The following is a 127,958-nucleotide window of genomic DNA, read 5'->3' on the forward strand; positions in this document are numbered from 1 at the left end:
ATTCGTCAACCGAAAATAATAGAGCTTTTCTATTACCTTGTACCAATAGGGAAAACTTTGGCAATCAATTAACTGTGCACTCTCCCGGATAGTTGCATTAGACCCGTATTCATGTTCTGTAATATTGTGTTTTTGTACTGTTTGTTTGTTTATTTTTTACCTTTCTACAGTTTTCTATTTTACAACGTGCCACAGGGCACGAAATAATCACCAAATGTTTGTATAAAACGAAAGCACACCCTTGCCACATAGCTTGGACTCGAGATTATGCCTTCGCGCAATCATGGTAAAAAGCAAGTGGTCCGCGAGGCTGCGTAAAAAGATGATAAAGTTGTCGCCTCGAAGATGAAAATGCCGCCTGGCTATGAGAAGAAGGCAGAAGAATTTTTGTCGTACATTTGTTTTCCCGCCCCCCAAGGAAAAGTTGCAATTATTGGGGCGAACAACAGTTTATTCATTACGCATATTCATACATAAACGCATTCATACACTCTACCTACAATAATATACAGTCTAATGTAAGGCATACACTATGCGCACCTGCATATTGCTATGTAGTACTATTATTATGCGTATAATAATTATTCGGCTGAAGACAAAACGGAGATGTAGCCCACGGGTGTCTGTCAAACTGGATGGTCACTGTTCACGAGGGAATAACGCTTCAGGCGAACGATAGCGTATGGTTACTAGATAATGTTTTATTGAAATAATTAAGTTGCTACCGTGTGTGGAGCGCTGTTTGCCGCGGTTAGTCGTCCCTCTCGTGTAGTCCAAATCATCGTTACTGTCGAGCGCAACTGCTACTAACGACCATCCAAAAGCTTGTTCTTACATGATATTATTTGTAAACACCTAACGAAACACTATTCGAAAGTTTGATTGATGGCAAAGAAAATTAAGAACAAAAAGAGATGCACCGGAAAACTTCCCCGGTGGAGAAGTGTGTGACGGAACGAGTCTCGGTGAAGGGCATGATCATCGGATGGATCGGTGTGGCATGTAAAGTATGTGAAGCAAAAATAAAGCTAATTTAGATACAACAATAAGCTCCAACAAAAAGCATTATATGAAATTCTTATTTAGATTGTTTCTTATCCACACTCACTATGTTTAGTTTCCAATCATACAAAAATTTACTTAAATATTGAAGAAGGCGATGCACTGAGTTCAAACCGGTCGGAGGCATGATTTTTGCTTCCGAACCCTTCGATCGATCGAGGTTATTATGCAGACTTTTTCTCAGCTCCAGCTATCGCGCCCCTCCTCGCACAGACTCCAGTGTCCACCGAGAACACTGTTCAGGTACGACATAAGCGTGTATGTCCCAAAACGTCAAGTGTTGATACCGGGAGGGCCACAGTTCGTTAGTTTCTCCTTAACTTCTTCCAACTCAACGTTGGCTTTCTCCGTGCAAAGCATTGCCAAAAACTGCAGGTACTCGGCAAAGTCGAGGGATGATTTCCTTAGGAAGCAAGGGGAGACAAAATGGAACACCATTATGCAGACACGGTGGCGGCACGTGTCGATCCGGCGGATAACGTGGTGAAAGAAGCGTTAGCGATGTAAACGGTGTAAACACGCAATGCACCTACATCCGGTGGGACCCGGATCCCTGACCTTACCTAAACTCGAAGAACGTTAGCCCGGTCTGCGTGAGGGTAAAATACTTTGACCCGATTAAGGACGCCTGTTGCATCCAACAGTCGCTCTGCGACAGCAGAATGCGCTTGCCGTCGCCCTGGAAAGTGTTGAGCGCTGGACGGTACTTGGCGAACAGTTGAAACATCGAGGCGAGCGTAGCTGGTTTCGCCTTCGACGAGTGCGGACTGGTCATTGAATTTGAAAAGGCCACTGAATTTACTAAAACTTTGAAACCCGTGCTGGTGAGTTGTGAATTTTACGTCCAAATTGCTCCAAATTTTGTGCTGCCCTGGGTGATGAGCGTTGATGACAACCGATTTAGCCGTTGCTAGGTTCTCATGCCCCTATAGCTACTTCGGCGTTGCTTTGTTGTTGGACCAACCGGTAGGTAGATAAAGGCCAGAAAATGGGGTACCGATGCTTTGAATAACAAAAAGTTATTAATTTATGCATATTGTTTGCCCCGAACGCAGTGAACCCTGAAGTGGACCTTGCTCAACCAGCAACCTTTCTCGTACGTGGTCGATGTGTTTTCATATTCACCTTGGTATGTTTACTCTCTAATGTTAATCTAGCTACAAAAAGAAAGAATTCATCATCATCTTAATCAGATATGCTCGATCTAACGCCTTTTTGCTTTGGCTGCGTTGAATCAAATTTTGTTTGCTCCCTCAGATGGGTGGGTCGATGCGAGGTGTTTGATGCCTTTTAGTGGTCTCTTGGCACGTTTGTTCATTGTTTAATCTTATATTACTGGTAAATTGAGTGTACTGTATTGTAGCATTACTACACAGTTCCCCTTAAAATTGTTTTCACTTGGGATCGGGAGAATGCAAAAACGTTAAAAGTTAGTCGTGAAAACTCTCCGGGAAGGTTGTCTCTTCTCACTCGCCAAGAAGCAACGGGCGCGACGAATTCGAATTTAAATTTGGTATATCTCGCTCTAGCTGAATAATGTAGGTAGTATAAAAATAAATCCATTATTTTCTTGGAAGATGGCGTTCCTCTTCAGACTTTAGATTTTTTGTTTGTTCCGTTTGCGTTTCAGTTCCCTTTAAAATTGTTTTCACTCCATTCTTTGCCTGTATCATCGCCCGCTGTTAACGAATCGCAACTGAACTTCACAGCGCCCCATTATAAACGCCGGACAGATTGCTCGTCCGGCACGTCAAACACCGTCCGTCAACCACTGATTCAGCTGTCAAGAGCTCGGTGTGCTGGATTTCGGCAAACTAATTTCCTTCCATCCTTGTTACTCACCCATTGTTCGCGCAGACAGGACGTTCCCGGTGCCGTTTTGATGCCGCAACGGAAATGGACTGGAGGTGCAGAAGCTGTTGGTGAAATAGTGTTCCGTTTGCCCCTCCACTAGTGCCGTAATATAGCGTGCCGCGCGGCCATTGCCCACGAGATACGAGGTGCCGCAAGTTAGTGGTTCGCCGAAAGTGTGCTCCTTTCTTAGTGGCGGTGCCGTGTGTGGGTTTGCGCGGAACCAGTGAAAACCGTGCAGCTGCTACTCGCGGCGTCGCATTTGTGCGCCCTTTTGTGCAGCGACAAAAGTGACCAATCGAAAGTGTAATCGACCAATGGTGCGTAAGGTGAACCTGCTCCTGCCGGAAGGTAATCCTCGTGTCCGCGGTTGCACCCCGCAAACCAAATGGTGTCCGCCATCGCTTCGGAGTGTCATCCTTTCGGATGCTCTTTTCCTTCAATTGTACGGACAAGTAATGCGGCGGTACCTTCGCTTGCACCGGCGACGGCGGATCAGTGGTTTCTTTTCAGTGCAGCATAAAGTGCAGTGCTACTCCGATTCTGCAAATAGACAGTGTGCTTGTGACGGAGCCATTGCTTTTCGTCGGCGTTGTTCGGCTGCCAAATCGAGCTCTGTTTCCAGTAACGGCTTCCGCTGGCTTTTCGTTCACATTGCATGCAAAAGAATCCTTCGATCTTGTCAGAACAGGAGCAATACCTGTCCCACGTATTTCGGTGGCTAAGCAAACTGAAGTGCTTCATATCAAAAGCAGGGGGAAAGGAAACGGAAACAATCCGCAATACCAGTGGACGGTGATTATGTTCCCTCCGTCATGCAAAAGCCGATTGGTGCCAGTGATGCCAAGCATGGAATGCACAGTTATTCCCGCCTTGTTTCACTCTCTTTTGCCGGTCGGTCGGTAGGCCAAGGAGGGAATGTATTGACAAAATGCGAAAGTGAAAGCCATCTCCATCGTTGTCGCCGTCGTCTTCGATTCGTTTCCTGTGACTGTTGCTTATTGTTCGCTTCTCAAGAATCTTTCTCACCATATGGAGCTATTGCGTGGGTCGCGTCAATATCGGCAGGACGTTTCGGTGCAGGAGTGTTTATAAAAAAGTGCACGCTCTCCATCAATCACATGCTCCATCACGGAGCTATCAATCGTCACCCCAAATCGGAGGCAACATGATTCAAAACTCTTGTGTCACTTGTCCCCACGTCAGTCTAAACCCACGCCGCACCACGCACACTGAGTCGTCCTATGTTGTGCTGACAACAGCAGCAACCGATGGCAAAAAAAACGCGCATCGCGAAATACGGCGCAAGCACCGTGAAGCGATTATCTGAAAATTACCAAAGAAATTTCTTCTAAGTAGGCTTAGAACTTCTCACGCATAGCACTGCGCATCCACCGCTCGCCACGCGCTGGCATTTTCTTGGAGAAAATCTCCGTACATTTTCCGGCGCCTCTCTCTGTGTGTGGGTTCAGTTGGGTCTATCGTCTGCTTTCCATGCCAGCCGCAGGAAAGCGCGAGACGAGGAACATGCTAAAACGGTGTCACTCTATTTTCGATCATTTCAGGCCAACGATCGCGGTCGCGCCATCGGAGCAGCGTGAGCAGCTGAATCCTATTTTTGTGCTGGAAAACGCATCCCCAAATCGTGGATGAAACATGTTGGCTGGCTCTATTCGCGGTCACACTGTGTTGCCCATGCCGCCTGCACTCTGTTAATTGGTTCCAAGTCATTTGATAAGATAAAACAGTGTGTAGTGCCAATGATACTGTACTCGAGTGCGGCAATGATAAGATTTCAGAAGCAAGACTCTAACTAAACGTAAGATTTTTGGTGTTATTTTATTCAATTGGTGCCATAATTAAAACTTTAATCCCGCAGATTGAGGGTCGCTACATAACGCAGCGACGTGTTGAATTCAGACGTTTATTCAGAGATTAAAAGAAAACTAAAAAGAGGCTCTGCCGTCTTGTGGTGCCCGGCTTATGCGGAGCGCACCATACCGAGTGGGTCGTAAATTATCGGCAAACCTGTTTGGCACGACGCGGGTAATGCATCATTACAACTTCAGCGCAACATATAGAAAAGATAAGCGCCTCACCCATAGTCCCTGCCCCAGCCCTCGTGCCTTCGCAAGTTTTGTCTGTGGCTTCCTACGGGGCCGCCTGTTACCTACGTAAATTTGTTACGCTCGACGGAGCTTGCAATCTGCGGCGAGCCAATGCACCACTTCCGTTAACCCGTAAACCGAGCGATTCGTGACGGGGAAAAAACCCACCGGAACTAACGCGCTGCAAGTTACTTTCTCCTTCCGTCCGTGGTACATTTTAAGTAAATGTTACACAATTTTTGTCACTAAAAGTGTGCTGAATCACTCGGTGCGCTCGTCGCTCTGGTTATCTGCTCCCTATTGTGCAGTCACTACGCATCACCAGCACCACTAGACACATCAGTATTGAATTTCGATGGCCGGTCCAGGTTGATGGATTCTCCGATTTCTGTGTGGGGGACACTCTCCAGGTGCTTGCTTGTCAGTCAGTCTCCGTGGTCGTTACGGACGCACCGTGATTACCTTGAGCTCCTTATGCCACCGCACGGGTGACATTTTAATGCGCACCACCGTCTCACACATTGGCCAGTCATTTAGCGGTCTACGCACGGGTGGGTAGAGTGGCCGTACATGACCACTTCAAGAGTGGTCGTTCTTCGTGGGGGTTTCAGGAACATGGCAAGACAAGTTGTGCCCCGTCCAAAATGTCCGCTACCGGTTCCAACTACTTTTGACGGTGTGTTTGTTCGGTGCCCATTAATAATCGATGGCAAATAAATAAAACTATAAATTTTTAATATCGCATATCGCCGATGCGCATGGTTCCTTCCTCTCGTTTCGTTCATTTGTTTCAAGTTCATGCACAAATTTGTTGCAACAAACACGTGCCATCCGGTGTGCTCCGTAACACGACGGATAGTGGGGCAGGAACTGGCTTATCTTCCGTCCCTCCTCGCCCGCAGAACCCGGCACTGGCCCTGGTAACCACGATTTGCATGGCTGCGCCCGCAAAAGGAGCGAGAGCCTCGAAATTCGATCAAACAATCGCACCGAGCCAACGTTCCGGGCGGTAATGTTCGTCAAATAATTGCGCATCGTATGGCGACGGAGCCTTTACCGGCGGATGATCCGGGCCCGACGTTTGTTGCGAAGTCCTCTTGTTTTAGCTGGACCATAAATAATGTGCGTGCAGCGAGCCGCATAAAACCGTCAACAACGTTGTGCGGTCGAATGCAAACACTCATGGAGAGCTGTTGCTGGCCACGAGGATTGGCTTCGGGTGAAAGAATCCGAAATCATGGCACCCAAATCTCGACCCTTTCTTCGTTTGCCGAAAACAGCGGGGGGTTCGTCGGAGACCGGTCCACCTGGGATGGTTGCGTGCAAAGGCTCCGTTACGTGCTGTGCGATCGGTAGCGTGTCCATTGCTTTCGGTGTGTTCCTATCACCCGGAATGCCGGCTATAGGAAATAAGAAAAATAACATTTACTTTTCGTTTCGATAGACCCACCACCGCGGCCATGCCGCGCTTATGTTGTGGTAGGCTGTCCAGGAACTCAGTGATAGAGCGAGAGAGGAACTGGCGGATAATTGCTGGATGCACGTATTTTTAGCACAGACCCGTCCGATGTACCACAACGGATGGCGGGCGGGTAGCGCCCTCCCTGGCATAAGGTTACGCTCGTTGGGTCCGGGTTTTTGTACGTCCATCGTCGGAACCATGGGCAACGGGGGTGAGGCAATGTCTTTATTGGCGCGGCTGCGTCTAAAATCGAATCTGATAGCGTCTCGTTTTGTCGCTGCTAAAAAAAAATCCCCAAGCGGTGCTGCACAACGGGTGGCCGCGGCTGTCTGCCTTCAAATTAATGCTCCTTGGTATCAATCACGCAGCTACGGTTCGCGGAACTATTTCAATTCGAGAACGAAGAGAGGTCTTGGACGAAAGATGTGGACGGTCCCAAAAATAAGCAACTGTCCGTTGGTGCCATTATGATACGAGCACGGAGGGCAGCTCTCCCTCGGCGGTGGTCGACAATTAATTGTGCTAATTGTGGGTCTGTGGCCGATCGGCCAAATAGACGCCAGCCAGTCAGGGAAGAGGGGGGCCCTTGTTGCGCCTGGAGATGTTGCACGGGAATTGTCTCTCGTCGCTTTTTAGCACCCGAAGGCACACGTGATCTCTGATCTTGCGATTGATGAACGCTTCCGTGCTGCTCGATTGATCGCGTTCGATCGTGTGCGGTTCCGAGGCGACTTTAATTAAGTCATCAACATCGGTTACGGAACGGTTCGCTGGGGGGCGGGTTCTGGGCACACACAAGCGGGGAACGCACATCGGCGTGACTCGGGGCCTCGTGGAGGACATATTAGGCCAGGTTCCCGCGGGATGTTGACGACATTTTGTTGCTCCTTTTAAAGTCGCGCGCTTCGTTTGAAACTGATTTGCAAACCCCGTGGGCCGACGATCATGCGTCGTTTGGATTGATGGAAATTTAATATCGATCGAACTCCTGCGGGCAGCGGCTGATGCGATACCATTTTTGGTAGCGTGGTCAGAATGCCACGGCCAGTTCCCCCCGCGTAGCACCGGTGGCGCGTTAGTTAACGAACTTGTGCTGGTTCCTAATTTTGGGTTCAACCCACCCCTAAATGGCACCTGCGGTTTATTGCCGTGGCGTTAACGCGCGCCGGAATGAGCGATAATAAACCCGCTCGGCAACGATACGGGCCTCCTCTGTGTCGCGTCGTGTGCCACGTGGCGTACAGAAATGTAACATTGCGGGCGACGCAAATGGTGGGTGCAAGGGATCGTTTAGCCATCACAACAGTTGGGCGCGCAACAGTGCGCAATTGTGTGGTCCCTTTGTGCCTTTTACGATCGATCGATCGGCCCCTCCTCCGTGCGCCGCCATTGGTTTATGTGTCGTGTGCCGTAGCCAGTGGGGACAATCTTCTACACGCTATGGTTTCGATGTTGACGTCTCCTCGGTCAGCAATGAAATTTAACAAATGACCCGCACCGAAGGTTGTCTGCTACGTGCCGTTTCGTGTGTTTCGCGCTCAGTGTTGGTGATAAACGGTGTGCTACGCAAAGTAAAGTGTCCGGAAGAACTGTCCAATGGTTTCATTATCAGCTCGCTGGAGTGTTGCAATAAAAAGTGGAGTCTGCGCCATGCAGGTTCACTTAAATTTTACAATCGGTTGCATTGTTGGTGTAGTCAGCTAGTACCGTTCGGTGTTAAGACCCCCGAATGCAGTCAGCTGGCCGCCAACGCAAGGGAAGTGGGTCATCCATCATCTGGCAACGGTCTAATGTAATGGCATAGAATCCGATCACCTATCGACGGATGGTTCTGGGGCGCGAGATTGTGTTATCAGCTGGTGCCACTAGTGTGTGGAACGTAGTAACTGTTCGGCAGGTTATCTCAATTCACCGCCATTGTTGGCCATTAAGAGGGTACTGATTAAACCTTCAGCGATCACTTGCTTGCGTATTGCGTATCTTACAAACACCCAATTGCGATCGGTGGTCGTACGGGGCATCGTCGTAAGCTTCAACACAACTATGGGTCGCCACAAAAAGTAACAAAAAATATTTAAAATTCTAATTAAAAGAAACCGTCAACAAAGGGCAGTGCATTTTTGCACACCGATTGCATCCTACGGCCAACGCTTTCGCTAACGAACGAAAGCGCGCAACGAAAACAGTCAAATTTGAATTATCGTTTGCAGCGCGCGCACACGCATTCTTTCGTGTCTGCGCGTTGTTTTTCTTTTATTTTGCCTCGTAAAACGTGTTTTGGGGCTCTCGTGGGGTCGCGTCTGCGTGATTTGTGTGTAGCCTCCCGGTGGGCGCGCAGGACCTCCCGGTGACGGTAGCTACCACCGGCGCGACCGGCCTGGGCTGCAGTTCCCCCCTCTGTACGATCCTTTACGTCGAACGAAGAGGGATCGTTTTTCACTTTTCGATAATGCGCACAATGAATCGCGGGGAGGTCTATGTTGAAGTAAACACGGTAAACGGACTTTTCCTGCACTAGTTTCGGTGTGTTTCGTTCTCTCGCATCGGTTCCTTCTGTTTTATTTTAGCCACCATTTTCGGTGTTATGCTCACGATGCTCCTGATCTTCTTCAATTCTTTCCCCTCCACACGCTACGTGGGTTCGCGGGCCGGGTTCTCTAACATCGGCCGGAGCGCCGAGAAGCGATTGCCTACGCGGACTGATTGGGGTAAGAATTCGCGCACCGTTGTGTGGGGGGGATGGCAGGAAGGAACTCCTGTTTTGGCGAGCTGAACGCCGTACGCTGTTTTATTTCCCACTTCACCACGGTACCTGTTTCTCGACGACGCCCGCTTCACTCGCATTTCGCCAAACCCCGTGGAGAAGGTTATAAAAGCGAAGCAACGACCGATGCTCCGCCGTTAGTACAGTGCCGGCCGTTCGTGTAAGACAGACGGGTGTTTCCGTTGCAAAGCGCCACTCGGCCACGATCAAAGCGGGAGAAGAAGATTCGATAAATACATCAATTGGGTAATGTCTTAATTTAGTTCTTTCTGGCCACGCAAATAATTCAAACTGATTTGTAGTAATTGTTCGATTAAGACTGTCGGTGGGCTATTTTTAGTCCAGCAGCTTTCGGAGTCCGTTCGAGGGCGGTTTTTGCCCGGGCAAATTATTAGCCTGGCTCCGGGGTTGGTTGATTGATTGGATTTTTACATTAAAAAAAACCGTGAACTCCTTCAGGGTCATCGGGGGTGTTTAATGTGGTGGCCCCTGGCAAGGGTACGAATAAACACCATCCCCCTATCGTGGCACGGTGAAAGGTTAGCAAAGTTTGATCAAACAAATTTCTTCCAGCCGACCACCCGAAAAGGAACCGCTTTGCTTCTCCCGGGTCGGGGTCACGCACTATACTCCTGAGCCCGTGAAGGTTTGGCTTTGAACCTTGCGAAAAGAGAGCCAATGGAACACGTGCGCGCGGTGCTGTGGGCCGACGCCGGCCGACGACCAGTGCCAAGGTTGTTGCTGAGTTGGGTGGTGAATATAAACAAATCCCCGCGGAAAGGCGGAGCGGGGAAAGCTTTCCAATGAGCGTGGCCCGCAACAACCGGGGGCCCGAAGTCGAAGAGATGACGGATGGTAATTTTCCGCCCCACGGTTCCCGGGTTCTAGTGGTTGCGCGCTAGTCGGGAGCCGACGTTACTCCGAGTCTGTCGGTGGTGGGTGACGCGGCCGAGTGCAAAGTTTGGGTACGATTAGGGGAAAGCTCACTGATTTTGTGCATTTTACCCAATCTCTCGGCTTATGTGGGTTGAGCATGAAAATCGAAATTGAAAAGGAATCGATAAGGAGCTAGTTTCTTGATATCCTCGAACATTAATGGAGGTGAGATACTGCTGGTGATTAGAATTAATGATGAATAACTCTTGCACGGTTGTACCAAGATATCGATTACCGTTTGGTTGGGCCAGAGCAGTAATTAATTGGTTCGAAGTAAGTGATCTCCAAAAAAAGCGTAAAGAGACGTTGCGTGACTTTCATTCATTAAAAGACCAAGTATTGATCGATTGACTTCTGGCGACAATTTTATGTTACCTATACGACCAAACGGATTGAAACTAATTTCATCGTTTTCATATTTCACAGACGTTCTCAACCGTCGTTGGCTGTTTAGTGCAGTTTTCTGATTGCAAGAGCCGAAAACAACTAAATGGAATTGTACACTACGGCCCGGAATATAGAGGTTAAGAGTACGGCGCAGAAGTCTGTGGGAGTCGTTCCGCGATTCGAATCGACACAAGTGGCACGAAGGAACAGAAGCGCAAAGACCTTTGTGTCGCAAGGCAAATAGGGAGTCCGTTCGCGGTTGGTGCAAAAGTTCCCGGTGGTCCCGCGTAGGGCGAAAGTGCAGAAGCGCGAAAGTGTGAGTGTGGTTTTGATCCTTTCGGACGGACGCACAATAGAATACAGTTCCTCTCTGTGCGCCACAATGGCACGCCATATAATGGCGGTGTGTGTCGTGTGTCTGCTGTGTGCGGACCACGTACCGTGCAAACAGCACTTCATCGACGATGGCTCCCCGAATGGGGTTGGTGGAAAAGTGTACGATCGTGGTGCCACCTTCCCCGGTAGTCCAAAGTTTACCGATCAACGACGACCGTTAGGTGATCCTTCGATCGAGCCGGCTGCGATCACTCAGCAAGAAGCAGGACATCGATTAGTGAAACGCCATCAACACAACCACCACGACGGTGAGGACGATCACGAGGAAGATGAACGATCGGTCGAGCGGACTGAGTTCGAGGAGCTACTGAAGCCGAAGGTGCAGCAATTTGTGGAGAAGATTTTCACCGAATTCGGCAACCCGGACACCATGACGATGGACGGAAAGGGATTCGAGCGGATGATGCATCGGTTGGGTTTGTATCAGTTGGTCGGTGGTGATGCGGTCACGCTGTCCCCATCAATCGACAATCCAATAACAACGAGTACGATCGACAGTGAACGGCGACGGGAGGATGCTTCTAAAGTACGTATCCGTTTATGGGCTTGTTCGGAGCATCACACTCCTAATTCCCAACTTTTTCCTCTTTCAGTGTCTAAATAGTAGTGAATTTCTGCGGCGTGTAACCGTTGCGATGGTACCGTCACAGGAGTGGCAAAAGGACGACCACAGTAGTAGTGGTGACGCCTCGCTGGACAGCAATGGCTCCAATAGGAACGTAACGCTAGTAGACAGTAGGGATCGTAGGATACAAAATATTAGCATTAGCGGCGATATCAATAGTACTACCAGTAACGATACCGGACACGATGTGCTAGTGAACGGACTGTTCAACACATCGAACAGTTCGCAAACGCTGCCGATGGTTGCGACGTCGTCGGCGAGTGTGTTTGATGCTCGTGATCTGTACAATGTTTGTCCTCTGCTGCTAACACAGCTTCTGTCCAGTGAACCACTAGCGCGGGCAGGGTGTATCGAAGCAGACAGTGTTCCTGGGCTGCAGGCGAGCAGCCATAACCATCACCATCATCATCAGCACGATCACAGAGATAACCGTGCCGTGTGGATCTACTCGTCGCTCGCGATACTGGGCGTTAGCTTGTGCGGCTTGCTCGGAGTCGTCGTGATACCGTGCATGGATAAACACTTCTACCACCATGCGCTCCAGTTTCTGGTAGCCCTGGCAGTTGGTACGCTGTGTGGGGATGCCCTGCTGCATCTCCTGCCACACGCGATGATGTCGTCCGTTCATTCGCTAGCGACGGCACACGATCAGATGATGTTTAAAGGGCTGGCGGCAGTGCTGGGTATTGTGTTTTTCTACTTCATGGAACGTCTACTCACGGTGATTGCCGAGTGGTACAAGAACCGGGAGAAGAAGGACAAACCCTCGTCCCGTGTGCGCGTGATGCGTGATCCGGAATCGAATTCGCTGCACCACGGTTCGGGTGGTGGTGAGAAGCAGTGCAAGCACAAGTACAGCTCCTATCCGTACTGCTACGATGAGATCGCGATGGACACGAAGGACGATCATCACGAACATAACCAGGTGAACGAGAACCACAACAGCGCGCTGGCCAAGTGCGCAAACAGTCACGGCGAGCAGCACACCGCGGACCACGGCAGCAATGAGTACGGCGCCTTGAACAACCACAACAGCTCCTCGGTGGCGGCACAAAGCAACAACCATCGTCACTCGGCGAACCGCGAAGAAACGGTCAACAATAGCTGCAGCATCGATAACAACACCGTCTCTACCAATCTGGATGATGGTTCGATCGAGAGCAGCGACCAGCAGCAGCAGCAGACCCACAACAAGGTGGAGGCGACGGAAACGCATCGGCACGAAAACTACACCATCATTCTGCGTGAACACGAAACCAAACATCATGGCCATTCGCACACCCACGGGCACGTCCATTCGCCGCCCGGGTCGCTATCCGCCGTGGCCTGGATGGTCATCATGGGCGATGGGTTGCACAACTTCACCGACGGTATGACGATCGGGGCTGCGTTTGCGAACAACATTGCCGGTGGGTTTTCGACCGCGATCGCCGTGTTCTGCCACGAGCTGCCCCACGAGCTCGGTGACTTTGCGGTGCTACTAAAGGCGGGTATGTCGGCAAAGGAGGCCGTCTACTACAATCTGCTTTCATCGCTGCTCAGCTTGTTCGGGATGATAGTCGGCATTATGGTTGGTCACCAGCCAGAGGCGTCGGCCTGGATTTTTGCTGTCGCCGCAGGGATGTTCCTGTACATTGCGATGGTTGATATGGTAAATAGTGGCATGCGACAGTTACTAAACGAACGGGAACTTTATCTATTCTTTCTTTCATACAGATTCCCGAACTAACTTCATCGCACGGGGCCGAAGAACGGTGTAAATTGTCTGAGTTTGGGCTACAGTTTCTCGGGCTGACGGTTGGTTTCGGTATTATGATGGTAATAGCGATGTACGAACACGATCTAATGGAGATGTTTGTTCATTAAACGGATCGTATGCATGAACTAGTAGCGCACGGATTATGCACTTTTGCATTTTCTTGAACATCTTCCGTCAGCCCGCAGAGTGTGTTTGCGCGTAGCATTGACATGTAATACGTATGGTAGTGAAGAATCTATCTTCGCAAAGGCAAAGTAAAATGTGGAATTTAAAATATGGCTACGGAATGTTGCGCGAAAAAATTACCCTCGCAGGCGGATGCAACCCTCGGTGTCTGTAACTTGAAATAGTAATCTTTCTCTCCTGCCAAATAGTGACACGGAAACACACGACATCCCGCCCACCCATCATCGCAAATGTACAGTACACACGGGCTTATTCGAATTAGAAACACTTACAACAAGGAAGCAGCTACCTTCTACTATCTCCTATCTTTGTCGCAAAACATGGCGTCGACGATGGTAACATGTAACTGAAGCGAATGTTCTAGTCTAGTTTGGTAGCCAGTGTCCGGTTCCGGTCTGCCATCTAGAAGAGAATTGCAAGGCGAAGGATTCGGCCGCACGATCACGTAGGATCAAGTGGCATTTTGAAGGCGGTAAAAATTGCACAGCAATCATTAGTCGCAACGATGATAGAAAGTTGTATCAAAGATATAAAGACAGCAAAACTATCATGGTTTTTCTATCCTACACAAAATGTGATCGCTTCGGTATGCTAGTGTTGGGGAGGCAGCAACGATCAGTATGTGCGAGCCACATGAAAACAAACCAAACCTGAACTGAAATTAAATACGTATGGCACGCAAACGTTGTTTCTTGTTTTGTCTCAGTTATGACCAAAAATTTTCTTGCTACCCTTCATGTAGCTTGCACACGCGGCGATCGTGGCAAGGGGCATAGGCACCGCAAACACTTGATAACGCTATAGAGCCATTGGCAAAGGGTTTTCGAATCTGTTTTGGACCGGAAGCAATTAGCAACACCTGTCGATTATATCGTAGATATGGAGAAAAGTATTACCACACTCGTTCGTACTGGTGCACGAAAGATGACCGATTTTGCTAACGGTGTTCGACGTGTATCCTTCGTTCCGGCGCAAGACTCACGACGACTGATAGAGAAGCATTTTTGTTTGATTAGTATATCTACTGCTTATTTTCTAATATCATACCACGAAAATAAAAGGAACCAATTCGAAGAAGACGAGGAATATTTTAAATCAATTCTACTTTTTTAAATTTCTACATTATGCTACATGTTTTGCCCATGTGCCGTGGCGTTGGGCCTGCAACTGATCGCAGCGTTATTGAACCCCATCTTCCGATGTAGATAGAAAGAGCCACTGATCACTGATGGATCAACCACACACATACACAGCATTACTAGACTCGCATAGAGGTAACAGTTAAGAACGTAAGACTAGAATCTCTCGGATGTGCTCTACATCTGTACATCAACTAAAAACGATCAGCTTCCTACACAATTTACACAAAATGTTCCGTGCGTCTTTACCTTGTGGTTGGTTTTTGATGGAGTAGGTTAGTAACTAGCACCACTGCAAAATGGCACGAGCATTTACAAAACGAGGAAAGGCATTCTTAATGTGCTTAGTTTACGCTTTGCCCGGTTTGTAGTGCGTTTCGTGGAGGTCCATTGTGTCCAGCGTATCCGGAACAACGAATGGTGCAGAAAGCAGCAGCAAAGCAAGTATCATCATTTTAGTTTAGCTCCTAAGTAGAATAACAAATTTTGTGTAAAACTTAGTGTTCGAATGTTTTCTAATTTTGATTTCCTTCGACAACGCTATCGGGAACTATGGACAGGCAATAAGGATTATGTTTGAAAGCGTGACAGAGGAACACTACGAACGAAAGAACAATAAAACAGTTTCACTAAACTATTTCGTAAATCAGCTCTTCCGTTCTTTCTGCGTGAGTCTTCAATAGAAAAACCATCCCAGTTACCATTGGGCAGACGACCGGTTCTTGTGGTTCGTCAGTGAAATTAACGTTAGGATCGCTTTCGCAAAAAATGTCCAAATTTGCGACCAATGTTTCGAGAGTGTCCTACCTGCGGCCTCCAGTGCCGCCGGAGAAGAAATGGTTCTACAAACAAGTGCTCGCCAGCATCGAAACCGGATTGCCACCGCACTTCAATTTGGCCAACTCAACGCTGGGTCAAGTGACGTCGAAGCTAGTGAGCAGCTTGGCCATCGTTCAGCAACGAGCACAGGATGTTACGGTCGAATATCACCTAAAAGAGAAATTGAATACTGCACTGGTGCTGCTTGGGAGTGTGATGTCCGCCGTGAAAAACTTTGTCACCCAACGGCAGTATTATCACATCGATCGACTCATTGATCGCGGTTTGCTGACGCTAGAGGACAAGCTAAAGGTAATCCGCGAGCGGCAGCTTCCATCCGTTGCCGAACGAATCGAAGTTCGTTCGATGAACAGTTGCGCCATGGTGACGATCAAACGAAAATCGTCCGACACGGAAACTAGTGAAACGGTCCTAGTACGCCAACCCAAATCAACCCCATCGGATTGATGGGCGTTGGATCGCAATGAAAATAAAATTGAATGACCAACGTTTTGTCGACAACCGACGTCTTGCCGTTTGTTTTCCTCGATTTCGTAATCTGTTCGAAACGGGGTAGACTAGCGACGCGACCCTGCAATGGAACGGTTTCGCACCCCTCGCCGAACGTCAACCACGCAGGTGAAATCCGGCTCGGCACGGAGCTGTCAAAAACGCAGCGTACGTATACAGAAAGGTTCGGGCTTCCCGTTTCCCCCCGAACTAGTTCCCTCGAACCGAAAAGTTCCTCAGTTCACGAAAATGGCTCTGAACGGGTTAACGTGTGGAGAACCAGCGGCTCTGTTGCTGCTGTTAGTATCTCTGGCTGTCCTCGCTCCCCAGCTGTCCAGCGGCGAGAGCGGCATGGTGCACCGGCGCTTCGAATACAAATACTCGTTTAAACCGCCCTATTTGGCGCAGAAAGATGGCACGGTTCCGTTCTGGGAGTATGGTGGCCGTAAGTATCAGCGCCAAGAGCCCAGGTTTTCGGGCTTCGCCTAAGTGTGCACGAACGAGCGAGATAGCGAACCAAGTGGCGAAGGTTACACGTCAGAGAAATTTTCGTGTTCCTTCGTGGACCGGCGAGCGACAATCGTTTGTTTTGTGGCACCAGTTTTGAACTGCATGTTTAGCTTGAAGATGGACTACGAATACGGTTTCCAACCTGCCGAGAACAATCAAACGTTTGTAGGATGTATTTTAATCTAGTAGCCCGCGAAGCAAGAGGCACAAGTTTACGCTAAAACCTTCAAAGAAAAGGGAAAGTGTCCTTGGTGGGGTCCCCCGTTCCGTCACCGTTTGCTGAGTTTGCACTTCTAATTATGCCTTCTTCGCGCCACTTTCAGATGCAATCGCAAGTTCGGAGAACGTGCGCATTGCGCCTTCCCTGCGCAGCCAGAAGGGAGCCATTTGGACGAAACAGAGGACGAATTTCGACTGGTGGGAGGTGGAGATCGTGTTCCGGGTGTCCGGTCGTGGCCGTATCGGTGCTGATGGTTTGGTAAGCATGGTACCTTGGGAGCTTGGGAACGGTGTGTTAATGTGATGTTTTTCCGCAGGCATTCTGGTACACTGCCGAGAAGGGCAGTTACATTGGAGACGTTTTCGGTTCATCGGACCGTTGGGTTGGTTTGGGCCTTTTCTTCGATTCGTTCGACAACGACAACAAGCACAACAATCCATACATTTCGGCAGTCCTCAACGACGGCACCCGTAATTTCGACCACCAAAAGTAAGTGCCTTATTCCATATCTCCGGTGGGAAGGCTGGGTAGGCCTCGATAGGCCTTTCTGTTGTGCTGTGTTGTGCACATTTTGCAAACGCCAAAGTTGGAAGTAAACAAGGTCCAGTTGCTGATGTTGCGTCTGTGAAAATATCATCTTTATTTACATTTTACTGTTGACATGTTTTAGTTTTCGCTTTTAAACTGGAATACTAGGGCGCGGTTAGGTGTTAACAAAAGTTTGCGCTTTAACGGTAACACGTACTAAAATGTAACTCTCATTTACAGCGATGGCGGAACTCAGCTCCTGTCCGGCTGTTTGCGGGACTTCCGTAACAAGCCTTTCCCGACGCGTGCCAAGGTCGAGTACTACAATAATATTCTTACCGTGCTGTTCCACAACGGTATGACGAACAACGATCAAAACTACGAAATGTGCTTCCGGGCGGAAGGTGTGATGCTCCCGAAGGCCGGCTACTTCGGTCTGTCCGCCGCCACCGGTGGCCTTGCCGATGATCACGACGTGTTCCATTTCCTCACCACCTCGCTGCACACGCCGGGACAGTTCAAGGAAGAGCCGGCACCTGGCGAAGATGCGGCCAAGCTAACTCAGGAGTACCAGGACTATCAGAAGAAGCTCGAACTGCAGAAAGAGGAGTACCGTAAGGAGCATCCGGATGAGCACAAGGACGATCTGGACAGTCTGTTTGAGGACTTTAACGAGCGTGAGCTGCGTCAGATTTGGGAAGCGCAAACGAACACCTTCGAACAGTTGCGCACGTTGAGCAATAAACTCGACGAGGTGATAGGACGCCAGGAGCGAACGCTCGGTTTGCTTTCTGTGTCCGCACCGCATGGTGGCGCCGCCGGTGGCGTTCCACCAGCGCAGATTGCGGCTGGCGTTGGAGCTGGTTCGATGATGCGGCACGAGGTCGATGCTCTGCTACAAAATCAAAACCTAGTGGTGCAGACCGTGCGAGAAATTCGTTCGATCATCGGCGAGGTACATGCACGTACTGACAGCATCCTAAACAATCAAGCGCGTGCTCCAACGGCACAGATTCAGGGCGGCGGATACGATATCCAAAGTTTGATAAGCGAAATGCGCGACGGTATGAACCAGGTCCGGCAAGGAGTTGCTGGTGTGTCCCAGAGGTAAGCATTCGGTTCGGAATTAGTTTTCTACGGGAAATTTAACAATATTCTCTCGCACGCAACTTCAGGCTGCAAGGCCAACCACCGCTGGCGCAAGGCTCGGGACCCTGTCCAACGCAGAACTGTCTCAGTATGACCACCTTCCTGGTGGTGATAGTCGTGCAACTGCTTGTGATGCTTGCCTACAGTTTGTACAAGTAAGTGGTCTTCAAATACGGAATAAACCACGAATGGTGTTACTAAGATGTCTGTCTCATTTGCAGAGGTAGCCGGGAAGCGCAAGCGAAAAAGTTTTATTAGATGTATCACCAAGTCGAAGGATCAGTGGTCAGTGTTGATTGGTTCACCAAGAAAGCCTACTTAGATCAAACCACTGTCGTCAACTGTGGTAACTACGGAGTGATGCGTGAGATCATTCCAACGGCCCATTTTCACCAAAAGAACAGCAAACAGAGCGCCGTGCAGCTTCAGTCCCATTGTCCGCCGTCTGGAGCTGGGCTACTGAGAACGATTGTCCCGTTCTCAGCGGCAGAATAAGTGGTAAAAGTAGTCTTATTTTAAATATACAGCCGTTTTCGTTTTCGTCCGTTTGCTTTTATAGTAAAATTTTCATTTATAATGACACCGTGGTGTGCTTGCAAAAAGCAAAAAAACTAGAAAAACAGAAAAGTGTTAACAAAATCATACGTAGAGTTGTGTATGTGTGTGAGTGTGTATCCAAGAAAAATATGCGAACGATGATCAAGTTTTCATAGTGTCGGGTGATGAAAGGCCACAATCGAAGGTTGTACCGTATTAAGGGTGAAACGGTAAACGGTAAACGTTTTGTTGTATGTAGGTAGAGAATTATTTTGAATGCGTTGAGGTATTGCAGGTTTTTATAGGTCGCTGCTCGAAACAGATTATTCCATTCGACAAACACGAGTCGGCCGCATTAGTTAGTTATCTGTTTGAACCACAAACTTAATGCGCGCAATAGAAGGTCTCACCACAGAAACTGGATTACTTTTATTTCCTCAAAGTAACTTCGGCGCACTTTTCTTCCTAGAATTGGAGCTAGTTCCGATTGACTGATGTAGCCCGAAAAACGGACCTTTCCAGTATCGTTTTAAGTTGAACTTATTGTACGATGATCACACACATTTTTCATATTCGGTCAGAGGTTTCTAACGTATCGATTTTGTTTCGTCTCCACAAATAGAAACAGGAATTCATTATACAAACTGAGAAAAAGAAAATAAACCGTTTGCTACAATTTACAAATCAGCTTGTGCAACGTTTGTCTATTCATTACTTAATTTTCCAACTAATGTTTGAGCCACAATTGAATTTTAAGTGGAGTCGATTTTTTCGCACCTCACAACAAAAAAAACATTAAAAAGCTTTTAATGTTCGAAAAGCTTCCGCTTTCGAACATAAAAGCCTAATCTTCACTGGGAGGCCACACGAAGCGTAAGTTTACGCTTTTGTGGCAGCAAAAATATAAAAACGAAATGTGAAACGTGTTAACGTTCGTATTTTTGGTCCGAGAAAATAGAAATAGAAGAGAAATAAATTTTTCAATGAATATTTTTTTCTGTTTTTAACATTTTTTTGGTATACCAGCAAATAAGAACTTAAACTATCCTCTGTTTGTAAACAAAGCGTTTGCTAACAGTGTTTACGGTCGGATTCGCGGTCGGCCGACCCCTAACCGTTTTGGCCGAGGCGTAAACAGTTTGGCATTACAAATTAATTTTACACTAGTTACACTAGTTCTTACGCTTCATGTGGCCTCCCAGTCACATTGAATTTCAAAAGTGACCGTTGACCGATATTTGAGGTTTGACTTGATCCTTCGAAGGAAGTCCTCAGATTCTCAGATCTCAGATAGATGAAATGAGATGAGATGAGATGAAATGAAATTCTAAGATTCTTCAAATTGTTTTCAAATTCTCAGATCTATTCAATACTAGCTGTTCCCGGTGAGCATCGTTGTGCCTCATTTCATCCTTATTTCTCGATTGTGGGCGTTTCTTGGTGGACTTCTTGGTGACGTATCTGATCAGCTTCCCTTCTCGTTTCCCGTAACTCCTACTTTTCAGACGATGAGGCTTCCCGGTGACTTTTTCGTAAGTTTTTATATTGAAGCAGTACATTACAGATATTACAATGATAGCACAAGATAGTAGTACTAAAAATAAGATAAAGATGATCGAAAAAAGGTGAAAAATTCTAGGAATTCGATTATTACAATAGAAAGCAGTTAAAAGTACCTGGCCAATAAAATGGCAGCGTATACAACGAATTACCTATTTTATTGACCATATTTTATTTTATTGACTGCTGTCAAAATAAGTGATAACACATAGCAAAAAAAATGACGTAAACTAGTGTATCTGTTTGGTGATCATTGGTTTAGTCCCCAAATTGGGAACACACAAATCGAGACGAATTTATGTTTTACAAAACAAGGGTGCATAAATTGATCGTCAACAATCTACATCAACGACGTACGGACGTGGGGAGAAGGTAATTTATGTGTGAATTCTGAATATTTGATCACCCTTAATTTGGTCGGTGTCCACGCAAGCTTTATTGTTCAACAAATTGTGATGATAGCATTCCGTTACTGTCGATCGTAGATCATGTTTTACGTGCGGTAAGGAATCCATAGTTTTATTTGAAGAAAGCATCGCAATCTGCCGCTCACAGTTGTGTACCAATTTTTATGCTGCTCAACGGTAGATCGTTCAGTGATTGCATTTATTGACACTTATTGTGCTGCGCTCAGAGAATAGAACATATTTTTGCCATTTTTCCGATGCTGACCGCAGATAAGATAAAAATTAAACGAACAATGTACGACAGGATCGCGATGGCACGGATAGACGAAAAAGGTAGCACAGATCGATAATGCGCATAAAAGCGATCGAAATAGAACTCCGGTCGGCGTGTGCTGTTCATCCGCCCGACCACTAGATCGTGCACCCAGCTTCGAATGATAGGCCCCGGTTCGGTGGGGACCACGGTGAACAACGAAGAAAACACACCCATTGCGGATGCCGATCGGAGCCTCATCGTAGGTTGATAGCATAGGTAGAGCGTTAATCTTACCTCACGATCGTTATTGAAACCCCTACGAACTGTGTGGTTATTGGCGGGCCGGTTCGCCTCCGACTGAACCGCGCGGCAGGAGCATGCGAACGACGAATGGCATCTGACCGAAGGATAAGCATTAATGAAGTTTATGGTTTCCGGATATGGCAGAAATTAGTGAAAAACAGCGTCATGTGGCAATGATCCCGGTTGGGGAGAATGCTTTCTGTGGGGAGCAGTTTCGACTCTGCGCAGTTAAATGGCGCAGAAGGGTTTTTTGTTGCCGAACACAAACCGTGGCGCTGTAACTGCTTTCTTCACGGATCTCACGGAACCGCTCATGTTAACCCATTATTTGTGTCGAGTTTCGGGATCGTTAAGATTTATTTAATGCTCACCACTCGCGACTACTGTTTGCTACTGTCCGGCTTCCATCGCTTTCACTCGGGAGGGCAATGTTGATGCATTGTATTTTTGTTTTATCGCCTTATACGCTTATTGCCGACAAAGGCATGCAAGGATTACCGTTGCGCTTTCGGTCTCTGCATACGGGGTGGGCAAAACGGAACAACCGATGCATTAATGTGCTTGAAAGGTTTTATAATCCGTACAAAAAGTAGATCACGTTTACAGCACTCAGTGTCAGCGCAGAAAAACAAGATCGGCGAACCTTCACTCCTATTTTTTAGGAGGTGCCACTTCACATTACACGGATACAATTTTAATCTTTCGCAAGGCGCGGCCTTTTCGCTTATCCAATTCGCTGACCAGCACGGGGCCACACCGGGATTTGCAATGGCTTCCCCACGGCCTCGGGGAATGGAAAAAATAATAATAAAATGAAAAAAACGTAACGAACCCAATCAAGTTCGGTACCACTCCCTCTCGATCGGGGACCGCTCCTTTTACCGTGCGGCCACGACATTTGTGGTGTGTGTCCCGATTGGATGTGTGTTTTTTCTCCGCTTTTCTGGCGATCGTTTTAAATTTTTGATTTTCTTTAGCCCCCTCGTGCACCCAACTGCCGCTGTTGTCCTGGTTGGGGTGGCCGCGCACCACCCTTATGCTCCTTCCAATCAATTACCGAGTGCGTGTCGTTCATCATCGTGCCCCACCGCGGGAAACCGGGGTTGGTGGCCCGAAGGACTGTGGTTTCGCAAATCGTTCACGTGTGTGCCCCATGGCCCATGCCGGTCGTGGTCCGAAAAATTTGGCCAACCCTTTTCGCGCGTGCACAGCCTCAGGCTGCCCGACTCCCCATTCCAACGGGGTGCCCCCGTGAGCTCGGGGTGTTGGTCTCCATTTCGCAGCGCATTGTGGCCGCCGTGCGATCGATCGATCTTCGGGAGTCAATCGATCGACGGGGCGCCTAACAAAGTTCGAAAGGCGTTAACGTTGGCGTGGCTACGGGGAGAGAACGGGGAGAAGTGATTTATACCATGCGTTCCCTTTTGCGCGACTCGGTGACCACCGGCGGACGGATGGGCCAAAACTAGCTCGGGCTCTAGAATGCGGGCTCTACGTGGCGCCGAGAGCGGAAAACAGTTCCTGAAGTGTCCAATGACCCGCAGGGGCCACCTTTCTCCAGGTCGGGGAAAGACGTCCGCCCGAACTGTCCCGCACTGGAAGGGTCAACTGGTTGGAAAACCGGATTCGATTAGGGGAGCCGAGCCCGCAAAGCATTAGTCATAGTCCAGTTCCATAGGGTTGGTCGGCGGAACTAGCGCCAACCGGGCCTGACCCGACCGACCGATCGATTAATGGACTCTACGGGATGGCCCCGGGGGCAAATCAGGTACGCCGAACTGTCCGCCAAGCGCGACGCGTTCCACATTCGCGGCGGTTGAGAAATGTTTAATTAAGTAGTAATGGCGAACTATTTATGGGAGTCGAAGTCGAAATGGATTGGAAATTAGTACCGGCGCGCGTCGTGTGTGCCGGACCCCCCACCCCGGGAGCTCCCGTCATCGATTGGTTGACCGGTGGCCAGCGTTTCGTTTCGGTGCGACGGTGCGACTTTAGTTCAGCTGTTGGCCAACCGAAAGGAGGGGGCTCGAGCCATTTTATGGCAGCTTTTGACATCTTCGGCAATCAGAGGTTCGATTTTGAGTGAAAGAGATCTCTTGCGCGGCTTCACTTCTGACAGGCGGGGACCGTAATGGGACCTCCCGTACCGCCAAGAGTGGCATCATTTTTAATTACTGCTTAATGGCCAACATTATGCACTTATCCTGCGGCATTCCGTCCAGCACTCCAGCGGGACTCTTTTCGCGGTTACCGCTTGCGGGGTTTTTCTAATTTGCACATGTTTAGAGTGCAAATCAAGAGCGTCGCCATTAAGCGAACTAATAACTCTGTTTGGATAGGACATCAGCGTAAAGCGTGACCGCCCTCCAACAGGACACAGGAATAGGACAGGACGTTGGACCCCTGGCGTCTTTATTTCACTATACAGATTATTTCAATAATATGAAGCATTTATGATTGTACTTCAATATTGTTTGACTTTTATGAATCACACGCGATTATATGGACAGTATAAAAGCACAATGCCTAAACTCCAAATTAGTTGCTGATTACCCAAAGCCGGGTGGATCACTTAACCGTCCGCTTTTGCAATAAATTGGCTCATGCTGCGATTATTTAAAGCAAATTATTGCCCAGACGGTTGCTTGATTCGGTGCCCTTTATTGGCCCGATTTTATGGCAGCCGGGAACATACGTTTTCATTATCGTCACGAGCCGAGCATGATCCTCTCTCTCTCCCCGCACAATGGGTTCTGTTGGTCGTAAGCGCTCGGGGTGCTTATTGCGCCCGGCCGTGCCCGTCGTTCCCGGCGACGGGGCATGGTCGACAGTGTGCGAATGAAATCATAAAACGTTTAGCCAATTTAACGGTTTGCAGTAATTGCGTGTACCCGACTCCGACTTCGTCCCGCGTTTAATGAGTAAACTAGCTCCACCGGTCATTTTCAAGTTCATTAGCCGGCGCGGAAAGAATATTGGAAGTGGCCCGCGGGGACAGACCGGAACATTAAACGTCCGATTGTTTGTATCGGCTTAGCTTGGATCGCCACTCGCGGAACGTCAGCATCAGCGATCGCGAACCCCAATCCACCGGGACGGGCTGGCGCGACGGTCCTCGCGGTGAGATGCAATATGCAACCCGTCATAAAGTGAAGAGAATCCGACTCGGCGCGCTGGCGAAACGTTTTGCCGCCGAAACCGGCTTTTGCGAACGCAAAACGATGAAAACATAAATTTTATATTACTATCGATGGTGGGCCGGGAAGGTGCAAGTTGCAGGGAAACCGACGGCCAACGACGACAGCAACCCCCGGGGGCGATACTGTGTTGCTGCTGTGCCACGGAAGAATGTGACCGCAAAGGACTCTCTCTCTCTCTGCTGGATGGTAAAATAATTAACAACTTCGGGCATCGCATCGGGCGGTTACGGAATAAACCGAAAAAACGAATACAACGGCACCGCGCGGCCATTCCATGATTAGCCGGGACTCGCTGATGGGTCTTTCGGCGTTCGGCGGTCGGCCGGCGGGTGATAAGACCGTAATTAAAACCTCTTTGCGGTCGTAAATTTTTAATTTTTCAACCCGTTCATCTTTATCGTCCGCGCGAGAAAGAGAAAGGGAAGCGCACTGCGTCGCACGGAATGGCGCTGAGCAACGCTGAAAGAATTTCGCGACATCGAATTTGCTTAAAATAGGCTCGCTCGCTGCGGTTTCGTGGACCGGTTTGCCGGCCCCATCGGGAAGCCAACAAACGCATCAACGGACGGACGGGCTGGCTGGCCACCCCTTTCCCAGGACACGTTTGGCGGTTGGCGCGCAAATTTGAGGAGGCCTCGGTTGAGGCCGTTTTACGAGCACAGGCCGGTGCTTACTTTTTGTTAAGGTCCCGCCGGTGTCCGAGCAGGTCCGCTTCGACCGTCGGTTCACTGCAACTGACCATTTGGCCGTGCTCGTGGTCGGACGTGAAAATGTACATATTTTCGGTCGTAAAGTGTGAAACAAACGCCAGCAGCGATTGTCCTGTGATACAAGCGGCCGAGGGAGAGGTTCCGCAGGATCGGACAAATTTTATGTCCGACCGTCCGACCAGCAGTCTTCCTGCCAGCGTCGAGGCGTGGCGTAAATCATGGCAAGCGGGAGCTGGTCGGGCGACTGGTCGTGAGAAAAGGTGGCCGTTTTCGATCAGCATTCTCTCGGCTTTTCTAGGAGCAGCCGTTTGCCGCTAGGTTCTAGAGCCTGAAGGAGGTCAAAGATGTGATGGCTTCTCGACTTTGCGCCCATACGTTTATGTTGATTAACTTTTCGCTCCTTCGCAGACATCCAACCGTGTGGCAGCAAACGTACCGTCGGGTGCAGCAAGATAAATTGCCATTCTGTGCGCATATTTTACGCCAAGCTGCGCTGCGGTCTATGCATTCCGTCACTAAGCGTTCTGTTCTACGACGATGCTAAACTGTTTGCATTCATTTACGAGCCCTCACGACTGTATGACTCTAGAGAATCATTTAATTCAATTTTTGGTATTTTAAATTGATGATTTCTCATTTTTTTAAATTAATTAGACCTGATTGGGCAACGAAAAATCTTTCGGGTGTAATTACTATGCTTTCTCCATTACAGCCTATGAGCTATAAATTCTGCTTTCAATTTGTGGACGGAATTGCGTCTCAAGGATCATCGGAAGAACTTAAAGGAAAAACGGAATCTCGATTGGAACCCAACCCAACGCCGTTCCTGGGGATGCTCTTTGACTCTGGGGTGACTCCGTTACCGCTGCGAACGTCCTTTCACCGTCCAATCCGATATGCAAAGTAGCCCGCGGCCCGATTGTTATGCTGCTGGCTGTTGCTAGGCAATCGTGGTTGCAAATGTGCAAAGCGTAAAAACTCTCTAGCCTGAGAGACGCGAAAGAGGATCCCGCCCCGGCCCGCGCTCGATGGTCACCGGGCACAAAAGTGGACTACAATTGATGAGCTACGCGGGGTGGTGGTTCGAGGGGAGGGGGCGGACAAAATGCAAATCTCCTTGATTGCCCTCGGTACCCGGGAGCACCCCCACGACCAGGAACCGGAAAGGTGGCGTCGAACCGGGCACCGAGAATTGTATGATCGCGTCTCGTTTCATTTGCACTCCAACCGAACGGAGAGGACCAAGCGACAGACGGCCGTGGCGGCGGACGCACACACGAGAGGCTACCAAAGGACATGCAATCCGTTGTTGTCTGCGCAGCACAAACGACTTCAATGATTTCGGATTCGGTTTCGCAAGCGACGAACCTCTTCGTTCGCAGCGCGACCGTGTTTTGCTTGTTTTCGCTTCGCCGTCCATTGTCATGCGCCCGGTTACAAAGGGTGGCCCGCACCGCTGGGCTGCTCCCTTGACCCCTTTTCTCTGCCTCTATCTCTCTCTCTCTCTCTCTGTGTCCATTGAGCGAAGTACCAACATTCATCTTAGCATTTGCGCGTTTTATTACACAGCTTCAGCTTCAGCTTGCCGAAGGATTGCCTCTGCCGGCCCGCTAAAAGGAAGGGCTCGAAAGAGCGGTGACTGAAAATTGTTTCATTAATTTCATTAAGCATATCTATAAATAATTATTGCAGCCATCAACGGGCTGCCCTGGCCGCTGGGAGCGAGCCAGGCTCAAAGATCTGCATAAACACGCCCGAAGGTTGATTGCTTCGCTCTGGCATCGGTGGCACAGGATCTGCCGTTGCGCTGCCAACGATAATCCAGCCACCGGGGACGCCTCGAATGAAGCGGGTTTCGCTTTCGTATTGGCAAGGGTTAAGCAATAACTCATCGTAGTACGGCGGTGCTGCGGCGTGGCCTCGTTGTGGCCCAGTTCGGTGGATAAATCTTATCGTCGCCTTCGACCACAATGCTGCACCAGCGAGGGCCAGCGAGGAAGAGAATGCCTTGAAAAGGACCCTTTGCTCGGCCCACCTCGGCTCTGGGCTTTTCAAGGACCGCCTGCACACTTCCCGAACCTTGAGTTGTCAGTGTGGTTCAATTTATGCCCGTTGAACCGGGGTGGCCATATCCTGCCCACCGCCGGGATCCACCACTTCTCTTGGTCTACGATGTGAAGGTGAGATACTTTGTATGGTGCGTTACGAAGGGATAACCGCAGGCGCTGGTGGATGAGCATTCTCATGGGCTTGAGAAGGATGAAAAATGTGTTAAAATAAATTATCCACGCTCGATCGGTGCCTCCGGTCCGACGCATGTTGCCATAAGCACGCCGAGAAACAACGCGCAGGCTCATATCGTCGTTGCGTAGACGGGAACGGTGAGCCTTTGATTAAGTTTTTGGGAAATGTTTGGCCATTGGAAAACGTCAATCTTCAGCTAGCAATATAAAATATTCATTTATTTATAAATTTATTCAATTGATGGAGTTAAGTGTATACGATAAAAAGGTAGCCAACACTTTAACAACCATCTTTATAACAGTTTGGAATCGTTTTAACCTAAGCTCGCTTCATGAAAAAGATTCGGCTTCGGGATGGATGGATGAATAAAGCTAAAGCTAAAACATGGCCGCAAAACTAGCCTCGCAGAATCCTAACCAGCGAGTGACTCTGACTAAAACAGAAAAAAATGATTCACAACCAATGACGACGAAAGAGATGGGCGATTTCTGGATCACCTTAAAATGCACCCAAAGCTTGATCAAAAGAGCGCGAATGTTTAATCAATGACCTAAAATGTGGCCATTAAACGCAATCGAGAAACCGGGCCTTCAATTCGGGCTTTGTTAGTTAGGCGTCTGCCGCGGATCGGGATGTAGATTATTCTTCTCGATCGCCAAGGCAGAATATAGAAAACAAAGAACACGATTCACGATTTTCGAATTGTTTTGTGCCCGTGCCCCCAGCAGCGGCCCCGGACCGATCGGTGATCTGATATCGCAGCTTCATGGTACGCTTTTTGCAAGCCGAAGTAAGGAACCAACAAAAAAAATAGCAATCCTCCGCAGGCTTAATAAGCCCGGGCTCAGGGCCGGGACTCGTTTATTCGGGTTTTGTGAAACAACGTGAAACGTGAGGCAAACCCACACAACACATACATACGCACGCTGGCGTACTGTGGCCAATAACGCCGAAAAAATAGCCACCCAACCAAAGGGGAAAAAAAATCGAGAAAGACCGCGATCGTCGATCTGATCGAAACGAATTAAGAAGGCGAAGGCATACACGTCCTGCTCGGTGGTGGTGGCCGCCGCCGGCAGAACCCGTTCTCCGTTCGTAGGGATTTTGTACAATAAATTGACTTTTGAGTTTTGAATGTAAAAGTGTATAAAAACAGGTTTTTATCAAAATGAACCAACCGAACGCGGGCGAACGGAGGGTGGCCGGGTTGGCCGAGGTGATCGGGCAGCACCGAACAAGCACCCAGGCCGAGGCCGGGAATAATTATGGGGAAGAATAGGAAGAAACTTTGGGACGAAACACAATACAACGCGCTGGCCGGGGGGGTGGGGCCGTTGGAGCAGCTCCAGCACGGCTCCAACATTATAAGACTCATCTCGCCCCGTGGAGGGGTCTTGTGGAGGCAGCAAGTACGATCACACATACACACGCGCGCGGAGAGACCCACGCCGGGGCACATGTAAGACGGAAGGGGTGCAAAGGGTGCATTCCTGTAGCAACAACGCCGTCAGCATCCGAAGCATGATCGGGACGCCGCAAAGCAAATGGTGATGCTGCGCTCTCTTTCGCTGCCCGCGCTTCGTCCGGCGGTGGTCGTCGGTTGGCTTCTTTTCGGATTCCTTGTTTTAACTGTCCGGCCGGCCGGCCGGCCCCTCTGCCTCGCTCGCTCGCTGGCCAAACACTCGCCCACTCGCGCACCCGCTCGCCGTGGCGCGAGAGATGTCCACGGGAGAGCCGGGGACGCGGAGGAGCCAAAAAATCTCCGACCTCCGGCCACATCGAAAATCAAAAACCCGGGACCTGCGCAGGGAAACTCGGGGGCTCGGGAGGACCAGCAGGCTTTTGGACATTCTTTGTACACCGGCTTCGTTTCTTCCCCGTGGTCCCGGGAACGGGCGTTGTATCATTATCTGGGTTCTTTTTTTTCTGCGCTCGGTGGTGCCGTGTCCGCGCCCGTAGGTGCTCGAGTGGTTAGGGACGAAGATCGGTTTTCTCCGTCGCTGACCACCGAGCACCGGGCAGTGCAGCAAGGGCTCCCACCTGCCCAACCCGACCCGGACCGGTCTACCTGCTTCGAACCGTGCGCACGGTGGGCGATTGTGGCGAGCGAATGGCCATAAACTCCAACTCAGAACACAGGTTTTAAATTTTAAAATTAACGTTAGTATTTATTGGCTGCCTTTTGGGTGGTTCAGCTCTCAAGAGATTTATGCCACGAAGGCATCGAACGCTTATTACGCCATTTTTTGGACTCGGTTCCACGGACGGTGGTGCCACTGTGTCAGACCACTGCCAGCATCAGCGTCACGACTGAAGTGGGCCCACGGAGAGGAATGTGTTTCGATCATCTTCACCGTCTTCACGACACTTAAGAACCTTCCTCTTCACTGCCGTCTTCTCCGGCGGGCGCACATACACAGCCGCGCCACACTTGAGCGTCTCGAATCCCAAAAGACCCGGCCCGTCGCCTTCGTCGTCGTCGTCACTGTTGCTGTTGCAAAAGCGAGGGCACCGAAACCGAATCATAACATCATCCATCCATTTTAGAATTTCCATTTTCCGTCCCGTCGCCCCGGCTTCCCTCGGCACCCCAAGACACCCATTATCGCGGGTGAGGGGCACCCGTGGGGTGTGCTTAAAACCCGAGAAGGGAGCATCGACGGCAGATTGGAACACACGGGTCTGCTGCTTCCATTTTCCCATTCCGGCTCGATTCGTTGTGGTGCGCGCAGCTTCTATCGCCGGAACACCGATCGTGGCGGGCTGGGTAGATGCTGCGGAACACTGGGACACATCGGACGTCGGGTCTGGTAACTATTGTTCGCCATTATTTATTAACACGCGAAATGTAACGCTCCTGAAATTGCTTTCAAATTCAAACGCCAAGATCGCTGCGATCGTAGAGTAAATGCATTTTAACGATCAGCCTCAAAACGGCGAGCCGTTGATTCCGATCTAAAGCTACGATCGAACCGATCGGCCTTCTGGGCCCTCTGGGCAGGCTCGCATCCAGCTTTCGATCGGCAAACCGACATGATCGAACATTAAAACTTCCTTCGCGCACAAACGAAACCCGCAGTTCCTTTTGGTTCGCCCAGCCTCCCCGTCAGCGATGTGTGCGTGTTTGCTTGTCCTTTTCCCTGTGGCACTCGGCCCGACCCCGGCGGCAACCCTTTTAGCGCCCCGCTTTTCGTCGTGGGACCGTTCTCGCCGTTCCGAACACGTTTTGCTCGCTGGGAGGACGAGCTGGGTTGGGTTGGAAATTATAATTTTATATGCCGCGACGGTGGCCACGGACACCCCGTTCCGTTCCGTTCTCGTTGTGTTACATTTTTTCCGCATATTTTCATTTTCATCCTTTATTTCGTGGCTACAGGATTTCAATAAAATTCGGCAAACGATGGCCCCGGTGGTGGGGGGCATTTATTACCAGTGGAACTGGTGCAGCATCGGGTGGCATCTCACTGGCTTTCAATACCGTCGATCGATTGCCGCGATTTGTTCGCCGTTCCGGGAGCTCCGGAATCAATTTTATAACCTCACGGCGGGCGATCCAGCATATGAAATTAAAATTGGTCCACAAATGGAAATTTCGTGCTCGGACGTTGGGCTTTTTACGGCCAGACAGAACAGATTTCGGCGAATCGGGTTTGCGAACGGAAGCCGGTCGGGGTCGGGTTCGTCGCTCCGGCGAGCGTTGAAGTCTTTCTTTCCGTTTGCCAATTGGTGACACACCGGCGACCGGCGACAGCCACGCAACGGGGCTCAAGGCTCAGGGGAAAGGGGCAGCGAGGCCGAGCTATTGTGTGTGCGCGATACAATCGTACGCAGCCCTTTTGCGCGTTGGTCTTTTTGCGTCGTTTCTGCGCGGCCGTCGCATTGTGTGTTGCTGCTGCTGCCGTACGCACCACCGTCAGCGTCAGGATGCACCGTCGTGCGGCCAATAAGTCGATAAGCGGTGGCGGCGGCGGCGGCGGCAGGGGAACCGGTATCGGAACTGTCCCGGGAGCCTGTTGCTAGGCGCTTGGAAGTACCTCGATCCCACGCTGTCGTGATCGTACTTTCTGATTGGCCCGAACCCGCGGATTATTTTCTACCAATCGCCTGTGGCCCCCGGGTCGCAGGAACAAAAAGAGTAAAACTGCTATCACGTTTCACTATCATCTCGGGTGCACGCGGGCGCGCTGGGAACATAATTGACTTGGTCGGCCATTTTGGAAACCGGAACGCGGACAGGACCCGGCGACGGAGGGCGGCGACTGGATGGGCAACTCTCGAAAATTCTGTCGGCGACGGCAGCCGGACCGAAACCGGTCCGGCAAGTCCCGAAAACGTGGCTGCGATGATCCTGCGAACCGGATACGCAATACCGGCCGGCGGGAGGCTAATGTGTGTTATTTATTATGTTTTTCCGATCCCAAAATTTCGGCGCCCGCTGATTCGGTTCCCGTGGAGAAAGCCACGAATTTTGCGAATTTCGCCCAACCCGGAAGTGAGGGTTCGATGGAGTGACTTTCTTCACCGGATGCGCGATCGATTATGGGTCCGACACATCCGGCGATGCGTTTCTTCGACGGCCGATCGATGCTGTGATCGGGCACGAATTCGTAGAAGGAAGCTAGGCAAACAAACAAGAGTGTCAGGTGTACCCAGAAATAGCACCTCCGGTCCGGCGGGAGTGCGAATCGCTTTGTTGGCGCGGTTACCTGATGTTAGCCAAACCGTTGGCCATTAATTACGACGGCCCCATTCGCTAGCGTGCGCGTGTGTTTGCTAGCGAAACGGCAATCCGATCAGGTGAAACTAGAGCTGAAACCCGCGACACGGCTACGCGGCCGACATCCGCGGAATATTAAAATTAATCGAGCGTCAAATTTAATTCAGTTCGAAACCGGCGTCCAACCCCAATCGCTTCACGGTTGTCGTTCGCCCGTTCCATTTCGAATTCCGGGCCAGGCGAGGGAAACACTTTGGACGTGGCCGTGGCCCGTGTACGCACCTCGAAGGGAAACCAGAGAACGTTTTTCAGACTCTCGTGTCGTGTTCCTCCTCGTGTGAATGCTTGACTTGGCCTCCTACACGCCATTCGAGACTCCCCGTAGAAAAGCGCTTACGGCGACGTCATCCTCAGCGTCGGGGATCGCAGCTAGAAAGCTAAGACGTCCCGTCGATCCACTCCACACACGTCAATCCATTAGAACACTCCACCCATTTGTGTCAATCTGTCGCTCTCTCTCTCTCTCTCGCTTTGTGGTTGTCTCAAATAATAGGGCGCGGAGCAAATAATGCTGGTGAGCATTAATCATTTCTATGGAAAAACAGGATGGAACAAGACGCTGGCTGGCTGGCTGGCTGGTTGGCTTACACTAATCCGACCGACGGACCGGCGTTGCATCCCAGCTTACGACGAGGCGAAGAAGAATACTTTTAGAATACCAACATTGTTCCGAGATTTCCGACTTCGGTCTCGTAATAACTTTGAAAGCCGGCGACTATGCTGAGTCGCGAACGATCCGTTCGAATTGTTTCGGTGTTTTTCGAATAATGCTCAAAATTTATTATTATTATTTCCATTTAGAGACACGAACCGTTCCCGCCGGTCCAGGATGCTGCGCACGCACGAAGCAGCCCGACCGGGGGTCAAGAGTTAAGAGCTGAGCGCGCCTTGCGCCTGTCTTCGTTGAAGCCGTTCGCCATTAAAACGTCGGAGCCGCGGGGTCATCTTGACCCTGCGGTACGGCTTGTGGTGGCCCGCGGCCATCTCTTGAGCGAGCGAGATCCGTGTTCTCTGCGTGCTAGTCATCCACGCTGATGGCCCGGACCGTTTCTGTGATGCGTAGGCACACACTGGCAATGGCCGGGCCGAGCAGAATGACGGCGGAACGAAAAAGAAGCGGCAAGAAAACGGCGTCCTCACGACGCAAATTCCCTCCGCCGCTAAGAGGTGGTGGGCGTTGATGGAAAGGTTAACGATTTGTTCATTATGTGTACGATTATTTTCTTTTATTATCCACACCAACCCGGAGTGGCCCGGGGGCCGCGGACACTTTTCCGTGTGTTGGTGGTTGTTAGAACGGATCAACCAAGGAGCAACCGAGATAGAGAGACGGAGAGAGAGAGAGAGAGAGAACCGAACCGTATGACCCGCTCGAACCGGACTCTCCTTCCGTCAATCTCCGGCCGCGAACGCCTTGACCGTGGTGCGGCTAAGAAGCAAGGTCTTCAGCTGGTCATTTGGCGAGCTCTCAGCGGTGACTCCAGGAGCGTGCGTGATCGTGCGTGATCGTGCATCCCTAGAACCTGGCTACTTAACACGGCCACGGTGTGTGCTCTACCCACCACGCGGCCATCCTGTGGAGGATTCGTCTCGTTTGCTCGATCACTCCGTTCCGCTCTTTCATCGCCGACGGCTCGGGGCGATTGTATGTAAATTCCTCGGTGCGTATGGCCGCGCGTAGGTCCGCGCCATCGTCCCGCCAAATAAGGAACAGACAATGCGTGTCCCCTTCTGCCGTTGCCATTTGGCCCCAATTTAACGCTGAATATTCTTCCGAAACCGGAACGCAATGAAGTTGTCCCCATCGAGCCGTCGCCTGCGGGGGTCCTGAGCGGTGGTGGTTCGGATTTCCGAACCAATTATGACCGTATCGGCTTCGGGGTCGACACGCGGAATCGCGTGTGTTCGCGTGTACACTCGGTCGTTATTTGCGGTCGTACCTGGGCCCCTTTTATCAGAGTTGTCAGAGTTTTTAATGTAAATTTTGAAGAAATATGCTCACCTTGATTTGTATTAAATGCGCAATTAAAGTGCTCGATACGCCCACTCGCAGGCCCAAGCGACCGCGGCGGCCAATCAATCATCGTAAGAGATTAACGTGTTTTTTTTCGGTTTGCACCATGTTCTGCCCGCTTGTTGCGCCCAGTCCTGTCGCGTCCTGTGCTGTGCGTGACTAATGCACATGCGGACTCGCTCGCGCAAAAAAAAAATAATGCAACATGCACTCTGCGTCCTGCGAAGATAAATAAACCGGCCGTGGACATCGGGCCGTCCGTCCGTCCGCCCTGCTCCGCTGGTGCGTTTATTGGTTTGCGGTGCATACGCTTGTCGTATCGCCGCCCTTGCATCCTCGCCCTTTGCCGGCCAGATGCAGAACGCCGGCACGCAAGGGGGGGAACATAAATTTCTGCACGACCGTCGTAAATCGTTGCCGCGGTCGATGTTGTTGATTAAAATTTAAAATACCGCTCACGTGAGTTATCTTGCGAGTCGCGCGAGCCCAGCTTTCTTCTTTGCCTACGAAGGGATTAAGCCTTCGTTCCGTTTCCTAACCTAGGGCCGGTCGTAGAGTTTCGTGGACTGGGCCGGGCGCGGCAAATGGCTCGGCTCGGATGCGGATGGGATGATTTGCACGAACTGTGGCACGTTTGCGGCGCCGTCGAATGGGAATTAAATCGTTGACAACTCTTCACACCTTTCACACCCGCTCGGGGCCGTGGCGCCCGATGCTTTTAGTCGCAGTCGGATTATGAAGCTTTTTAATGGCTGCCTTGGTGGGAAGCGTTTTAGCACCAGGCCGTTGCATCTGGCCGTTGGCGCATTCCTTGCATGGGCTGCGGATTTTATTTGCCACCAGCTTTATCAGCCGACTTTATTGAGTCCCGCAACTCACCGTGCGGGTATCGATTTTATGATCTGGGAATTGCAGCACCAAGAAGCTGCTGCTATATTTAATACGCCTGCTGCCTGGACATGATCTGTCTTCGGGCGGGCAGATTTGAAGCTTCGCCGAGTAATGCGTTTTTAAATGCACCAATAAAAGCATAACCATTTATTACGGGTCGAATCCATTTGGGGTCGTCAAGTAATTGCGGTCGAAGGTGTTTTTTGCGCGTTTTGGGCGATTACGACATAACTTCCAGTAGCTGCTGCCGCTTGACAGTAGCGGGTGCGGCCAATGCACTGGTACGGCTTAAGCTTCCTCGCGGTGTTAGGCTTACGGCCACCAGATGGCCACTACAAGCCTTGAACCGTAAAAAAGCTAACGTATTCAGTCCAGCACATAAAACATCACCCGGGGGGCCAGTGGCCCAAGAGCATGTTCCAACCCGCTCACGACGACGCAGCTCGAGCATCGATCTCGTTGACATTCAAATGACGAAAAACACAACGATGACGACGAACGCCCACTCGCGATGTGGCGTGGGGCTCTAGTTTTTATGATCGGCTCATAGAACCTAGCTCCTGGCAGGCTGTGGCGGGTTTTGCGTTTGCGTGTGCGTATTCCGCCCGAGGGTTTCGTGATGGCCGCTTATGTCACACTCCGTAACGGAGCGATTCTTTCGGCTACAACCCTAGAACGCCAGAAACGGGTTTGTGAAGCGTGTTCGAAAACGCGCCGCGCCGAGAAGTCGGCCGAGCTAATCCGATCGACGGAGCTTGCGTCAACTGCTGATCGTGGTAAGATCGGTTTTCGCCGGTAAGATCACGAAGTTAAGACGGTAAAAAATTACGTTAAAAAGCTGTCACCCTCAAAACGCATCACCAGGCGGCTCCACTAGCCTTTTGCAGGGCACAAACTGAGGGCGAGGCCAAACCAAAATGCATTACAAACTGCATTAATTACTGACAGCAACAGTTTCTACTGCTCGGAAAACCCACCCAAAACAGACGGCAGTAGGCCGTGCTCGAGCGTTCCTTGAAACCCCTTGAAACTGCCCGGGACCGGGAACGGGACTCATTTCCGGTGACAAAAAAAAAAGATTATGCTCATAAACTCCCCGCCCGATAATCAATATGATTTTGGGGTAGTCAAACTTTTAACTACCAATCTCCGGTACATTCATTAAAAGATGGAAGTCCCCTTGCAGTCGTTTCGGGCAGCAACAATTTCGCGAAAAACCTTCGCTTTACGAGGCGTCCGCTCAAAGCAAGGCTCCAAGACAGAGGACAGAGAAAAAAACAACAACGGGAACAAAAACACAGACAACACAATTCCGTCACCGGACACATACACGTGTGTGCCCGTGGCCGCGTCAACCCCGGCTTCGGTTTGCTACGTTGTGACAGTTTTAAGCTTAATTTTTCGCCATTTCCCTTTGGCCTGTGGCTTCTCGTGGCCTGCCTGCCGTCCGTTGGCAAAATCAAAGAAGCGAAGATAAAAACGGGCCGCAGCAACCCAAGACGCCGATGAATGGGCGAAGGCAATTCGGCGCCCAAGGTACGGCGAAGAAGACCATGATTTGTTGGCGGTTGGCGGGCCGTGTGGGGCCGCCCGCTGCCCGGTTGCGGTTTTCGCTGCCCCTCGTCGCCAGTCCCGTCGTCGTCCACGTCGCCGGTTCGCTGTTCGGTGCGTTGCTTTTTCTGCCGGGGATCGTTCGGGGATTTTGCTTTCCTCCCATCTTTTTTTGTTTTTTGTTTTCCCGCTTCGCCATTTTTGTGTGTGCATTTCGCGATTGTCAAAAATTTCGCCGCAGATAAGTTTGCAATCACGTTGCCATCGTCCGCGCGGACTATCGCATCGTTTCTTTTTTCTTCTCTCTCTCTCTCTCTCTCTCTCTCTCTCTCTCTCTCTCTCTCTCTCTCTCTGTTGCTGATCAGCGTGCTGGAAGGTTGGGCGTTTTTTGGGCGCCTGACAGCATCCGACAGCATCTGACAGCCGACCCGAGAGCCGCGAACCCAACCGACCGAAAATGTGAGCGCACCAAAGATCGGTCATTGATCCTTCGCCTGCTTCGCCTTTGCGGTAAGTGCTGCTGCTTTTGGCATGTCATTTCCAGTTTCGGCGGTTTGCGGATTTCGCTTCGCCACCGTACGTTATTTTTATCGCGTTTCCCTTCTCTCTCTCTCCTCTCTCTCTCTCTCTCGTGTCCGTTTGTGTCGAAATTCTTTCGCAAAACGTTTTGCGAGAGCTCCTTGGCCAATCGCGCGACTGGCGGGCTGGTCAATTTGCAAAGTTAGCGAAACTGTAGCGTCGTCGTGGCCCGACTTAAAAGGTCAAGTGTGTGCCAAGTCACGCACAACCACCACCGACCGTGGACGTGTCACATACACGACACACACATACACGCGCGCGTGAAAAGGCACGCAGCGATAATTTCCGCGGGGCCCGCAATAACGACAGAAGAGATTCCGATGAGCCGAAACGGAATGGCGTGGCGTCGCCATCTTAACCGGAGCTGCCGGAACAAGGGACCCGGACCGGCGACCGCGGTGGGGAACGCGTTTTTTGTGATGTTTTGTCCCTTTCTTTCTTTTAGCCGGGAGACGGTTGCCGTTTTTTTTGCACGGGCTTCGTGGCGTGCACGATCACCGAACGTCATCATCATTCCCATCGGGATGGGGCGGCGGCCAGCGTCGTAAGTACTTCAGGGACCGCTTGCAGCAGCAGCAGCAGCTTCCTTCGAAATGATGAATCGGCCGATACGGGGAGACCGGCACGTAAAGGATCCCGCCGCGGCCGCCGCCGCCCATTTGCGGGGAGGATTTTTGTGCCGATAGTTTCCTTCCTTCTTCGCTGGCCCCGATGGCTCGTTTCGAGTGTTTTTCGAGTGGATTTCCGAGCGGGGCTGACCGCTTTTCCGCCCCCCCTTACTCTGAGGGCCGCTGAATACATTGTAGCAAACGAAGCGTCCAGCGTGCTCTTAGCGTGCTTTTGTCCCGTTCATTTAAGTTTATTTCATGTGGACGGCGGTCACTTAATGGAGTTCAATTTATGTCGAATTGCCCTCATCGGCTGCGCCGCCGCGCTTCGGTTGTTTATGGAAGGTTGCGCCCGACGCCGAAGGGCCTGGTGTGCGCAGGACGAAACAATAGGCGCTCGTGTTGATGAATTCGGCACAGTGTTGCGTTTCGGCGTATGAAGCTTCCACAACGCTCAATGGGCGGAGGACAAGGCCAGGCGAACATTCCTGGGCCTGGGCGAAAAGTTGCACTCGAACCGAGCTAAGCCACAGACATTGATTGAAGTTTTGAGATCATACGATAACGATGCCCACCGTTGATTGCCGATTCTCCGATTCCGACAGTCAGGATGAATGCACAAATACGCGTTTATTTGGTGTCACTCAAGCCCCCGAGGCTCACAAATGAGTGACGTCTAGGTTTTTTGTCAATCAAAACCTGTTTCTCAACCATCGTCCTGAGGGACACTGGACCGGACCGTAGATTAGCAGTACGACGGGGCCGTGCGGTCCACGACACTTTTACAGCCGCTTGGACAAATGAGATTGCCCATTAAAAGCCGTACCCAATGATGCGCGGATGGACGCACAGATAGGCAAATCGTGTTGCATAATGCCAAAAAGGAGAACACGTCTGCCGGAGACCTTCGCAATTCCGAAACCGCCGGTCACTTGCAGGAAGACTCCGTTTACAGTGGACCGGCAGCGGTGGGTAGCGGCGAGCGAGGTTCAAGGGGAAAAATGGTTCAATGCTGAGCCCGTACGTCAAGGCAACAAAGTAAATAGGCACATCATGCGATTGCTGGCCTAAAATGAATGAAGTGGCGGTTTTTGTTGGCAGCTCTTTTTTGGCTCACAAAGCTCTTTTTGTTTTTAATGTGCTCGCGTGTGCGCGATCTGTGCTAGCAACGAAATTGCAAAACAAACCCTGAAAGAGCGCAACAAGGAAAAGGGGCACCGTACGGCGAGGGCGCACCGAGGAAATAAACGAAGAATTCTGCCATGCTATTAGATGGATTCGCGTCCACCACAGAGGAGCACAACAAGAACAACGAACTGCGTTTTTGTGCGAGGGAACAGAATCGGTCAACAACAAGCAGAGCTGGCGATGAGGCGAAGACCCCCGAAGTGGTTGAAATTGGCAAGCAACGAGCATCATTCATTAGGAGAGCATCGGCCCAAATCATCGGTGGAGCATAGAAACCGGCGCAAGCAGCCCAAACAAACGACTTCAATTAAAGCAGGCCAAGAGAAATGAAGAACGTTCGTGCACGGTGACGGCTCTGAAGTTGGCGAAGGGTTGTTTGGTGCAGTACCAGGAAACACAAGTGGCGAGTAATGGGGCGCCGTCCTTCGTCCGTCGTCTTAAGCCGATTTTCTAAGCACTGTCCGCACGTAAGAAAAGGTCGGCTGAGCCACACAGCAGTAGGTGTCCGGCTAGTTTCCGGCAGCTCTACCGTAAACATCATGTTAAGGAAGACCGAAAAAGGATCAAAGTTGGCCTGCAGATGTCAAAACGGCATCCGATGTTGAGGTTAGTAGTTTTCTCATATTTCAGCCATATTTTACACAATTCTTGGCTTGTTCTCTTCCGTTTGTATACTTGCATGATTCATTTTTACGATAATGTTTAATAGTTTATTATGTTTATGAATGCACCAGTGAACGTGATGTGCAACGGCTTTCGACTCAAATGTTAGCCACCATCATCGTTGAGGGAGAAAGAATGTTTGATTAAGGTAAGCGGACACTACAAAACTGAGATAAGAGCGAAACGAAACTTTTATTGAAGCCTTGCACGCAAATTATCCCGGTTCGTCGCCTGTGCGGTCGTTGAAGTTTTTCGTTAAAATTCATCATTCCAAAAGGTTACACGATAAGCCGCACCACGGGTCGCGGTATGCAGATGAAGCGAGCACGAAACAAATGCCACGGAGCTCAGTTTTAATGGGCACAGAGTCCCGCATGTCGGCACACGGGATACGAGCCTGCCAAGGCTCATCTCTTTGTTCGCCCGGAGGCGGGAGAAGTATCGTACCGTAGGGTATCGGGCGGAACCTGACAGGACGATTGTATCACCTCGCGCTCTCGGTATCAACTTCCCAAGGGGGGTTCCGATATCCACGGTGGGCGCTTTCGGTCCTCCGGAAAGCAGATCAACTTTTTCTCCGAGCGCCGCGGTACCACCGCGCGCGAAGGTGGGGTTCGGCCGATCGTTTGTGGCAATCAAGAACGGGCAGCCGAAAGAAAAAGGTGGAAAACCTGTCCAAAAACAATGGGTCGCCCCCGGGGAGGGTGCGCTACGTAACAGTTCGTTCACCCACGAAACCGTCGTACCCTCGCTCCGGTTCCAAGATCGATCGAAGATCGAAAAGGCGATCCGGCGACGGACGGCTTAAGACGAGAGCCCAAGCCTCTGGGGATATCGGGACCTTTGGCGTGCATTCTTTCGGAAGTTTTTTCCTCTTTCTTTTCTTGGGATCGGATAGAACCGAGCAGCCAGCTCTCAAACGATTAAGGTAACGACTTTGTCAAATAGCTGTCAGAATAGTTTCATTGGTATTATCGTTTCGGTTCACTGGCTGGCTGCCTGGCACACCCTAACGATGGAACCTGACAGACCGAGGGGTTCATGGAGCTCAATTTCTCTGGACCCGCGCGCTGCTTTCCGTACGCTTAATGCGGCTGATAAAGTGTAATCAACGTTGATGCTTCGATGATTTATGACGGCCCATAACCCCTAAACAGGTCTCTTTGTCCCTGAAACGATTAAACTTCGATTTATTGTCCCCCAATTGAGCAAGATAAGTTTCTTGCGTTGGCTTGGAGGGTTTGTGGACGGATTTTACGGTCTGTGGATCGTACGGCGGTGTGATCTCCATTCGGAATGCTGCATGTTTTGCCTGCGAGATCCTTCCGGTCCTAAGAAGTCCTAAGAAATAATTTGTTAGACTTCAATCCTCGGCTTAAAACACATCCATTTCAACACAAACAATACTCGCCCATTATTCTCTCTTTCTCTTTCCGGCTCGCTATCGACGCTCGAAATCTATTTCACCCCCGGGGGCACCGAACACGGCGGCGATCGACGAGGAAAATTTATTCGTCCCTCGAGAGGAGACATGCTGGTCATGCCAACACGACGACGACCGCATCCCAAAACGTGATTCCTTGTGAATCGATGGAAAAACAGAGTGCCTGGCCGGTCCCGGGTAGCAACAGCGTGTCAGTTATCCTTGCCCTTGCCCGGGCCCGGTGGCCCAAAAGGTTCGTGGACTGCATAAAGGTTCGTTTATTTTTGGCATTACATGGCATGGCTTCGGATGCGACGATAAAAGGATGTTCGTGTTTTTCGAGCCCAAAAGAGGCCGAACCGGAGCCGTGGGATGTTTATTTTGGCAACCCCGCTCTCTCTCTCTCTCTCGATCTCCTCCAACCCGGACAGTCTCCGGGCCCGAGATAAGTTCTGGCAGAAAGGGCAGAAGAAACATTCGAAAATTGTAAATTTGCGTCGCGCACATATTTTATCAAAAGCGACAATCGAAACGAAAACCATGTTTCGCGCCGCGTTCGCTCGTTGCTCGGATCCGTGGTTTTCTGGGAAAGTCCGTCCGGGCCGCCGGGTCACCGCGGGCTGCCCGCTGTCAGCGCCTCCGTCCGCGGTCCCATCCTGGTGCCGCTGCTGCTGCTGCACGGAATCGATCCGCTTGCCGATTCGACTTCGGGGCGGACTGTTTTTCTTTCCCGGCCCGGCCGGGCCACGAAATCGAAGTTATTTTTGGGCTTTCGCGCGAGCCACGGGAAAAGAAGGAAACGAAACCGGGCCCCCGGTTCGTGACCGTGTTTATGGTCATCCGGAGAGGTTTTATTTTGTGCCGCTTATGCTTATGCGCGCCGGTCCCGTTCTGCCATCAATGGAAATCCGTGTCCATGGTAGCCGTGGCAGTCGTGTGCTTTTCTTCGCTCTACCCCGGCCACCGGACCGGACCCGGGCCGGGCGAAGATGTCGCATTTCGAATGCCTTCGATCACCTTCGAGATCTTCGGCCGGTGCCGATGAATGGGACGGCGGAGGCCGCGGTCGGTGGGTTACCGTCCAATAAATGTTTACAGCCTCCTCGGTCCGGCTTGGTTTTGAGAACGGAAAGAACGGCGTCGCTGGTGAGTCGGGATGGTTGTTTTCTTTTTGCCCCGGAGGCCCCGAAAGGATTTATCGGACGCCGGCCAGAAATGGAGAACGAACGCTGCAGGAAGGAGTAAAACTTTATGACCGATAAAATTATCATTAAAATGATAGTTTTTCGGGGCAGGACAGCAAAACAGCGCTGCATCGTGACAAATTCCAAATATTATACTAATTAACATCGCGTCCGCCCTCGGGCGAGGCTTAATTAGAGGAAGCCAAAGCTCTTTAGCGTCGATCGAACAGTCCATTCGAAGTGCTGTTTGTACTTGGCCGTTTGCCACAGTTGTTTAAATGTTGATTTCATTTAGATTTCTTAATTTTCCAATTATTTTACCATCTCTGCGCGTATTACAAGAATACACTTTGTGTAAAGTCGACGAAAGAAGAAGTCATCTTTCACTGTTGCGAAGCCTCGAAGGACCCAAGGAAATGAGAAAATCGTGTCCGAGATACCGAACGGGACGGGTCGATTTACATACCTTCCCGGAGTGGCTGCCCGGCATTCGCGAAGCCCTCGGTCGGTTTCGGGGCGAATTCGATTAATGTTTGGCCAAAAGAAAAAGAAACCAAAAAAGGGGTCCTCCGCAAACGGAGCATCGGCTAGCAGCCCTCTTCGACGTGGAAACTCGTTCCTGGGGCAGGCAGAATGATGATAAATTATATAATGAATCTATGGGCTTCCTGCTGATGCTGCTGGCCCGGCGCGTTGCATGTCGTGCCGGCCCTGACCGTGACGCGTCCCACCGGAGGCCTCAGGACCCGCCGAACTTTTGGCCCCAAACGATGCTCGGCCTCGAAAGGGTTCGTGAAGGAAAATCGAATTATCATTATTTTGTTCTCTCTCTCCCTCTCTCTCGCTGTCTCAGTTCAGTTCTCTTCTTTCCGTCTGCTTATTTTCGTTTAATAATGATTGTTAATAATGACGATTAGTGTGATTATGTGCCGTTCTTCGGTGGTTCGGGTCGGTTTTCCCGATTTGGTTGCGCGAGAGGTGATGCTCAAACCAAACGGCGCACGGAGCTGACCCTGGCTTGAGCATGGGTTAGGAACCCGCCGTTGTGATGCATTCTGTCAAAACTGTCCATTGTTCGTCTGGTTTATTTGTGGCCCCGAGTAGTGGGCTCGATGTCGTTGTTGAGTGTCTGGATCTGCCCTGGACCTCTTGGGAGTTTATTGCTTCGCCTTTGTGCAAGAAACGCGCCCCCCCTGATGATGATCGCCATTAGTTGCGTGTCTGCCCGACTGACCATCGCTGGTCAGGATCAGAAAGCGGTGATCAGCGATCAGCGTTGTGCTCTATTCAGCCATAGGTTTTAATGACGCGAAGAGAGCGCGAACTCGCGGATCATGTTTCCACCCAGCGTGGTGCTCATGATGCACATTTACCACTGGCACGCCGCGTAATGCATTGCCCATCCGAACGCCCAGGATGGGCGTTCATTATCCTTCGGCCAGCGCTTGGGTCTTGGGATTAAGTCCCGTGCGGTGCTCGTAATGCGGCCGTGTAGGGATCGCGAAATAATTTATGCGCACAAAGCCCTGCGCGCCCACCGGTCGGTGAACTCTGCTCGGGCTCCGACCCGGTGCCGTTGTGGGCGCGGGCCAAGTTTGTCTATTGGCGACACCCAGCACCACCCAATGGCTCGCCCCCAGGCTCGTTGCTGTTCGGTCGTGTCATGTTCGCCGTGGCGCACTTAATGGATGACTCCCGGCCAGCCAAGCCCGCGGGAGTGGTAGAGATAAATCGGACACCCGGACGATACAGATTGAAAGCACGGCTCGAGCTCTCCAAAGATGTGCGATGAATTTGTGTCATTTGCGGTCTAATGAAGCAGTCTATTTAGCAGTTTCATATTTCATTTGACATTTGCCCGACAAATCCAAAGCGGGGATTGTGGGCCAGGAATGGGGAAATGGTCCTAACCAGCAAGGAGGCTTCGTTAGCGTGCTGCACTTTCTCGGGGTCCATTAGTCCACCCATCAGGCTGGCGGACATCCAGGGGTCCTATTTCTGGGTGCGTAAGATTTATGGAGCGTTTGTTCCGTGGATGGCAACGAAACTCGGTCTCGATCTGTCTTTTGTAGGATGATAATTTAATTTATTGTACTAACTGCCCGTTCCTTTATTTTGCAGAGGATGCTTTACGCCCGTCAGAGACCTACACCCAATTCAATCGCTACTGAACTTACGCGGAATCGAATCCGTTAAATTTTGAAACGCCGCCGGGCATCACCAGTCCGTTGGTCGTTGAGTAGCGGCGTACACGAGGCGGTAAGAGAGCAGCCGGAATGGACCAACACATTCCAACAACGTCCATCTCGTCATCATCATCATCATGACCAGCAGCATCATCTCAAGTGGCTCGACAATGGCACCGGCCGGCCGGAAGATAACTTTTCGCATCACCCGGACCGGTGTATGCGTGTGTTGGACCCAGACGTGAAGCTGGGCATTAGAATATTAGTTGATTTTTGCCTCTCCTTTTCTAAAATAGGACCGATAGACCGGTCCCAACCGGTTACGATGCTGTGTGAAACAACCGGGCCCCGGGTTAGTCAGCCTCGCTGGAAGAAGCGGGAAGAAACCGGTGCCGTGACGTGATTTCGGATGCTGCCTAGAAATACGTCGAACTAGAATTCGGACATTAGCTAGCTCTTAATCACGCTATCAACACCTGGCACCGGCCGCTTCCTACTAGCCGGTGAGTAAGCTCAGCGTCACCGTGATCTTCTCTCAAAATTAGGATATTTATGATCTACCAGATTTCTAGCCCACGGCGTTGTTGCACCGGTCTTGACCTCCCCCCCGTAGCCTGGTGATATTTGCTTTCCCGGGGACTTCCCGGGATGGTTCTACGAAGTGGCCAAGGTTTCGGAGCGGTTTTCCAAAGTTTGGAATTTCGGTTCGAACAGGTCTCTCTCACTCTCGCTCGCTCTATCGCCGTTTGGAAGCGTTATTTGTTGATCCTCCGATCGCGAAAGGAATGTCGGAGGAGCGCGGGGTCTTTGTTGGTGGTGGTCGAGGCGATCGATCACCCACAGGGAACCGATCGGCTCACTGTGTGTGCGGGGTGTGCACGGTCGAACGGCTCAGCCGAGGAAGGCTTGCTGGCCTGTGCGCACACAAAGCCAGGCGAACCGCGCACGGCGCGCGTACACCAACACACCGACAGCGGGGCGCACACAGGTGCTGAGCCCAGGTAGGAGGGTAAGCGAGGTGTAAGGTGCTAGAGGGACGAGCCGCAAAAGTTGCTCCGTAGGCCGGATGGCTCGCTGCCGGAGCTTGAGTCAGTTTGCTTTCGGCTGTGGAATGGTGCGCAAGTCCAGGGCACCGAGCTGTGATCCGGCAGGAGTAGTAGTGTTTGGCCAGTAGTAGTGCCGTAGTCCCCTGTGGTGCATCCCAAAATGGTGGCTATCCTGGCGAACGGAATGTGCATTAGTGACCCGGCAGAACTTTTGTGGCCATCAGCCGGGGAAACCGAAGAAAACCTCTCAAGTGCACTTTTAGTGATCGCAACTTCGAGTGGAAACAATTTGGCTTCGCTCTCTGTCTCTCTCTCTTGGCGCTGCAGAAGGTAGTCGGATAGGCCAGCGTTTTAGGTTCGCCTTTTCTGCCCTCCCCAGGGGAAAGTGTAAATTGGAAGAACCATCTTTCTTTGCCTAGCTGGTTAGGAGAACGCGTGGAAGCCATTTTTTTCTGTTAGTTTGCCATAGGAATTAGCAATGCCTCAAACTATACGCCACCACCACTACGACGATCTTTTACTATAATCCAACGCGCGCTTTTTTCTCGGTCGTTTTAGACAAGCGTTTCAGCTTCCCCGGGTTTCCGAAGCGAAGAACTAGCAGCGCATAAAAGCGAACTTCTTCCGCTCATTAGCGTGTGGCGGAAACCGGAAAGCCGGAAAAGAGAAACTCGAGAGGATCGTCTTAGAGGTCGCCCGTCCGGTACTAGCTTATTCTTAGCAGATCGAGAGATGGAAAACCGGACGGACCGAGTGTTGGAATGACCGAGCGAGCGAGAGAAGCGCAATCGAGCGCGAAAATGGCCGCATGCGTATGGTGCGAAACACGTGGTCATGGCCAGGAAGTGTGAGCCCCCGGGCGCGGGGCTAGGTAAAGTCGACCGCTGGCACTGGGTTCTCAGGGCCTCAAGCGAGGTGAGTATTGGTAGTTTTTCTTGTTTCGTAGCCATACTTCCTGATACTCCGGACCGTGGGGGAAATCCCGTACACAAAAGTTTGCCTACAGGATGCCGACGGGGTCATTGATTTATTTGTCGGACATTTTGTGTTGTACGCGCCACGCAAAGACCTGCCCGATCGATCGATTTGTCGGCCAAAGAGGGACGGAAGCACAAGAGAGCGGGAGAGACGTAAGCGAAAAGGAAACTTTTGGACAGAGCGAGGGAACGGCAGAGCGGTGTGGGCCGGTGATGGCCAAAAGCAAAAGCAAGTTTTTCGAAACATGTTACAAGCCACAATCGATTCGATAAGGCCGCGCCGTCGTCAAAACATGTTACCTCGCCCGCTCGTTATTTCCTGGCCTGGCCCGCGCCATTACGTCATCCAATGCCACGGCAATGGAAGAAGAGGAAGAATAAAGCCTCCTTCTCGCAGCAACTTTTGGCACCTGGGGCGCGACCAGCGGACACCGAGTGGTCTCTCAATGTTGAACTAACGCCACAAGATAGTGTCAATATCGGTGGTTTTGGAACGACACCGGACCGGAGAACCGAAACTGGACCCTGCTCCGGCTCGATGGGCCCAACAACATTCATCGAGCCTTGGAGCGATCGCGCAGCTGTGAGATTTCGTCGCTTACCCCGATGTCTTGCCTTGACAGATGGCGGCGCTAAGCAACATTTATCTCCCCGGCAAAGTGGGCTACGCTTTAAGCTTCCAATCCGCGTAGCAACCAGCGCAACGATCAGCACTACTCCGCTTCTTGAAATATTCCTTTGTCCACAGTGACTCTCGAGCAGCGATCGAGCAGCTCAAGGATGTTGCGCTTTGAAGTGTCCACGCGTACCGATCGAGCGCTTAATATATGTTGCCGCAAAACGATTTAACCTTTATTGAACACTTAATTGGTAATTGTGTTTCGGGTCGGCGCTCAAGAGAGGCGAAGAAAAAGAAAAAAAAACAACCTCCCCGATGAATAATCTGCAATCTTGCGCGAACCAAACCCCGTCAAGGTCTTTGCTTGCAGCAGGTCGTTGAATGGGCTAAGGCTAAGCGTGGTTGCGCGCACGCGCTCGCGTAAAGGTTATTTTCTTATGGTCACGTTTGTCCGGTCCCCGTCCGGCCGTTTGAAAGTTGAGCTAGTCTAGTGCCAAGCGGGCCATTATGAAGGTTTTTTTGGTGTCCGTCGGGGGCCACATTCACGCGCCACTCGGAAGGTTAGATTCCCTCGAACCGAACGAAGCTCCAGCCAATGATCCGGTTTAGTATTCCGATCGCCATTCGCTAGCCGGCCCTGCTTAACATACCGTCGGAGCAGGCTGTTGACCACAGCCGGTCCCGGCGCGATCCTGGTGCTCAAACGGCTGGATTCGGCGAGCTCTGGGATCTCGTTTGCGTAATGCAAAATATGAAAACCCGAATAAAATTGCCTGCGACGGCGACGGTGGCGCGGGACACCTTATCCCGCTCATCGGGAATGCATAATGTGTGCGACGCGCCTTGGACACGCAGTTCCCTGTTCGCTCGCCAGGCAGGCAGGCAGACTCGCCAGTGTGTGATTTGCGGCCATTTATTTTATTTTATTTTTTCCACTTTTTCAGTCCTTCGTCGCGCGCGGCCACAGACACACGATTACGATTCGCGCCCGGAGCGGTCCCCTCATTGTCGATGCGAGACAGTCCGCCATACATCTTTTATGAGTCGAGGTCTGAAACCTGAGCGTCTCGCTCGCCCGGGTCTGTGTGTTGCGTGGCGAAGGATTACTGCTGGTGATCCTCCCCGTACAGGGAGGATCGGACGTGCCGTGGCGCGCAGTACACCGCAAGACACGGGAACAATGCACCAGCCGGTCCAATGGTCCACCGAGCCGAGCGCCAAGCGCATTCTCTGGTGCATTATGCGTGCCAATTCTTACGCATGAAAAATGAGACTCCCTCCGTCGTCACGGTGGGATTTGGCAGCTTTTCACCACCTGTTGTCCAGTCGGGCTGGTGGGAAAATATAGGGCCCCTTCGGAAAGATCGGTCTCGTTTCCAGAAAACACAAAAGTGCATCCCGAGAGCGAGTCACACAAAAGCACACACTTTTATTTCATGATGTCATAGTCACGGTGATGATGATGATGCTGTTGAGAACTGGTGATTCAGAATCTGTAGTCTACCATCTTTTATAACAACCTTCTCGGCCGTTCCCAGTCGCATCCAGCGGCTCGGGGAGGGTTGGCTCGGATTTAATGCCGTACCCTCGGCGCAATCTCCCGAGGTCTATCTCACGCGTGTAGTTCCCTCGAAAATGGCCCATAAAGGATCCCAGGATCCGCGCCATTAAACGGAGAAGGCAGGGCACGAAAATGGACGAAAATTAACTTCTTTTAGAGAAGGAGAAAAAAAAGCTTCCTGATCGTAACGAAACTATATAGCCCTCCGTTACCTCTCACCCAGGGACGACGCTGCGTGCTGTATCCACCTGAAGGAAGGAATACCTGACTTTGCGGGCCCATGGGTTCTCGCCTTTCGGTGGGCACAGTTTGAAGCGAAGTTCCTGGAATTAATTACACATGCCAGGCTTGTGGTTGGGCCGTCGAAGGGTAACGCAGAAGATTAGGTTTCCTTCGACGACGGGATCTCTGCTGGATGGGATGCGATCATATCTCGCGTTTAAAGAGCCCCGGGGCACGGAACCATGGTTTTGCAACATGATCGTCATCGCCACCGTCAGGATCGGGTTCTTCGGCAGGAGCATGCCCGAAGGGGACAGTAAATCTTTTCAGTGCAAGTCAACATCGCGCAAAGTCATGATTGATTCTTTTTGAGGGACCATATTTTGGGAATTTCTCGGAATTTCTCACATCCTACGGGTTCGGCTGCTGTGATCGGGGATCATTCACCGGTACTCGCAGGTAACCGAAAGAGGGAATGCTAGGATTTCGAAATTCGTTCCCCAATTCGTTTGACGAAAAGATAATAAATTACTTATGACAGCATTATGGGAATGGTAGTCATCGTCATTAGCACAGGATACGAACGGGCACCTGGAGCAAAGGTTACAGCCTAATGGCCAACGAGCGAGAGAAAGGGAGTGGGATCGTGCTAATTACATCCGTTTCAAAACATCATACCTCGCTTAAGCTTCGTACGATCAGTTTAAGGCAGTTTAAGAGTAGCCCCTCGGCCATCGAGTCTAGATCATTACGTCACGCGTGGTGCGAGTTGCGGGTCTAAGCCGACCGCGCACCGAGCTGTTTATTGGTTTTAAATCGCGAAACCATCGCCACTTGGCTAAGGGGTGGTTAATGTCCTCTCGACTCGCTGTGGTCCAATGTTCAATGAACCTCGGGTGAACCATTACACCTCCGTGCTCCGGCCCGATAGTCCAGTTCTCAGCGGAGCCCTCGCACCGTAGGCCGGTAAAAACAGGGTTGTAAATATGTCTCGCCACGAACGACGTGTGCGTCGCGAGAACCACTAGAGAATGAAGAAGTCGTCGACGTGACTTGGGTCGGTGGGCGTGCTGGCCGCGGCCACTCGGTGGTTCCCTCGCTGTGATCTGCATACTTGAGCGTTACCGAAGGTGATTTGCGAGAATTGTGTCTCCTCTCCACCACCCGTTCCAGTTCCATGCGCATGCGCTTCCCGCCCGCTCGCGCACCACTAATTGGATGGCGCGCTTTGCGCAAGAACCCAGACTGTTGGGCCACCGATTTTAGCCGTTGGCAGCAGCAGCAGATCGTGCCACTAAATCGAGGTCCCCCGAGCGCAATCCCCGGTGCTTGACCAAACGGTTAGCCCACGCGATTTGAAGGGATTGTCGCGCCGCGTATGTGCTGCACTCGGCGTAAGCCTACCAAATCATATAGCCTACGGCCTACGATGGCGGACACGACGGTTTTTGTGTGGTTTCTATTTCGAGAGTTTCTCCATCTGCCGATCAAAGTTACCTTCGAATGCGACTTTGTGGAGAAGTGAACGCGACTCGTTCTAAACGGAAGGATGTTGGGCCCCTGACCATCATTAGCGATCGCTGCGAGTGATCGGATTTGGTTGTGATCTCCAATTTACGTCGTGCCTGTGTGCTTCTCTCTCGTCGTGTGTTCAATCCTACTTTCAAGGGGATGAGCATCTTGAAATCTCATCGCGTTTCTGGTCGCCGTTTTTTGCCGTTTGGTCCACACGAAGTGATTCACAAACCCAACGCCACATCATGCTCGGTTCGATGTAAACGATGACGACAGCCGATGAATTTTAATTGATCGCTCACCTGCGTGTCCGGGGTGGGCTGCCTCCCGACAACGATCATGTCGTGGCCATATTTGTGAACGCGCACTTAATGGACGGCTACGGAACAAACGGCGGAATGGCGGGACACGCGTCCGCAATAGTGTGTCAGCGAATGTGGCCGACTTTCCGCGGTCCACCGACAAGGACAACGCAGCTATGTTCCGTGTGTGTGCGTGCGGACAATGTTGTCGCGCTGAAGGAGACGCCAGCGCGAGTCCGAGTTCTTGTACGGGTTTCTACGCGAGCTCGATCATGCCGGCCGGATCACATCGGTGGAAAAAGGTTGCCACTTCGCGCGGTGGTTTTCCCCATTTTCGGCAGCCCTCGCGTGCCCCGGTTGGTTGCCTTTTTTCACACCGCCTTGCTGCTGTGGAACGGCGCGTTTTCAGCTGACCGCACGGTGACGGATGAAGAAGCGTCTAAAAGGCCGCCGCGCTAGGGTACCTTCCGCATGTGGGAACCTTCTTGGGGTTTTCTTTCGTTCCATCGGACCATCCCACGCACCGCCGCGGGCTCGACCGGGGCAGGTGAGCTGGGGTCTCTGCAATTCCGCCGTTCGGCTCGCGCGCATGTGTCTGCGTGACGGACGAGACGCTCTGGCCACATGCACGCTCTGGAGTTCGCAACCGTGGGTTGAGGGCTTTTTCGTGGGGTTTCTTTTTTCGGGGTCGAACGGGACCCGCTTTGGGACAAACCGGTATCGAAGACAGGCCGGAGGCAATTTTCCTTCCGAATTCTTGTGCCCAAAACGGCCCTCCCCCATTCCCACGCAAGTATGTTTCACTTACGCTGACCAATGCGCGAGGTGTGACTTCCGTAGGTCGGCTTTCCCAGACCGTACATTAGGCACGCTTCATGGTTTTTTTGGGTTTAGCGCCGCAGGGAACGGGTTTTTAATTTTCTGGGCCACTGGGAACGTTCATTACGTTCGTCTCCGATCACACTCGAGGAAGTATCGATCATCCGCGCGGGCAGGTGATTCTGGCGAATGCATGCTATTAGAACATGAGCCGAGACGCTAAGAGCTTCGTTGAAGTTTGCTCAGAGTTATAGAAAAAAACCAGGAGGATTAACGAAGGGGTCGATCTATCCGTGAGACAACGTATTAGCAGATGCATAATAAATCAGTGGAGAAATGAAATGCAAATCAAAGATGGAATCGTGCAAACCTGGCGATGTGTTCTCACACATAATTGAGTCCGCAGTCGCGAGATGGAAAGGCAATAAAGTATCGGCTAACCAAATCACGGATTGCGGATGCTGAATTCCGATCCGCTGACGAATCGATATAATCGATGCATTTGCTCTCTTCATTCAAAATGCCACTGCGCTGGGCCTTTGAAGCTGAACTCCGAAATCGTGTGGTATATACTATAGACTCTTTAAAAATAATTTGAATATTGTTTCACTTAAATTGTTTCTTGTTTCAGAGCAGCGGTTCGACAGCAGACCAGACCTCCTCAGGCTACTAGATGTGATGCTTAGCAACGATCAAAGCAGACCGGCAACGAGTGATCCTCTTAGGAATGAAGAGTAATTCCATCGAAAAAGGCTTTCAACGGGAACTCCAATATTATCAACAATGTTTTGAGATAACAAAATACACTCTAGTTCTCGGTTTTGTTTTTTTACCTTCTCCCACACAGTATGCCGATCGGCCAACCCGATGACCAGTGCGTTTCGAAACCCGATTCACCCACGTTCTCGCCGACGAAACGGGCGCACCCGTTTATCGCATTTGGCGGAAAGCGCAGCAAAGGCCGGCTATCGGAATCGGACAGCTTTGTTGCTTCCATTCTACCGCAATCGCACCCCGTAGCCGACGCGCACGAATCAACCTGTGGACGAACCGTGTGGGCTGGGCGGATGGGTGGCCAATATATTGATTAGACAGAACACGGCCCACCGCGCAGACTGCGCGTGATAAGAATGATGGTGTGGAAGCGCGTATTGGTTGCGGTCGCCAATGTACTGGTGGCCGTCGGTTGACAACGTGTCACGAACGGGGGCAGCCGCGAAAGGGGTAGCGGCTTGCGCCCGGTAATGTGTCGTACACACCGCATTAACACTTGCCAACTAATTTGTATTGAACTGCGCGGATGAGAAAAAAGCGCACGCGAAGATGATACGCGAATGGCCGTGGTAACGGTCGTTGTGCGGTTCGACGGGCACACAACGCGAACGTGTAGATGTGGGTGCCACGCCAGTCTCGCGATGCGATCGGAGCAACGGGTGTTGACTAGCATCCCGGAACGATGACACAGTCGGCAGTACATTATCGATAGGTGGTTTGCCGATAAATTGAAGTGTAAATATTGGAATAGAAATTGGCCACTAGCAGCAAGCTAGGCGCGCGTGTGGTGAGTATGTAGTGAGTGTGGAGCGCGAACCCGACACACTATTGCTTACGCCCGGCTCGAGAGGAACGAAACCACAGAGATCGGACTAGAACCATACCGAAGGAGCTCCCAAGGGCTCCCCTCTTCTAGCCTTCGTCAATGTTCTCTTTGGTTATCTAGCTGTATGAGTGTATTGCAAAACGTCATAAAGCTAGCATACCGAAGTTAATAATTGGCTGAAACTCATCGATTGCCGCCCAAGTGTAGTGTAAAGCCACAAAAGCCACAAACAAACACCGCCAGAAACCGAAAAATCTCCGCGATAAGTACGTGTGCGAGCTATGCCTTCGAACGTGTTTTGTGTTCAGCACACTGGTATTGCAGATAGATAACGTAATCGCACGTGTGCTAAACGTAAACGTAATTTGAATACTAACGGAATGTTATCCTCGCGTAGCGCGCTTGTGGGGATGAGAAACGAACCCGGTTATATGTTGCTTGGCGTTTGATTAAATAAATTCCCATCATCATCGTTTTGGTACTAGTAAAATCTATGAATATCTTTTTGGGTCTGAACTTCCTCGACTTGAATTATTCTTTATGAATCCGAAATATATCACATTGTGTACACCAGGTAAGTACGGTGCAACATTCAAAACGCATTCAACACTCTATTTCAAAAATAAACAGTTGATCTCGAATGCACCATGAAGGATCAAAAACCAGATCAATATAATGCAAATCATGCGGCTGGGAAGCGTAAATTAAATCTGTACCTAATCCACCGGATTTTCTCCGGAGTAGTTAAACAATTTGCTCAGTTTATTTTCTAATATTTTTTTACTACAATAAACAACATGCTGTAACACTTCGCCGGTTTGAGGTTCTACATTGTATTTCTTTTTTCTCCAATGCTGTTCGTCTCATTTGCTCGAAACGCCCAAAATATGCGTATAAAATTGCTTCCTCGCCTGACCAGAAGCTGGTACACAGGGTTTTGCGATTCCCTTTGTTGCACTTTTCCACTTATCTATAAATGCACTCTCCAACCGAAATGCGCGAAACTTCGCCACCGGAGAAAATCGCCGCTGAGCTATGATGTGGCCTGTGTGGCCGTAGTCTGTCGTCGTCAATGGTCTACATCGAGTCGAAGCGAAAGAATAACCGGCACCGTTCACGGAACGTTTTCTGTGTTCGCTCGCGAATGATGTCCTCCACGCTCAGTTCTGCCTGCAGTAACCGTAGCTAAAATGTATCGTAAAAAGTGCATCAAGCAGCGTGCGCTGTTTTGTGCCACCGGTGGCGGGAACAGGGCTGGAATACCTTTCGCTGTTCCGTCTTGAACTGTTTGTTCAGGCCAACGTCATCCCTGTGCTCCTCTCGCTTTTCTTTGAGCATTTTAACCGAGTTGGCACACACCACAATGCAGTTCTTTATCGCTTCCTGCCGATGGTTGTAGCCGGATTCGAGCTGAACATGCAGATCGCGGCACTTGGCTTCGGCGTCCACTTGACCTTTGAACGATTCCGTCGGGATGGAGGTATTCAGGGCGTAAATGATTTTGTCGTCCAGATCGCGCATCTTTTTCAGTTGCTCCTGTGAATCGAAAAGTTGATGATCATCAGCCAAAGATCGGCCACGGAATTCGGCACCGCGACAGGGGATTACACAACCCGGCGAAGTACGCACGGTGGTGCCCGACGCGGAAACATACCCTTACTTACCTGAAACTGCGAAAAGTCGGCGCATTCATATTTTGCACCCATTTCTAGCGGTCTGTTGCGTGGTTACGGTTGAAGGTTGCCGATCGCAGGAAGTATTCCAGTTAATTTTTTGTTATAAAAGTGCAACAATAACAGAATGCGTTCGCCGCATAAACTTTCGCCGTCGTTTGACAGCCGGTGTTTGACAGCCGCCGTAGGGGATAGGTGGACTCGACCGGCAGCTCTTCCAACCCTGCCGAAATAAAGCGACTGAAGAAATTCCAATAACACGGTTTGATTTGTGGTAAACCTTGTATAGTAAAGTTCATTTCGTGTATCTGCTAAAGCCGACTATGATCATAGCTCAAACATTACTCTCCGCAGAACTATCAAATCTGTCACAATCCAAAAAGCATAAATGTGAGTCTGAGGTAGTGCATTCGACCCTGCCATGGTCTAGATCAGTTCGGTGACCGAGAATCGGTCGCTAGGCAGTTGACAGTTCATTTCATGGTTTTTTGATGAACGTGAAAGTCGTGAAAATTTTCAGATATCCTCCACAAGACCTCCTGCAAAAGTAAGTAAAGTAGGTATTTTAGTGCTTCAGGGAGTGATTTTTGCCTGCTCAACATCTGCACCATCCGGAAAGCCACCCAAAAGGCGGGTTGCCAGCGACAGCAATATTCTCTGGAAATAATAGCAAATGGATGGTGAATGTGTGTCCCAACTTGTGAAACGCAACCCCCTCCCAATACACATACACGGGGGGGTCCGAGTAGGCGAGTGAGGCTAGCGAAGAAAAAACTGCAGTAAAAAACCTGACTAATGTCACTTCCCAACCCTTCGAAATGCACACTGACCGAGATACCGTTCATAAAAAGCGGACTTAGTGGCGCATCCTGCAGCCCTGAATCAGTGTGACGTTAACGTTGCGTGACCCATCGATCTGTGGGTGAAGTTCGGAAGCTCGGTAGATGATGGAAAGGAATAGCCTGCCCAGAGTGGGTCTGTTTAGTCGCCCACTCTAAAACTGTCCCACCGAGAAGGGTTTAATTGAACGCAAACGTGTTTTTACTTCCCAGATGTCGAACGCGGCCCATCGGCATCGATACAAAAATGTCGGCCTAGACTCGACAGAAATGCGTCGCCGGCGGGAGGAGGAAGGTATACAGCTGCGCAAGCAAAAGCGCGAACAACAGCTGACCAAGCGGCGGAACGTTAACGTCGCCGACGAGCTGCTCGAGCAGGATGCAATCCTTGCGGTAGGTGCCCTAGCACGGCGCCAAGAGAACCCTCAAAGCGTTCAACATGACCGTTGTTGTTTTTGCAGGACGAGACACAGTCGACCGACAATCGCTTCGTGATACACCGGGACGTGATCGAGGACCTGTACAGCTCGGATCCGGAGAAGCAGCTGACCGCCACACAAAAGTGCCGTCGGCTGTTGTCGAAGGAACCGAACCCGCCAATCGACCTGGTGATCAACGAAAATATCGTGCCGCGGTTGGTGCAATTCCTCACATCTAAAAACTCCACGCTACAGGTAGGTGTAACACGGGCCACGATTTAAGGGAACTAACTGTGGGTGCAACATTTTGTTTGGTGTAGTTCGAAGCGGCATGGGCCCTGACAAACATCGCTTCCGGCACGTCAGAGCAAACGAAAGTCGTGACAAAGGCCGGTGCTGTGCCAATCTTTATCAACCTGATGAGTAGCCCGCACGAGGACGTGCAGGAGCAAGCGATCTGGGCGCTCGGCAACATTGCGGGCGACTCGCCGGAGTGCAGGGACTGGGTCCTCCACAACTTTGGCTTGGAACCATTGCTACAGTGAGTAGAGACGGGACCTACTGCGGTTGTTGGTCGACTATCGGCATTCACGCACCTGCAATTTTTAAACACAGGGTCCTGAGCACCTCGAAACGATTGACGCTGACCCGGAATGCCACTTGGGCTCTCTCGAATTTGTGCCGCGGCAAGAATCCGCCGCCCGATTTTTCGAGGGTCGAAAAATGCCTCCCGATCCTCGCCCAACTGATGTTTCACAGCGACGTGGAGGTACTGGGCGATGCCGTCTGGGCCGTCAGCTATCTGTCCGATGGCTCGAACGACAACATCGAGGCGGTTATCAACGCTGGCTGCTGTCGGCGTCTCATCGAGTTGCTATCGTGCGTACAGCTTTGTAACGTCGAAGAAAGTGGACTTTAATGTGTGAGCTTCATTTCGCTTGGGTTGTTTGTCTTGCTCTCGTTTCGTTTCTTTAGCCATAATCACCACAACGTCGTGTCGGCAGCGTTGCGCGCCGTCGGCAACATCGTGACCGGCAACGACAACCAAACGCAGCTGATCCTGAACTGCAATGCCTTACCGTCGATCCTGCAGCTGCTCAGCTCGTCCAAGGAGGCACTGCGCAAGGAAGCTTGCTGGACGATCTCGAACATTGCGGCGGGCAATCGACATCAGATACAGGCGACGATCGATGCCAACATCTTCCCGAGCGTCATCGACCTGCTGCAGAAGGCCGACTTCAAGACACGAAAGGAGGCAGCTTGGGCTATCACCAACGCAACCAGTGGCGGAACTGTCGAACAGATCAAATACCTTGTAAGACGGAAAGGCGGAGGAATTAGGCTTCCGGTGGTTCGCGACTGTCTAATCGGTTTCGTTTTTTCTTTGCAGGTTGATGCTGGCTGCATACCACCGATGTGTGAGTTGCTGACCGTGATGGACCCGAAGATCGTTACCGTGGCACTGAATGGGCTCGAAAATATACTAAAGGCCGGCAATCAACAGCGAACCAAACCGAACCCGTATGCGGTTTTGATCGAAGAGTGCTATGGTACATGGTGGAAAATTGTATTTTGCTTAAATTTCGTTCTCATCGAGTTTTTCTTTCGTGCAGGGCTGGACAAACTGGAGTTTTTGCAATCGCATCTGAATAATGATATTTACGAGAAAGCATTTAACATTATTCAGAAGTACTTCAGCAACGACGATGAAGATCTGGCCGTGGCACCCAGCACCGATAATAACCAGTTCCAGTTCAACGCCGACCAGTCGGTGCCGATGGATGGCTTTCAATTTTAAGCACACCCAACAAAATCAACGCATACTTTTCCTGCTGGAGAGCGAGAAAGCGAGAGCGAGAAAGAGAATCGGGGAAAGTAAAAGAAATGTAAAAGAAGTACGCTCCGTAATAGCCGACGGCAGTGGATTCGGTGCTTCGGTTAGATTTAAGCCATCCATTCGCTTGTTTTGTGTACATCGCTTGTTCCGCGCAACGCAACGGACCATTAGTTAATTCGTTGGTCTCGCAATTGTAACTAACTGACAAAGAGTTGACGAACAGCTGGGACGTAACGGGAGGTCGTAATCGATCGTACATGGTAACACCGATTTATGTCAAGTTGTGAGTGATTGCACAGATGCGAGGTCACGTATTTTTGTTTTTGTTTTGTTTTATTTCCCTTCGCGGGAAGACAAATCTAACTTTAATTTATTCGCTATTCCGCTCCATAGCATTATCACCCTTTTCTTATTCCCCGGCTCCGGACTGCTTGGCTGCAGTATTATCAATATTGGCTGAAAATGTGGTACTGTGACAATGAAAAGATAACAAAATGGCAGATGCAAATCTAATACTAACAGAATGCAGAACAATAGAGCGCAGTGTTGTGCGACAGAAGTGTTGACATTGATTTAGGGAAATGTTTTATGTTCTATTTTTACTTACTATACATATATGTATGCATCATACCATTGAAATGGAGTGCGGACGTGTTATGCCTGCGTTCGGGTGAGCGAATTTGTAAAACATTTTATTTAGCTCATATTTTGTTTCTCGGTTTTCGAAGCTTATTGGAAACAAAATTGCACTCTCGATCATAACAAATAGACACACATAACCTGACAAGTGCGCAATCAACGGACTCGCTGACTCGTGTGCGTTTTCTGCGTTGCGTTTAATCAACGGCGTCGAATGTGTAGAGACAACCCCTGATCGTGTAAGGACCCTTTTGCCGCACCCGCCCCGCTGGATGCGGCACCATTTCGTGAAAAAGGACAGACAGGTTCGGGGATCGCGAAACCAAACAAAATTAACAATAAAAAATATTAACTATCAGTTCCCATTGATTGGCGTGTTTGCATTCTTTGCTCTCAACTGTTGTTTGCCCGGTGGTCTTCTCATTTCTGCTATGTCAAACGGATCGTACGAGACGCCTAGAGTCGATTTCAATGAAATTGGCCGTACCAGTAGGTAAAAAAAGTAGTCCGCCTGAATCTACTTCGTGGGATAAACAAAGGCTCCCTAATCAGTGGATTGAGAGATAAGGTAGATCGCTAATCGCTGTGTTTCAGCCAAGGACATGGATCGAGAGGGATGAACGGTGTTGGTAGGTAATGCATCCGATGTGTTCCTGTTCCGAGGAAGCAGTTTTCACGAATTGTCTGTGCTTAGAAGATCTGTGTGGAAGAGCCGGTTCTCATGTTGATAATTACAAATCGCCTGTTTATTAAGGTGTTTTTAAGGTCTTGTTTATTTCTTTATATGATTCTGGTGCTTGTCTTTTTACAGTTAAAGTTTTACAGCTGTAGTTAATATTAAGTTAATGCCCCTTAAGTTAATGACGCCGAAGTTGTACTAATCTATTATACTATTCTAAAAGCTCACGTACTTTGCGGACACCGTCATACGTTACTTGTCCTTGTCGACTTATGGTTTGCGGACACTCTTACTTCTACTACGGCTCACTACGCTTTCACTTCTTTGGCCGATCCCCAGGTCCTCCTTCTAAGCTTGACGATCTCCTCAGCCTCAGACTCTCCGTCCTTAGCCGCTTCCTGTTTGCTGTGCTTCTCCCAAGCGTCCGTCAAGTCGAGGGGTCGCTCGCCCATCATCTCTAGCAACTCCTGCACATACACCCGTTGCCGGGCCAAGCTCCGCTTAAGCTTCTGATTTCTTTCGGCTTCGTCCCGGAACTCTTCGCGCAACAAATCCTGCAGCACTCGCAGCTTAGCTCGGCTAACGCGGGCCGACATCGTGTTCCGGTTCCGCCGCTGCACATCCTCCGGATTGCAGCTCCTCGCTGGGTCGTCGAAGCGTCGGACCATGTTCTCGTTGTACTTCATCTTGATCTCCATCACGTTGTCCACCGACACGGCCGACAGTTCGTTAGGCCGACGGTTAAAATGGTACGGTGTGAAGCGCATTTGTTTTGCCGCCGTGCGGTCCTGCCTCCAGGACTTACTGTCCGGGGATCCCGGTGGCGATCCGTCCGAAGTGGTCAACGGAGAGAGGGTCCGTTCGGAATGCTTTCGACTCTGGCGGTCTGACGCCGGATCGTTCCCGAGTGCCGATACATCGATCACCAACGCTGGTTCGTCCTCGTCAATCGTCGTCTCGATGTCGCCCTTCGTGTCCATGCTCACATCCAACATGCACGCGTCCTTGACGGGGACACGCGGATCGATGATTGCCGGAGAGCTGGGAGCATCGTCGGCGTGATGCGATTCCGGTGGCGAAAGGGGTTGGCCATCGGGAAGCGGCTGTTGCTCTTCGTGCATCGGCTCCAGCGACGTTTGCGGTAACGACGGCTGCGCTTGCTGCAGAATGTTAATACTTTCCAAGTAGTACTTTTGGAACACCGAGTTCAGTTGGATCAGTTTCAGATGGTAGTCGCTGGTCACTTCTTCGCTTCCTGCGATCAACGGTTTCAGCATCGCTTGCTGGGCCGCCAGCAAATTCTGCACAATCGATTCCATTACAACGATCACGAGTTCACACCGAGGATGCTTACTGTACGACGTTTCAATCACTTCTGTTGTCCAAAGCACGTTGGATAAAGGCTTTTTAAAGTGAACATCAAGCACCTACCCTGCCCAGAAGGGTAAGGAAAAAATGGACAATCAAGACTGTTCCAGAAAAAACCGTTGCCTAATCCATCCAGGTCTGTACGCTGGTCCTGCTGGTGTTACGGGTACGTTTCGCCGACAGTTTGGTGCCAATTTGCGTTACCCAAAACGGGCGTATTCCGTAGCGCATATTTTTTTGCAACCTACCTCCGTGAACGGCAGGTAGCGGTACAGGACAGCATTTACGCAGGCAAGTGCAACTGGTTGGACGCGATGGTTAACACGGGTAGCTCGGCGATAGATGCCGTGCTGGATACGAGCTGGGCGGAGCACTTAAAATGGGTTTTGCCAAACACATTGTACGACTGTACAAGTCGGCCATGAAAACGGAATTGCGCGGTCCCTTTCTTTAGCACTAAATCCTTTTAGCACATTCGGCACGGTAAATTGCAAACTAAAAAAGGAGGACAAAACGGGACGAAATAATAAAGATAGGGCGATCGGAAAACGGGGAAACGGTGACACCGAGCCGATCGATAGAGCAACGGGAACTGCGGCAGCTACTGGATTGCACACAGGAGTCACAGTTTATTGATGCTTCAAACCTGCCGTTATTGGCCACATTCACATAGCGACATTCAATTCAACGCAACTATCAATTAGGTTGGGGCTTGGTTGGGGTGCAAACTGGGGTGCTACGACCGCCAAGCTACGCTGCACGAGAGTCTCGCCCCGTGCTACATTGGTTTATCTATCCTCGTCTTAACTATTACCACATCTAGTAGTCATTGTTGCTCTTGGCACAATAATGTACGCTCTTTACTATCGGTAATATAGTACAGTAAAGGCCACAGTTCGGTTCCGCACGCAATTCTAAATAGTATTATGTCAAGTGATATTATATTAGGGGTCCACCGGAGCAGGTTGAAGTGCGAAAAGGACCCATATTCTGCGCAACGCAGAATTGCATATGGCTCTGGTATCGCCCGTTTATTTCATTTTGAAAGTGTCGATTATTTGTTTCTCTTTTCTATTAGATCTAGTTCTCAAACGCCTGTTTAAAAAAAAAGGAAACGGGCCTTCGGCAAAACAGAAACCAACAAACGCGTAAAATGGTGCCCCCGAAAGCACGCACGGTAACGGCTCCGGTTCGCGTGTAGTTTGTGTACGTTTTATATTTCTCTTTATTTTTCATATCATTTTAATTTTATGTCGATCTCATTACGCACCGTTTTGTCTGTATGAAGAGTGAACATGGTGTATATGGTTAACGAATAAATAATTTAAAGATGAACATATGCTCCTACACACAAACAGGACGAGGTTAAAGCGCGAATAATGCTCTCTCTCTCTTTCTATGCTTTTATGCTGCTTTTGTTTGTTTTGTGTTTACTTTTTACACTACTATGCAAATGGGGTAGTAGTTGGGAGCGCGCCGTTCGATAGAATTAGTTGAATAACGTAAACGGTCGCCACATCAGACTGTGATCTTCGCCTCGGATCCTCGGACTTCGGACGACTCGTACTGCTGGCGCGCGGTGGTGTTCCTCTGCTAGTCATTTGTTTTAATTTTTGTCCGAAAAATTTACAAAGCTTCAGTATCTCTGGCTCACGCAGCGCGCGTAACATTATGGTTGGGCTAATGACGGGTAAACAGAAAACGGCCACAGCAAATCAAATTTACGACACCGCCCAGGAGAGGACTTAAACAGCGTTTTCAGCGAAAGCGGTGCTAGAACAGAAGCGTGCCGGTCCCAGGGTTCCGCGGTCTCTCTTATCGTAAAAAGACAAACTAAACACTTATAACAGTTTGCGCTCCCGAGGTCCTCCCGCTTACATACGGCCATCCTGACCATCGCCCGACTGCGGGTGGCGGCCGGACGGCGTTAGTTGGTGACAGTTTTGTGTCGTAAAAGGCATCTTCACGTGAATATAGGCCGTTGTGCTGCGCTACTTGCGTTCGCTGGCTCGCTCTCTCTTCCTCTCTCTCTCAGCCACCTAATCTAAGACCTCAGGCTAATTTGCATAATTTTGTAACTGAAACGTAATGCCCACACACAAACGCGGCGCGCGTGGGGGGCGCTCGCGCATAAATTCCATTGTTCAAATGCGGTCCCCGATGAAGGCACGTGGTTCTCGCACAGTAGAATACTTTTATCTCCCACATCGGATCAGGAGGCAAACGGAGGAACTAAAAACCCACGAGGGGGCGGTCGGGAGGAAAGCAGCATTAAGCACGCACAACATAAAAACAAATACACACGTAAGCCACGCGTTTAGCGCCGCGTCGCTAGGAAGAGGATTGCGATCGTTCGTGTGGGGGGACCGTTAAAATGAAAGGGGATGATTGCTCTCTCGCTCGCTCTCTCTGGTCGGAGGACAATATTTCCTATTGTTCCCTGTGCTCTCTTCATCTCACGCTCTCTTTCTCTCTCTCTCTCGATCTCTCTCTCTCCCGCTCTCCCGCTGCAATGTGGGTTACAGTGGGCCTGAGTGTAAAGGATCAACGCTTGATCCTCGTTCACCTCGATGCCGTCTGCTTCTACTGCTTCACACACCGAAAGGGCCGGACATCCGCCGTCCGCCGGTGCCAGCGACATTTACATCAACTTCTGCTTGGCACACTCCGGACAGATGACGTCCTGCTCGTCGGTAATGAAACCGCGGCCAACCAGCGACGTTTTGCAGATGGCGCAGATGAAGCAATCGTTGTGCCAGTGGCGATCCTCGAACGAGATGAATCGCGTACCGCCGATACCTGTCGCGGAAGAAGCGGAAGGAATAAGAGATTGCGCCGGTTTATGAAATTATTTCCCCGACGGCGGAGGACACCTACCGGTGATGGGCTTGGTACAGGATGTACATCTCTTCGCGAACAGCTCACCGAAGCACTCGGCACAGTACGGCTTCTCGTCGCGGCTCGTGAAGCGCTGCCCGGCCAGCGACACCTGGCAGTGGGTGCAGGTAAAGCACTCGCGGTGCCACGGTTCGTTCTTGTACGTCACCCCGCCGCTGGTGATGATCTACGGAAGAACCAGACGGGCGGAAGTTAGTTCTGAGGTTCGGTTGCGGCCCGCGCCCCGCGGTAATTACCTTCTTGCACTTGATGCAACGAGTGGCGTACTTTTCCTCGTAGCACCCGGCACAGTAGATTTCCTGCTCACGCGGAATAAACGACTTGGTGCCGATGGCGGTCTTGCACACGCAGCAGCAGAAGCACTTCTCGTGCCACTGTCTGGTCTTGTACTCCATCTTCTTCGTGCCTGTGGGGAATGGGAAACGAGAACGATCATTAACGATGCTGAACATTCATTTGTACGGGTTAAGTAAACTTTCGAGACGATGGAAACAGAAACGCAATCATCAAACAGTGCTGATCCATTCGACCGGCGGCTGGCGTCATTGATTGAAGTTCGAGAGGAGGCTTCTGATTGCGCCACACCCCAGTATCGCGTGCTACATCATCCGGCCCGTGGTGCTTATCACCACGTGCGACCATTAAACGATCGGCGCTGGAAGGATCGTCAGCGAACCACCTCCTTCAACTCAACAGTATCAATAATTGTCCAGCTCTCACGGCTTATCACTAGTGGCACAGTGCCAATTTGCGTAGCTTTTAGCTGTCCAACGGTCGTTCCGATCGTTTGCGATCTTCCAACGAAGGTTTCCAACGCCGCCGTCATGGCCACAGCGGGCGAGCAAAAATGGCAACATTAGTGCCAAAGTGTCGGTGAAGTAAAATATTGATCGCACAATGAGCGTCATTAAGGGCGATCGGTCACGATTAAATAGCCATTTGCCTCCGGTGGCAACAACATCAATACTACGCACCGGGTCACTGGAACCGCGCGTGAATCGTCGCCATCTATGGCATCTTTCACGAACCCGTAAAAGGAGCGTAAACTCTCCGCGTGGCCAAACTGTCGGAGCGCGCATCTTCCCGCGCCGTGCGATCACGATCGCAGTAGCTGGAAGTTTATCACGCCTAAGGGCAGCACTACTGAAAGGGCAGCAGTACCAAGCCGAGGCGCCGACCGATTTCCGGCGTAGGCGTAGGAGTTGAGACCGGAGTCAACGTATGACCGTGCTGGGCGCGTGTCACCATCTACGGTGCGGTGCGAGCCAGGAAAGTCCAAACGGAGAAGCAATGCGATGCCGGACGATCAACATTTCGCTAGGTTCCCGATTACTGGTTGCGTTACAAAAATGCGCAGATAACGTTATCGAATGGCGCATCAAGGTGCTCGAAAGAGAACCACCTTGAGGGCCGGAGGGCCGTCGGTTTTTTTTTGCCATCGACACCGACGACGGCAAGAATTAATTAGAACGATTGAATATTCAATCAATCTTACGTAGGCTGGGGCCCGATGGCCAGACTTGGCCGCCTGGAAGACGGATTGTCACCGCGCTGATTTATCGGACACCGCCAGTTCATCCATCAAACGGATCGTGTTGGCCAATCAAGTTGTAAAACATAAGCAGAGGGTGACTAAAAACCGGTGAATAACATCGCGCCGTCTAACTGCGCCTCGGGCGGGCGGATCGTTTCGGGCCGTAAATTATGGTCAAGATTAGCGAATTTTTATGCACGCGACTAGCGCGGGCGTGAGATGCCACCACCGTACAAGGCACGGCATGGCCATTAGTGTGAGGGTGGCTAAAAGTTGTTTGAGAAGATAAATTCCCCGGCAGACCCACTGGCAAACCAAACAAACAATACTTCATTATTCTTTCGCTGGCCGCCCCCGGGGGGGGCGCGTGCGCCTTTTAGCATAAGCGCGCTCGGAAATGGCACAAACTGAGCGCATAAAATAAACATCCCCAAGATGACCGGGAACGATGGGGCACACGCGTGTATCCGGGCTGAGCAACGGGTTTCGTTAGCCGGTTTTTGGTGGCCGCCGGGGGAGATAAATCGGCGATCTTTGCCGGAATGGATCGTGCTGCCATTTAGCTGCTCGGTGTGGGATGTTGGTGATAAAGGAGTTTACTCTAACGTGCGGTTGATCGTAAAAAGGTATTGCCACATAATTCCGTTGTTGAATGAATTACGGATCGAAGTTGACGAAAAGGTGTCAAAAACAAATAGTTACGCCCGGGATGGACTGGGCCATATCTTACGGTTTGTTTGACGCATTCGGCACATGATCTCATCGTGGTCCGTTTGCGATCATCCATCAATCCGCGACTCGTGCGTTGCGCCACATTGACCACTCAAGTGCAGCTTTTGTTTTGCTCCACTGAAGTGTTAGTGGCCGTCGAGTTAAGGCGCTTTACGCTGATAGTGTGCCCGAAGGCGATCTAAGCAGCGCGAGTTCCCTAACGCTCTGTCTCTTACGCAAGCCAGTCTCGCGTTGGTCTACCGTTTCCGGGTTCGGGAGCCCGGAACATTCCCCTTTTGGGGCCGTGGGTTCAAGGAAATAGAAAACAGTGCGGTGGTGCGCCCACCACACTGAATCAGTAGGAAGCACGACATGCGAACATGTGCTGCCACCGCTGACGCCCGTCGGCTTTCACGTATTGGCAGCAAAAGGTATCCGGCCGCGGCAGTGCCAATGAGATGCCAATCGACAGCCAAGCGCCTCCTCACCAGTAGCCAGAGTCAAGGAGAGTTGTCTGGCTCGCGTGGGCCGTCTGCCGTCTCAAGATCACTGGATCAGATTGAAAATTGTAGCTCCCACCAGGCCGCACGTAGGTCAACCGGGTTTGATTCAACCCGTACGCAAACGCGGCCAATTTGGTCAACCAATTAATTTGTGGAGCGCCAAATTTGTGGAGCACGATGTTTACAGTTTAATTTGTGTGAGCAAACGTTCACAAATTTGCGTACATAAATGGTGCCGACTGTTTGCCGACTTCCCATCGGGGGCCACCACTTCGATCGATTGGCCAATATTTGGTGGGTGTGTAGCGTGATGATAACCGAACGATTTATGGCTCCCGCAGACGAACGCACTCCGATGTGACATTAACCCTGACTATCGACCAAACGGAGCCCACGACCTACGGCCACGGATCCGCCACTTCAACGCGAAGTCTCTTGTGAGTCTCGCTCATCGGTGGCCACCGGCGTTAATTGATCGCTAAACGGGTTCGCACGCTGGTCGCAGACTTCATCAGTACGAGATGAGCGTGTTTACCCTGACCGTAGATGGCCCGGAAGCTGGCAACGGAAGCGGAACCGCTAATGTCCGTGACTCGTCGCGCTCGGAAGGCGCGTCGCGAGGTGCTAATTTGCCGAGGGTGTGTCCCTAGTGGTGCTCCCCACTTATCCTGGTACCTGGAGTCGTATCGCGACAGTCACCGACACGGCAATCCATGCCCAGGTGGCAGCGGAACTTTTCCTGCTCCTTGGCGGCCGTCGCCCCGGGCAGAAACATGCTCAGGATCGCGATGTCCTCGTTGTTGTCCTTGGCGCGCTTGATGCGCTCGCCACCGACCGTTTTCGTTTTCAGCCGCAGCCGGGAGTCGAAATCGGACGACAGGATATCCATGGCCATGGCTCAGCCGTTGCTGTTCACGGGTTCACGGGGATGCGGAATGTGCAAGATTTAAGCTAACACCGTTCTACATGCACCAAACACAGAAACACTAGTCGAAAAGTCTGGAGAGCGTACTTTCTATTGCACGAGACCGTTAGAAAGTGTTTCACCGTGAGCTCATCTTTTCGCGACTCTCGCAAAACACTTCCGCGTCACTGCACACACGGAGATAGCGCAAAGGCTCCCGGCTCTGGTCACGGAACGTCGTCAAGAGATGGTGCGCACTGACCAACCGTTCATTCATAACTGAAGTCAGGCGACCGACCGGCTCCGGGGTAGTACTTATTGCGTGACACACCACACACGACCCGCGAAGAGGCGAAGAGGCTCATTCGAACCCCCCGAACGACTCCCCGGCCTGCCCCCGCGCTGAGGTCGCCCGGCCCCGACGACAAACGGCGGACTGGTCCGATGAGAGTTCGAGTGGGTTGCGAGATTCAGCGAGCGCTCGTGCCTCGTCATTGCCGCGCAGGAGACACAACCAACCAACTTTACCTTCCATGGTCTGGCTTTTGTTCGGTTTGGGGGGCGATGGAGTGGCCGGACGAGCGACCCTTCCTGCGGAGCGACCATTCCACGGACCGGAATGGAATTTACTCCCTGCCCGACTTTCTGGCGTTTCGCACAACGCGGCCAAGCGAAGGGTGTGCAATGCTGAGGACAATTTATGGAAGGTCTATACAATGTAGACACACAATTAAACGATTAAAGAGGCTCACCAGAAAGCTTTCCTGAAATGCAAAGGAAGTGTGACTAGTTGGTTCCATTGTTGACATCTTTGGAAATTACTTCATTTACGACAACAAACAATGACAGTTCTCTTGACGCTTCTTGACATGTTCAATCGTAGTAGGCTTGCTGCGACCATTTCGATGCAGGATTAGTGAAAAATAATATCTTCAAACTGTGAAAATGGCGTCCCTCAGAGTTGACCAACTTTGGAGACCTTCTAAAGTACAAGTTTCTGTCCAATAGAAGACCCTATTCTAATTGAATCCTTTTTTCAGGTTTGAAACAAAAAGATTGTACGTTCGGTGGCGGCGCCATTCGGTTACTTGTTGACGCTTAACTGCATTACGTTCCTAATGCACAAATTTGTTTCCCATCGAGCCTGAGAAGGCACAGCCGAGCTGCGTGTCTGGGGGCAATTTCCACGACCACCCCAAAATCATTGCGACGAACAAAGAAAGGTTCCACCATGTCAGAACACCTCAGGAAGCAGGAAGCGGCTCGCGCTGATGGATTTGGAGACCCAGCTCTCCCGGATTGATTCCGTCATGCAAACCGCGCTATGGCAACACTTTGTTTTCCCTTACGGTAGGTCGGCTTGATAAAGGTTCTCGTGTGGGTGGAGGCAAAAAGTGGAGGAAAACAATCCCCGGGCGAGCGAATATAAAAACGCGACCTTCCGACCGGCGGGCTACGGCCCATAGAAGGAGTGCGGTTTAGCTGGTCTGGAGCGTTTGCATGGAATGTGCTTATCGACGTGCGTGTGGCGGTGGCGCTGTTTTGTTCTAGGTTCTTAGGTTCTAAGTTTGTGACACGTTCGGTGGTGACTCGGTGTTGTCACCTGGGAGCTCCACGGCGGGGTCACCACCGTACGTGTGGGATGTGTGAAAGAAACGAATCAACAGTTCCTCTCCTGGCGTGAACTAGTTTTGCTGGCGGGCGATTAACATAATTCTTACGTAGGAATGGTTTATTAATCGCTGAAACGAGTTTGTCAGTCCGTAAACCGCAAACGACCGGCGCTGGACATAGCTTGTAGCACTATAAATTTTACAATAAAATTGGAACTCATTAATAGGCGACAGAACCGTGCAGCGGGACGGCAAAATTAGGGCCACTCTTGTTAGTGCCCTAACCTTGAATCCCAGCGCCCCGCGGGGGAACATCTTTGTTCCGCCAAAGTCCTTGAATTGCAATTTAAGCCCACCGTGCGCCGAGTGGAGATAGGAAATTAGTCAGTTCCCCGATTGTTTGTATGCGTGTGGGTCGGGATCGCTAAATACGTACGTGCGTAGAAGCGGCGTGAAGCGCAAGTTTAGCCCACATTTGAGCCCACGGATGTGCTGCTGCGCTGTATCAGCAGCGCAGACACCTCGCCGGTCGGTCGGATAAGGCAGCAGACGACAGACCGAACTGGCTGTAAAAGGTCTTTGTTGTTCTGGCCTGAGCACAACTTTATTCTGACTTTGGGGTCGCCTTCGAACGGAATCTCCTCAGCAGCATCAGCAAAGGGTAGTATCGCGTTCTGAAAGGGCCCCTTTAATGGGGTGTCTCCATTTAATCTTCCTGACACTTTAGGTGCTGCGTACTCCAATTATCGTTCCGCTTGTTGGGCAACGGTTCGTTTTTGCGTTTAGCAATAATTCCGCGTCCTTGAAGATCACTCGACGGTGGCACAATCCGATTCGCCCACCAATTGGGCGCCTTCCGGAACAAATCTGTCACCAACCTGTCACCTACGAGCGTTACACTAGCACGTGAGCGAACCGTGCCGCTCGTGTTCACGGTTCGCGAACATCTTCGCGACCCAATCAAACAGATTGTAGCAAAGTTTGATTAATTTTTAAACTTAATCTTATTTAGTTCGTGCTGGTGCTTTTGGTATGTAATCCGATACGCTTCGTACCATACGTAGCCAGACCTCCTGCTAACCTTCGCCATTTCTGTTGCAGATTGCCCAGCACAACCCACCGGCACAGTTCTCGGAAAGTCTCGCCGTTCTCCAAGTGGTCTTTGTCTCTTCCCGCGGCCACGGTTGGTAAAGTACATAAATTTCACGCTTTTGTCCCACTGTCATCCAAGCCGTTGGACAAAGAATAAAATTGCCCATGCCCCAAAACGCCCCAGACCGTTGTGCTGGAGGTCGCATGTAGTTGCCCCGTGAGTTACGTGTCCCGAAGACGTACGCCAATGTCATCCGGCCTCGGGTACGGTCGGTCGAGCACAGGTGATGATGCTGTTGATTTTAAACAATCAACGATCACGGCGATCTCCCACTGATGGGTCTCTCCTTGATGCGATGCGATCGGTACTGTGTCTTCGCCCGCTGGAATATAATTCGCTTCGTCCGTGGGCTGCACTTTTGGGCGGGTTGCCACCGAAACAGCGCGGGACACCGGGGACGCTGATTGAGTCATTATTTGCACATTTATCATGACCCGCTACAAAACTGTGGCGAACACTGTGTCCGGGATGTGATTAGTTCTCGATCATCACATCAAAGTTTGCTTCTACGTGCACAGTCCCTGGTGACCCAGGTCGGAAGAAGTCAGATGGTTGTTTCTCATCTGTCGTGACAGTTCGCCGTGATGGATGACTGACTCCATCGCGGAGATGGTATCAGTTACACTGACGGCCACTGACGGTGGATTATGTTTCATGCCAACAGCAAACAGGCATTCATTACGAACCGCCAAATGGGCCAGTTAATCTCCGGTGGGCCATTCAACCCTCTAGAGCAGACTCTAGATGATTCATGCGTGGGGCGTGTGATCGTGCGTGGGATGCGATCCACGCAACATTAGAAGCTCCACGATCGTCCGTTCGAGTGCAGCATAAAGAAAACAATCTCGTTTCGGCGCTAATGCTGGCCAGCTCGCAAGCCCACGCCACGATCCGTGGAGGTTCTCCACGTGCGCCAAGAGGAATGACAAATCGGTTCACAGATCGGTAGTGGCGCACAACTTCCTATTCTGGCGTACTCCTACGCGCCGACCCGTTGGGTCGCTTCTCCTAATGGTGGTGGCCTATCGCGCTGGTGACGTTTAATTGTTATTGCATTGTCTCAGCGACCTTGCCGGGGAAGAGTCTGGGAAGTATTCTGGGAATGGCAACTCCGTTCGTCTTCAATCGTCAACGGATCGGATCGGATCGAAGGCGATCAACTGCCTGCTGCCTAATGCACGAAGATTGATTAACCGTTGAACCTAATCGAACCGAATCGGCTGTAGATATTGATGTAGATTTTGAAGAAACGTCTCCCTGGGACATCCTAACTGTTGCACCATAAAACGGTCACATCCAATGACGGGGCTGGCCGTGCGCACACAACCGGGGACGTAAAACACTCGCTCGCGGTAGGATACCAATTTGCGGGACCAGGACCCGTCAGTATAGAGGCAAATAAAACACATTTTATTACCGCACCAGCGGTCCATTTCGGACAGTTTGACGACGCATTTTACGGCCGAAAACAGCAGCCCGCTGCTAATTGCCAGTGGCAGGGGCCAGCGGTCTGAGGCGGACAGGATCTGATCGACAGGCTGGACTGGACCGGACTGGAGGTGTTCTGACCTCAAAACAAACACCAACCCTTGGGGCCATTGTTTCATTTTGGCCGAAGAAGTAATAAAAAATTGAAATTTCTGCACCCGCGAGCAAGCGAGAGTGAAAGTCCGGACCGAATGTCTTCGATGTCCTCTCAAGGCAGGGTTCAATCGTGTAACTCCTACACGACTTTCCGATTAATATCCATTTCGAGGCCGCCTTGGTCGCTGATCGTTGCCACGGCACTAGGCCACCATGTCCCATCCCACCATCCAGACGGCCAGCTGACGCACGCCAGGGCCTCGTCGCGTCGTCTGGTTTTTGAATTCACACAAGATATAATTGACGATCGCCAGAAGTCGGGGTACTTGTCGTCGATCTTGTTACGCCGATCTCGAAGTGCCAAGGCTGCTGCTGCTGGGGTGCACTGTAGTGATCTCTTTATTTGACTAATTTATGACCAGACTTTCGACCATGACGCCATCCCCATGATCTTCACCATTAGCAGCAGCAGAGTGGCCACAGAGTCTCAGGGGCCTCTCCATTAAAAACAGGACCAAAACGTACGCGTACGCAAATCGCATCATCGCGCGCGCCAAGATTTGTTTAGTCCAATTGAATTTAATTATTTCACGACCATCACACCCGATGGAGGCCACGGGCTTGTCATCTCTCCACCCATGAGAGAGCTCGCCTTGTTCCGTGTCCGTGGCCATATACGAAGCCAATAACAAGCCATGCCAGGCACTTGTCGCTCGTAACTGGAGACACTCATTAATAACACGAAAAGGGTCGCGGCACCTTCTCTACTGCCAGCGCGCCATTCATCATCATTTTGTTTCCCATCGCCCCATTCGGTGTTTGGTTTTTGTTTTTTCAAAAAATTATTCATTATGTCAGCATCAGCCGCCCCCGGAAGGTCCGTGACAATCGTGTTCCTGATCGCCGTTGCGCCAGCCAACCAGCCAGATTTACGGCGGAACAAGCGTGTTTTCGGGAAGCAAACGTTTGGAGAGTGCTCTTGAAGAGAGGTAACACACAATGCCACACGGTACCGTTCACGGTGATCTTTAACGGTGATAGGTATGTGGAACAAAAAATCGAACCTGAAAGTCATTTAAACTTGAACTATGAAATATTGCGATCTCGAGCAATCTCGGCCGGTGGTGCTACCGGTTCACTCGTCTTGGAGTGATCTTTGGCGAGCAAACTTCGTGGGCAGCGTGGGACTCGCTCTCGTTGACCTCCAGCACAACTGAAAGCCACCCACAGCCCATCCCGTTGCTGCCCGTTGAACCATGTTTTTTTTCGATCCAATAACCAATCACCAGGGCCGGGTCGGTCCGGGGAGCGATCGGGTTGAAAGAATTTGGAGTGCACCGAAACCAGATGGCTTTGGGTTTCGACGCGATTAGACACATCAATCGCCGTGCAATTAAGCCGGCTGGTCGTCTGACGCCAACCGCCTCGAGCGCTCGAGACAGATCGATCCCTTTCGGCCCGATCGGCTTTCTAACCACAGCGCCGGAACCTGAGGGCTACGTACCGGCACGGAAGATTTCACCGCAGCCATCGCAGCGGGACGCGAACTGGGCGTCGTAGCAGTTGCCACAGTAGATCTTGTCCGCCTTCGAGCCGAACTGCTTGTCGACCAGCGAGATGCGGCACTTGTTGCACAGGAAGCACGCCTCGTGCCAGTGCTTGTCCTTGTACGAGAGATCCTGCCGAATGGACGGAATGGTTAGAAGCGGTGATGGGCGGCGGGGTTCGCGAGATAGCCTTACCTTCGAGTCGATGCCGATAGTCTTGTTGCATTCTTCGCACACGTTGGCGAACACGTTCTCGTAGCACTTGATGCAGTACGGGTGCTCGTCGCGCAGTACGTAGCGCTGGCCGGTCAGGCTTTCGTCGCACTGCCAGCAGCAGAAGTGTCCCGAGTGCCAGTCCTTCGACATGGCTTTGGTGTACTCGCCACTGAAAATAAGCTATTGCAGGAGAAGGTGAATTAGAGCGGGTTGGGCATCGCGGTATATGTTTGCATTTTATCGTTGTTTGTTTAACTGCGGTTCGATCACTAAACATTCGACTGCAGGCTAGTACCTCAACGTTAGGGGCGCAGGGGTAACGAGGGGGGAGTCCCGCTCCCCCCGGCGATCGACGAGCGGCGGAGAACGTCACTGGAATCATCATTCATCACGCGATCGCCGCCCACCGGCCACATACCGAAGCTCTGTGCCAGCCCCAGCATCAACGACAAGATTTGTTTTGAATATTCCAATGCGTTCAGATGATGCCACCCGACCCACCACCCCCCTTGGGGGTGTGCAGCGCCATCTGTCGGCGACGGTTGCGGGAAGTTTAAAAATAGGTTCGCTGCCGTGCGCTCGCGCGCAGCAGTGGAAAATTCGGTCATGTGTGCGGGCCGAGTGCAAAAGTGGCCAACGTGGGACAGGCCGACAGGGAGAGCGTTCTGCCAGACGTGTTCCATGGCCGTCCCGTTCGGGACGTGATGTTGTTGTTGTGGGACACGACGGGCGGGCGACTCGATTGGCCCGCACCAAAACGTGATCGCCGAGCTGGAGCATTAATTACGGCACACAACTCTCTCGCTCTCGGCACACGGCAACCAACGCGGCCGGATGGTCGTCTGGTGAAAACATTTTGCTGCGTGAATCACTGCGGCCGGGTGGGTGTCGACCGGAGCAATCGATCGGACGAACGATCAGCCGCAACATCGAGACCCGGGGTTTCGGTTCTGCGGTTACTACAGTACGCACCCCGCGGTGGGAACTTATTTTTGGCCGTGCCGGAATGCTTCATTTCGCTCCGGAAATTAAACTCTGGCTACCGGGAGACCGGGCGCCCAGTTGTGCACGGTACCTTGTCTGGTTCCCATCTGGTGAGCATCTTGTGCTCATCTTTCAGGGAATATTGTTTGCTTCCTTTGCTACTGAATATTGAAGAATATTTTGATTTGAATTTGGGCACTTGAACAATTTCTTAATACGGAAAAATTGGTCCAATTGGTGTTCCATAGGCGTGTTGAACAGCAACCGCCACCCAAAAAGGCCACATGAAGGATCCTCTTTTCTCGGAGCCGCAATGGTCTAGTGCTTTTAACTCACGTTGGCCCCATTAATAAATTTATGAGCTGTCGCCTTTTAAGAGTATCAACCCCGGGGACCCAAATGGGGACTTTGTCGACACTTTGTCGTGCCAGAAGTGAATACTTCATCTTCGAGTGAAAATTCATGTACCGAGCTCCAACGAAGGATCGCAGTCTGATCACTACCATATAACTTATCCTTGCGCGCTCGGACCACCACGCAAGTAAATTGGCGTGAATTTAGTCGTCTCGGTGGAACGGATCATGCGAGGCTATCGGTTACATTAGCGCACGCCGGGTAATCGGATTAACGTCAAGTACACCGTGTCGACCACAGTCTGGCCAGGACACACCAGACATGGCCCGCCGGTGCCGGCAAGGTTCTGTGCGATCGTAAATCCCTCACTTTCACTGATCACGGCTCCGTGATCGGGAGTCGGCGCGTGTTGATGATGATGATTCCGCTGGGCGACGTCCGCTCCGGCCGCTCACGTCGACGGCCCGCTGCTTCGTTACCCCTGCTTGTCCTCGATGGCGGCGTTCTGGTTCTGGTTGACGAACTCTGACGACTCCATCTCGGTGATGGTCACCTCGCCGGTCTGGTCGGAGGACTCGCGGCGCTTGGTGGTGGTCTTTTTCACTTTGCGCGTCTTCTTCACCTCGACCGTCTGCGTACGCATCACGTCAACGTCGGCCATCGTTCTAGGAGCACAAATCCAAGCCTAACGATCCAACAAAATAGAACCAGCAGTTCACTCGGTTCCTCGGGGAGACGGTCTCAGTGGCGGTCGGGCGCCCGGAAGTTCTCCACACACTCTGTCCCTAGCAGGCACCAGCAAGCAAGCAAGCGGGAGGTTCGAGGGTTCTCCGCGAAGCGACTTTTCGTTACTACGTTTAAGCTAAGCTGGTCACGAACTGTGTGAACCGTGCGTGATCTGCTCACACCAGACCGTCGTCCGAACCGAGAGAGAGCGAGTTTATGGTGCACTCACAGCTGCACGACCTATTTCCACGCTCGCAACGGATCCGCTAAACGGGAAACTTCGGGTGGCCGTTTCCAACAGTTTTCCACACGGCGGCGGCATGCACCGATGGTGCCGGGCGCCAGGAAAAGGGCACTCACCACTCGGAAAATCCCACCTCAAGTCGGGTGAGTGGCGAGTCACTCATCAGCCGGCTGCGCGCGCGGTTCAGCTGCGCTCCAGCGAAGAGCGTTAGAAGTAACTCACGCTTTTCCTCCCGACGACGACGGCGATGACGATGCCAACTTAGATCAACACACTCTCTGTGCGCCTGTATTTTGCACACGTTTGATGAAAATTGTCTCGCTTTTCACGGGGCGTCACCGCACCCGTTCCCCATCGGAACGGTGACGTCAGGTCGCAATTTTGAGTGAAAATCTGTAACGGTGCCCACTCGGGTCACGCACAGCGATACGAAAAGTGTGATGTAAGTGCTCGGGCTCGCAATGTCTACTGTCGTTTGAATGCACCATCACTGCATCTTTCTATAATTTTTATTTGGATATTCTCGGTCAAGAACCTTTTACACGAACCACAATGCGGATTACATAACGTGGTTTTCTAGCAATGCGGTGTGTTAATTCGATAACGTTTTTATTATATGTTTGTTTGCCATATTTAATAAGACCCAGTGTCAAAGAGGTTGAGAGTGATCTTACATAATGGCGTTGACAATTCTAATTATGAATGCTTTTTAATTAGTGCGAATCCGGCCAGGACTCACTAAATGTCACTGTGAGAAACGTGATAAATTAAAACGTCCTAAAAGCCAGCTGGTCCCGTTAGAGGTCAGCCACCGGTGGCCTCGTGAATTCGACGAATTTGCACAAAAAATTCACAGCCCTCTGCACATGTGTGCACTCGCATTTACACATTTTCCGCACGCAACGAAGGGAGCGAAAATGCGAAAACGGGAGCCAAAACAAACCGCGGGGACATTGCGGGCTCGCGAGACACACATTCGTCGGGGGCGCAATCTAAAATTAGCAGCATTAGTCTGCAACTCCGCCGCCGAGCAAGTGGCGGGGCGGCATCGGCATCACTCACGGAAAGTCACGGCACGCGCGCCGTTAAACGGATTTTCCACGAGCCGGTTGTGGGTTCTCTCACTGGCCGGCCAGTCGGCTGGTCGTATGAATGAAAATCCATCCCATCCATCTCTTTCGCACCCCCCGAAGCGGCACAGATTCCCGACGTGAATCCCTCGTCCCGAGGTCTCCCGGTGCCGGCGAGAGTTTTCCGACGACCTTTCGTCGGCCGGTGGCAATAATTTCGTGCGGCTGCACACGACCCGAACAAACTTTTGCTGCTCGCCATTCGAACGCTGGCGTGGCGCATCTTTCCTCCGACTTCTTCTCGTCGGGCTCGTGCCGTTGGGACAATCACCGTCGAGGAAAACCTGGCCCTGGCTGGGTGGTGGGTGGAAAGCGCAGGCAAATGAAAACTGCGAAGTGATGTTTCCTTCAACGGTCGGTCGCCTTCCGCGCGCCGTCTGAGTCTGAAAGCGAGTTTTGGGTTTTGTGTTTTTGTATCTCATTTTATGATGAAGCCGCCGCCCGCCGTTTAGAGGAGGTTGCTGCGCGCGAAAGGGTACATAAAGTTGGGACCGTTCGGCACACAAACCGCGCGGTCTCGTTGCAGCTCAACGTTTGTTGTCGGGGTCCGTGGTTTGCGTAAATAAATGAATGTCGGCCAATTATCGGCCCGACCAGTGTGTTTGTCTGGCCGGCCGGCATATAAAAAGAAGTTTAATGGCCGCCGGCCTGCGACGTTTGTGAGGCCGAAACATAAAAATGCGACAAAACGATCACGCACCACTCATTTCCTAGAAAAGTGCTGGCGCGATCGATCGCAGCGGTAGTCCTTACCAAAAAAAAACGGGGGTTGCTGATCGCAACCCTTTCGCCAACGGTTTCGCCAACTGCAGTACACTGGTCATCCCACGGATTCCGCCACGGGAAGTGTGACAGAAGGTCAAACGGTGATCTCTACCGACGTCGCCCACCTGTTCGCGCCGATCTCTCGGGCGGATCGACGGGGATCCTAGTCTGCCCTTGGTGAGCTGGACCGTCGAATCCGTCGAAGGCCGACCTGGCGCTGCTGCGCCCGGTACCAGGCAGTTCCGAGTTGTTACGATTGGCCACCAGCGACCGTGACGTTTACGGTTGCCACACGACCTCGGTCGGCCGGTCGGGCGTGCAATGGTTGACTTGTAAGCTTGTTGTCGACATGTTTTGCCATTTTTCAATCATTAGCAAAGACGTATCTAGAAGCGCAGGCCAACACGGGCACACGCGCAGAGCAGAGCAGAGGGTTGGTAAACATCCACCACCAAGGAGAACCTGTCACACCGAGCGTGATCCGAGATTTGGCATCATTTTTCAAAAGAAAACACTATCGCCCGCGATCACCGTCATCGCCGGCGTTGGATGTCATCTTCCGAAATTCTTGGTCCGTTCTCAACGCCTCGCACACTGGCTGATGGAAATCTGGCGAAAATGGGCCGAATCTTTGGCGGAATAAATCCCCGGTTTTGGCAGAGCGTCAAATAACTTGCCGGCAGGAGGTACGGTTTTTTTCGCCGCGATTTAACATTAGGCTATTAGGCGCAATTGCGCGTCAGTTTAGAAGAACTTTAAATATTGGCAAATTCAATGTTTCTTTTGTAGGTTTAGGATATTGAAAAGTCAGGGAAGCCGAACTGAATCAGACTGATTCAATTAGAACAATTGGAACGCTGAATGAAACGATCCTTAAAAATCATGATACACGCATAACCTTCGCAGCGAATGAGCCATAAATCTTACACCAGACAGTGACATCTGTTTCTGTTACCTTGGGCTGCACTTAAGAAAATTGACATCATAAACTCGTCGTACTCATTTTCTGGCCAAGAACCATCACAACAGAAGCCGTTAGTGCATGAGCGTGTAATTGAAAACCGGCGGTCCCATGATTAGCAATACGAGGAGCACGTCACAGAAACTCACCACCGTCCTCAATTATCGTGCGTCACCAACAATTGGGAGACGGAAAACAAAAAATAACCCACTCACCCCGGTTCTCGACCGATATCAACACGCTATCATTTTCCGAACCCCCAATAAACAGATGACGTCATAGGCCATAGGCGAAAACTCGCCAACAAGTGGCAAACAACACAGCGCCGGGAGTTGGCGGTGTGGTCTGCGTTTTCTGCGCCAATCGTCCACTTGCGAGGTTGCCGGGCTACCCGTTAAGGTCACTTTTGCACACGGGACAGGATCCGAGGCCACCACGCACACGCAAGGACTGACGGCGGCCAATGACGGCCACCGAAAAATAAACACGCAAGAGTGCGGTGATTCACGGTTTCCGAACCAAATTGATAATTTTTCACCCGTCACCCGACCCGACGGCTTGGGCGGAGTTGTCAGCATATAATTTTACAACCCCGTCCTGGCGCTGCGAGGAAGTTGTGGGACGATACCACAAACATACGCGCCGGGCATGGAAATAGATCGCGATCGTGACATTCGGCACCGGTGCACGAACCAATAGTTGGAGCCCGAGCACTGAAGGAAGTGTCATTCATCAATGCTTCCATGCCCGGTCACCGAGGGCGGCTGACAGAATTCCTTTCTCTCTCAAAGAATGCAAATAAAGTGACCAGTTTGTCAGCGCCTTTTATTAATTGCCAAATTTTCGCCTCACCACTAATTTGTAGCAAGCCGCCGCAGTGGATAAATAAATAATCTCTCGCCTGTCGCGACCAGCGATCTCGTAAAACTCGAGTGGCGGATAAATATTTTGCGACTTTCAATTTTCATTCACCAATCATCATCATTACTGTACCGGCGGCTGTTGTTGTGCGGCCCCACCACGGAACGGAGCACCGGGTTTGGGTGCCGGTTTCCGGTGGTTCTCGGAGGGCGTTTTTCCTGTCCGCGGTTGGCTTGGCCGCTCGCGAGTCATATAAAAATAAACTCACACGAGAAGCGCACGCAGATCACGATCGTTGTTTTCCCTTCTACTTTTCGGGAGGTGACGTCCTTGTCGAGAGCCCGGCGTCGTCCTCCGTCCCGATCGTGAGATTTTACGAGCCACCATAAATCAATGGACACTTGCTGGCTCGCTAACCGCCCCTGGGGTCAACAACAAACTCGCCCCGGGAGAGCGACCGGATTCGACGCAATATTTCCATCGGCCCAACACAGAATTACAAATGAAGTAATGATGAGCTGTGGACGCCACCCCCCACCCGAACCGATCCGGGTGGTGGGTTCCGGTCGGAAAACAGGTCCCACCGAAACAGTAGCATCCGTGGATGGTAGCGGCGGCCGCGCGTGGGACCATTTGAAATAGATTTGACGGAAGCGTTGACAGAAATGGGTCGCATGTCAGGAAACGTGTGCGCCCCGTCGTTCACGGTCGACCACAGGGGGGAGCGGGGTATGGAAGCGGTCAACTTGTTACCTTTAATCGTGCACAGTGCGCGCGTCCCGTGTAGGTGTCGGTCCCACGACCGACCAAGGAGGTTGGCTTTTTTAATTTAACTACACCCCGCGCGGGTTGTTTACGAGCTTACCTGTGAGCGACCAAGAGAGAGAGAGAAAGAGAAGGAGAGAGCGTTTTCGGTTTAGTGTCACATTAGTCAATTGGTAGTGATTTAGGGGATTCGTTACAAACGGACCGATCGTTGGGAAGTTATGGTGAAATGTGAAGCATATTACTTGAATGTGGAGCATTTTGTAACAATCATCGTGGACCTGTGTCAGGGGCGTCGTGAAAGATTTAAATCTAATGCCACGCAAAATTCGACATCGTGCTTGGTGCGTTAATTGCCTCCCGTCAAAACGTTGCTGAAAGACAAAGTATTGTTCGCCAATCTCGCGACAGTCGTTCCGAAGATTAAGGTAAAGGTTGTGGCCTTTCGTTTACAGCTTGCTATGTTTTGGCGATGTTTACGAGCCGAGCAAGAAGCATAAAAACGGTGAACGTGTAGCGTAAACAACGGTGCAAAGCAAGCTGTGGACTCGAGGTTGAGTTGAAGTGAAAATTTGCTGTGTTTTAGATTAAACGAAAGATATCTCTGCGGTAGCCTTTTTGCTAACCATTCCTGTTTATGGTTGGAAATTTATTTAAAATGTTAGGAGATATGATTGATCTCCTGTTTTTGTTTAATATTGCAATGAGCCACAGGTAGAGCTCCACACCAATTGATCGGTTCCAATCCGTTCCGAAGCACGGAGCTTGAAAATGTCACCAACCGTTTAGGCTGCTGTTGACCTCGCTTATAGTATTCTTGAAGATTAATTTTATTAATATTCTGTTTTGGAAAAGAGGTCACAAATCAGGATAATCAGAAGTCTTAGAAAGATAAACTTTCCACCTGTGGCAAGGATTATTTTTCCAAACCAAGGCGTTCGGCTTGCCCGGGAAAAGCCTCGACCTGTTTACCCGTCTAGTAATGATGCATTTTTCTGCCGACCAACATTTCGTTCGTCTCCTGGCACCGACGGAAATGGAAAGCGATCGTCCTAGGGGATCGTCAGCCATGACACCCGCACGCCTTCAAACGGTAGCACGGGCCAGCCAGGCCAGCCAGAAGCTGTTTACTTTGCAGGTCTCGATTTCGTAAGCGCGAGAGCGTTGCGAAACAATAAATCAAACACATTTTCTTACGGTTGGTTGGAACTCGGAACAAAACGAGGTTGTCCAAAGGAGTCGCGTCGAGATGGATAGCAAGGACGCCCGGGGGAAAGAGATCGAGAGGGAGACACGGCCGGCTATAGTGCACAAGCCATAAAACAGCCTGCGTGCCTGTGTGCGGGGGTCTCATAGACATTTGGCGCCGGTCGCCACCCACACCGGTGTCCTCCCACGCGGAGGCCGAGGGGCCCTAAAAAGAGGACGGGCTACACATTATGCACCCGGCACACATTTCCATTTCGCGCGCCGTGTTCGGCTGCTTCTTCTTTTCTTGCCCGCGGTCAGCAGCCAGAGTTTTCGCGTGGAAAATCGAGACACGGGTGCAGCATAGGGATCGCGATCAGTGAAAGATCGCTTCGAGCGACGACCGTGAAACTATTTCTTGGGCCGCTCGGATGGGTGCTCATCGGGCGTACCGCGGCAATCTACGGTCGGATTAGCTGAAATTGATCGAAATTCCTCAGATAATCCGACCGCCCGACGGCAGCAGTGTTAATGTGATTTACGACCCACAACACCAAGCGGTGACCCCGTCTCATCGTTGCCCGATGGGCGCCCCAGAGGGCACAGAGATTCATCGCAAAAATGTGTTCCATTTTGACTTATTCCAAAAGGGTGGTCAACAGGACGTGATCGCCGTGATTCGGCTGTAAGAATTCCAGAGGAGAACGGTGGGCCATAAAAATCCAAACCCAAGTTGGGTGGAAAATTGGCTGGCCGTTTTTCCGACGCGGGCCACCAAATCGTGTGCGCCAAATGTGGCGTGTCCATTTCCAGCACGATTTATTCGCCCCCGGGCCAACATCATTCGGAGTCATCTCTCTCTCTCTCTCTCTCTCTGTCTGGGGCGTGTGCGTATATATATAACTTTTATGTGGGGCGGCCGTTCGAAACAACGAACCGACCGCGAAATCACCGCAAAATGTATGCGCCCCCTGTCCTGGCCACGGTGGAGCTATTTTAGACCGTCGCCGGCCGACCAATTTTCGGCCAAAACGCATCGCGCGTCGTGGATTGGAAAAATTTGGTCACCCATTTCCGCACCCATTTCTCTGTCAACGCTGAGACGATCGCTTCGCCGCGATCGGCCTTAATGGCCTCCCCGCCTGCTTGTTATGAGGGGGAAGATTAATTTGTAGTGTCCATTGCGCAATGCACCGGCCACGGATGATTGGGAAAAACGGCGATCGCCGGGCGGCAAATTCTTTTGCCAAAAATACAAACCCCGGCCGGTGAGCGACAAAGCTGGAGGTGGCAGCACATTTGGTTCCGGCAAACCCCTGTCAGTTGCCCCAGTCTCTGTGTCCGATCCCTGTTTTTGGGGTCACCGGGGGTGGTTTTGATTTATATACCAATTATCTGCTTCCTACCGCAACCTAACAGCCCCGTGGGGGTTGGGATGCGCCGGACGCAGATGCTGCAAGCCGCATGGTGCATGGTTTATTTTTACATCAATAATGCCGTAATACGGTGGCCGACCACCGGTGCAAAGCGGAATGATCATCGCTAATGAAACATTCTGCACCCTCCGAAGCGATGATTTTCAATCCAAAGCCCTGTTGGTGAGTGGTGAGTAATGCGGGGAACATTAAGAGGCCATCTGCGTAATGCAGATGCAATCGCTGTTTTGTTTCAATAAATCCCGCAAATCATTACCAACCCGTAATCGAGATTCTTTTGACTTTTCACGAGCTCAGGACGAGGCTTTCGCGTCATTGTGCGAGCCTTGAGGTCTATTTTAAGGTACAGGAAACAAATGAAAATCGTAAGGCGCTAGGTACCGAGAATTGTTCCTGCTCCAATAATGTAGCCAACACGTTCTGTTGGTATTCCAATTCCTTGGATATTTTATTCCGATCTCTCACGTACCGCTCATAAAGCTCCAGCTCCGAAAATGGTTCGCTTCATGAGCTCAAAGCATCGTTAGCATCGATTGGACAACTTCATTTTGTTCTTGAAAGTATCCTCCCCGTTTTCGGCCGATTTTGGATCAACTGTGCTCAATTTTAAACTAGTTTTAAACGCCAGACCCAACTCACGGATCTTGAAAAGCAAAAATGTCGAAAGTTGACAGTCTTTTCAAAGCGACCTGGATGTGTGGTAAATTTACCAGGCGTATAAGTTAAATCCCTTTTTTTCATTCGACTGTAACATTTTAAAAATATTACTAAGCTGTCGAGTTTCGTTCCGATTAAAGAACATTCGTGGAATTTGCTACTACTGCTATTTCTTTGGGCAAAAAAAGCAGTCGGAGCACATCGTTGGCTCTCGAAAGATTATGCAGCATTTGCTCCAGGAATTAAAGCATGTGAGAAATAGTTTAGGCACTTTAAAAATGGTGATTTCGAACTAAAGGACACCGATCATCTTGATGCAGTGAAAAGGTTTGAAGACGCGGAATTGCAGGCGTTGTCGGATGCAACGAATGAATTTCGAAGAGTTTCATTGGAAAGAAATCCACTATTTGTGTGAGAATTGATCGAAAGTCTCTTAAGTTCCATCCTCTTCTAATGTGGACACTGAAATAAGCTGCGGTTGCAGCGAAACATAAACATTACCCGTGAAAGTCACCGCCGATAATTAATTAGTTGCTGGTGGTAACACCGAGCCACGTGCAGATTAGTGACAATTAAATCAGTTCGGTCCGAGGGCCCACCACGCTGTAATGCGTAATATCAGGCGGTACCAAAAAATCCTGAAACGAAGCGTTTCGAGTGCATTTTTGACGCCCGACCGAGTGACAGGCGCTTCTCGGTACACAACAAAACAGTAAAACCGCGAGACAACCGCCCTCTCGGCGCATAAATCACCCACAATGGACCCTCTCCCCCCCGCCTGGGGTCTGGTGGCAAAGAGACGAGACACTGCACCGAACACCGGGGATCTGCCAGCCACCCAGTGTCCTTAGCGCCATCCGCCAACCGATAGCCCCAGGTGGCTATTTGTGGACCCATCACGGCCACGGTTGATCTGGTTGGGCTGATGAAGCGCAAAGTGTTTTGGCTTGCGTCCCGACTTGGCCTGGCCGACCGCGCAGGCCGCTAATTAAATTGTCAACAAGGAGCGCAGGCCTTCGGAGAAGGAGCAGTTGCCAAAACGGGGCGGAAAAGAACGAAACCAACGCACGGCTTCGGGCGGGCCGGATCGGATTGGTTTTTCTTTCGTGTTCTTTATTCCAGAAAAGCACATAACATAGGGTCCTAGCAGTAGTCGTGGTGATAGTCCAGGGGAGTAGTAGTTCCGGTGTTCGTGTGTTCGTTTCGTGTTACTCGTTGCCGTCCGGTGTCGGCGATCCGTTCAGTGTTCGGGACGCTGGTGGCACCGGGGAAACGCTACGGCTCGGGGGTCCCAAAATCAGTCCACCCAGGTTGCCGATGTCGAATGCCAGCTCGTCCGGACTGAGCAGCGGTTGCCTTGCCGGAGATGGGGAGGGTTCTCGACTTTTGGCCTCAAAGATCAGCCCGTCCAGGTGGCCGATCTCGAAGACGAGCTCCTCGGGTGAAATGTCCACCGGAAGCGGGGACATGCTCGGGGATCGGGGCACCCGGAGTGAGTGTGTCGGTGTGGTGGTGGTGGGTGTGAGCGATCGCTGCTGCCGATCGTCGGCGTCCAGAGAGGTGAGTGATATCGGCGTAAAGTGCGTCTCGGGCGCTGGGCTCGATAGGCGTACCGTCACGGTCAAGGGGTGGTCAGGAGAGGTGGGTCGTGGGGAAACGGTGACTGGCGAGGAGGATAGGTCCGAAAGGTCCGATACCGGCGACACCGGCGACACCAGGGACACTGGCGAAGGTGTTGCGTAGAGCGCGGGAACATTGACCGGAAACTGGGTGTGCTCGCGGATCATCGTCGGCTCCGGAGTGGCAACCGGTGACGGTACTGCGGCCAGTGGGACCTCTGGTGTCACTTCGCCCGAACCAGCTCCTCGTCCCGTCGGAAACAGCAACCCATCGCCCTCGGCCTCGCCGCGATCGGCGTTGCGTGTGATCGTTTCCACCTCCTCGTCGTCACTGTCAAAGTCCTCCAGCGACAGGTGGCTCGATTGGTGCTCCGGGAACTTCTTCAGCCACTCGCCATAGCTCACGCGATGGTTCAACTGTACGTCCGGGTGACCCTCGGTCCCGCCATAGAACGATCTGGTGGAGAGATCCGCGTGGAACTCAGCATCGGAACCCTGGGCGTCGGTCAACACCAGGCTCGGGATCGCCCGGGGGCGGTACAGAAAGGGCGGTGGAGTCAGCCGCGGGGGTACAAAATCGATCGAGTCCATGCTGTTGATGTAGTCCTCCAGCTCGGCCGGTGACACCGACAGCCGCTGCTCGGTGAAGCTGTCCATGAACGTCTGATCGTAGTCGATCGGTGTCAGGCTGCGGGCGACGCGTCGTAGCTTGCGCTCCTTGCGCCGCGGCTGTGTCGAAGACGATGACCGGGGGGAAGGATGGGGGGAGAGGTTAGGGCCGGCGGTGGGCGGCGTTGGGGAACGCGATGTGCCCTAGAATTCGAGATAAACCGTTTTTAGAACAATCTTCATCACGCCCCGTGGCGACTGGGTGACGGGGGGGGCGCAGCGGTGGTGGTGGCGGTCGGCGCCGCCACAGCCCACACCCGTACTCACAGCGATCGGAGCGTCGCCTGGCCGGGTCGGTGTCGTGCTGGGCGATCGCCGGAAGTCGAACGGATCGGAACCATTCGCGGGCGTCGACGGTGGCGTGGTGTCCCTCGAGGAGGGCTGGTCGTAGGGTGTGGGAGAGCGGGGACGGTGGGTGTCGATGGGGGGGACGAGCGGGACCAGGCGGTTGGAACGGTCAGCGGTGGTGGTGGTGGTGGTGCGTCCGAGTGTCGCGTCCTGGTCGGCGTCCTGGTCGTCGTCGTCCTCCACGTACGGCGAGGGGGACTTGGACTGCATGAAGTGGGTGGTGCGGGGGGTCGGGCCCTCGGAGTCGGACTCCTCGGTGTGGATGGTGATTTCGGTGGTCCAGGTACTACTTGCCTTGCGGTCCGCGCCATCCGGCACCGTCAGCAGGAGCAGGCTGGCCAGGTCCGTTTCCTTGGTCGTCCGGCGCAACGTCGGCTGCTCGGCGTGGTCCGGGCTGACCGAGCGCGACGAGGCGCGACTGAGGTTCGCGGGGACCGTCTCACAGGCCCGCAGCTGCGGCCCCGGTCGACTCTCCTCTTCGCCTTCACTCTGACTGTGGCGAGGCGTTTCGACTTCCTCGATCGAGAGGGAACGGGCTGAGCGGCGAGCGATGACGGCTCGCTCCTTGACCTCGTCCAGCTTGATGTCACCCCAGGGGCGGGTAATGTTGGCCGCGAGGGTCGGCTCCGGCGATCGCTCCGGCACCCACTGTCGATCCTCGTCCTCGTGCATCTGGCACAGCTCCGGGATCGGGCTGATCTTGTGGCGCTTCCCGAACGCATCCGCCGGTCCCGCAGGATGCTCGTCCCGGGCGTACGTCAGCGGCACGTAGTCCTGCATGTGGGCTGCCTCTTCTTCCTCCAGCTGGCTCAGCAGCAGCAGCTCTTCGGCCCGATCGTCCTGCGATGCGTTCGAGGTGACCGAGCGCCGCTTCACTGACCGGCGCGTCTCATCGTCCCGGCGGATCGGTCGGAACTTGCTCGAACTGGGACGAGGCTCCGCACCGGGCCCCCCGTCGTCGAGCACGATCTGTGGTAGGGTGGGTGACACGGCCAGGACCTCGGTCTCCGGACGGTCCGGGCTTGGAGCGCGACTAACCGGCCGCGAGCGTCCTTGGAGCTCCCGCTCGACGGACTTGCGCTCGAGCTCGCGGAGCGCCACGTTCAGCTGCTCCAGGCGCTGCTCCTTCTCCTGGCTGCGCCGCTCGAGGTCACGAATTTTCGCCCCCAGCGCATCGAGTCGTGCCTCGTCGAACTGTTCCACCCGGTAGCCGTCGCGGTACGGGACCCCATCCTGGGCGACCGTCACGTCCTCGATCGTGCTCCGCGGTGCAGCCGCCAGCTGCCGGTCGATCTCCTTCCGGTACTGCTCGAGCCCGGCCCCCTCATCGTCCGCCGTCGGTGAGGGGCCCTCCGTGACCTGATTCGAGACGTACGCCAGGCAGTAGATGAGGTCCATCGCACCGACGCTGGCCACTAGCACCGACAGCATAACACCCATGATTGATGTGCGGCCCCAAACCTCAGAAACAAACGGTTCCCCTCCCCCGAGAAAAAACGGTCCTTCCTGCGCCGTGCGCCGGATTACGTAAGCCCCGTGTGCGTTACACAACGACCCACTCGACGACGACGGAACTCACTCACTCCGGCTTGACTCCGAGTAACGCGCGCGCTCTACAGGCCACCGGCACCGCGGCCGTGGAACATTCTCTTCGATCACAGAGCAGAGCCTCCAGACGGGATGGATTCGAGGCACCAAAAACTGATTCGCGCCCGGGCTCTGGGACGGGTGAAGCCTTCGCGTATCGTGCGCGATCGTGAGACGATTCACGACTGACACGCGGCCCACCATTAATCGATCACCCAGCGGGAAAGAAAGAGCGCCCCGACAAGGGACTTTCATCGATTAAGCGATCGTGCTGGGCGAGTGATCGATCGACAATAGCCATCAAACCCGGCCCCCGGCGATCGGAAGTGATCGGATCGGGCCCACCTTTGATCGAACCGATTGTCACCCCGATCCGACTCTCGTCGGCGGGGAAGTCGGCGGTTTCGTTTCCGTCATTTGTAAACAAGACGGATGGACGGACGGCGCACAGGTATCGCCGACGCCGATGCATCAGGAAGTGGCAGCGTCGAAAATAGGCTTACGGTGCGCAAGTTATGCGCAAGACAGGCCCGGGCCCGGGGTGAAACTATGTGGTAGAAGTGAGGAAGCAATTTTGATACGAATTTTGTTAGCTGATCTCAGTTATCAAACAATTGTATAAACAGCTGTCATTAACTGACTGGCGTTTTTTGGTTGCAATCGTGCAATCGTAGTAGTCTCACTAGCGCGGAATGCCGGTGATGGTCGAAGTCTACATTTGTGAGCCTACTGTGATGTAACACATGGGCTGAAATGTCCCGAGCTAATACCTAATACCAAAATAGCGCTAGTCTAAATCATTGCTATTCCAGTTAATACTAACCTTAAATAAAAATCGTGATATTTTATTCTTCAATTTGCGAGTTATTGCGAGTAACGCTACGTTTGTTTTTTTTTTCAAAACAATGGATCAAACACAATATCGTGTTTTAATGTAACATGTTTTAAAAGTGACTTAAAAAGTGTTATAAGGACTCCGTTCCACCATAACACGTTGGTTTGATGAAACTGAGGCAAAACATAAATCGTTCTAAACAAAAGTGATATTTAGTGAAATTGGCTGAAGGCGCTGGAATGATTATGTGGCTCTGGATGAAGATAAAGTTAATGAATAAAGGCAATTTCGAACAAAAAACAATTTCTTTCTTAGGCTCGGAACGTTTCAACCAATGTGTCAGGAACTGTAAGTCAACTCATGACTGCGGACAGTTGTTTAGAAGGTGATCGACGTTCAATACGCCATTTGCTGAAGGATTGTCCCATTGGCCACATTAAAAAAAAGAATCCTATTGTTTACCAAAAATCATTGTCTTCGTACATTAAAAAGAATCACTTTCGCGCAGATACTTGAAAAAGATTAACCTCATTTTCGAATGTAAGAGTAATTCCTGGCATGCACAGCCAAATGAATCCCACACTGCTCATAAATATCATCATAAATATCATCAAAAAATGGCTGAAGTGATAAGGAAGACAAAAAACTGTGTTCGCGTGTATTTGTACTGTGCAAAAATAAATAAATATTGTCGACCCCGCAATAACCGTTGTTTCGTTGTTGACATTGTTGCCTTAATCTCTCGAGGCATCCGGCATCGTCCTAGCCCTAGCCCCGGCGGGCGATAACTCTTCGCCACGGTACGCCACGTTCGCTGTCTTGTAGTGCAATTCACGCGCACCGAATATGTACCGAAAATAATTGCGTGTCACAGTGGCGGCCTCATAAATTGGCATCACTGGGCCGGTGCATCTTTCGGCGGTGTTGTTGCAGTCTGCGTGCATTGCGCGTGAAATCACGGCTGACAGTGGTTAATGGCGAACCACCACCAACTGACTGCACTCTATTTTCTGTGTGCCACCACACTCACCCGCCGAAGGTGTCGGTGCGTGGCAACTCTTTGAACTCCTCGATCACCGGTCAGCGATCGATGGGGGGAACATGAGCGCAGCCGTCTTTCTCGGTCGATTGACGGCCAGAAGGGGATCTCGGACGGGTTAAAAATACCTTCACCACGGGTGATGCTGCAGCGATGCGTCATTCGTGCGGACCGCGCGGGGAGTCGAAATGTCAGAACCAGGCGAATCCCTATGACCTTCGGGCGCGCCGAGTGGCGAACTGAACCTGACCGGATTTGGAATGTCAGCCGAGTCGGGAGTGAAAAGCGAGCGCAACACATCGCAGCTCAGCGGGCTAATATTAAAAAGTTGGACACACATTTCTCCACGAAACTGCGCGAACGATGAGCGATCCGTTCCGGTGTCAGAAGAGTTTAAATTTATTCCGACACCTCATAATGGCGTCATAATTTCGACCCGCAGTCGTTTCTCGATAAAAAAAAATTAGGCTTGGTTCCAAGCCAAAAAATCGGTCCGATGCGTCAAAGACGCAAGCAAAGCGCAAGATAAATGTCAGCACATGTTCGGTGTCACGTCGTTGACTCGTTCACCAACCCAACTCCTCGATGGGGTACAATTTTAAAGAAATAAATCTTTTTATCCCGATCCGAATTTTATCGAAGAAGCGATCCAACCGCCAACCCAGGGCAGTGTTTTCCACGGCCACCCCCAGACATTGTGCGGTGTGCCATACAAGTTTTCCCACGCCCCGGGATCGGGACGGTAAAAGTGTTCCGTCTGGTTATTGGATTTTCTCATAGATGGCGCTGCGACTGGGGGTGGGAAAACTTTTCCGATGCTTTCCGACGCCACCGAACACTTTGACCGGCGCGTGAGTTCGGGAAAATTCATTCACACTCCTTGGTACTGTTCGTGGTATTTACCACCCGAGAATGGCCCGAGTGGCTGCTTGCGAGCGGTCGGCCATTTGATGGGAAGTTTATCGACTTGTCGCCGAAGCGATCGTAAGCCACCGCCACGGGGCAGACAATTAGCAATGAATTAAATCAGCTGGTCAGACCGGTCTTTACGATGCAGACGAGTCTGGCCTTTAGCCTCAAGTTACCAGAACTCAATCAAACGATGATCGATGGCGATGACGGAGCATACATTCGCGAAACGAGATACTTCGGCCGAGCACGGAGCACCACTCTAACGGCTTTAACCAGTCTTCGGTACATCCTGTGCCTGGAAGTTACCACCTACCAGGCGCCTCCATCGGCGCTGCACTTTCCCAGTGCGCGGCGTTTCACTTCCATTAATGCGTTCCCATCCCTTTATTGGTCCTTTACTGCGCGGGTACACAATGACCCAATCTATATTTCGTACGAATAAAAGTCATATTCACCGAACAGCGGCGTCTCGGCGCACTTCTGCTGACGGTTTTCGTTCACGACTCCGAGCCCCATTAGCCTTTCGGGGGTTCAGCACGTTGGTGTCAGCGTTTCTTTTTGCGGCGCTGTTTCCACACTGTACTATCATTATGCTCTTCGCTTCCGTTTGCGGGCATGACATTTGGGCAAACCATACCGCAATGCCCGTTGCTCACTCTCTCTTCTTTTCTAATCTTCATCGTACGGTTCTCGGCGGAAAGTTTCGTCACCGATTTCGTGGCCTCAGTTCGGTTGTTATTAAATTAAATTAAATCCCCCTTTAGCTGGCTCGGAACCCCGGCCCCAGCGCGACAGAGCAAGCCGGAAAAGGACTACGGAACCGGGATGCGAAAGATGAGCTTTGTTCTGCACAATTTCTCTCGATCTTGATTAAGATAATGACACGCCGGCGTTGCGGCTGCCGGTGCTCCGGCCACTAGATAGAATATGCATCCGGGCCCGTCATTGGTAAAGTTTTTTTGTTAACAACTATTCGCTGGGGAAACTTTTCGAAGCTAATGATTGTGTCAGAATGTTGATTAAAATTGTCCAAACGAAAAAGAAAGAAGGTTTAATGCCAAAAGTTTCCACACTCGATTTGCACCCGAAAAGGGACGATCAGTGTTTCTAGTCCATCTCCCGTTAACAACTTTCGCAGCAGTGGATTTGAATAAAATATGATTGGTTCCTTCCGGATACAGTATTCATGCCGAGACACCCGAGTGTTGACTTGTCGCAAACAGCCAAACCTGAACCCGGACGTGTGTGTTTCGCAGGACCACACGACTTACGAGCGTTACACGATTGTGAGGACTTGTGTGCTGTCGTCCGCCTGTCGTCCGTTCTTCCGGCTGGAGAAGAAGTTTAAAAAAAATGCCCTCCAGGCTTTTGAATGTCCTGCCAGCCAGCCAGTCAGCTGCTGTGACGGACAGAGAGAGAGTTCCAGTTTAGGTTTTTCTGCTGTTTTGCTCCAAATGAACAGCCTCTGGCTGGTCCGGTTCCAACAAGGACCGGCTTCTTCCGTGACAAACACACACATGCTACGGGAATGGGAACACCATAGGATCTCCTCCTCTAGGATGGTTTCCTTCCTGTCCACGTCAGTACCCGCTTCGGGTCCAAAATGGACCCGAATTTCTTTTCCGGGACTTTCCTAATCTTGCCGCCATACGTGTCCTTTCCTGGCTCCAGTTCCTCCAGTCCTTCTGACAAGCTTCCGGGAAACAAAAACAAAAAAGGACTCTTCTTCACTGCAGACTGCTGCCGGTGACATTTAAATGTCATTCGGTCTCCTCTGGCCACCAACTTTTGGCACGAACCACCATGCGTCGGGCAGGCTCACCCTGCCGTGCGGTGAGCGAAGAAACGGACAACAGACTAGCCAGCCAGCCAGCCAGGATGTGGTGTCTTATCTAAATGCCATTCTCGTGCGCTGATAGTGTAGAGGCCAATGTTCCTCCCTGAGGGGCTCCCGATGCGACGCACAACCCCTGGTCAAGTTGGGCTTAAGCTCTCTCTGGGTAATCAGCAGCACATCAATCTAACAACCAGGTGCCTGGCTGTGGGCAATTTGTCCTGGTCATCGCCGGGGCCCGGGTTACCGGTGGCGGCCTTACGTTTTTTTTAATTAATCTAATTACAAAACCACCCACTCGGCAGCCAGGCCAAACCCAGCTAGTCACCGATCGATCCCCGGTTAACGTTCCGCGACGCCGGGACACGTGCACATGGCCCCCCACGGTGCATGTGGTATCCGCCGAGTGCAGCGACAAGGCCGTTCGCGCCCTCATGATTCTTTGAGCTATTTCTAACATTTCAACCCGTCATTAATCACCTAAAAAATATGGGCTGATTTATGCATCTTGCGTGCTGCATAATTAAAAGTTAAAAGTAAAAAAATTAATTCAAATGGAGCGTCAAAAGGTGTTTTAACTGAACGTTTTCGCCTCAAAACGATCCACACAGGGTCAGGTGAACAACCCAGCTGCAAACACAGCCTCCACGAGCACCTATTCCGACCGATGTCGTAACGAAACGGTTGCTTCTACTGTGGGCTTCGCCAGCACCGTTTGCTGCAGGATCGCTTATGGCATTGACGGGTTCAAGCTTTGAACCGATCACTCACAACCCGCTGCGGGCCGCTTTGGGCGCCGGGCTGTCACTGTCCAAACCAATTGAACGTTGAACCGCGAATGGCGATGGCCGGGCAAAAACACCGACATCCGAATCAACCGACAGCACGCCCGCTTTAATTACGGGCCGGGGTTCGGTTGTCGCGCGCTCGGAATCGTTTCGCCCTAATCGGGAGGCGCGCGCGTTGGCAGGAAAACCGACGCTCGAAACAGGTTCTGCCGAGGGGCGCGCGCGTAACCGCACGCACCGGCTGGCTCCGGGGGTTTTCGGTCGGTTGGCCGTATTTGGTTTCCCGCCTGCTCGCGCCCGGCCTCCGGACGCTCGATCGGACGATTATTTGCGGTGTGCCGCGATGATCCCTGGTCGAGGCCACAAGAGCGTTGTCGCGCTTCGGTTGGGAAATTAATTACACGATCGCTTACTACTGGGCTACTGGTTACCGGGGGGGGTGGGGCTGGTGTTGCCGATCGAGTATCGGGTTCAGCCACCAGCCCAGCTCGGATGTCGCAACTCGGATGTGTTGTGGTTTCTATCGCAGCACCGACTACTAGATCTACTCCGTTACTAGCACTTCAACGGGCAACAGAGAGAGAGAGAGAGGGAGGGAGAGCGAGCGAGATCACAACTGCAACCGAGTTGTGTTGCGCGGAAATGCTGCACGGCGGGTCCCCGGAAGTCACGCAACATTGTTAGCCGGGCGAAATTTCCCGTAAATTGGAGCGCTCTCACACCCCGGACACACCGTTAATGATCACTCAAACTCCACTGGAGCGCGAAGCACGACGGTGATGATGATGATGGTGGTGATCCCTTCCCATCAGGTCCCACCAGGACCAAAACGCCCCGTAACGAGCGCCAGCGACCGCTCTTTCCCTATTAGCATTCTATCGGCGGCAATCAAATGTGACACACGGGCGCACACGTTTGTATAGTTGGGCAAATTACCTCGATGAAAGCAGAGCTATAAATCAGCAGTAACGGACCGTGACGGCGTGACACAAAACGCGAACGCAGTAACGATGGTAACGCACTGTCGTAACACCACTCACATCGCACGTTACGCGTTACAATGTAACGGCCGAATCACTTAGGTCGGAATAAACAAAAACAGCAGCAGCAGCAGCAGTAGGGCCACGAAACAACCCGGAACAGGACGACTTCGGGCACGTTGTTCACAAACACGCGGCGCACGAGGAAATAAAGCAAACAGACGCAACGGTGTCGCGGCAAGTCGGGCGCAGTGTTCCTTCCGAATCTCGGCCACTCGGCCACCGAACCGAACCGGGCGACGACACTCGCTCGTTTCGCGGCACGCACCACTGGAAGCGGATGGGTTTGCCGCTCGGATCCGTCCGTCGCAGTTAGTGTGTCGGGCGCTGCTGCTCGTTACTGGCCGCGCTTAGTGGCCGCACTTGCCTAGTAGACCCGAACCCGCCTGGTCTGGTTGTTGCACGGTGCTGTTTCGCTTGGTCTCGGGCGGACATCTGAATGCCGTCGCTCGAAGCCGCCTTCGAAGAGCCTCTCGTCTGCGCCGGGCGATACGGAGGTCCCGCCGCGCGCTTGGAGTGCGCTATTTCGGCACGCTACTCGGCCCTCTCTCTCTCTCTCTCTCGCTCGCTCCCAGTCTGGCCACTCACCGATTCGCCGTCTGCTCCATGCCCACTTAGAAACGCCGCCGCCGGAGGGCTGCCGAAGATGGTAGTGTTCTCTCGTGGCGCGCGTTTCAATGTTTTTTTTGTTTTCGTTGCTTCCACTCCTATTCCGCTACTGGCCCCAAAACTCGTTTGCTCACCGACAGTGACGGCCAGTGGTGGGGGGGGAGGAGGCTGGCACTGCCGGCGGGTGCTTACTACACGTCGCTAAACGTAGCACGGCTAATCCATCAACCAACCCGCCCGTCGCCCGTCGGGCTTTGGGTCAAGTGCGCTGAGCACCGAGCACGAAATGTCAACAAATGCTAGATGAGCATCCGAGACGAAGAAGGCACCGTGGTCCATTTTGTGCGTACAAAGTCCGAGCCGAGTCTGTTAAATTGGGGCGCCACATTTTATTTTGGCCACCGTCCACCAGGATAACTAACGATAAAAATAACGCGCTTCATGGGGCGAGCAGAATTCAGTTTCACGAGTTTTACTGTAAATATGTGTAAAATTATAGAAACTTTGCCGCTTCGCGTGGCCGTAATTAAAGTTGCCGTGCCGTTTTAGGCAGTGAGCCGGGTCCACGTCCACGGTGGGAGAGATGGACCAGAACGGAGCATCTTGCCAAAATCGCTGTCGCATCTTTCAATTAGCCCTACCAATTAGCTAACGGCGTTTACATTTTGGGGCCACTCTTTTTAGTGCGAGCGCAATTTTTTTTGTATTATATTTACCCTCAGCAGCAGCAAATTGGAGCGAAATGCTATGAGCCATCGCCTAGGAGGTGCATTTTTGCGAAGTGATGCACCCAGCGGCTGCGTCAGCAAGTGAGGATTTACGTAGTCTGGCAATTGCTCAAAATTTTGCGCCCGATCCAAAACCCACCCGAGTAATGGCGGCCCGAGGTCAGCCAGATCGCCTGTGTCAGTGTCAGTGTGCTCACTGATTTTGTGTTGTTCGAAAAGGAGCGAGGAAATTGGGGAAATTATTACCAAAAAACACTTGCTAATAACACATTTCCACTACGTTTGGGACTTTTGTACCAACCTCAAAGTTTGAAGCTGTCTCTTCACAACCTCTTGGCTAATTGATACTCACCCGGACGGACAGCAACCGGATGCTTTTCCCCTAATAAAAATAATTAAAGCCACAACACGCTGCTAGCGAACCAGTTCCTCTTCGCTACCTTATCGGCAGGACCACCGGGTTATCCACGCAGGGAAATCAATTATCACAACAGTGTTGTGCCAGACAACCGGGGCAATCCCGGAATGCGATATGAGAGTCTCGGTTGCGCTGCACCTTCGCTTAATATTTTCACGCCCACGGCCGCCGGGCCAACCCACGCCGTGAGCCATTTGTGTCAATTTGTGTTATTTCAGGTCCCGTTCCTTTGCGTGATTATGATCCCTACGCTCGGCCCGGGGTGCGCCCATTCGTCCTTTCGATGGCCTTCAAAATGACGGCGACGTCCCGCTGCGCCAGCGATAGACCGACAGACGGTGGCGAACGGACCGGGGGAATCTGGGGCAGCCCAGTGTCGTAAATATATGAAACGCGCCTTTTTTCCGCTTACAGTGCACATGGAAGTGATAAGGCCGCGAAGTGCGCGGAAGTCCTGCACCGGAAATGGAGCGGTAGCGTCTCGTTTGGCCTTTGGCTTCGCCAACCGAAGAGTGGTCAAGCGGTTAGTGAGGCGTGAAAATTATGCCACGGACTCTGCGCGCCCGTCAAAGGGATGTCCGTGCATCGGCCACGATAATACATAACGAAACGTTCCCGTTCCCACCACGTGCACCGACGACGGGGAAACAATTATGTTAATAAATTGGCCTCGTTTCCGTTCGTCCGGTTTTTATTGTTTTCATGGCACGTTGAAACGTCCTTAAACGATCATCCATTTTGTTGCTTTGATAAAGTGCTTTTTACAATATTTAGAAAGTAATTGGTCTGTTTTGAGACATATCGATTGCATGATTCGAAAGCATGATTCCACTTTGATTTACAGAAATGCGATATCAGCGAACCCAAACATCCTTCCGAGACCATTAAAGGCAAACAACATCGGAACCACTCGATAACCGTGGGGTGGTGATTGAATCGTTCGGCTGATCGCTGTAATCGTCACGGTATGGCCGCAAGTGCAACTGCCGATACGCGGGGAGCCTTATCCTTTTTACCCGAGAAAGAGGCACAGTAAATCAAACATTGACTCTTGGCACGAGTTTATTGGCAATGTATCGAATGTACACATGGCGGCCCATAGGTCACAGCAGAGGGCAAACAGCGGAACCACCGCGCCGGGCGATATAAAGTGTCGCCAACGTGGTTCGCGGTCCACCCCGACGGCAGATGGAAACTTTCGCACGAAAGTGCCACACACCGTTGGCCAGAGGGAATTACATATGATCCGAGCCGTGGGGCCGTTACCGTAAATCATTTGGCAGCGCCACTTTTATTGGACCATTAAAGGTTTTACCGGTTTTGTTCGGAGCCATTTAGCGTTTTGTCAATCAATTAAAAGACAGTCAGGTCGGTACGAGCCCGACTGGCGGGGCTGATTCGGGTGATTGGCAAGGGACGGATTAAGTTGCCACTTACCTCATCGCAGGCACTGCAACGGGGTTTCAGCATTTCCGCGTAGTGACGCTCGCAGTAAATCTGATCGTCGTGCACGCAGTAGGTCAAATCGACTAGCAGCTCATCACAGGTCGTACACTTGAAGCACCGCGGATGCCACAGCGTCTGCTCGCGGAACTTCGGGGCCGTCACAGCCATCTCGCCGTGGTTTAGCGTTTCACCGCAACCGGCGCATTTCGTTGCCTGCGGCGTATCCTTCACGTATCCTGCGGGCACAAGAGATGCCTCGTTAGAGAGCCGTGATTGCATTCTTCGAGACAGCCGTGAATAGGTGAAAAGCCCTTGTTGACCTTTCTTTCTACACCGTGAGGCCGCTTGTAAAGAACTCTTTGATGCTGGACCGACACTAATGCTAACTCCGGTACCTACCGATGTCAAGTGCAATTTCATTCCGTGCCGCGACGAAATCCTCGTACGAGCCACGGTTCTGCTCCTCCACGTGTTTGCAGTAATCCAGGGCAAGATCCTGCTTCGGTAGCTGATACACCAGCTGTTTGTCACGGAACCGTTCCCCTTGTGTGCCGATTTTGGGCACCTTCTCCGGCGGTATCACATCGAAGTATCGTTGAATCTGAAATATGCGGACAAGAGTGAAAGCGTCAGGGTTTGCCACCATCTGGGTGCTCTTTCCGCTTACCTTCGCTGAGGTCAGTATGCCCGGCGGTACCCAGGTGTAGCCCATTTGGCGCGGATCCACGCGCGAGGTGTTGGTGTCATGTTTGAAGCCGAGTCGTTCCCGCACCGTTGTTAGCTGCTCGTGGTAAACGGCATGCGTTTCACGCGGGCACTTGCACTCCTGGCAAGTTTTCCTGCAACGACAAAGGCAAGCATTCCCTGTTTAACAGTCTTCGCGTTTTTAAGAGAACTACGGTGGAAAGGAACAGTGAAACCAGTGGCCTTCATCTTCTAGCCTTATCCAAACCCAAGGAAATCCCAGTCTTCGAAAATTTCCCTCCGAGCGCGGACGAATTCCTCTCTATATGGGTTCAACCGATAGAGTTGGAAACACGTTTTCCATGGCAGTTTCCATCGTTTCCAACGGCAATGGCAACTGCTCGACAGTTTTCGAATCGATAAGTTTCGTTAGCTCGCTTTCCGCTATCGAACGGTAGGTGGCAGCACCGGCGCTCGCAACGCTAGAAACACCAGGCGGCTCCTTCGGATGGCGAATTCAGCTGTTCGGTTGAAACAGCTGTTTTTGCTCAATACATGCACACGCGCCACAAGTAAACATTCCAACGCTCGTGCTCGGTCGAGACGCTTAACAGCTCGTTTGCCACAAATGCTCAAACCCAGCACCACAACGGCAGAGCGGACCCGAGGAGACTTTTCTCCGTCCGCCACCTTGCGGTCGCAGGAGTTGGAGCTCATTAGAGGCACGGATTTTACTCTCACCGTACCGTACGCCTGGTCCCGTTGTTGTTGTGGGGATCCGCTCTCCGGGGCATCATAAAATTTAATTGAATTAGCTCATAATGGCGATCGGTTGCGGCAGCGGAGGATTCGGAGCGGGTAAAGTGGTGCACTTTATGGGGCCCGTTCCGAGCGCGTCGAGAAGCAAACGTCAGTTCCGGACGATGATGCATCGGAACAGCACTTTATTGGGTGAAAAAAAATGGAACGCGACTCAATGGGCTTGTTTGGTTCGTAGTTTTCGGCGAACAAATGCTCTTTACGCTAATTTGAAACGATCTTCTCGATTCTTGTTCATCAAAATTCCTCGCATTTTATTGCGTTAAGTGATTGAAACGTGTCAAATTTACAGACCCGTTGAAGCGTGAACTTCGGCGTTTTATGTTGCCACTTTAAATTAAAGCACTTCGGGCTCATTCTGCCTTCAACCAACATCTGAGAGATAGCATAACCGGCTAATGAGCTAGTTAACTCTTGGGGATTTATTCACCACGAGCGGAACAGAAGCCGAGCTCGGTGTGAGACGCCAATGCTGTATCCACTCGAAAATCCTTTTCAGTGGTAAAATTAGACTGACTGACACACGCGGCTGACCACCTATACGAGGATCATCTACAGGTTAAAAATGTGCCATTCATCACAATAATCAAGTGGCCCCACGGCGCAAGTCAAGTTCAATGACGAGCTACTCACTGTCGTTGTGGAAATTCGAGAAGACGCTTGGTTTTGACTGCTACTCCAATTAGTCTTCCAAATTTACGAGTCGCACCGTAGCTTCAAGCTTTTTTTCTAACCGCATAAGGGTGCGTGATCTTACAGATTAGCAATTTGCAGTTTGATACTAACTAGGAGATTGTTTGACAAAACCTTCAGATTTATGGCGATAGTTCAGTTCTGTCCCATCGAAGGCCGCCGGAAACGAAAACAGTTATGAAAATATGCGTTTAAAATTACACTTTCAAAGGCTGCAATTTTATTCCCAGCTTCAAGCGGCAAAGGTCAACCCATGAAGGGCCGTGAACGTGGCGTTTACCTTACTATCAGATCGTAGAGTTCCTGTTTGTTGAATACTTTGCAGTAGGCGTGCAGCACCTTGACGCAGGCATAGCGCATACCCGGCCAGGGCACCACGGGACTAGCGAGGGCGTCCCACAGCGGACAGTCGGCGTGCCGCTGTAGGTCGAGCATTTTATGCTTTTTTTTTGTTTAGTTTGCTTTAGCTTTCACTTATTTCCAGAACTTTGCTCCGGAAGTTGGCACACTCGTTTGCACTGGTGATCGCCGTGAAGCCACGGCCACACGTTGCGCTGCGGATAATGTCCTCATCATTGCACTACATACTAACACATGCAGCAGTGTAACACTGTGGTTTGGTTGACTCAGCACCGAGGAAACTAATTTTTCCCGCTTTTGTAAGGTGGCCGCTGACAGGACACGAACTGGACGCGAACTGCAAACACAAACTGGTCTCTCATTAGCGTAAATGATTGTGGAATGTTTCTCGATGGTTGCCACCCAAAACTACGATAGTTTGTTTCTTTAGCTTCGGCCCTTTTTACACATTCCCCGGCGAGTTAGTAACTGCACCAAAGTCTCGCGTACTCCACACACTGCGGATCATCACCATCGTCCGGAACAGGTGTATCCCATTTCGCTTGGTGAATTTATGAAAATTGGAAGCCTCTCACAACTTGTCCACCGCCACACGTGCTGCCACACGCAAACCAAACATGGTCTCACGTTTCTTAAATTAGAATTACATTCAAATTCTGGATGCTTCGTATTTGGGTTTAGCTTCAGTTGCTTCAGAAATACGTTTGTCATCACAATGCGGCCTAAGTGAATGAAACCAGCAGTTCATTTCGGGGAAATCAAACAAAAACACCCATCAAACTGATTGCCCGTGGTTTGTGATCGACGCGCGATCAGTTGGTTTCTTCTCTGATTCGCACAGGGAGCGAGAGAGAGAAAGGTGCAAATAAAAACAGTGCAGACAACCGGCGCGAGAGGAGAAGGACCAACATAAAACATCACGCCGCTTCTCACGCCGACGATCACTCGCGCTCGTGCGGTGGCAACGGCGGAAAAATCACAAAACAAACGCGCGAAACGGGAAAGTAAACGATTTGAAAAATGGAAAAGAATTTGTTTTTGGATGGCCGAAATATTTTCCACTCCCACAGAACCGGGACACCGTCCCCAGACCGGCCGATCGATTAAACCGTGAAAGGGGTTGGCGCGCTCTTTCATTTCCACATGATCGATGTGAGGCGGTTGTGGTCTCCGCTAATGGAAAAGCAAACACGCCCGCCCCACTGATAGTGTTTGTTTGCTTTCTCGGTCGATCGATTTGCACGATTTTCCTTTTTTTCTTGTGAGTAACAGGACTTTATTTACATCCTGCTGCTGCTGCTGCTGCTGTGTGGTCCCCGAGCGCTTCCGGGCCGGAGTATTGGCCACACGCGAACCGTAAACAGAGCTTCACCTATCAGTCTCGCTGCTTCCGCTCGGGATCAACGAGGTGGCCACGGCTGCGAAACGTGGTCCGGTTTTCCTTGAAGACGATTCCCAGAATCTGCTTCGAGCAGGTGTTTCGCGGTTTGGCATCGTTCCGTCGTCCCGCGTCAGATGAAAGTGACGCCGAAGAATTCGGAACAGCGAAAAAACGAACGCACACAGGAAACAGAGGCACGCTGGAAAATTATCTATCCAGATGAGGCTAGAGGTCAAACATTGAGCGGAGTTTGCATTTTTCACCCTCCATCATAATTCTACGGATCCGCGTCGGCCTGTGAAATCGGGTTGATTTATTGTGCGCCGATGTAACACACTGCGCCAGGAATTAACATCCTGGGGCGTATCGCTAGCGGCCATCGGGGCACTGTTAAGTAGCCGGCCGACTGCTCAGGATTGTGGTCGTTACTTCCAAAAATAGCCAACAAACGTCACCGACGCGTCCTTAGCGCGGTCCGGGTTACTTCCCGGGTTGCTTTATTCCACCGAGATTTACAAAAATAGCCATCGCTCCCCCCATCACGGCGGAGAACGCAGATAAGAAGTTATTACGCCCTTTATCAGGCTCTTTCTCTCTCGTTAGCCTTTGTGGTCCGACCGACGTGATGGTGGTGACTCAACGTTCCAGTTGGTTATCCTGGCGCGATGGACGTTCCGTTCCGAGCGACGAAGACGGTCGATTACCGCTGGCCAGCAACAGTGGTGTGTCCTTTCAGCGTTTGCCGGCGTCGAAAAAAGGGCAGCGTTCGTTAGGCGTTGATAGTTCATAAATTTAATTAAATCAACCTTCGGCCCGTGCCGGAGCGCCGGCGATTGCCGGTCCCCAGGGAACTCGGGGGCGCATTGGTGAGGTGAGGTTTTATTTGCTGCTCGAGGCTACTTTCACCCACCCGCACCCGGGTTACCGGCTGGGCTCCCACCCGGATAAGGTTCAGCTCATTTCCTTAACTGTGTGTCCATCTGGGGCCATCAGTGGAAAAAGGAGGGAAAAGGATCGAAAAATAGCCACCAGCGTGTTCGCGCGCTGTAGAGTGTGCAAATGGTGAATGTCATTGCCATTTGGAAGATTAGTCCGGAAGGCGTGCTTTTTCGTATTGATTTGCCACTATTGGGGACACCCCGAAGACGACGGCCGTTGCCCTACGGTCAGCGTATTTTAGGCTACATCCGTGCCGTGCGCGGAAAAACTAAATTCAACCCATCATTACCACGGCCACTGTGCTGTGGTATCAAGGTGTGGTTGGGTATCGGAACCGTCGAACGGTGTTAATGGGTTCCGGACGTTTTCCGGAGTCAGCAAGCATTGGGCGCTTGTCACACGCAATCATAACGAGCTTATTTTATAAATACACAAATTAGCAAGGAATGTCTTGCCATTGAACGGATATTTTCTCTTCCATGGCAAGCAGTAGCTTATGTGGAAAAACAAATAAATCACGGAAAGCCGTCGGGGTGTTCCGGGAATGCATTAGCGCGGCAAAACTATGCTCGGCCTCAGACACAAACATCAGAAGTTTACGATTTATTATGAACGTCCAATAAAAATAAGCTGCCCCGCCATAAACCACAATAGAGCAGAATTGATCAAAAGAAAAATCGACGATCGTGCCGTGGGGAAAATAGCTTGGACGAGGCCAAGGTGTTTGCGCGTTTGGCCAGCTTCTACGCCCCCTTTTTACGACTCATCCGCTTGTGATTATCGAGATCGAAAAGCGGAAGCAGATTATTAAATAAAAATGCCCACGAAAATCAAACCACGGAACGATCGGATCGGATAACGATCACCAGCCTGCTGGCAGACAGCAGCCGACACTGTCCAAAAAAAAACACATCAAATATGTTTCAAAACGATCAACCGTGGCACGACGGTGACGACGGTGTGTGCCAGAAACGGTTTCTATAAATCTATTTTCAAACCTAACGAACGCTGTCCGCGGAGGACATTTTTTGGCCCACCCCAATCATCGCTCGATCATAAGACCGGCTGGCGCGAGGAAAGAAATCGCCTCAGTCCCCGCCACGACCAGCAAGCCGATGCTTCTAATTTTGGGTACCGATGACGTTCGCTCACTCGGTCCCGGTGGCCACCGGTTTACAAATTACAACTTTTACGGTGCGCGACGTCACACGTTTGATCACACGCGTGCAAGGTTATCGTGCGCAACCCGTTCCTGCAGAGTCAGCTGTCAGCTGGCCAATTCCGATCGTCGTGACGTGACGAGACTCTAAAGTCCGCGACAAATCGCTTCCGTCGACGACGGGAGATGGTGTCCCTCGGAAGGGGCGCCACGCCACGCGAGGTGTTCGAAATATTTTCACCATTAATTTACAGCTCAAAACAACCGGATAACGATTGGTCATTTCCGATCCTGGCACACAGTGCGCGATGTGGTCCATTTTCGACGCCAATGTTGCGGCGGAAAATCGCTACTTCACCGAACCGCCCGTGTCACCTGGGGCGCCACAGTCTAGTCGAGATTAGTTTTTTGTTTTTGGTATACTGTATCTGACAACAAGACAAGATGCTGCGGAAAACCGAATCCCCCACCGGTAATCCGGATTGAGACGTTGCCGAATCTTAAAGAGTGTGGGAAGATATTTTCATCACACGCTGCCGGCCGGCACTGACCAACCTGACCTGAGTTTACTGTTGCGGTAACTGGTGGTCCTGGCGATCTGCGGGTGTCATTCTCACTATCCACATGTTCCGCAAAAAAACAAAAAACCACGTCTCTTCACTGTGTCCGCGACCGATGACCAATGAGTAAAACTGTTGGGTTGCTTCCCTCTTTCGGCCAAAAGTGTGCTGTTAGCGAGACGATATGCTAAACAAATAGTAAGATTTATTGGCAAACGGGGTTATTTTTAAATGGAACCCCGGACCCGGTGTGACCCGGGGTGCTCCTCCGACGGACGCCATTCATTTCATCACCAACCCGAGGGCCCCGAGTGTAAACGAACGCGGCCAAACATACATGCGACACACCCGGGATGATACAACATATAAGCTACCGAAGCCGGGGACACTGTAAACAATGCTAAAAGGCTCCCGCGATGTCAACCGAACGCCCGAGCGGACGGACGGACGGAAAATATTATTCTTGGGCCGAGGCAACGTGGACTAATGCGCTGGACGAGCGCCGCAAATCGAACGATTCTTGCGGACCAATTTAGTACGATCGCAGTGTACCGATTGCGTAAATGCGCGAACTCACGCGGTTCGCATTCTGATTCCGTTCCGACGGCACGGAAAGGGCACCAAGGCCATGTGCGAAAAGACTCTGCCGGACACTTCATCTCTTATCGAGTGCTCTTTAGCTGGTCCGTTTACCCTCCCTCGACGATTGGTCCAACGGCTACGGCAAAATTTAAATTCACGGCACGCCCGAGTCCAATCGGAGGATCGCTTATGGATCGATCGGTGAGTATGCTTTCCTGTTCCAGAAAAAAAGATGAGCATCAAACTGTTTTATTTTAGTGGGACGTTCAATGATGGGTAATTTTCTAGGCAATCTTTTAATCCGTTCGAGGATTTTGTGGGATACTGCTTTAATGATCGCTTAATCCTCGGGGTCGACACTTGCACAACGATAGACGGCTTGGACTAGTCAGCCTAAGCCGTAGGAATCATCTTCGAAGCTGGGGACGGGCGATCTAACGAAGATCTTGCAGGCCATATTGCTCATCTGCCACTTGGCACGGGGCCACCATCTGCTTCTCTTTGAACTTGGCTGATGGTTCCGTCAGGTTTAGCGTAAACAATTCCGTGTTGGACCGCGTACGTAACCCGGTGACTGTCTCTTGGAAACAGTACCCTTTCTGTGCCGAAACAACAGTGACACTCCGCACCTTTGGCTGGAAAACGGAAGTAAGAGAGGCGAAAAGATGGTGCCCCAGAGACAGTCACAGTAGAGACCACCTGAAAGGGAACAGGCAGTCGTTTCTTAATTCCGCAGAAAAAGCCAGGAAGTATTCACGCCGGTACGTGCGTGGTAACGACACTGCAACCGGGTCCGTGATCAATCATTCCTTCGGTTGCTGACCAGCTCCCGTCTTCCCCGAACTGTTTTGGCAATTCTTTGACAGTTCGGGAGCGCGCCCGCTCGTGACTTCATTAGTGGATGACGGAGGCAAAAACTGTCAATCAGTGCCTGCCGCAGCGGTTAATTTTAAAAGTTTCCCCCCGGCTCTGCTGGTCTAGCGGCTTATTCTGGAGGGCGCAATAATTGAAATTGATGGGGCGCCTCCATCGGTTGTGGGTTTGTAAACCAATATTGAACAACCCACAGGGGGGGCCCGAAGAGCACGTCGGTGGCCACCATTTTTCCTACTTCCGTGGCAGTAAAACATACTTCTATTTAATTTTATTTTGTACCGGCTAATTACCGTCCAAAAGCGAACGGGGTGACGTGCAGCGATCGTGAGCGCTAGTACCTAGTACCGCTCTTGGTGGTTCGGCCAGTTGAGTAATAAAATAAATTAAAATTTCCGTACATCGGCTGCGGCACAGGGGGGTGGGGCGCACTGTTTATGTTTGCGTTCCACACACGCCGGGTCCGGGGTCCCGTTTTATGGACAGATAGTTGCCCGTAAATCCAACCGGGGACGGGAAAAAGGTTAAGGTACCCACCGACCGAGATGGATGCCCCCAGGATTCCAAGAAGCGGAACGAGCCGAGCTCGGACTCGTTTCAAATTAGCAAGCGCTGGGGGAACACGTTCGACGGAAGTATAGTTTACGATCGTGCATTGTGTCTGCAGTGAAGTGCTTGGCCATTTTTAGCACCACATGCGTCCCCAGTGCAGTTCGGTCAGTTTGTTGCAGGGCAGCAGCTGATAAAACTGACGGGGGACTTTTATCACGAAAGAGGTCAATCGACACAGCTGTCGTGTGGTTTGTAGGCTTTTTTCCGCGAAGAATCCGAGCACCAAGCTGCTGCAGCAGATAAGCAAATAGCTTCCTTCTTCGACGACGATAGCACGATGAGACTGTCTGAAGGAGCGTATCGGGGAATGAATTCTAAATAGGTGGATTATTCACTACGCAAGGAATTTTCGGGATGATTATTCGAAGTAGCACAATGATTAATCATGTAAACAGCACTATCTGGCTCACGATATTGGCCTTTGTGGCCCCGTGCTCAGGTTATTTGTTTTGGGCTATTTTCAAATAAATGATGTCACACACGAGTTTGTCACGCACTGCCGCCGCCGGTGGTTGCTAAGATGCACACGCTCTTCTCACCGGACCACCTCACCGGATACTATTTTGAGCCGGCCGGGGATGAGACTGTTTGTTGCCCAATTTCCCGACGATAATGATGATCACTGGTGGCTCCGACGTTCTATCATCTGCGTCTTTCTTCCTTTACTTTCTCTCTGTTGTCTCTCTTTCGTTTTTCTCGGTGATGATGCGCTTTTCACATTTTCCGTGCTGATTGCTGCACCATGCACATACACAACACCACCACCACACGGTTATAGAACGCGGGACATAGCGCGGCATCGCTGGTGACACCGACTGTTGGACGGTGAGCTTTGTCATGTTTCTGTCCCCGAGCGGATTCCTAGCGTTCCGCAATGACAGCCACGACAGCTAGCCACTGCGAACAGCGACACGATTAGTATCCAATTTATCACTTCCGAGCACTGACTCGTGAACGAGACGAACTGGTCGCTGGCGAAACGTCTTACGAAATACACGGCTCTTGCATCGAAGCAGCCCGGGCCCGTTGCTAACAAGCTACCTGTGCGCCAAGTACGAGCATGCTCTTCCACTAAGCCACCGGTCGCCATGTTCTATTGATTAAAGCAGGCGATGGCGAGCGGTGGCAGATACAATTAGTGACTCAATTAAACGCTCGCACTCACGACGCCTCACGAGGAACGCACACGACGCTGGTTTCTCGGGCGCGTCCTCGGAATGGGAGTTGGCACCTGCGAGGTGAATCACATCGTGCGGTGATTGGAAACGGTCTAAAACACCGTCAATCACAACGCACCATAATCGCCCCACCAGAAGAGGACCTTTGGCTGATTCGATAGCGCGCCGTAACCTTGAGCGAGCACGCACTCGGCCGATTGTTGGTTTCGTAACTTAGACGGCACACGTGAAACTTCCTCAGCTTCTACAACTTCATGGCTGTACGGAGTACTGTAAGTAACTGTTTTCAATTTCACCGCACCAATTCACTCTCATCCATCAAGGTGGCTGCGAGTTCGTGGTGTTCAGCAATCCACTTCTTGGTAGAAACTAGCCCCTTCTCGGAGGGTGACCCAAGAGGGGCTGGGGCTGCTGTTAATGCATCGTTTCAACATAACCTCACAACAAACGCACGTCGTGATAAAAGTCCCCACCCCGTGTATATGTCTGTGCGCCCGCAGGTAAACAACAACACTATCACCTGGTTCAGGTCCAGGTTGAAGCGATAACCGCTATTAGCTGCGAACCGGAACGTGCGGTCCAACACAACACTCGCGCAGATCGGAAGCCTAACTAACCTAACCGGGCGGACGGTCGGCGTCACAATGGACACGAAGTCGCGAAACTTTTCGCGCGCTCGCCGCGCGCTACAACACGTGGTGCGGTCCTGAGGCCGGAAGCAGTCTGTGTGCGGCACACGATCTCCGGCGTCCGGCGAAACGACGACTGGCTCCTCCGGTCGGTCGGGTCCGCGCGTGACGTGATTCTCTCGGAGCCGCCCGCCGTCGGATCGGGTCGTGCGCGCGCGCATACACTTAAGGGGTAGATAATAAAAAAAAAACCACGCCACACAACAACGGCCACCCCGTTCGGGGGTTTGGCGCGCGCGACAGCTGTGAGCGGCGTGTGCGTGACGCTGTACGCCAACAAGCCGCGGAGCCGCCTTCGAAAAGGTGCGATTACGCGGCACGCGGCAGGTTGCGCGAACGATCAGCGACGACTGAACCTCGCGCGGCCCGCGAGGAGTGACCAAAAAAAAGTCGATGCCGTCGTCGACAGACTTTGTGCCGGGACCCTTAGAGGGAGGCGCTTGGACCGTGAAATGCACGGTCGTCGCTCTCGGGTAAAAGGGTAAGCTCCGTCATGCGGTTCCGGAAAGGCGGAGTGGCACGATAAAAATCGGTTGTCAGTACACGCACCTAAAAATATTCTTTACTACAAGAGTGGCAGAGCGAGAGATTGTAGCAAATGGGACAGAGAGAATGGGAGCGTTTGAGATAAGGAAAATGGAGTGTGAAATAACGATCTCCCTTACGTTCGGTTGCAATTCTTATCGCACTCATCAGTGCGCCACTTTTTAGATTAATAACCCCCAAGACGAGCGCACCATTACAAAACACGAATGGCCAAGTCCAATAAAATAGTAAAAACAAAAAGTTGTTAGATTACACGAATTGTTAGTATAAGCGCAAAATCATTGCGATTTGAAGTTAAACGCGCGCCAATACGCACAGACACGAGAATCGTGAGCAAATTTTCCACGAGAGCGTGAGAGAGCCCGCTTTACCGAACCCGGTGGGGACCGAGTGGAAAACTCGAACCCCAAGCACCCGAACGGCCACATGGTTCGCCGAACGATGGCCAATGAAGGTGGTCGCGCCTTCGTTCGCGGTTCGGGTGCATTCGTTCGGAATTTTCTTCCTTTCCGCCAACATGTGATGCAGACAAATAGAGGCATTTGCCGTTGCTAATCGCATTTTAGTGAACACCCGGTTCCTGATTCTAATCTTCCGATGGCCGCGACTTTCGTCGATTGCATAAATCGTCGTTGATGAGGGCATGGCGCAAATCTTTGCCCGTCCGTAACAAATCATCGCTTATTAAATCAATTAACCTGCTCAACGGGGGGTTGTTATTCAGTCATGTGACAGTCGCAACCCGTCGGTGCAACCGGCTGCGGCCGGATCACTGCATTCACTCAGGCCTCGCACACGTTCCACATCAGCTGCAGTGTGGCCTTCCGGCCACCATTCAGAGCCAGCCCACCGAGATCGGCCACTGGGCGATGGTTGCAACGTCGGGCAGCCGACTATTACACAACCCCCTCGTGTCACTGGCCTCGTAATCGGCCCCGCGATACCACCTTTGCGGCACCAAAAATGGAACCCACCCTTCGGGTATGCTGTAATGTTCATTAGAAACGTTTAGTGCCCCATGGCGGCCCGTGATCCGTGCGCTGCGATCGAAACGCGATTTCTTTAACGACCCCAGGACAGCAGCGGTTTGATCTGAGTCACTCCGGTCGCTCCTCCGTGTGGCAGGGCGCTGCTCGTCCGATGCTGTTTGCCGAAGCCGCTCATCACCATTAGCGGTTCCAGCGAGACGACGCTTTTCTAGTAAACCCCTGACGGGCTGTCGGTGACATGACCTATAGCCGGTCGAACACACCTCAAAACCAAATATTTGCCGCCGGTTCTACTTTCTTCCATACAACGCACAAGGTAAACATGGCGCCGTAATTACGATCGGGTTACAGCGGGCGGGCGGCGTTTATTGGGGCGATCCTTTTCAGTTGCTAAGGCCAACCTAGCGGCCCACACTGTGTCCTCTGACGAAAAGCCTACAGCACACCATTTTGTTGGCGGTTTCAGAGCGTGTGGCACTAATAAACTTACCTGCAAACGAGAAGGAGAGAAGAGAGGAAAAACAATCATTAAACAATGAACCGGTAATAGAGACTAAATTGCGCTCAAAAAGGGTAACTATCAATATAACTGCTTTAAACTTGGCACAGCAGCTCATCCAACCAAATTAAGCGGATTGCCTTAGCGTGGGAAGGAATTGTTTTTGTCGTATGCCCAAACGCAATTCAAATGGATCGTGAAATGGAAACTTGGTGTTTGGCTTCCCTCTCTAGCCTTGCTACAAGTGATGGCATCAATTCAAAGCCTTGCACAACATGTTTATCCGGATTAGCGGCCAATTTTGGGTGACATACGATTCCGTTCGAGTGCACAAAACGACTTCAAAGAACTAACGAGCAATTAACGCGCTGGAGCGAGGACTAATTCAGTCTATTTCGAGCGTGCCTCGCAGGACGCAAGTGTGAAAAAGTTCGCCCTTTCGATCAATCGGCTCCCGCTGAGACATTGGTTCCGCTTCACGCACGTTACATCAACCTGCAAAACGAGCGACATTAGTTTTGATTCGGTGGCATTTCCGGTGGCCACGGAGGGCTTGTGACATTTATCCAAAAGGTCGGCAAGCGGGTTTTATTGCCACCTTTCAGCCTTCACCCAATTAATTTCCTTCCACCACCTCTTGACGACGAATCGCACGAATGTTTCCCATTCATCCCCGGGCCAATATGAAGATATTTTGTGGCAAGCTTCGTGGACAGCCCATCCATATATGCAACGGCACGATAACGGCTCGGGAAGTAGCGGCCAGTATTTTATTGGGCTCCGGATCCACCCAGAAGGCACTCGTGCGCTCGGCAACAAACAGAGGACAGAGTCGATAATAATGGCAGCCCGCCGTTAAGAGTGTGCTGCCGAGGCAAAGGAAAGCTCATCAAATCTAATATCTTTTGCCAACAACACCGCACCACGCCACGCGGTCCGTGTCGAGCAAGAACACCATAACGCTAATGGATGAGTTTTGATGGGTTGAAACTGGGTGTAAACTTCCTGCTCCGGCTGGCGTCCCCCCGGCATCCTTTCGCCGTCCGTTTGCGCGGGCTGGCGAAAGTCGTTATCATGCTGCTTCCCATCAACGGACGTGGTTTTCCTTTTGCCGGTGTCTCCGTGCCCGTATGTGCTTTCTTAATCTTTCGACAGAGATTTTTGCATCACTAAAAAGGACCTTGAAGTACGGTGGTGGTTCAAAGTTATCGGCCTTTCTACCGTGCTTTCCTCTTCGAGTTCTGCGACAGCGAAAGTAATCGTTAGAAGAGCTCGATTTTTTTATCGACCTTTGTTCCGCTCATAAACTTTACGGGGCTCGCACATCGTAATGTCCCTCCTGTCGACTTTTTGCTGCCCGCCTCACGGTCACTGGATCGGTTGATGCGGCGCTGTCGTAAGGCGAACGATGGCTACAAGCGAGCTGGCCTGTTACTATGTTGTTTTGCTCAGTTCCGGTGCAGCTGACAAACCCGAGCCCGGGTAGCCTGAGAAAGTTATCGTCTCGTCCGTCTGAGGCGACAATCGACACATTGTGAAGCATCGATTGACACCCGGCCCCGCCATGAGACACTCTGTCATCGTTCCGTCCTACCCGAAGCACTTTGTCGGTTGCTTTTCCTTTGCCTCGAGCATTATCCTTATGGTCTCGCCTAGCAAAGGGTAGAAGATACAGCGCACACGAAGGTAGGACATGTGTGTCATCTTTCGTACAGTGCTACCCCGAAGGGACAATCCTAAAAACATGGACCACCCGAAGGGCAGATATCTAACGCTGACTACATCAAACTCGACGCTACCTAACTAAACAGCACCAAACAAGCAAAATCTACCCACATAAACCGGGTTGCCGTAGTTATGGTTATGTTTATCACGGCCCCGTTCGACTCTGTTGACGGAAATGCTGACGAAGGAGCTTTGGATTGGCCTTATCGCGGCTAACCGAAGTGGAATCATCGTCTTACCCGGACTCGTCCTTGAGGAGCGCTCATGTGTTTTCAAATTATAAACCATTGATTGAGCGTATCGAACGACGGTGATTATTCGATGAGCCGCAAATGAGCCCTTCGCTAATGTTGGCTGTTACGCACATTTCACGCTAAAATTAGACAGTGTCTGAAAGAGTAATCTGAGCCCTCCGTACGATCGATTCATCAATCATTCGAAACTGTTTATTGAGGCATTTTGAGCTTTTGCGTGCTCAGGGAGATAAAAGAAGGGTTCGAGAGTCGCTTTCTTGAAACTACTTAAACGAAATCGATTGTATTTTCCATTTTTCTTCGCAATGCGTACTACATAAGCTTACAGTCTACCCGGGACCACTCAATACGTTGTGGCTATTTTGTATATTTTGCACGTCGGTTGCATTATCAGTCTATCGCTCTGGACGCGTATTTCTTTCACCACCATCGACTGTAAAACGTACTTCGAGCCTATGATCTCCTGTATAGGTAACGAGCAGCGCGAAAGCACAATCGGTGGCTTTAACCGTTCGTCCATGATGTGGCTACGAAGAGACAATGAATGAAGCGTGGTCATGTTGGGTTCCATCGTCTCTCTTTCCGCAGAAAAAGAGGTATCGATTTCTTCCCCCCAAACGCTAGCTGATCGCTTCGGGTTCGCTTACTTGCTGAGTCTCCTGCCGCAGGACACGGGCGATGCCGGGGGCGACAGTTCCGCTAGCTCCGGTGTCGCTGGCGGCACCCTGTTCTTGCGCCGGATCGCCAGATGACGTTCGCGGGACGGAAATTTGGGTGTTTTGCGGATCACCACCGGTTGCACCTCGACCGTAGCTCGATTGTAGGCTGGCCTGGCTGCCTGACCCGCCGTGTTCGGTTGCTCTGCTGCTCCGGGAGCAGCGATCACTGGTGCCGGCGGTGAAGCCAGCGATTCTGGAGGCGTCCCCGGATCCGACAGACGCGATCGGATGCTGCGGAAGCTACCACGGATGAAGTCGGCCGCTGAATTAGAGTCGCTCGGTAGACGCATTTCGTGTTTGTGTTTGTGTCAACGATGAAATGCACGGTTTCGGCACGATTCCGAGTGCGCGCGTCCTCCTCGATAACGCTTGCGGTGGGGCACTTGAGCGGAGTGTAAACACTGCAGGAGGGCGTTGCGGCGGCGTCGTCGTCGTCGTCAGCGATAAGAACCTCTATCGGGAAGGCTATGGAGCGACGATAGCGATGAATGGGTCGGTTGAAGGCTTCGTCGCAAGAGGCTCTTGGCTCGGTGGATGTGAAACTGAAGCGATGAAGGACAGAACACAAATGATGGACGCTTCATGGCACGTACAATCGCGGCCCGCAAGAATGTATAGCGCGTCGTCTGCTTTGTTTTGTTTATCCGCCTAAGCGATCGTCACGCACACGCCGAGAGATCTTCGAATATCGCTAACGCACACAAAAGAGACAGAGAGCACAAGGGGTTTCACTACCTGACCCGCTGCTCGGACCGAAAGATCGGTGACAAACTGATCCCTGTCGAATTTGCCTCCGCTTGAAACTACGCACACTCTACCAGCTCCGTTGGGCTTCGGTGGCTCCGAAAACACATGGCCCGCAGCATCGCAAACGAAACATTGTATGCCCGAACTTCTTTTTCACTTGATCGCACTTCTCGGTGGTTGGTCACAATTCGGTGCGTGAGGCTGCTTCGTACCTGAAAACCTCTAGCCTTCACGATCACGAGTTGCCCGATAGAAATCTTCTCGTTTCGTCTGTCACATTCCTTTCACTTTTGTATTCTGGCCGTTTTTGGAGCCCTTACCGACACTTGGCATGTTTTGCGAGGCTCGTAATGATCGTTTTAACAAAGATCACAAAAATGGTTTACCAACTATGAACAATTGGGGCTCAGAGCGATTGAACGAGGCACTAGAGGACGGGACAAAAGCAGCGAACGAACGGGAACAGACTGACTACGACTACTACTAAAATTTGCGATTGAGTTACGTTACGGTTGCGGTGCGGTAACGATCGCTGACCACTGCCCCGTGGAACAAATGTGCGCACAGTGAGCCTCACGACGCCAGCAATAGGCCAAAAGTTCGACTCTGAAGGCCTATTGAGACTTACTGCATCGAAAGCTTCGCTATACTCTGTATGGGATCCACGATTGTAGCGGTCGAGAAGGCAAATAATTTGCATTAGCATTTACTCGTCGGTTGGGATAGCATTATTGGGGTTTGTGTATTTCTTGGTCGCGTGTTCAACCAATTCGCACAGTGCAGCTTACCCCGTTCAGCCCGTACACAACCCGCGAACAATCCGATGGCGAATGGAAACCAAAACAGAGATGATTAACAGGCCGGCCGATGGTGTTAGTGCCATGGTCGTTTCTCTCTATCCCTCTTTTTTCCTCGCAGCCGTGCGTATGACGTAATATGCTAATGATCCGTAGAAGCGGTAAGCAAAACAAAATAACCACTCGTCTGTAAAAGGATTCTTCAAACTGAGCGAATTCCGAAATGAAATACGTAAGAATTCGGGAAAAGATTTCAACGATGGTCCAAATAGTGTTACCGCTTCGTATCACGTCAACGAATTTATGCTCGGCGAAATTCGGCTTATCAAACATCGGAAAAATGAGGAAAATTTAACAATGGACGATGAACGAGATGAAACTAAAAACCGAATAAAACAATAGAAACCCAAATGGCGAGAAAGTTAAAATGCGCCCGATGCGCCATCTATCGGGCGATAGTGCAATCCAACTTAGCAGCGAATAATTTCACCGGGGAAACCCTTGGATGCAAATACTCAATCGTCGTTTTATTTCGTGTTAAAAATAGGTTTCACAGAAAAGAAGTTGTGCGAAGTGCGCTCGACTAGCCCGTAAGCAAAACTGTAACAACAATCTTCTGATAATTTTTTCCGCTTGTCCATAATTAGCGTTCGAACGGTTGTGTTCCTGTCTCCTGTCAATCTGTCATCCGGTTTTGCATATCGCATAGTTCTCTGATTGTTTCGTGGATATATTGAATAATTCGGACCCTGTAAGTAGTAAATGCAAAACCTATTGTCAACTGCGTGGATTCTCACAAACTGCGTTTTAATTTGCACTACGAACAAGCAAACCCAGATTGTCCACAGTACGGCGCTACTAAGTAAAGCGTGTCTCTTTTCAGCGCCCCAGCTGGAAGCGCTGCCTCGGGTGAAAGCGACTATCAGGATGATGAACCGGTGCCGTGCAAACCGCACCGATGTGTCCTTGGCGTAGGCAAATGTCGCAAGTTTTGTAACGATGGTGGCAGCGCTCTGGTCGGTGTCCTTTGTGGCCACACACCGTACATTCCGCCGGTAGGTCTCCAGCGGCCATTCTGCACACGCGGCAGTTACACTTTTCTCGCGACATACACGATCCCATGGTCAGATAAACACTAATCCCGCAGCATACAAACGGACGACAAATTGTAAACACCAACGGTGCAATAGTGTGGGTGAAGCGCCCGAGTTCCTCGCTTTGTTCGGTGAAGTGTTCCGAAGAAATATCGAAACGCAAATAGCAAATTAACGCAAAAGGTAATGTAACTTGTGACGAAAGAACCGAATGGTAATTGATTTGTACCATTTTAACCATGCTGTTACGTTAAAATCTGCATTCTGGTTTCTTTCAGTCCTCGGTTCCATGTTGCCTGCTTGCTGAAACATTGTTTTCTTTTGTGACAAAGTAAATTATCCGTATCGAGCATTGCTGTTTCCTGCGAGCGTGTTGGTGAGCTCGAATAAGGAAAATCCTGGATCAAGAAGAATTTCAACGGTTGTCAACAGTTCATAGAAAGAGTTAGACCCGGCGACACCTCTTAAACATGGGATGCTGTTGTTCAAGAAAGCCACGATCTAACGTACGGCCAACGTACTTGCCCAGGCCAGATAGCCTCGCGGGCGAAAATTTTTGGCGTCCTCCGAGCTTCCAACTCGCTGGAAATGGAAATGCCGCAACGGCGAATGTGAGGGAACAGATTTCGTGCAACGGTTGTGGCTCTCAGCACAGACCCAACTACGAGTGCAAATACTTAAAGCGATTCTGCAAGGGATGCCGCGAGATAGGACACCGGTATCGGGTGTGTCCGATGGGACCGTCTTATCCAAACCGTGGCCAACGGTCGAACAGGCCAAACATGGAGCGAACATCGAACAAACCGCAGTCCCGTCCGAGGCAACAGGGTTATCCAAACCGTGGCCAAAGATCCAACAGGCGCCAACACCGGCGTTACCCATAAGCATCGGATATGACCTAACGCTACGTACCTCCAGGCGTGCGGTGTGAAACCGGGACACTGGACACAGTTGTCACAGGCACCGTCGAACACCTCACTGATGATGACGCCCTAGAAAAGAAAGCAGAACACAGAAGTACGTTTAAATAGTTATCGGACAATTAACTTTTCGTTTTTCACAAAACTTATTGTAGCTGTGAAATGTGCTGCAATCCAAATATAGAGAAATAAAAATGAATCCCTAACGTCTGTGTCGAATACTTAATTTTTGGGAGCTCACAGAGCGTTTGTTTATCGTAAGATACATTTCTTTTCTCCGAAAAACAATCCACAACAATGCTGCTTTAGAACTTATCGCTAGTTTTATTAACAGTCTGTATGCTCGCATCAGTTCAGGTGTTATAGTTGTTTAATTGCTTTAAAAACAACAAGCGCAGGAAGCTTCGGGCAAACGTTCTGGCGACCCTCTAAAGGGGCACAAAGAAGCTCTGTTGGACGGACACTTCCGAGGCGCTGTCGTCCATCTTCTTGAACGAACGCTGGAACTGCTGAAACCGGGTCCGGCGCTGCTGCAGATCCACTCCGAACGTGTACTTCGGCAGCTCACCGCTGGCATCCTTGGAAGGCGCTGCAGGGCCCTTGGAGACCCTTCCCTCACCGCAGAGCGGGCTGGCGATCCCGATCGGTTTCGTCGCCAGTTGCTGCTGCTGTTCGAACTCTTCCTTCAGCGTTCGGTAAGTGTCGGACCGGAAACGCGGCCCCTTGTCTTCCCGTGAGGTGGCATTCCGCGCGATAACGTACGTCGAGTAATGTTGCTCCCGGTTGGACGCGGGGCGCGCGTCTTCTTCCGCATAGCCCGCAGGGCGGTGGCTGCGACTGACGATCGTTGAGTGCGGACGCTCCTCCGGTGACCGGCGCTCGCCGACGGGCAAGGTTAGGGGTTGCTGGCGTTTGTTCACCACACTGTATCCCATCTCTATTTCCTTTTGGCGACTCTTCAGGAAGCTGCTCTCGGTCGGGCGATCGACGGCCAGCGGTATCGTCGTTCCGCCGTACGCTGGTGACGGCGTGCGGCGATTACTGAGCTCCTCGAGCGGCCCCAGGACGAAGCTGCTGGCCGAAGACGAGCGGCGATCGTGGGACTGTGTGTAGCGCTTCGAGGGCGATTGGCTACGCTCGCGGCGTGACACCGTGGACAGCACGCTGGTGATGGAATCGCGTGACCCTTGGCGCACCTTGCGCATCGCTTCCACTTTCGCCCGGAAGCGGTCCTCCTCGTCCAGCTTGCAGTTGATGCCAACATCGCGGAACCGGGGCCCAGCATCCGCGGCGCCCGTAACGGAGGTCGAGTTTTTGCGTGCCGATCCCACCGACTGCTTCCGGCGCTCGTTGGCACCGTGTTTGTTGAAGAGCGTCCGCTCGAAGCGCTTGATGAAACTCTCGACTTTCTGGACCGGCTTCGAAGTGCTGCGCGACTTTTTGCGATAAGTGCGCGAATCCACGACCACCGGAAGCTCGTGCGAGTCGAGCTCGATGTTTTTCACGTACAGCGGCTCGAACACATCCATCGCTGCGAACAGGAAAGCGAATACAATTTGATTAATGGACTCACACGACGGCGCAAGGTGCATCCTTACTTCCACGGCGGGTGTAAGTGCCAGTGTGGCCAGTGGACACATCGTCCGGTTCGTCGATCGTGAACGTGTCGCTCCGGGTGATGGCTGCCGTTGCGTAGCGAATCTGCTCCGGCTCCGGACTGTGATCGGCCGGCTTGGACTTGGACGTGGTGAACGTGTTGGTGCGCAAGATGCTGGCCGGTTTCTTGGCCTCCTGTCCCGGCTTATCGAGGTACACCACGATGGGGGCCGGATTCTCCTTACCATATCGCCCACCGTCTGCGCCACTGGGGCGACCACCGTTGCGACCGGAAAGTCCCACCGTTCCACTGCTGCGCCGAGTGGTGCCACTCGCAACGCGCTCCTCGTGCTGGGAAGAGTTTCTCCGGCCAGCACCGGGCCCACCTGGGGCCGCAGACGCTTTCATCGAACCGGTCTTGCTTTCTGGCGGTGCCGTGCTGAGGATCAGATTCGAGCGAAACGTGCGTAGGAAGGACATCTCTCTCTCCCGCTTGGAGAACCAAATCGCACGCGCGATACGCGATTCGAATTTGCTAAACTTTTGCCAACGATCCGAGATGCTTTTATCCGTAAAGACTCCCCACGACGGTGGACGGCTGAACGAATTTTCACGAGACGATCTGTCAATCACGTTAATCACGACACCGGAGCGCAGGAACTAAGACAACGATAGTCACTGATTTGCTGATGATATTTCGCGATTGTCATTGACGAGATGATGGAATGTATTACGCAGCGTTCTTTAGTAAATCAGTTCACAGAATATTTGCAATTCAAATCGAAATCTGTCGCTTAAGGGCATTGTACTGCGCCGAGAGCTGAACCAAGCTCAAGGAAAACACCCAAACTACGACAAGGTCGTCCTGTGCAGTCCGGTTGTCCGACCTGAAAGTGATTCTGTTCGCGAGATACGCACTGGACCTGCACCGTTCACCGGATAGTTGTTGCGCTAAACTTTGGCAATTGGGTCGCCTGTAACTGGCAATGGAAATGGTTCCCGTTCCACAACGACCGATAGAACCGATAGAACCTGCGGGGCCACACGCACCATACGAACGCAGTGAGCGTTTTAAAACCTGTTTTGCGTTATACTGTGCGAATTTTGAACCCGGCGATTTCCCGAAGCCGGCCAGAAAACCGTCTACCGACCGGTCCACACTCGTTTCAACTGGTTTCGGTGTCTTTGGACTATTCCGGCGGGCTTAAGGGACTGGACCATCTGGATCTGGATGGCCAGCATCACACCGCTCTCGCTGCCATGGGTGTTAGACTTGTTTTCGGTTAAGACACTTGGTCCTGGGGGTCACGCAAACCACTTCCGCGGGGTAACTTTCAACATCAGCACACTGCACACTGGGAAAACGGGTGACCTCGCGCGAGGTTTGAATGGCCGGGCGGAAGCTTCCGGTACCTCCGTGGCCACACTTCGTCTCTCCGTCTGACTTGGTCGCGATGTCGCGCGCGGCTTTGCGTGGATCAACGCCACGAACCCCGCCGATCGCTCGAGATGCAAACTGACGACTGTGAGCCTCCCTGGGCAGAGGCGTTTTTGTTGCGCGCTGTGATCGCATCTCGTACGACCGGCCGACCGGTCCGGTTCCCCACCAGGCTTCTCCACCACCCCCAGGCCGTCGGCCTACGCTCTCCCTCGATCGGTAGTTTTCGTCTCTTGCTCTCCTTTACGGGGCCATTACAAAAACCGACCACTTTCAGCGGTCGCGAAACTACTCGCAGCGCCACGCCAGGGAGTCGTGGAGGGATCCGGCGGTGTGCTGATCGCCAGATAGCCTAGTCATCGCACTATGGGACAATTTCATGCACCAGCAGATCGAACGTGATAATGGGGTTGTTTAGTAGCCGGAGTAGTTTTTTTCCTGTGCAAAATTATCACCCTTTTTGGTGTTCCATTGTACCCCAAAGCGGACGTTTGCTTTAGCACCCGAACGGGGTGCTGAATGGGGCAGCTGGGAATGTGATGCAAAAAGCATCGTGGATAAACAGCCAAAGCAGAGCGAGGGCGATCATTTTGATGTCAAGGTCACTTTTTATGCAGAAGTGCGCTCCGATGTGGGGTTGGGATCTGGCCACCACTTCCTCCACCGTGCACGGGAACAAATTTGGACGAAAGAGAACGCTCTTTTAAGCTCTCCCGGCATTTGCGGTGGCCGGTACTTGAAGAACGCATATGGAAATTGCACAGTCACCTTCCACCGTTCGGCCGGATCTCAGCTTTGTGGCTCGATTTGGCAGCCATTTGATACCGTTGTGCTTCTGCTCTCCCCCCGGACGGCCGGCGGACGGCGTAGGACGGCGATGACGAGTGGGTGGCCGATCGTGTGCGTTGGAAGAGGGCAGCCGAAGCTTTTCGGTCGCGCGAGCTCGCCGGAGACGGAAACGGGACACCTCACGCGGCTATGCGCCATCGGCGGAAGACCTTCTAAGGAGTCCCACTCGCACACCAGCTCCTTTGGACCCACGCAGAGCGGGAGGTCGATCCGTCTCCCTTAAGTGTTCCGTCCGATGATCTCATGTGCGCCGGCGTCCCCTTCCAGGCGGATGAACTTTCATTGCAATCCCCGGCTGCTATGCGCCGTGGTCAAGGTTTGAGGTTAGGAGTGCTCGCGAACGAAACTTGTTTTTGAGGTTAGGGGTTTTTTCCAGCATCCCAGCTCTCTCGCCAAGTGTGCCAGTTTGGCGAGGCTGGTCCGCTCACCCGAACCGTGCCAAATTGGAGACCGCGCGAACCCGGAACCGTTTCGCCAAGGTTGATTGATTTGTTGACAGCACGGAGCCAAAGGTGACAGATGCAGACGCCGCGAGGCCTGCTGCGATGCTAGAACATAATGCAGACACTCGCGCAGCATCGAAAGGCATTCGATCGGCTGTTTATCGGAGTTTTGTATATTTGCAGAGCGCACCGGGCCAACAAGTGTATCGTGCTGTGAGGCTGTGCTCTTTGGATGGCGTAAACAAGCCAACGTCTGGGCTCTTGAGGTCACCCCCAGAAACAGGTATCTGCAAATGCGGCCGGGGATCGCTTACGGTTTGAATATGTTCGTTAACGTTTTCGTTGTAGGCAACCAATCGAGGGAGCAAATAAATAAGCACTTTCCTAGAGCCTGCCACTAGACGTTTTACTGGCCGGGTCCATTCCATTAAAGAAATTTACGTTATGCGTTTTCTGCAGATGACACTACATTGTAGTATCGGTGAACGTGGTGGTTCAAGTGGTCACTGGACCTGCTAACTAACTACCGACCCAAGACCCACGCTAGAGACTTGCAACATAAAATGTCTAAACGTATTGAAAGTACAGGCTGATGAGATTCGCGGTATTTCCCTAATTGCTTGTCCGCAGACCGCAGAACTACGTCGGAGAAGGAGTGCTTACAAATATCTTGTGTGGCAAAGGTCCAACGCTTGTACAGGTGCGAGTGTTTTGCTGCCCGATTCGAGCATGAGGTCATCGGCTCAGGGTTCGTCCCAAAGCAGATCCTGAACATGGACCAAATACTCGAGTACTGAATGGGCGACCAAACCGAAGTTGAAATGCATCAGTCCGGTGAAGAAGTTCATTCTGTATTGCACTTTTCTCCATTTGGTCTGACCATCCGTAGGCCGGGGGTTTCTAACGTGACCGTGAATCATTGTGATGTGCCCTCCAAACGGTGCTTTACAGAGGCGTATTCAATTCAGGCCCATTCGGGAGATGACGACAGCCATAAAATGGAAATTTGCAGCACTTGATGACTTGTTTGTGGCGGCGTCATCCGGGTACTACATGGCCATGGAGTTCTTGACACGCTGGTTAAATTTGCAATAATTAGTCTGACATACTTTTAATGACCTTATCAAACCGGCAAGTGGCAAACAATAAACTTTATATTTATCCATAGCCTTACGATTTGTTCGCTTAATTTATTCTCCTTTTGCTCTCTGTGCCACCTCAATGTGTGCCCTCACCATGGAAGACTTTCTCAGGCCAATGAGGCGCTACCTTTCAGCGGGATCCGTGCGGATGCCGTGCGCAAATGACCTTCGCGTGTTTAACGTGCCCACCGAGGGTCGCCGGAGGCCACCTGTCAGTCACTGGGAGAGCTGGGCCGGGTCTTATCATCTTGCCGTCTGCAAGTCTCCCGACCGGGCAAAAAAATCAAGACCAGACGGGTGGTGGTGCAGTTATCTTGGCTTCTTCTTCTTCACCGGCGGCGCAAAGCAGCGCTGCAAATCACGCCGCAACTGCATTGTGGCTTGCGGGTCATCGAGCTGTTGTTGGTAACTACAATGTACGATAGAGGCCCGGATAGGTCCCCTGCAAACGCATCATGCATTGTCGGCATGGAAATGGGAACCAATAGAAAGTAGTTAGCGAACTAACTACTGGATTGGAAGATGGAACGAAGACGAAGATCGTAAGGACCAGTCGAGATTGCAACAACAAATGGGTTATTGAGGATCGACAACATTGTTAGTCGAGTACTTAGGGTGCGATTAACGGGATAAACAGTATTTAATAAATAAATGGAGAATTGATGGCACACAAGAACCAATCAAATAAGATACTTATGGACACACGGCAAATGACGTGCCCAAGCCTGGAAAAGTGTGTTCCACAAAACTACGCATTCGTGTTTCTAATATTTCTTCACATTTAAATGGCGGAACATAAATTTCGGTGACCACTAACGGGCTAATGGAGCGCACGTTGTTCATGGCGTTTTGCACGCGGCACGGTTCCGCAACAACCGGAGACCACACGTGAAGATCTCATTCCGAATGCAGATAGCTGATGACGGTGCTGCCTGCGCTACGGCCACATCTGTTTCCCATGCTGATGATCTGGTGTCTGGCGCAGTGTTGCGTTCCGCACTTGCATGTGATCGCATCGCATTACTCAGTTACCACACTGCTGGGTGATTTTTGTATTTTATTTTTGTTTTCCCCCATTCGGTGTGCCCGACCTTCACGCCGAAACCGGAAACGCGGAAACGATCGACATGATCCGTTCCATCGCTTCGCTCGCAGCCGTCAATTATCACCCCGAACAGCCGATCCTCTTAATCCACGACCCACTGCTTTCTCACACTGCGCTTGGGCGCCATGGCACGGACCGGAAACGGAAATGATGCATTAATTTAGGAAAATTACCCTCAATTGCACCTTTTCGATTGGTTGATCGGTGTTTTCGGCATTCGGTGCATTATTTATTACACTGCCCCCCAGAGATCGGCAGATAAAATTCTCCAGCATCCTCAGCAGGTTTCACAAGACCCTTTTCCGTACGGGGACGATGTGCGGCTATTTTAATGATTCTTTTTCCCTTAATGCGTTTCACCTGGAAGAAACCACTCGAGATCCGTCGACCTCTCGAACACAGCACTAGCTGGAGAGAGAGAGAGGGAGCGAAAGAGTTCCTTGCGTAGCATAAACTGAATAAATAAATAAATAAGCGCGTACAGACTGCACAGGACAATGTTGCTAATGCACAGCACAGCAGAGTAACGCGGCGGCTGCGGGTTGTCCATTGGCAGCGATTGTTCCGTTGTCGAGCCGCCAGAAAGGGCTGCTGCATAATGTGAGGTTTGGTGACTTTAAACGAGAACTTTACGGCGTACGGCGGGGGAAAAAATCAAAAACTGCCCGTCGGAGTGGCCACCGTTCACCGCTTAGCCAATGCCGGGTTAGGTTGTACGAAAAGGGCCTACGCAGAATGGCAGCCCAATCTCTCCAGAATCTTGGCCACTATTAAAGCCCCTTTCAAAGTGCACGTGAGTCATGCGGCGCAGCTCAGCTGCTCGGCAGGTCGCCCGCTTCGAAATATCTTCACGTGGTCATGCTTTCTGCGAAGATTGCTCGCGCCTTGCGCTGCTGCCGGTCAGACAGCCCACAGCCCAGCGGCCAGCAGGTTTCAGGCCGGTTCAGGCCGTGTGGGAGCTCTCCGAGGCTCTTCGGGCAATAACAACAAAACGCGTTCGACCCTCGGCGGGGAAGGTAAGGCCAGCACAGAGCGCGGCGGACGGCGGGAGACGAAAAACTCGATCTCGATCAGTGGGCGAACAGAAGTGATCCCCTCGGGTCGCAGTCGCAGTGGAATGCAAAAATGAGAAAACATCACGGATTGATACGTCTCTGGAACAAACGGGCGGGGGGACTTCATCGTCCCGAAGATCAATGTTAGTCAAGCTAAAAACTTACTCCTTAAATAATGCACCCCTAAGAACCCGATTGGCCGATGGTCATAAATAAAGATTTTTACAGTCGACCACAAACTTTTCCCGTTCTCTCTCCCTTTCACGCGGCCATTGTTGTCGGTTGCGCATTCTACACGGCGTATTTGCGGGGCCATCTCTTCGAGGGCCAACAAGGGCCGCGAACGCGAAGTGACTCACGCCCTGCGCAGACAGGACGGACGGACGGACGGCTGCCCTGGACGATGGGCGCGAAGGCGAGTGCTTGTAATTGGGACGTAACACGTTTCCTGCACGACATCGCGGCGAACGAAATTGGTGTATCATAATTAATTAGCCCCGGTCGGGCGATTGAATTGCTGCACATATATGGTTAATGCTGCTCCATTATGCACCGGGGCGCGAGCGGGCGAGCGATCGGTGCGTTATCTTGCCCCGTACATGTGTCCTTCCGGCTCCGGCATAAAGGGCTCGCCCGTAGCACGCACGCAACCGCCCTCCACTGTGTCGTGTGTCCTGCCCTCGGCTGTTAAGTGGCTGCGAAGGCACAATGCAGCAAGTGCTACGACGGGCCGGGAACGAAGAGCGAACCCGATCAAGACAAGGTTGGCCGTCGCGGCGCGCTGCGTTGTCTTTAGTGGCCAGCAAAGGTTAACCGAGATATAGTTCCCCTTTTTTACTGTTTGTTCGCATTGAACAGAAAACAGGAATTTTGCCGGGAATGTTTCGCTACGTGGCAACCGATCGACCGAGTTGATCCGGCGATCGGCCGTGGCCGTTGTTGCGCGAAGCCGGCAGCATAATATTTCTGCTACCTGGTTCGGTGAGCCTCGTAAACCGGGCGCAACATCTGCTTAACGCCCGGGTACGTATGGCTGGATGGGTGCTAAATTTGAATATTTATTGCACTGCATATTATGTGCAGCAAGAACCCACAGTAAACATACGGCTAAGAAGCTGACCAACAAAACTTAATTTTGCCCAAGACCGCTGCGGTCATAAAACCGGCGAACGAAAACGAATCTTTTAGGTGCGGTCTGGCCAGATAATTGAGAGGAACCCAGAAGGGCTCAGAAGGCTGATTAGAGATTATGACCCCGACTGTTTAAGCCCTGAAACGAGGCGCCACCGTGACTAAAGCCGCCTCTTTCACGGCACCAATACTTCGAGTAGGGGAAAAAATCATTTTGACCCACCGTAATTCGCTTCGTGTTTGTCCACCCTCTTACGTCATTCTTACTGTTGAAAAATGTGATAAAAAACGGGAAAAAAATCCCACTTTATGGTGTCCAAATCAGAGACGAAAAAAAAAGATATCGGACAGGCAAAAGGGTGTACCGGTGATAGCGATCGTGCACCGGTTTCGATATCGAAGCGGAAGAAGTCATTCGAGATAAGGCGGGGCGGCCGAAAACATCACACTCACGTCGGAGATAGTGAATTGATTAGAAAGCTACATAACACCACGATGATGGACACGTTGGCTCAAATCAAACTTAATAAACGGAACGAAGCGAAGAAGCATGCTGACAGAATGCGGGACCTGCGGGGACCGGTTCCCAAAATTCACCTTCACCCCGGGCCCGGCCCGGAACAGCCAAAAGCCAGTTTCCTTCACCGATAAGTGCGGCAAAAAATACCGACACCGTCGCATATCGCGCGCCGGACCTTGAACGCAATGGACAACGGCTCCCAACGGTTTCCCTTTCAAAGAATGTCCGGCGACAAATGTTGTGTATGCAAAACAGCTAGCATGACGTCATTTGCGCCGGTGGAGCGAACCGGCGCATGATCGCCCTCCATACCGTCGTTTGGCTGTTTATTATTCGTCAGTCAGTCACAAGACTCCACAAATTCATAAATCCGTTACCACGGTCGGTGGCGCCCGGAGCGCCATATTACTCACCCACCGCCGTGGTCCTTGGCGAATCGAATGCCGCGATTAAAAGCAAAACCCAAAACACCCGCCACGCGATGGCAGAGCTGGGACCTCACGGACCGTGGCCGCGCAATTGCACTTGCAAGCCCCGATCGCTAAACGGGGACGCGGCACACAAAGTGTGCGCTCCAGTGGCTCACTAATTAGCCGCCAGTGCTGAATCCCCCTTTCGGGGAACCGTGCGCCACGGGGGACAACCGACGACGATATGGTGTCGTTTGTTTACGAAACGCGCCCGCTATCTCGAGGGGCTGGCGGAATTTGCCAGTTGCCGCTAACTGGGCCGAATACAGACTCTGCAGCGTTTAATTGGGTTTACATCATCATCAGCGTCATCATCGTCGGGCGTCGCCAACGGTAGCATCATCGCCCGTTCCCCCCATTTGGCGTTAGAACAATGCGTCCATTTCACATGCGCAGTTGCGCAGGAAGTAAACATTTGTCCGCCCAGCGCCACGGATTGTGCGGACGTTTGGAGAATACACAAACCACAAATCTGAACCATAGGTTGGACACCGCATTGGTGGAAGCTTGTCCAAAAGTTGCGCCAGGATCGGTTAAAGTAGAGCACTACCGAATAAACACTTCCAAATATTGACAGCTTCTGGGCGAAGATCGGATTCGAACATGGGAAGGCCTTCTTCATTTGGCGCAATTCGTCCCACATCGATCATGGACCAGTCGCTTACGGGTTGAAGCTGGTAACGGGTCCGATTGGCCGCCCGGGAATGCTTCCCGCACGACCAGGAACTCCACCATCGATCGTGTGTGATCACCGTTATGTGTGACAAACACGTTCACGTTCCGCTTCACTGGGCACGTCGTCACCGCGCAGATCCAGAACACGAATAGACGAAAAAAAAACCAACTACGAATCGATCGTGCTTACCTTCTCCGAGAACTGGTCCTGCGGGGTCCGGGAGATCGTCAGCGCACCAAGCGATTTGGCCAGGTCGTCTCCACTGTGCGATAGGGTCAGCATCGTCGAAGGTTCAGATTTCTCGGCCGGAGTTCACTGGAAACGCACTACGATCGCGATCACGACAGGTGGATTGGAGAGGCACCGAAAACTGGACCACCGAATTGGGCGGACGAGCGGGAAATTAATTGCACTAAAAACCCCACGAACACACTGTGAGCCACCGACAAAGCACTTTACAACCCGAAACGGTTACAATCCGGCGCTCGGAGCGTGTGCGAATCGATTTTGCGCTCCTTCCGGTGCTGTGCCTACGGCGGCAATGTGCGATCGACGGCACCACGTGGATCGACGGCGCAGCACTTCCGAAGCCGAATCAGTGCCCGTCTTCCGTTGTTCGGGCGAGAGAGAACCGGAGCGACCGGCTTCGAGCACGTTTATGACCTCGCGTAACAATCCGCGCAATCGCAATGAGAGACGGCCGTGCGTATGCCCGGTCTTGTGTCAATCGAAGATCTGTTCCGATCTGGAGAGAGCGAGCGAGAGAATGCGGACGGAATGCCGTTCGTCAGGACGGGTGTGCGGGGCAGCGGGGAGTTCCCAAGGATGTGGTGACGTACGGGTCGCGACAGATGGTCACCGATGACGACGACGACGACGACTGGCGGCGGTGGGCTAGATCCGAACCGAGAGCCCACAAATGGTGAGCCCGCGCGCGTTGCGTGAACCGGTTTGGTGGGGTCCGTGGCGTGGAGCGGCAGAGAGAAAGAGATACCGAGCCCGGTGCCCAATCTCTTTCTCGCCCCGTGGTTCGTCGATCGGTCGGTCGCGGGGGTTACTTTTGGGCTTCCGCGGGCGGCCCGCGAACGCAAGCTGCGTGTCTGAATCCGGAATCTGGGAGAGAACGAGAGAGAACGCTCAGCTGCTTAGACGATCTAGCGAATGTACCTTGCTCACAGCTCAACGTCCTCCAGTTGCTTCACTGATAGTAATTGTTAAAAAACCAACAGGATGCCTGGCTCGAGCAAAGTAGGCTTTAAACCGGCTAAAAACCAGTGCTTAACCAGTCTGGTCAGTCTCAA

The 127,958-nt window shown here is 51.6% G+C and overlaps 8 protein-coding genes and 1 long non-coding RNA gene across 17 annotated transcripts in view; 4 read left to right on the top strand and 5 right to left on the bottom strand.

Moving 5' to 3' along the window:
- LOC131214336 (type 1 phosphatidylinositol 4,5-bisphosphate 4-phosphatase) overlaps positions 1–1,048 on the top strand; it is a 4,141-nt gene extending 3,093 nt beyond the window's left edge. For both annotated transcript variants that reach the window (XM_058208721.1, XM_058208727.1), the window contains exon 6: positions 1–1,048. This exon is cut by the window's left edge and continues 572 nt beyond it. The gene's annotated coding sequence lies outside the window, so the exon portion shown is untranslated.
- Positions 1,049–1,335: 287 nt separating this feature from the next.
- LOC131214384 (tubulin polymerization-promoting protein homolog) lies at positions 1,336–1,837 on the bottom strand. The gene is made up of 2 exons (XM_058208769.1): positions 1,626–1,837; positions 1,336–1,465 (listed from the first exon to the last, which is right to left on the bottom strand). The coding sequence occupies exons 1-2, from the start codon at positions 1,835–1,837 to the stop codon at positions 1,336–1,338; spliced, it is 342 nt and encodes a 113-aa protein (XP_058064752.1).
- Positions 1,838–2,928: 1,091 nt separating this feature from the next.
- LOC131214203 (protein ERGIC-53-like) lies at positions 2,929–19,623 on the top strand. 2 transcript variants are annotated; one of them, XM_058208584.1, is made up of 10 exons: positions 2,929–3,264; positions 10,610–11,492; positions 11,560–12,323; positions 13,822–13,846; positions 16,335–16,449; positions 16,838–16,992; positions 17,051–17,223; positions 17,503–18,369; positions 18,438–18,566; positions 18,633–19,623. In XM_058208584.1, the coding sequence occupies exons 2-10, from the start codon at positions 10,953–10,955 to the stop codon at positions 18,667–18,669; spliced, it is 2,805 nt and encodes a 934-aa protein (XP_058064567.1). In that variant the 5' UTR covers positions 2,929–3,264; positions 10,610–10,952; the 3' UTR covers positions 18,670–19,623. The 2 variants fall into 2 exon arrangements, with proteins under 2 accessions (XP_058064567.1, XP_058064574.1); XM_058208591.1 differs by lacking the exons at positions 16,335–16,449; positions 16,838–16,992; positions 17,051–17,223; ... (1 more) ...; positions 18,438–18,566; positions 18,633–19,623 and having other exon boundaries at positions 11,560–13,242; positions 13,308–15,266.
- A 34,435-nt stretch (positions 19,624–54,058) lies between these two features.
- LOC131214365 (protein MIX23) lies at positions 54,059–55,177 on the bottom strand. The gene is made up of 3 exons (XM_058208750.1): positions 55,018–55,177; positions 54,617–54,889; positions 54,059–54,538 (listed from the first exon to the last, which is right to left on the bottom strand). The coding sequence occupies exons 1-3, from the start codon at positions 55,057–55,059 to the stop codon at positions 54,431–54,433; spliced, it is 423 nt and encodes a 140-aa protein (XP_058064733.1). The 5' UTR covers positions 55,060–55,177; the 3' UTR covers positions 54,059–54,430.
- A 347-nt stretch (positions 55,178–55,524) lies between these two features.
- LOC131214304 (importin subunit alpha-7) lies at positions 55,525–59,119 on the top strand. Its single transcript, XM_058208690.1, has 8 exons — positions 55,525–55,573; positions 56,079–56,258; positions 56,327–56,539; positions 56,605–56,825; positions 56,900–57,163; positions 57,260–57,599; positions 57,675–57,834; positions 57,898–59,119. The coding sequence occupies exons 2-8, from the start codon at positions 56,079–56,081 to the stop codon at positions 58,080–58,082; spliced, it is 1,563 nt and encodes a 520-aa protein (XP_058064673.1). The 5' UTR covers positions 55,525–55,573; the 3' UTR covers positions 58,083–59,119.
- A 2,889-nt stretch (positions 59,120–62,008) lies between these two features.
- Positions 62,009–113,869, bottom strand: LOC131214254 (four and a half LIM domains protein 2). Of its 6 annotated transcripts, XM_058208634.1 has the most exons (9): positions 112,603–113,869; positions 98,081–98,252; positions 97,813–98,014; positions 97,405–97,649; positions 73,450–73,650; positions 73,212–73,386; positions 63,942–64,111; positions 63,685–63,871; positions 62,009–63,606 (listed from the first exon to the last, which is right to left on the bottom strand). In XM_058208634.1, the coding sequence occupies exons 1-9, from the start codon at positions 112,962–112,964 to the stop codon at positions 63,449–63,451; spliced, it is 1,872 nt and encodes a 623-aa protein (XP_058064617.1). In that variant the 5' UTR covers positions 112,965–113,869; the 3' UTR covers positions 62,009–63,448. The 6 variants fall into 6 exon arrangements, with proteins under 6 accessions (XP_058064617.1, XP_058064647.1, XP_058064639.1 ...); XM_058208664.1 differs by lacking the exons at positions 97,405–97,649; positions 97,813–98,014; positions 98,081–98,252; positions 112,603–113,869 and adding an exon at positions 94,109–94,573; XM_058208656.1 differs by lacking the exons at positions 97,405–97,649; positions 97,813–98,014; positions 98,081–98,252; positions 112,603–113,869 and adding an exon at positions 75,342–75,674 and having other exon boundaries at positions 73,450–73,639.
- Positions 84,626–87,931, bottom strand: LOC131214219 (mucin-2-like). 2 transcript variants are annotated; one of them, XM_058208605.1, is made up of 2 exons: positions 86,472–87,931; positions 84,626–85,973 (listed from the first exon to the last, which is right to left on the bottom strand). In XM_058208605.1, exons 1-2 carry the CDS (start codon positions 87,615–87,617, stop codon positions 84,750–84,752), a joined length of 2,370 nt encoding a protein of 789 aa, XP_058064588.1. In that variant the 5' UTR covers positions 87,618–87,931; the 3' UTR covers positions 84,626–84,749. The 2 variants fall into 2 exon arrangements, with proteins under 2 accessions (XP_058064588.1, XP_058064583.1); XM_058208600.1 differs by having other exon boundaries at positions 86,097–87,931.
- A 1,047-nt stretch (positions 113,870–114,916) lies between the features above and the next one.
- On the top strand, positions 114,917–116,358 carry LOC131214405 (uncharacterized). Its single transcript, XR_009157027.1, has 3 exons — positions 114,917–114,969; positions 115,102–115,495; positions 115,591–116,358. It is a non-coding gene; the product is annotated as an uncharacterized LOC131214405 (long non-coding RNA).
- Positions 116,359–116,660: 302 nt separating this feature from the next.
- LOC131214393 (uncharacterized) lies at positions 116,661–118,308 on the bottom strand. Its single transcript, XM_058208777.1, has 2 exons — positions 117,816–118,308; positions 116,661–117,763 (listed from the first exon to the last, which is right to left on the bottom strand). The coding sequence occupies exons 1-2, from the start codon at positions 118,306–118,308 to the stop codon at positions 116,661–116,663; spliced, it is 1,596 nt and encodes a 531-aa protein (XP_058064760.1).
- Between the last annotated feature and the right edge of the window lie 9,650 nt (positions 118,309–127,958).

This window comes from Anopheles bellator, chromosome 1 (assembly GCF_943735745.2).
Source record: "Anopheles bellator chromosome 1, idAnoBellAS_SP24_06.2, whole genome shotgun sequence".
Classification (NCBI taxonomy): Eukaryota; Metazoa; Arthropoda; class Insecta; order Diptera; family Culicidae; genus Anopheles; species Anopheles bellator.

Bases quoted from the DNA above. Each gene is read 5' to 3' on its own strand.
- LOC131214384 (XM_058208769.1), bottom strand. From the start codon at position 1,837: ATGACCAGTCCGCACTCGTCGAAGGCGAAACCAGCTACGCTCGCCTCG. The intron at 1,466-1,625 runs GTAAGGTCAGGG...TTGCTTCCTAAG, and splicing joins CTAACGTTCTTCGAGTTTAG to GAAATCATCCCTCGACTTTG.
- LOC131214203 (XM_058208584.1), top strand. From the start codon at position 10,953: ATGGCACGCCATATAATGGCGGTGTGTGTCGTGTGTCTGCTGTGTGCG. The intron at 12,324-13,821 runs GTGGTACAAGAA...ACAAGGAAGCAG, and splicing joins CTACTCACGGTGATTGCCGA to CTACCTTCTACTATCTCCTA. The intron at 17,224-17,502 runs GTAAGTGCCTTA...TCTCATTTACAG, and splicing joins CGTAATTTCGACCACCAAAA to CGATGGCGGAACTCAGCTCC.
- LOC131214365 (XM_058208750.1), bottom strand. From the start codon at position 55,059: ATGGGTGCAAAATATGAATGCGCCGACTTTTCGCAGTTTCAG. The intron at 54,890-55,017 runs GTAAGTAAGGGT...TTCGATTCACAG, and splicing joins CCGACTTTTCGCAGTTTCAG to GAGCAACTGAAAAAGATGCG. The intron at 54,539-54,616 runs GTATTCCAGCCC...GATACATTTTAG, and splicing joins TCAAGACGGAACAGCGAAAG to CTACGGTTACTGCAGGCAGA.
- LOC131214304 (XM_058208690.1), top strand. From the start codon at position 56,079: ATGTCGAACGCGGCCCATCGGCATCGATACAAAAATGTCGGCCTAGAC. The intron at 56,259-56,326 runs GTAGGTGCCCTA...TTGTTTTTGCAG, and splicing joins AGCAGGATGCAATCCTTGCG to GACGAGACACAGTCGACCGA. The intron at 56,540-56,604 runs GTAGGTGTAACA...TGTTTGGTGTAG, and splicing joins CTAAAAACTCCACGCTACAG to TTCGAAGCGGCATGGGCCCT.
- LOC131214219 (XM_058208600.1), bottom strand. From the start codon at position 87,617: ATGGGTGTTATGCTGTCGGTGCTAGTGGCCAGCGTCGGTGCGATGGAC. The intron at 85,974-86,096 runs GTGAGTACGGGT...CTCGAATTCTAG, and splicing joins CAGGCGACGCTCCGATCGCT to GGCACATCGCGTTCCCCAAC.
- LOC131214254 (XM_058208634.1), bottom strand. From the start codon at position 112,964: ATGCGTCTACCGAGCGACTCTAATTCAGCGGCCGACTTCATCCGTGGT. The intron at 73,387-73,449 runs GTAAGGCTATCT...TCCATTCGGCAG, and splicing joins CTATCGGCATCGACTCGAAG to GATCTCTCGTACAAGGACAA. The intron at 64,112-73,211 runs GTACGTAGCCCT...CATTCCCCACAG, and splicing joins CGGTGAAATCTTCCGTGCCG to GCACGAAGAAGATGGAGTAC.
- LOC131214393 (XM_058208777.1), bottom strand. From the start codon at position 118,308: ATGTCCTTCCTACGCACGTTTCGCTCGAATCTGATCCTCAGCACGGCA. The intron at 117,764-117,815 runs GCGCCGTCGTGT...TCCTGTTCGCAG, and splicing joins TGGAAGTAAGGATGCACCTT to CGATGGATGTGTTCGAGCCG.